Genomic DNA, 139,822 nt, shown 5'->3' with positions numbered 1-139,822 from the left:
TGCATTAGAAATTTGGCAACCGTTTTTATGGTGTGTACTGAAGGAGGCAGATTTATCTCTCACTCCTTGCCAGGATGGAACAAAATGAATGCAACAGCAAGAAAACGGTGACAATAAGGTTGTCATTGCAGTTTTAGAGGGTCGGGCCTCTTTTTTTTTTTTTTCTTCTAATTTGCAGCCTTAGGTAGCGCTAAGCACTGAGATGCTGGAGAGATTTGGACTGGTCTGCTTGGTGGGCATGTGGGGTTGTGTGTGTGTCTGTGTGTGCTCACGCGCGTGCACGCACGCGCGCATATATACATATATATATATATATATATATATATATATATATAGGGGCCGCGGTGGCTTAGTGGTTAAGACGCTGAACTGCAGACTGGAAGGTCGGCAGGTCAGCAGTTCGAGACCCGAGTGCCGCGTGACGGAGTGAGCTCCCGTCTTCAGTCCCAGCTCCTGCCAACCTAGCAGTTTGAAAGCAAGAAATTGCAAGTAGATAAATAGGTACCGCCTTGGCGGGAAAGGTAACAGCGTTCCGTGCACCTCGGTGTTCAGTCATGCCGGCCACATGACCATGGAAGCGTCTTCGGACAGCGCTGGCTCTTCGGCTTAGAAACGGGGATGAGCACCGCACCCTAGAGTCGGACACGACTGGTTGGGGACACCTTTACCTTTATATATATATATATATATATATATATATATATATATATATATATATATATAAATAAATAAAAATAATAATAAACCAGTGTGGTGTAGTTGTTAGAGAGAGAGAGTGTGTATGTGTATACATGTGCGTAAATCCTTATAGTCCTTTAGGCTTGCTTTGTACACTGGGCTGGTATTCTCATTAGAAGCACAGCTGTTTGAAAGAAGCGTTTTCCCCCTGCCCTCCACCCAAATCCCTTCATCCAGTATCAATGGATGCCAGTCGCAGAACTGAAGTCCCTCGGTTTCCATGGTGATGTTCCCCTTTCTCTCCCCCAGCTCCATCCTCAGTTCTGATTTGGCCTGTTTAACCTGGACTGGCACTTCCATTTATTTGGAAGACAGGACGGAAATTTCAAACCCTGTCAGCCGTGCACACGCGAGACACACTGACTGCTTTGTGAGAAAAACGGGAGGGGGGGAGAGGACACACATGGACAGATGATGGTGCGTGTGTATTCAGCCGTCATGCACCGTGGCAGCTCTCGCCACGCTAAATGCGTTCCTCTTTATGACCGCAGAGGGGCGTAGTTACACCTCTGGCATCCCCCCCCCCTCTTGCCTTCCTTCTGTTGTCTCTCTCTTCCCCTGGTCAAAATTTTGATTGCAAGCTCCTTGGGGCAGGGAATGGTCTCTTCTGTTTCTGTTTGAGGCTCTCTGAACATGGGTGATATTGTTCAAAGCATAAAAATCAAGCGGCTGACATTGGTGGGCATTGTGTGGCACAGTTATCTGTGCTAGGCAGCAGGAGCAGCAGCTTTGGGGCCCAGGCTGCATAAACGGCTTTGTGTGCAAAATGGTGAACCGTTTCTCTCCTCCTTCCCTCTGCCTGCCGCTCCCCCCGCCCCGCAAGGTGTTTCTGAACCTGGTGCAAAAGCTGTTGCAGAACATACTTCTCCTTTTCCCAATTTTGCATATGCCAAAGCATCAACAAGGAGTGATGGGAGGAAGGAGAGGTAGCTCTGAAAGTAAGAGTGTGTGTGTGTGTGTAAAAGAGAGAGTGCATGCATGAGGGAGGGAGGGGGAGAGAGATGGCATGCAACTGTTTCCTATTACCTGGTTGCTGTGGTGCTAGGTTTTTCTACAGCAGCCTTCCCCACCCTGGAGTCTTCCAGATGTGTTGGATTACACCTCCCATCACAGCTGGTTGGGGATGCTGAGAGTTGTAGTCCAGCACACCAGTGTGGGGAAGGCTGCTCTAGAGCTTGGGAAACAGCCTTGAAACGGCACCCTGCTTCCAAGCAAGAGGCCTGCAGTGTCCCCCACCCCAGTGCTGCTGACTCACGGCCGCGATCCTGAATCGACCCTCCTGCTGCTCTACCAAGGCTCGAAAGTACATCGGGAACGTCGGTTTAAGATTTGCACGTCATCTAGTTTGGCTTGGTGGAGCTTGGGTTTGCCAACATTTACTGAAGAACATAAGAACATCAGAAGAGCCCTGCTGGATCAGACCCAGGGTCCATCCCATCCAGCATTCTGCTCACACAGTAGCCAACCAGCTGCCCACGGGAAACCCACAAGCAGGATAGGAGCACAACAGCACCCTCCCACCCATGTTCCCCAGCAACTGGTGTACACAAGCATACTGCCTGTGATACTGGGGGTAGCGTAGAGCCATCAGGGCCAGTAGCCATTGGTAGCCTTCTCCTCCATGCATTTGTCTAATTCCCTTTTAAAGCCATCCAAACTGGCGGCCATCACCACGCCTTGTGGTAGCGCTCTCCACAGTTTCACTCTGCGCTGTGTGAAGAAGCCCTCCCTTTTCTCTGTCCTGAATCTCCCACCCACCAGCTTCATAGGATGACCCCGCTGGGTTCCAGTATTTTGAGAGAGGGAGAAAAACATCTCCCTCTCCACCGTCTCCACACCATGCATTGTTCTGTACACCTCTCTCGTGTCTCCCCTCACTCTCCTTTTCTCTAAGCTAAAGAATCCCTGCTGTTGTAACCTTCTCTCATTGGGGAGTTGCTCCAGCCCCTTGATAATAATAAAAAATAATACTTGTAGTTGCTCTTTTGTGCACATCTTCCAGCTCCTGCACTTTCTACGTGCCCTGCTCTCGTGCCTGCAACACGGGCCTGACATTCAGGAGTGACAAATGCCGTGCTCTTCTCCCCACCTCACCCCCACAGTCTTTTCTGCCAGGAACAAAACCCCTTCCCCGTTTAATCTCGACCTGCTTTTTAAAAGCCAGAGGCGTGGGGCCGGCTAAAGTCAGCCCAACCCAAGCAAGCCTGGAGGGGTCCTTCAACTGTTCATGGGCCCTGGCGAGTGCCTGCCAGGGCCAGATTTTGGTGCCGACGGTGCCGGAGCGCCTCATGAGTGATTCTACAGTGACCGCTTTTTTGATGAGGCGACGAGCTTGCACTGAGGAGACAGCCCCACACCAGGCTTTGTTCGCGAGGCTTGCGCCAAAGGGGAGAGCAGGCCCGCACCGCACATGAGGGTGGCTTTGGGAACGTGATGGGGCGTCTCCCTCTCTCTGTCAGGCCGAAGCGGCCACCGCTGCTGAGGCTGAACCCTGCTTCCTTGCACATTAACTCCCAGCAGGCAGGCTGGGAAGAGGCAATTACAAAAGCCAATTAAATTGCTTGGCAATGTCCTACATGCACACAAAACCTCCACCTGAGCTTTTTTTGCTCCCCTGCTCCCCTCGCTGCACTTCCCTGCGAAGCAACCACAGGGCTGAGGTGTGCTGCAATTTTTTCTTAGCGTGGTTTGGCGGGGGGGGGGGGACGGGCCAAAAGTGAGCACTTTGGGGAATGGATTGGAGGTTACGTCTTGGAAATGTATTACCATTCTAAAATTGCTTGCAAAGGCACACCAGAGGCCAGGTATGCGAACGTGCCTTGCGGGATAGGGCCAAAGGTCCAAGTCGGTCCAGGATTCAGGCGCCAACAGCTGTTGCCCAGAGGCCTCTGGGGGATTTGCCGACAGCTCATGACGGCAACTAAATCCAACTAAAGCTACTTTTGTGCACCTGGTTGTACAAACGTAACGTGCACACATGTGCAATGGAAAGATTTGGCAGAGCGCCACTCATGCTCTTTAAGTTTGCAGAATGACCCCGTTGGATACTGCCCCTGGCGCCCTCCAGTTGGGTTGGACTGCAACTTCCATCATCCCCAGCCAGCGTGGGGCACATCTGGAGGGCAACCAGGCTGGGGAAGGCTGGTGGGTTATTAGGTAGGGCTGATATTTATTTATTTAGTATCAAATGACTACTTGTCCAGATGGCTACGTTCCATAAAATAAACATGTAGGTTGACTGTTCAAACTACCTGGGTGGGTTCCCTAAGCTTGTCTCAGGACAGATAAAAGGGAAGACTTCTTCACATAGCACCTAGTTAAACTGGCTGGCCTTGTGTGAGCAGAATGCTGGACTAGATGGACCCTTGGTCTGATCCAGCAGGGCTCTTCTGAGGTGCTCGTGTTCTCATTCTCGCCTTACGTGCTGGCTTTGAAGTGCGCAGCCAGTCTACAGACCGTCTGTTGTGGGGAGGATTTCATGGGATGTCTGGACTTTTTGGATGTGGTGAGCAACTTGCCTAACGCCCTCTAGAAGCCAAGGGCTTACAGGGGGACCCCCAGCACATCACTGCCCCGTTGCACTCACTGGGACCTACTTCTGAGTCAATACGTGAGGGGTCAAGCTGCAAATAATTCCACGCCAACTACGCAAGTGGAACAGTGTTTCTCCCAGTCCCTGGTTGGAGCCAGTCTGAACACTCCCATCTGCCCCTCAAAATCTGGGAAGTCCTTCACCCCATGAGCCCGCTAGCAGCCGCGTATATATTATCTGAAGACGGCAGGCTGGTTGCTGGGAAGAAAGCAGTGTTGCCTTCCTCCTAGCCCTCAGCAGCTTCTCATGTGAGGCTTTTAATTACAACAAGTGTGGTTTCCTATTAATTGCAGCAATTGGGATGCTTGGTTTTCTGGGTTAATCGGTAATTGCTTTTCTCGAGGTGTCATGGTGGGGAAGAGGGAATTCCCCCCAACACAGTAACGAAATCCAGCAAGAGGAGGAGTGAATGATGCAACTTCCTTGGATGCCTGTGCCAGATGGGCACCCCTTCCCCTCCCGTTGCTGCAGGGCTGGCCCAAGACGTTTTGCCACCTGTGGCAAAGGACAAGATGGATCCCCTCCCCTCAGTTCCATGAACAGAACCCAGCTGAACCTTCATTCAACCCTGGCTGTGGTAAAACTTCTTCTGCAGCACTTGAGGGCAGCAAGATCACGCAGGGGAGAGCAGGGCACAGCTCGGTTCTCGAGCACCTCGCCACCACCTGCCACCCTACGGCACCTTCTGCCCGAGGCCGCTGCTTCACTTTGCTCAATGGCAGGGCCAGCCCTGCTTTGCTGGGTCACCAAAGCTTCTTGTGAAGTGTGCATGTTGCTGGATTTCAGATCAACTCCTGAGCAGGAACACGGAGGAGAACTTTCCCGTGTCAGTTTGTCTGCTGAAGGAACATTGGAATCCAGGTTTTTGGCAGAGGAATTCAGACTGCTTGGGCAGTGATTCTGGAGGCCGTTTCAAGTCTTAAATTCCACTTTCTTGGCATCACGATGTTTCAGAAGGTTTCTTAAATATTCCAATCTCTACATCATTTCAACGTTCTTCATCTGAGTCACTCTCGGCTGGCTTTGTAATATCTCTCAGAAGTCTTGCATTGCTGCCCAAAAGGAATTTCAGCTGGCCGCCGTTCTGTAAGTTTTTTTTAATGGCAAGCACAAACCTAGGTGTGTTGACCTAGACCCTATTGAGCTCAATGGGTCTTACTCCCTAGTATGTGTTCAGGACTACCATTAGGTCAGAGCAATCCTATACTTCTAATTAAGCTTCGGGGTGGTGGCGGAAAAGATTCTTCTGCTCTACTGGGAAAATGTTCACTGCATCTAAAGTGTGCTCAGCTTGGGTGGGGGTGGGGGGAACATGCAACCAGAAAGCCCCCAACTGGCATACAACAACAGATGTGCCCCCAGCAACCCTGGAAATATAGCCATTGTCCACCAATCCAGGATTATGTCAGAAATGCCAACCACACATGGAGAGAGCTGACGAACACAGAGTCCAGACTCTCTGTTTTCTGGCTACTGGTTGCCTGCTGGCTTGTCTCATGGAAGCAAAGCACTGGGGAAGTGTCCTCCGCTTAATTTCTCCACATAGCTCGTCGCTTTTCCGAGGGGGCCGAGCTGAAGGTGGGAAGGAAGTGATCAATCTTTTCCTGCAAGCCAACCACGAGGGGATAATTAGGTGCCCCTGTGTCATTTCGACCTTCCTTGCCAAGCAATTGAATTCTCAGTTACCGCTGCTGGCTGGACGAAGGCTGCAGAATCTGCTGCCACTGTGCCATTATACTCCTTGCGGTGATGCTCATCGCACATCAGGCTGGGGCAGCGGGAATCTCCATAGCAACGATTTTGGGGCATGGATTGATGAACCAGAGGGGAGAGAGAGAGAGAGAGAGAGAATGGATTCAGCCATCAGCCTTCCTGAACATAAAGGGTGGGCATTTCGGAGAGAAACTGAATGTGTGCCTCTCCACCAGTGGAGAAATAAGCACTGCGGTGGTGGGACCTAGTCGCTTAAGAGCATTAGAAGACCCCTGCTGGATCAGTCCATCCAGTCCAGCATTCTGTTCACACAGTGGCCGACCAGCTGTCAACTGGGAGTCCACAAGCAGAACACAAGTGCAAGAGAACCCTCCTGCCCATGTTCCCCACCAACTGGTGTACATAGGCTCACTGCTGCTAGTACTGGAGGTAGCACAGAGCCATCAAGACTAGTAGCCATGGATAGCCTTTTCCTCCTCCAGGAATTTGTCCAACCCCCTTTTAAAGCCATCCACATTGGTGGCCATCGCTACATCCTGTGGTAGCGAATTGCATAGTTTAACTCTGCGCTGTGTGAAGAAGTCCTTCCCTTTATCTGTCCTGAATCTCCCCCCACTCAGCTTCATAGGATGACCCCATTGGGTTCTAGTATTTTGAGAGAGGGAGAAAAATTCTTCCTCTCCACATTCTCCACACCACGCTTAATTTTGTACACCTCTGCCATGTCTCCCCTGACCCTCCTTTTTTCCAAGCTAAACAATCCCAGCTGTTGTAACCTTCCCTCCTAGAGGAGATGCTCCAGCCCCTTGATGAGTTTGGTTTCCCTTTTCTGCCCTGTCGGCAGCATCCCCACACAATACAAATGCCCATTGTCCCCCCATTCCATTCATGAGAGGGTTCTCATGGCGAAGCAACCATGAAAAAGCCCACGCCGTTTCTTAGAGGGTGCAGCTAATCTGAAAAGCCAGTTCATCTAGTTAGGGAAATGAAAAAAGAATGCAGAGGCCAGTTTGCACCATTTGTGGTTCCCTAAAATACTGGCTGGGCACCAAGTTGGGCAAGGGTGGGTTGGAGAGGCTGGCTAGGACTGGGGAGACCTGGGTTCAAATCTATCACCCAGCCATGAAGCTCACCTTGAGGCCGTCTCTCTCTCTCTGCCTAGCCTACTGCACAGGGGGAAAGAACTGTGCGTGTTGCTTTGAGCTCCTTGTAGGGAAGGTGGTATATGTATTATATATATATATATATATATATATGGAGAGAGAGAGAGAGAGAGAGAGAGAGAGAGAAAGAGGTAGGTGTAAAGTGGCACAACATCAAGGCAACAAGGAGGCTCTGGATTCACTATGGATGCTGGCAGTCTTAAGGTAAAATGTATGTATAAGACAGATAGAAAGACTAACAACAGAGTATTTTTTAAAAATATTTCATTTATTATATTTCTATACTGCCCCATAGCCGAAGCTCTTTAGGCGGTTCACAAAAATTAAAAACCATTAAAATGCATTATATAAATATAAAAACCATTCACATAATGACATAAAGCAAGTAACACACAACAACAACAACAACGTATATCTAAAAGTATTTAAAACCATCAGCCAGGGACAATTAAGAGACTCAAATATGCTTTGAGCCAAATGTTTCAGCTTCTGCCCCTGGTAGCAACATGCATTTCCACTAATGTGGTTTATTTAACTGAATGTAGAAAAGAAAAGAGGATGTTGTATGCAACATGTAGGGGATACTGCAATGGACCTAAGAACAAGATTCTGTAACCACAAATCTCCGCTTCTTGCCAAAAAAGCTGGAGCAGTCTGTTGCAAGACATTTCAACTCACCTTCACATAGTCTCTCTTTTACAATTGCTTCCAGCTGAATAAACAAAGGACACAGACATGCTTGACAAAAGGGAAAACTGGATCTACCAATTCAGAACTCTTAGTCCAAACGGCCTTAATCTGGAGGACAACTCGTAAGCATAATGCCTGTCCTACCTCTGTTTTTTCTCCTAAGGAACTTTCATCTCCAGGCATTCCAAACTGCCACTCCTGATACCCAGTTAACAGCATAGCTACTGATGAGGGTGGAAGCCACAATGTTTAGCTTAAAAAATATATTTTTCAACGCTCTGTGTTAATCTGTCAGTCTCTCTCTCACAACTGCTCGTCTATCATAGTTTTGAAAAGCCAGAAGGGGAAAAGGAGAAAAAGTGTTCTGCCCTCTGTTATCCACAGTTCAAAACAGAGGTGGGCAAGCTGCAGGATGCAGGCCACAGACAGCCTCCAGCATCTTCCGATGTGGCCCCTGATACCCCCCATTGACATTGCCCACCTCTAGGTTCATGCCTGACCCAGATAGCCTTTTCTCCATCTGAGGAGGGAGAGAAGGGCCCCTTTGAAATGTAAATTAGACCGACCAGGCTCTGAACACATCGCATTTCAAGTGCTTGTGTGTGTGTGCAGACGTGTTTACAGCAGGTGTGTTGAACCTCTTCCAGCCCGAGGGCTGAACCCCTTTTCTGAGAAGCTCTCGGGGCTGCCCTGTGGTGGTGGGTGGAGCTGAAGGCAAACGGGGGTGGGACCAAAGGTATAAAAAATGCCAGCATGTTGTCAGCTAAAGCCAGTAACTCAGCCTTAGGAGAGACATTTCAACCTTTTAGAATGGGGAGTGGGGGGAACTGCAGAAAAGCCAGGAAACCACTCAACAAACAGCAGTCAGGGGAAAGGGGGCGGGGTCAGGAGAAGGGGGCTTGGCCTTTTGGAGAACCCCGGAGGGCCAGAATGGCATCTTAGGAGGGCTGCATTTGGCCCTGGGCCTGCGGTTCTTCACCCCTGCTTTAGAGTCTGGACTTTACACTTTAGGTGCATGTTCATTAGACACCCCCCCAGATGTAACATCTGGAGCAGCCAGATGTTTGGAGTTCCTGACCATTGGCCCTGCTGGCTATGGATGATGGGAGTTATAGTCCAACATATTTGAGGGGGGCACCAGCTCAGGGAGATGCTCCAGATGGGTGGTCTTGGGCGCCATATTGGGAAAAGCTGGGGGCCGCATGTGTCTCAGAGCTTTGACACCTCTGTTTTGAACTGTTGATAACAGAGGGAGGGACGATTCTCCTCCCTTTTCTCCTTCTTCTCAGGGTAGTAACATTTTAACAAAGGATTCCCAAGAGGCAGAAATAGAAAACAATAAGAGAGTGTCTGTAATTCCTGACCATGGCAGCTAACTGGCTATAAAATTACCACAAGTATTTACGGGAAAAGATTCATTCATTAATTAGCATGTATTGGCTCTAAAGGTCCTGTTATGTCCTCCGCAGCGGTTGACCTATTCCCCCTTTGGTGGATCCAGCTCTTTTGAGCCTCCCCCCCCTTTGACGGAAAAACCGGACTGCCATCTTCCTTTTATGCCTTCGATTGTTCTGTCTCCAGCACATGCAACTTTGGAGAGTTAATTGGCTGTCTGCCAATTAAAACATGCTCATTCTTTTCAATGAGTAGGGTTCGTTTCTTTTAAAAAGGAGGAATGAGATATTTCCCCAAATCGGCTGTCTATTAAAAATAAAAGGCTTCTTCCCCCACTTCTTTGAGGGGGAATAGATTGGTAGGTTTCCCCCCTCCAGTCAGCTCAAACAAACCCTCCTCTTTCACTCCTTGTGTGTCTGTGTCTTTCTTTCCAAGAAATGAAACAAAGAGCCCATCTTTGCACAAGTGAGTAGAAAATGAAGACCCACTGTTGAATCTTGGCCAATCGCTTCATCGTAATCATGTAGTCCTGCTGAGAGTTTGCTGCAATTACGTTGCACTTAGAGAGGGATGGAGGGAGGCAGAGAAAAAGAGAGAGAGAGAATCCCAGCCACCCCCTCCCTATTGAAAACACAAACGGAGGTGAAATACATTCCCCGCAGGCAGAGCAGTCCGTCCCAATGACATCCCGGTGAAGACACTGTCATTTCAGGAAGCCTTCCTTGAGTGACCAGCTGTGGTTCGTTCCATTTGGCATCTCCTGCTCCTCCTCACCACCACTGTTGTCTGGGCCAGAGCGAGAGGCAGGCGAACAAGCAGGTTGCAACGGGGAGGAGAAGCAGCAACTCCAGGGGGCTCTTGTGAGTGGGCCCCTGCTGGGGTGTGGGCCCTTGGCAGGTGCCCAACCATGCCTACCCTAGACGCCAGCTCTGTCCATACCAAGAGTTCCAGAAACTTGTCCCAGAAACCACACACAGCACAAGGACTTTGCGTTTCATTTGGAGAGGTTCATTTCTGGCTTGGTTTCCACCTAGCACAACACGGAACATGTTCCAGGTCCAAAGGGGATGAGCTCCTAGTTTCTGCAGTGTGAAACCCTTGCTCTGATGTGAAGTGTGTCTTCCTCCACAATCCTACACCTGAGGTCAAGTTTGCTGCTGCTCAAGGTTCTCCCTGTCCAACCAGCTGCAAAAATGTCAACGTCATTGGCTCCAACATCTCACCTCAACAACTCATCTGTCAGTCTGTTTTTCCCAAGCAGGTGGTAGGGTGTACTTGTGGTGATGGTAGTAGCCAACACCACTCATTTGAATACAGTTTCTCCCAGCCTGGAGCTGTAGTGATGTGGGGAAATGACACCTCTTGGATTTCTGCCTGTGATGGCACAGGAGCTCTGCCAGCGCCAGGTAAATAAATGTGGCAACCCTTCTAGCTACGAGTGTGTGTGTGTGTGTGTGTGTGTGTAACATCCTGTCACTAGCTGGGTTGAAATCCCAGTGCTTTTGGAGTATATAAGCAAGACAGAATCAAATTGGGGTCGTATGTCGCACTATAGTAATTTGCTGCTGAGTAGTGCTACTAATCCTGGGAAAAGAGTAGTGTTGTTAATCAACAGATGCATTTGCTTTGGGCAGCACATGGCGCACGCAGGGGAGGGCACAGCAGTGCATTATCTCCATGTTGTGGGCACATTTGCTTAATCTTCCCAGCGTAGCTATCTCATAGTTGTCGTCCTGCTCTTGTTGGCCTTTAAAAGCTGGTTGGGTGCGGGAAAAGCAACACAGACAAGAGATTTGATGGAGAGCCCATCAAGGGCGTTCTTGAGGGATGATCCTCCCTAATCTCCTTTTGCATGAATCCGAGAGGGGTGGAGAAAGGACAGAAAAAAATCTGTTTCTCTCTCTGCTTGCATCCAGACAGATCTACCCATGAGAAGGCCTTGTCCAGTTATTTCATCTTTTCTCTCTTAGCGGATTATCCATGGTAAGACAAAAGATAGAAGCGGGGGGGAGGGGACAATGGAGGGTTATGAACTGAAGATGGCAGTGTCTGGTCCCCACTGCTCTGGTGAAAAAAATCCGTGAATGAGGAGGGGCATGACACCAGGAAACCCTCATCTGGAAGTACCTGTATCTCTCCCCAGAACACACCAGCCATCTGCTCGAGTCAGAATGATGCAATTATTGTGCTTTGACATTCTGAAAGGTGCCCTGGGATTTTTATGGAAAGGTGGGGTTTAAATCCCTCCAATATAGCTAAGGAGATATATATCCATCTTGAAATTAAATTTCTAATACAACCTTGAGGCTGTAACCTAGCACTGAAGTCTTGCGAAACCACTGAGGGGTTTACTCTCCATTTAATTCTGGTTTCTTCCGTTGATGTGACCTTCAGAGATGTGTTTGTATGGTGGGTTGGTGGTGTTTTTTGGGGGTGGGAGGGGGTATAATTTAATGGAACTTGCTCCTGTTCTAAGTGTAATTCTGCAAGAGACATAGAGGCCACATTTAAATCAATGTCAGATTTGAAAGCACACATGCTGTCTTCCTCTCTCTTACAAACAGGCCTGGTGCCAGAGGATGGCAGGCTTGAACATTTGCTAGGGGCCCAAAGTCCAGCCATGTTCCCACTGCTCTTTTTACTTTGCATAGAGTGCCCAACCCAGAAGGTAAGGGAGGTGAGAGAGAGGAGTCTCGGTTTGCATGGCCTTCCTCTTCTGGGTTAAACTGCCCTGCTAAGGAAGTCTTCTCCATGGGTGTCCCAAAAACTTGCAGTGCCCCCTTTGCCCATAATCCGGCACTGCTTGTGTTTTCAAGTGGTGTCCCTCAGAACTTAAGGGTTTCCCTGATGCTTATGCAAGAGTTTGGCAATGACGGAGGAGAGTCCCTGAAATCCAGCTTGCTGACCGCTGCCGATCCTCCCTTAGAACTCATGTCGTCAGGGGTCCAGTTGTGGGACAAGCTTTTTTGGACTGGGGCACCTGCTGTGGCTTTGGTGAATGGTGCGAGTGCTGCTTGCGCACTGTTGGGACATTTTTTGGACATGCATAGAGGTGAGAGAGGATCGCAGCAGTTGGTCCCGCCCCCGCCCCCAACATGCATTCAGCAAAATATCTGAGAGGACCTGGGAAGTCACACATCCATCTCTGCCAAGCAGCTTTTCAATTGGAAATCATAAATTGACTGTGTGTGTGTGTGTTTTAAGATGACAAATTAATAGTCAGTCAAATAAACTGATAAGCGGAGCTTCAAAGTGTTTTTTACGAGGCAAAGAGCCAACCTGAATCATGGAGGGAAAGTGCGAGGCAGATGGCTGAATCACTGTTTGAATTGCTTATATTGATACACCGTCGAATGCATTGCAACGGCAGAGGGAAGACAGGGTCAAGCTATGGGAGGAAAAGCAACATGCCAAGTTCGGCTTGTAAGTTGCAATTGTAAACACCCCCAAAGAGGCTTTACGTCGTCGTTACAGAGGCCCCCCCGGCTCCGCCATTGTCTTCTAACGTATGATCCTCCTGTGCTCCTTCTGGACTGCGTGGCAGATGGAACCCGATGTCCTTTCTGTCTTTGGTTCTTTCCTTTCAGTATTCTGCAGGTGCATAAGCTCCTGCCTTTAACTGATGCAGCAGTTGGGAGTTCAAAGGCAGGCGAAACAAACTATTTTATTTTTCTTCAGAAAGGAGCATTAAAATCAGATGCCCCCAACTGGATGATTTGCAGATGCGTTGGACTGAAGCTCCCACAATCCCCAGCCTTCATGGCCAATGGCTATGCTTGCTGGGAATGATGGGACTTGGAGTTGCACTCATCTGCATGGCACCAGATTGGAGAAGGAAGATTTAAAGGTCTGTCAAGATCAGGTGTGGGCAGACTTCAGGCTTCTGCAATCTACTTTTCTTTTGTGTTTTTGTTTACTAGAACCCCAAGTTACACCCACTGCAGCCAGGACTAGATAACATCCAAGGACTCTTTGCAGGGCTGCCGTCAAGGGTAGGCGTGGTTGGGCACCTCCCAAGGGCCCATGCCCTAGCAGGGGCCCACTGACAAATGCCCCTGGAGTTGCTTCTCCTCTTCCCCATTGCAACCTGCTTGTTCAGTTGTTTCTTGCTCTGGCCCAGACAACAGCAGCGGTGAGTAGGAGGAGCAGCAGATGCCAGTGCCGACATGCTCACTGCCTGCCAAGGAAGCGAGGGGTCGCGATGACGACGAGGAGCAAGAGCTGCTGGCGACAATGGTGGCGAGAAGGTGGACTCACCGAGGGGGGAGCCATGGAGCATGGCTTTCCAAGGAGCTTTAGAAAGCTGGAGCAGACACTGTCCCTTTGAACGCTATGGTGTTATAGTTCCCTTTTCCTAATGGCTCCAAGCCCTGATGGAGATATGCATCCTCCATATTTTGGGGCCATACACTACTGAGCATCAGCTGATGGGAAGCAGTCGCTGGAGAGGGCTGTGCCAACAGGGAAAGCCTACCCTGCAAGTAGAGCCCACTGCACTATGGCAACCCAACTCTATCTACCATTGCGTTCCCCTCATCCCCACATAAACTGGATTCAGCATAAGCTGTATGGCCTTTAGCCCTTCCTAAGCTCACTAAAATCTTGGCTTCCATCTTCCTTTTGCTTGCTTCCTCGCCACGGCTTAGCTCCAACAACTAACTGCCCATTGGCTTATGAATCTCTCCCTGCGTGCGTTAATTAACATTCATTGGAGATTATTAATGACCGTTTGGAAGGATAGAAATAGCACTTGAGTCAGAAGTGCCGGCCATTTTGTTGTTGTTGTTCAGTTGTCCAGTCGTGTCCGACTCTTCGTGACCCCATGGACCATAGCACGCCAGGCCTTCCTGTCCTGCGCTCTCTCCTGGAGCGTGCTCAAGTCCATATTCATTGCATCGGTGATGCTATCTAGCCATCTCATCCTCTGCCGTCCCCTTCTCCTTTTGCCTTCAGTCTTTCCCAGCATCAGGGTCTTTTCCAGAGAGTTTTCTCTTCACATTAGGTGGCCAAAATATTTCAGCTTCAGCTTCAGTATCTGTCCTTCCAATGAGCACTCAGGGTTGATTTCCTTTAGGATGGACTGATTGGACCTCCTTGCAGTCCAGGGGACTCGTAAGAGTCTTCTCCAGCACCACAGTTCGAAAGCATCAATTCTTCAGCGCTCAGCCTTCCTTATAGTCCAGCTCTCACAGCCATACATTACTACTGGGAAAACCATCGCTTTGATTAGATGGACCTTTGTCGGCAAGGTGATGTCTCTGCTTCTTACTATGCTGTCTAGGTTTGCCATAGCTTTCCTCCCAAGGAGCAAGCGTCTTTTAATTTCATGGCTACAGTCACCATCTGCGGTGATCTTGGAGCCCAAGAAAGTAAAATCTGTCACTGCTTCCATTTCTTCCCCTTCTATATGCCAGGAAGTGATGGGGCCAGATGCCATGACCTTAGTTTTTTTAATGTTGAATTTCAAACCAGCTTTTGCACTCTCCTCTTTCACCCTCAACAAGAGGCTCTTGAGATCCTCTTCGCTTTTTGCCATTAGGGTGATATCGTCTGCATATCGGAGGTTGTTGATAATTCTCCCAGCAATCTTAATTCCGACCTCTGATTCATCCAACCCAGCATTTCTCATGATGTACTCTGCATATAAGTTAAATAAGCAGGGTGACAATATGCAGCCTTGTCGTACTCCTTTCCCAATTTTGAACCACTCGGTTGTTCCATGTCTGGTTCTGACTGTTGCTTCTTGACCCTCGTACAGGTTTCTGAGGAGACAGGTAAGGTGGTCTGGTACTCCCATCACTTTAAGAATTTGCCACAGTTTGTTGTGATCCACACAATCAAAGGCTTTAGCGTAGTCAATGCTGGCCATTTTAATTTGCCCCAAAGATGGATTCAAAGTTTGCTCAGCATTAACACTGTAGAGATGCTGAGTCACTGAATCAACAGCGAAAGAAAGAGCAGGATGGTGATTACAATTTCTACAAGAGTCTCCTGGACCTGCTGGAAATAATAAGTATTCAAGGACAGAAAGACAGAGAGAGAGAGAGGGGGAGAGAGAGAGGAAGAGAGAGAGATGTGGGGTAGTGGAAAAATAGATGAAATAAAGTGATTTATGGCAGCAAGAATCTCTCAGTTTTCTTCCTTGTGGGTTCCACCAGATCTGAATTTCGCAGTTTATAGTAGAACACTCTTAAGATTTAATGGAAATCTGGAAACAAAAGTGGACATCCTTGCAGCAGCAGCAAGAGCAGTATTAGCCACCTTTCTCCCCCTCTATCTTTATTTCTACATCAATTATTTAATAGCCTGGCATGGAAAACAAAGATGTATTTGGAAAACGGGAAGAAAACGATTCCGCAAAATAGTTCCTCTTTCATTAAGGCCAGATACATTAATTTCCCAGTGATTCCTTTGTATGTGGAAATTTTCTTTCCATTTGCTGGTGAATATTCCTATTTTTACTGTAAGCCATTTGGATTGTTTTGTTTCTACGGAAAATATGGAGTATAAATATGAAACCATCTCTGTCATTAACATCAGAATGTATAGTTGGACTATCTTGTTGAATTAGGTGGAGGATAGCTTTTCCAATGTGTACACACACACACACACACACACACAGAGGCTGCAGTCCTATTCCTTTCTTACTTGGGAGTAAGCCCTGTTGAACTTCAATTGTTGTGAACTGCCCAGAGAGCTTTGGCTATTAGGTCATTCATAGACATGTAATAAATAAAATAAAATAAAATAAAATAAACACACTCAGTGGGACCTGCTTTAGAGCAGACATGTATAGGTTGACACTGTAAATTGTTTATATTGACTCTACTTTTAGCATTTAAAATTATATGCATCATCACCATCATCATATACACATACACCCTTAGGAATCAATCTACAGCTAAGGCATAGCTGATCTAAGTGCTGTGTGGGATGCTGACAAAATGGTAAGCTCCTGGAAAACATTTACTGTAGGATCCAAGGGCTGATGTAAATAGCAACGTTCTGAGTCATTCCCTGGGTCCATCTTGCCTGATACTGTTGACACTGCCCGGCAGTGGCTGTCAGAGTTTGAGACAAGTCTTTCCCAGTCTTATCTGGAAATGCCAGGGATCGAACTTGCACCTCCTGCTTGCAAAGCAGCTGCCGTTGACGTGTACAGCCCTTCGCCGACATGGCAGAGAAACAGGCTGCACTACCTTCGTTCATAATACGTTGGAGGGACGCAAATTGTAATTTGATCGTGGCGGATAGAAATACTATTGCGTACTAACGATATGCCAAACAATGCTTTTGAAAAGAAGACTAAGCAAGTCTTGTAAAAGCAGCCCAAAGCAGTATTTGGTCAATGGTGATGGGAGGCCTAGAGAAATCTTGTTTTGACTCTGGTGGTTGTCTCTTGGCCAGGCTATTTTCAGAAGAAAGCAAAGATGAAAGTGCCGTGGTTAAAAAGAGGGGGGGGGGAGAAGGGCAACATCCTTAAAAGGGGCACGTGTTTAGCATTTTTAATAAGGATTAAAGCATTTCAAAGAATTCAGCTGGAAGCCTGAAGCTGCTCAAGGTTCAAAGACATTTTCTATTTAAAATGATCAGTTTGAAATGAAATGTACTGACCTCTTCCTTCTCTCTGCAGTTACTTTGGCAGTTTGAAATGCAAATAGGGCACATTGGTTAAATTAAAATGATTGATGCCATCTAAGAGCCAGCGCGTGCACCTGCACACACACACTGGTTAATGGCGTCCTTATGTAACAAGGGAGTTACAAGTGAGACCTGCACCAAAGTGTTGCAGCATAGAGTGCTCCTGGTCAGAGTTCTAGCCAGCCCTGCCCTTTTCCAGGTTCTCTATTCCATTCCTGCTCTCCCCAATTTTCCATTTTCCTCCACCCCCGTGATCAGCCTTCCATGTCCACAGAGTTTAGGATTTTTCCAATGGGTTATGCTAACATGAAGATGTCCATGTCTTTCAACGTAGATATCCTGTGAATCACGAGAGACGTTTGCAGGACGCAACCCAAATGTGTACTGGCAAAGGCGCCTTCACTCCTTCGGTCCCACCGCCCTCAGCCCCCTGAAAGCCTCCCGCTCCAGCGAGCGGCTTCGCCCTTTCTCCCTAGCTGCCCCTTATGCCTGGAATTGCCTCTCGGAACACCTGTGTGGCGCGTCACCCTTCTCTTGCTTCCTTCCAGGGCCAGCGTCCAGAGTTAGCCTGGTTGGGCACCTGCCGAGGGCCCACACCCCAGCAGGGGCCCGCTGACAAGAGCTCCCTGGAGGTGCTCCTTCTCTTCACCATGGCAACCTGCTTGTTCGCCTGCCTCTTGCTCTGGCCCAGACAACGGTGGTGGCGAGGAGGAGGAGCGGGAGATGCCGTGGCCGCCTTGCTCCCTGGCTCTCTGCCTGTGAAGCAAGCAAGTGGGAGCAGTGGTGAGAGGGAAGAGAAGGAGCAGCTGGTGACAATGGTGGCAAAAAGGCAGGTTCACTGAGGGAGGGGGCCCATGGAGGGGGTCTTGACCAGGCCCCCCCCCCAATCAGCCAGCACTGCTTCCTTCAAATCCTCCTGAAAACCCACCTTTCCTGGGGAGACTTTGGCCCAGCCCTCACCTGCTACGGATAAATAAGCCTAGTACGTGTCCCTGAATTGATGTCTCCATTCAGCTGATGCCTCCCTCCTTCTCTTCTCCTTCCATGGCCTCCTGTGCTGAATTTAAGATTGTAGGGTCCTAGGAGAGACTTGTCTTCTATGTAAGGGAGACAGGACTGGTCTCCCCAGCCCCTGACCCAGTCCTTGATAATACTCTCATTGTCATGTTTTGCACAACCTGCGGTTTTTGAACCGTCTTAAGAACTTCAGAAGAGCCCTGATGCTGGATCAGACCCAGGGTCCGTCCAGTCCAGCACTCTGCTCACACAGGGGCCAGCCAGCTGTCAACCAGGAACCCACAAGCAGGACACGAGTGCAGCAGCAGCCTCCCACCCGTGCTCCCCAGCAACTGGTATGTAGCCATCAGGGCTCGTAGCCATCGATAGCCTTGTCCTCCATGGGCAGCCCTATGTCAACGCATTGCGGGAGTCCAAATGGGAGCTTACCAGAGCAGGTATCATTGCAGCCAAGTTATCCACCTCCATATATTTCATTGTTTATATTATTTACAATATTTATATACCACTCCACGTCAAAGATTTTGGAGTGGTGAACAACAGATAAATGAATAAAATAGGATATTAAAACAATTAAAACATTTTAAAAGAAACAGATTCCAAGAGAAAAAAATGGTGGCTGGTTGCTCAAGGAAGGCCTCTCGAAATAGCAACGTCTTCAGGAGGCACCAAAAAAAAACACAACATCGGTGCCTGCCTGACCTCCAAAGGCAGGGAGTTCCACAGCAAGGGGGCCACCACACTGAAGGCGCTTTTCCGGGTGGACTCCAGCTGGGCCATGGGTCCATGCGGAACCACCAGGGGCATGCCCTGCCATGACCTCAGTGGTCAAGAGCCACAGCCAAAAATAAAAAATCAGCCGCAGATCAAAAATGTGTGTTTGTGATAGTGTTTGAAAAATGCATTTGCTAGAAAAATACACTCCTTAAACATGCACATTCTGGAAAAAAAGCACCACATGTTCATGTTTCAGTCAGTGGGGAAAAAGTATGCATTTGCATGCACACTTTAAAAAAAAGCTAAAACCCTGCACTTTTCCTGTTGGGAAAAAAAAGAAAGAAAAAGGCTCATGTTCAGGAACAAACTGAGCTCTGAGGTGGAATTTGGAGGATCTTGATGAGTTTCAGCTTCAGTGATTCTCACATCCCTACTTAGAAGCATGAAACTTTGGGCCCTTGGCTGGATCCAGCAGGGCCCACCTTACATTCTCATAAATTTGGGCTGAGAGAGAGAGGGAGAGAGAGAAAAGGAATGAATGAATGAACATTGAACACAGCCTTCCTGACATGCCCTTATCTTTCTTGGTCCCATTAGAAGAGGTTCTACAGCACAGATGAGCATCACAGGGAACTCCATCCGTTACGCAGGGTGGCAGCCAAGTCATTTGGACACCCTGTTCTTGGGGAGAGGAGAACGGGCGGACATCTCTGGCGTTGGCTGAATGTTAATGGGAGCGAGAGCAGCGGCCATAGCAAGAGGTGCAGGCCTTCCTGGGTGCTTCCTTGGGATCAACAGCAGCAGGCAGACAGGGATTGCAAGGTGCTGGCATGTAAATTGAGAGGTTCTGGGTATAGCGGTATAGCGGCATAGCTTGTGAGGAAAGGGTTAACCCTGTCCCCCCTGCCCCATGCTGTGGCCCCAATCCAAATCAGGCACCCCACAGAAATTATGCTAGCTGGTGGCTGTGGGGAAAACATACGAGAAGAAATGGCTGTATGTTATTTTCCTCTCCGAGGCTAATAGCATCTTAGGTTGGGGGAAGGATTTGCACAAGGCAGGGATGTTGAAGCTCTTATGGCTGGATTCAGTTTTGGAGAAGCTCTTGGGAGCCGTATTCCAGCAGTGGAGGCTGGTGGCTCCGATGTCACTGGGGCAGTGAATCTGCTCCGGGTGCCAGGAACGAATGTGAGCACGTAGAGGTGTCTGGCAGCTCAGATTCGGAATCAGAACGGGAACAGCCAGAGCAGAGGGAGGCCCCCTCCCCGGCGAGCCCAGGTACGGCGAGACTGTCTTCCCAAGGCCCTGACGCACCGATGGCCCAGCCTGAACGGCTCCCCCACTCCTGCCCCACGAGAACTCAAGTTTCGGAGGAGGAGTGGGGCGAAGGGCATGACTCGAGGGACGCAAGAGCCTGTCATGGAGCGAAGCGGGAAAAGTGAGGGGCGGGGCTCCGCCTGGCCGCTTGTGGAAGCCAGCACAGGAGGGTGCCGCCCTAGGGGACGGGTGTCCTGGTGAAGCAAGTCTGGCCGCGAAGTTCTTGCCCGGACTGCAGGCAACTTTTCTAACTTGCTCTTTGTCTCCTCTATTGATATTGGTAGACGGTGGATCAGCTGGTTCGATGCAGTCTGAGAGTTTCCTAGAATCTGCATTTGTAATGAAGCTGGTAGTGACAGTAAAGTAGTGTTAGCCTGGAGCTTTGTTTCCTGGAGTGTGTGGATCGCAGATGCTGGGTTTCAGTCAGAACCAGTCAGAACTCTCACTGACCTATCCAAAGTGCAAAGCTCCGTTAGAGTGCTGGCTGGTTCTGACTGAAACCCGGAGTGGATTCACCACCCCACTTGCGCTCACTCTGTGGCCTGTATTTTGGACATTGGGCAGAGGGCAGTCCTCTGTTTGAAGGGGCTCTCTGTTGGATGGGCTGCCCAGTCCACGTCTGGTTGGACCTCAGAAGGGAAAGCGGAGAGGCCTTGATGCCGCCGACACAGAGCAGTGCCTGGCGGGCAGGCTGAGCGGGCGCTGAGGCGACCGAGTCACTCTTCTTTTTCGATTTAAATAACTGCAATGATGTCTAGATTTGCACCTAGACATATGAGTTTGCATGTGCAAATGTTAGGCAAATGGATGTCCTCTTTTCTCCTCTCTTTTGGCCAGGTGTAAGGCGCCACCCTGGTGAGCAAATGAATGCGCTCGCGCCTACCTAGGCTTGGCAGATGGGAGCATTTCCCAGGATTTTGCAGCGTCGCTGGTATTTGAACAGGCACTTCACAGACAGTAAAAACGAGGGATCCTTTTGTTGGGATACACCCCGCACATTCCTCCCCCCTCCCCCCCCGACCAACCACATTAACCCGACTAGTTTGTGGGGGCTGGCTGTGCGAAAGCAGGACGCAGGGGGTGCAACCCCCCCCCCCAGGCGGCAGTGCCCAACGGTGCTCTCGGCGCATCACCAGGGGCGCGCTGAGCATTCCCGTCAGGTCGGTGGGAGGCCGGAGTTTCGGTCACGGCCCGTGAGATGGCTGTGCCCCCGAGGGGGCGCGGTCGCGTGCGGCGCCCCAGGGCGCGGGGCCTCCGCTGCGGCTGCGCTGGAGTCAGAGCCGCTTTGCGAGGGACCGGCTGGCTGTCCCCTTCTCTCCCCGCTCCACCGAGTGGCTGTTCCGGCCCGGCCCGCCCCGCCCCCCGCCCCGCCCCGCCTCGCCCCCTTTGGCAAAGCTGCGTGCAGCAGGAGCATCGCCCGCAGCGGGGACGGGGGCACCGAGGGCGGGCGGCAGGCGCGCGCGTGCAGGCGCCCCCCGCCGTGCCGCGCGTCGCCGCTGCTGGCGAGCGACCCGCAGCGAGCCCGGCCCCCGCCGCCCGCCGCCGCCGCCGCCGCCCGCCGCCGCCAGGCTCCTCCGTCCGCCGTCTCCGCCCGCGCGGCTCCCCGCACCGTCCCGCGCGGCAGGCTCGCCGCGGCCCCGGCTCGAGGTGAGTGGCGCCCGCGCCCCGGCGCGCCGCACGGTCAGGGCGGCGGGCGGGGACGCGGCCGGGCCGGGCGCTGGCCGCCAGTTCTGCGCCGGCGGGCGCGCTTCTCGCCGGCACGGAGCGCGCCAGGCTGCCCGCCGCACGCCCGGCCCGCCCTCCCGGGCGCGGGGGATCGGAGCGGGCCGCCGCCTCTGGCTCGCAGCCTTCCCAGACCCGGCGCCCCGGATGGCTTGTGCCGCAGCCCCCGTCGTCCCCAGCAGAGGCGCCGAGCTCAAGGGCTCAAGCCGCGGGGCTCGGGACGCGCCTGGCGCCGCGGGCTCGTCGTGGGTTCAGCGCCCCCGACGGCTGACCCGCGCCAGCCAAGGCAGCGACAGGGACTCCTGTAGCCCCGTGAAGCCCCCCCGGATTCTCTCGCCCAGCTTTCCCCGGCCTGGGGGCTCCTCCAGATGGCTTGGACTGCCGTTCCCATCAACCCCAGCCAGGAGGATGGGAGCTGCTGCCCGAGCCATCTGGAAGGTGCCGGGCGGGATACGACGGTGGGTTCTCTGGTCCGCCGCGCACACGTCCGCCGTGACCGATCCGGGAAGCCTTCAAGGCGCCGCAAGAGGAGGCTCTTGGGGGGCTTTTGAACCGAGTGGGGTTCTGGAAGGAGGTGTGAAACTCGAGGGCAGGAAGAGCAGAGCGAGGCGTGTCTCCCTGGTCTTTTGCCAGCTCTCGGAAGGCTGGATTTGTGGCTCTTGAGAGGATCTGGATGGATCCGGGCTGGCTGGGGCGATGCCCCGCCCAGATGTGCCACAGACCCACCCGGAGGCCCGGGGCTTGCTTCTCGTCCCTGGGCTGGGGAAGGGAGACATGCCAGCCGCAGGGCTGTGGGCAGCGTGGCCATGGAAGGAGCGACACAGCCCCGGCAAGTCCCACAGAAGCCACCGCAGCCTGCCTGGCAGAGCCCTGCCTTCCCAGGCGACGCCGAGGCCGGGCGTGATCGAGGGCACTGCCAGGGACCCTTGGGAGCGTGTGCGTGGCAGAGCAGCGTCTGCATCAGCCTCCTGCCCTCCAGATGTGTTGGACTGCGACTCCCATCATCCTCAGCTGGCACGGCCAATGCAGTCTGACACATCTGGACAGCACCAGGTTTGGGAAGGGTGTTTCAGATGGTGTGGTGTGGGGAAGGAGACCGCTTTGGCCTGGTCTCTGCAATGAGTACCTGTAATGCCAGATGGGGAGCTGGGGAGAGGGGGGGGGATACATAAGTGTGTGTGGGGGGCACTCTTGACTCCGTGCCCCTGTTCATGATCTCCCCAGAGGCGCTCATTTTGCCACTGCTGGCCGCAGGCTGCTGTCTTGGTCACCCCTTGGTCTGCTCTAGCAAGGCGATTCTTGTAAGGGATGATTGACAATTTCATGGAGGAGAGGTTTGTCTGTGGGCTTTGGCCAAGAATGGAGCCTTCATGTTCAGAGGCAGTCTACCTCTGAACAACCAGTTGGTGGAGGACAAAAACAACGCAGGTGGGCTTGCCTGTCACTGGAACACTGCCTTTGTGGGCTTCCAGGGGTCATGTGGTGCCTGCAGGAACCAGGATGCTGAGTTTGATGGACCTCCAGTCTGATCCTGAGTCTTAGGCAGTAGAGGCTGGTGGCTCTGATGTCAGCGAGGCAGTGAATCCGCTCCAGCTTTCAGTCAGAACCAGTCAGAACTCTAAAGGAGCTATCCAAGGTGCAATATTGTACAATATTCAATAATAATGTAATCATTGCAGCCTTTCACAACTTGGTGCCCTCAAGACATTTTGGACCACAGCTCCCAGCATCCCTGACCATTGGCCATGCTGGCTGGGGCTGATGGGAGTTGAAGTCCAAAACATCTAGAGGGCACCAGGTTGGGGAATGCTGCATCATGGCTGAAGCCCCTTCCAAACTCCTCATGGGCTTAGTTCAGGGATTGTTGCTGGGCTTGCATTCCACCTGTGGGTGGGGGCGTTGAGGCTTTCAGATGAAAAATACTCCCATTGGCAATGAGGACTAGCAGCCCTAATCTTAACCTACTAAGCTGTGCCTGGTGACGTTTTGAGGCTGAGGCCACTGCAGCAAATGGAGGGGGAATATACAGCCCTCACTGTATCTCTCCAAATTGGAGAGTCTCTGTTGGTGGCTATGGGGCTGGAGGTAGGGATTCTAGATGTCGATGTTTCTGTGGAATTATACCTAGAGCCGAAACAAAGCAACAACTTTGAGGATGTTGGTGTGCAGGTGAGATGTCTGGGAAATCTGCTCTCCAGTGGTGGGACCCAAGTGAGGGGCCCCCAAGATGGCTACGGGGGAAGCTGCTGTTGGCTCTGGCCAGGGGAGGACCGTTTGGAACGTGCGTTCTGACCACTTGCAAGAAGCGTGAGGCCGGTAACTGATGTGTGTTTTGGGGGTGGAGGGAAGCTTAGAAAAAGAGGGGGATTTAGAAGCCTCTCATTCGAATAAATGATGGGGGTTGCTCTTAAGAAAATAGCTACAGCGACTGGATGGGGCACCGAGGCTGAATTTCTGCATGGCATCTCTTAGGCTCCTGGTTCTGAACCAGTGGCGAGTTCCAGTCTCGATGCTGCTCCGCAACTGGGGCTGCGAAGCCTCCCTTAGCTGTAGCTGTAGGTCGGTTTGTGCTGCACAGCGTTCTCCAATATCTGCGGTGGCGCCATAAGGCAGGACTTTGGGGCAGGGGGACGGGGGCCCACTCAGCAGAAGGAGCGGGAGGGCTCCCCTGAACCCAGCAGAGTTGGCTTAGCCCATTACAAAGGGGGTGAAGTAATAGACAAGACCAGTGGAGGACGGTGGTTCCGATATCAGTGGTGTGTGTGTGTGTGAATGTGCTCGGGTTTCAGTCAGAGCTCCTCTAGAGTTCTGACTGGTTCTAACTGAAACCCGGAGCGGATTCATGGCCCCACTGACATCAGAGCATCAGCTGCCATGGGACAAGACCATCTAAGGAGCTTCCCTGATAAGGCCATTAAGGCCAGAGACTAACACTACCCAACTGCACTACTCAACGGCTCTGAAGCAAGGTGTAGGCCAGTGTAACACATCAGGGCTTCCAGCTTCCTTTGGCAAACGCACAACTCATGGGGCTGCTGACAGCTATTCCCCACAAGTGGAACTGCTATAGCTAAATGAAACCTGCATATGTAGAGGCAGAATAACTTTAGAGTGGCTGGCGATGGGGTTAGACACCAAACGAAGGCCCTCAGCTTATCCAGGGGACGTGGCTGACCACTCTTGGAAACTGAGCACTAGGTATGGATTTAGTTCATTTATATCCCACCTTTTCACCCCCAAAATGGCACTCATGGTGGCTAGCAAGAATAAAACCAAGCTTGAAAAAAAATTTGATTGAAACAATCATAAAAGCCAAGAAATTAAAACCACAACTGGAAACACACCAATAAAAGAAATAAGCAGCCACAACTAATTGAAACCTACAAAACAGACCAGGTTACATGCCACAGGTCTGCCTGAGTAAAAAGCATTTGCTTCCCAGAGGAAGGGCAGAAGAAAGGCAGTAAACCTAGTCTCCTTTGGCAGAGAGTTCCAGAGCGTGGGAGCAGCCACCGAGAAGGCCCTGTTTTGAGTCCCTACTGAACGTTTCTCCAGTGGTGGTGGATTGAGAGAAGGGCCTTTCCGGAAGATTTTAAAAGCTGGGCAGGCTCACATGAGTGAAGGTGTTCTTTCTAATAGCCAGGTCCCAAGTAATGTAGATGCACCATGCTTAATCTGTCTAGCAAGGATGTTCTGGTGCGTATAGCTGATATTGGAATTGTAGAGAACTCTGCATGTCACAGTGTCCTACAGAAATGGTTAATAGTGTGTGTGATACTAGGAAAGGCGCATTTACAGTTTGCTTTGCTTCATGCACTAGAGATTTCCTATGCGGAGTTCTTGGCTGTGTAGGGAATGGCATGAAACCCACACGAAGACTGCGGCATGTGGCAATCATACCTGTGGGTGTTTTGCTCTGCGTACGTGTGAGCCACAGCCTCTGGGAGCCATAAACCGTTGTGACTTGGAGTCTGCATGTGTCTGTGGGGTGACATGCCCCTGTGCATGGATATAATCAAATAAGACAATCCCCCTGGCATTGTCTGGTTTGAGAAAAGTTTCCCTACCCATTCATCTAGAGGCGATCCTGCTTTGCACCGATGACTAGGGAAAGGGCTGTTTACAAGCCTGGTTCCACCACCGTATATGTACTGATGTAGGCCAACCGTCGATATTCAGCTTTTGTAACATTTTGGCAACTGTTATGAGATGTTGCCCAAACGAGTGTCGCTGTGATGACTCCGGTTTTGCAGAGGAGCAGCGAGGCTCAATTAGAAGAAAATCTTGGCCTGGGGTCCTGCTCTGGATTCCAGAGTTCATTCCTGGCATATATCGTGCACCTCTGGGCACGCGTAGAGTGTTTTTTCTCTCTCACCTATGGTCTAACCACAACTAAGCCTCATGCATCTATGCCCTCTACCCAGGGCAGAATCTGAAGGCAGGCAGGATATCAAGGGAACAAATAAATAAGGAACACATCTAAGATTAGAAGGAAGGGTTTCGGCATCAAAAACATGCCTTCCATGCAGATTAAAAATGACAGAATGGAAACTGAGGCTGAGACTTGCCTACAGGCAGAAGAGGAGTCTGGAGTTAATAACGTTGATCTCCCAGCCTTTCCCAACCTAGTGTGTTCCCCAGGTCTGGCAGACTACAACTTCCATCATCCCCAGCCAGCAGTGGCTGGTGATGATGAGATCTATAGTTTGAAACTTCTGGAGGGCTGAGGAAGGCTGGAATGTGAACATCATTCATCTACGCACAGCACGTTCAAATGTTTGAAGGTCTTCAGCTAGGCCTTATGTAGTTGTCATCCATACAACTCTGGAAGGTAAGTCATTATTATTATTATTAATAATAATTTATTAGTAATAATAGTTACTTACCTTACAGGGCTATTAATATTATTAATATTATCCTCCAATTTGTAGATGGGGAGACTGAGGCTGTGAGGGAACAACTTGTCTAAGGCCGCCTAGTAAGTACAGGGCAGTGGTGAAATTCGAACCCGAGACTTCCTGATGGGCTGCTCAGTCTCTTAGCCCCTATGCTACACCAGCTGTCTGCTCATACGTTACATTTACAAAGAACCTTTCAAGTATTCCCATGTAGAATTGCCGTAATCCTTGCCAACACCCCCCCCCCCCGCATGTTAGAATGTGTGAATGTGTGTGGCAATAGCATCTGTCCTGGGGGCATCTAATGAATTAGTGGCCCATTGTTTGGAACCCTGGACATGCCTGACTGGCAGCTTGCTCTTTTAGACACTGCTAAAATGCAGCAAGGGGGGCTTTGGGGCTGCTAAATTCACTTCCTTCCTCCCCTTTTAAAAAGCCCTGCAGAGATGTCTCTTAGCTAGAAAGGCACTGTAATCCATTTCTAAATTAGGGGCGATGTTTCCACCCAGGCCCTCAGCCTTTTGCCACAGGCCACGGGGGTGGGGTTGGCACATCAGGCGCATGAAATGGATGATGCTCATTATCCAGAGCCTTTCTTGGTCACACAGATGGAGCTCTCTCCCCGTTCAAAGATGCCTCGCTCGTAAATGGGTCCATTAAAGGATGCAGAGAGCTTTGCTTGCAGGTAGCAGGCATCTCGTTGGCATACGGAACGTACCGTGCAGGCTAAAGTGCATTTTTCTTGGCTAAAGTGGATTTTTCTTTTGCGTGACCCAAACTCCACTAGCATCTTTGATGCAAATCCATCTGCTGCTTTGAGGGGCTGAGGGAGCTGTGGCAGGGCTGGGAGCGATGAGCTGTTAATCTCGTTCTTTACTGTTTCCATTGCTAAAAATGGCCTGTCCCCTTGCTCTTTGCAAAAGTGCTAGTTGGAGACAGGAAAATAGACCCGCCCCCATCTGTCTTGACAACAGACTTGTGAGGTCTGCCACCGTGACTCCCACTTAACAGCAAGGGGAACTGAGGCTAAGGGAAAGGCTATGCAAGAAATCCATGTTGGGGAGGGTAGTGGGCAGAAGAACTGAAGACTGGCTTCACTGCGGGGGTCGAACCTCTTTCACCCCGAAGGCTGAATGCAATTTTGCAGAAGCTCTCAGACACCTCAGTACCAGCATATTTTAGTCTACTGCAAGTAAGTAACCCTTATGAGAGGCATTTAAAGTCCAGCTAACCTAGCTTTCTGTTTCCAGTGGTGCCCAGCCAGAAATCCCTGGAAGCTTAGCCAAGGCAAGCAGCTTGTAATGGCTTTCCTCTCATGTTCGCCCCTGGTGTTCAGGGGTATACTGCTCTTGCACTTGGAGGTCCCATTTAAGGTGTCACAACTAGCAGGCTCCTCCTCCATGAATTTGTCTTGTTGCAGAAATCAGAGTCAGAGAGACCACGGAGTGAAGGAAAAAGAGTTTTTCTTTATTTAACGCGCGGGCTTTATGGCCAGGATAATTCCCAAACTTAGTTACTTAGTCTGACCCTCTACATTGCTACTACAGTCTTACCCTTTTTAATTCAGGCCATCTAAACCAGTGAGCAGCGCCAGTGCTTGCTGTGGTCAGTTCTGTAAGTTAATTGGCATGGACTTACATCACCTACTTAAATGTCTCCAATGGCTCTGTGAGGATTTGAGCTCTGGTCTCACACCGCAAACTGTTAAAACACAACCTCTCGGGTTGCAGAAGCAGCCATCTGATGCATTCCTCCAGACACTGGGCAGGCAATAGTGGTGCTTGTCTGGAAATCCTAAAGCCGGTGGCCCTCGGATGTTGTCGGACTGCAACTACCATCATCCATTATCTCTGGCTATAGGGCTAGAATGGATGGGAGTTGAAACCCAACGAATACCAGAGGCCACAAGTTGCCCACCCCTGTCCTAAAGGGATGGAAGTAGGACGTAAGAAGAGCCCTGATGCAGGATCAGACTGGGGTCCATCGAGTCCAGCATTCTGTTCACACGGGCCAACCAGCTGTCGGCCAGGAACCCACAAGCAGGGCATGAGCGCAGCAGCACCCTCCCGCCCATGTTCCCCAGCAACTGGTGTACATACCACCTCTGGTACTGGAGGTAGCACATAGCCATCAGGACTAGTAGCCATTGATAGCCTTCTCCTCCAGGAATTTGTCTAATCCCCTTTCAAAGCCATCCAAATTGGTGGCCAGCACACTACGTCTTGCGGTAGTGCATCCCATAGTTCCACTCCGCACAGTGTGAAGAAGCCCTCCCTTTTGCCTGTCCTGAGTCTCCCACCCATCAGCTTCATGGGAGGACCCCACTGGGTTCTAGTATTTTGAGAATGGGGGAAAAATGTCTCCCTCTCCACATTCCACATAAGAACATAAGAAGCACTGTGCTGGATCAGACCAAGGGTCCATCTTGTCCAGCATTCTGTCTCCCCATACCCTCCTTTTCTTCCAAGCTAAAGAAGTAGAAGAGGGAGGAAGCAGTTAAGAGTTGATCCCTAAACCACGCAGGAAATTAGAAGTAATACCACAAATGAGAGAGATGATTTTGTGGGGCCACACTGGTATTCCTCCGAGGAACTCATGTGGTGTGAATGGAGTTTATTCCATTTTACCCTACATGACAACCCTGTGAGGTAGAGAGACAGCAGTTGGTTTATGGCTATAGCTGAGCGGGGATTTGAACCCACACCTCCCTTGGCCCTCATCTAATGTTCTCATCACTATACCACATTAACTCCAGGGGAGGGGCTCGCCATGGCAGTGCCCATAGCCACGCTCCAAAGGAGACTGGGGACAGCGGTGTGGATCCATACCAACAAACCACTTCCGGCAGTTTTCATCTCCTCCAGGAGCAGGTCTTTGGTAAAACCAATGGGCCTTCGTTGCTCATTCAAGACCAGGGCACCCCAAAATTCTCTTTGTGGTACCACAGGGAAGACTATATGGGTGCTGGGGGATTCATTTCCCCCCAGCTACTGTGAGGACGGCAGATAAGCTCAGAGGGAAAAGGGAATTCTGGGGGGTGGGGGCAGATGATGTCAGTGTCCATGCTAATAAGAGAGTGGGGGTGCTGCATCCCTCTGAGCCCTCCCTCCACCACGCTGTTGGTACTCCTCAAATAGGTGGATTTGCTAATCTCTGAGGCCTCAAAGTAAATCTTTCTGTGGTCCTGGCCCAGGTCTGTCTGTCCCTGCCATTCTGAGTATGGTGGGTGGGTACAAGGGACAGGACCTATTCTGCTGCGCTACCTAGAATTTGGCCAGGGATGATGGGAGTTGCAGTCCCAGATACCTGGAGGGCACTGGATTGGGGTAGACTGCTCTAGGAATTGTTGATCTTTCTTCCGATTTGCATTTAACACTGTTAGTTCTAGTTTTAGTTTTATAATGCTGTTCTTTGCCGCCTGGAGTATCCTGACAAAAAGGCAGGCTGTAAATGTTTGAAGTAAAGAAATAAAACTGAAGCTATTGAGGAAGGACGGGGGGCAGACCAGATTCCATTACCATTTGGGGAGCCACATAGTGTGAACGGAATAAACTATGCAAGCAAAGCACATCTGCATAGCCTGGTGTAATTTTTTTTTTTTTACAATTCTGCTTCCTCTTCCTCCACCTTCTGATTTCTGTGATTTCACCTGGCATCCCCCACACAGTTTCTAGCTTACTTTTGAAATAATGAGAGCTAGAAACTTGGGACTTAAAAAAAAAAAAAGGAGCTGAAATTTTCAGGAGGTGTCAAGTACCACACCAGAGTCAGCCACCTCGACTGGTGCATTTAAGGGGCCCGGTAAGGGTGGCAATGTCAGAGACAGATAGATGCAAACTTGGCCTGATTAAGAAGATGGAAAATAATCTTCTTGTACCATTGAACAGGTTTTAATTTGTGACATGCCTGAGCAGGATATGGTCCCTGGCATTTGTTTCAACACCAAAGCTTAACATGTAGGAAGAAAGTATAGATGGAGGGGTTCTGGGGCAATTCCCTTGCCAATTAACTCCAAAGAATTCCCCTCCTGCTCCCCACAAAGCAAAGGTTGGTGTTGGAGTGTGTGTGTGTGTGAAATCTATTTAAAAGGTGCAATTTCCAGATGGAATTGATCTCTGGTATCCTTCCTTCCTTCCTTCATTTGTTTCTTTCATCTTGCTCTCGCTCTCGCTTTCTTTTTCTTTCTTTCTACAAATTAAGCATTACTACAGCACTGTTGGGGAAGCCAAAATATTCTCTAGAAGCAAAATTTCCTGGATTTGGGAGATGCGGATCCAAAGCAGATGAGATTTCCTGGCTCCATCTTTAGAAACGAAATACTTGGATGGATTAAAAATTGGTGCAGAGGGAGGGGAAAAAGAGGAGAGTGAAAGGAGAGAGCAGGTGGCCTCCGGTTCTTTGACACGGCTGTGATGGGTTTTAAAATGATGCCCAGCGGGTATTTTGTGCCCCATTTGGGGTTCAGCAGAGATTTGCGGCACGTCGGATTTTTTGAAGCCGGTCATGGGTTATTTTCACAGCTCCCGATTTCGGCCCGACTTCCTCCAGCATTTAGTGGTGGTTCACCGGCTTCTCTTTCTAGAGGGCAAAATCCCGTTGCCATGGTGAGGTGGCTCTTTCGGCAGGCAAAGGACCGGCCCTTCGGAGTGGTGCAGAAGGTGCCGTGTGTGTCTGTGTGTGAGAGAGTAAAAGTGATGAATGCTTGTATGTGAAGGGCCCCAATGCTGCAGCTTTCCTCGCCCTGCTGAGCGCAAGAGGAAATGCCTTGCTCATAAGGTTTTACATAACTCTAGGACTGCACAGGGGACTTGGCTCTAGACTTGAGGCCCAGAGGCCTGGCCTGGAATAGGCAAGTGGAGGGAAAAGTCCCAGGTTCGAATTGCGTCTCCATCACGCCAAACTAGATGAGATGATAAGAGCTTTGTGATGGGGTCTACCTTGGTTTCATTCAAGGCTGAAGGCGGCTCCCCAGGTGGGTACGGGGCTCGACTTGGATCAGGACCACCACATGGGGAGGGGGACTAGGCTGACTCAAGACATTTTGCTGCCTGAGGCTGAGGATAAGATGGCAACCCGCCCCCTGCTGCATGTATGGAAGCCGGCTGGACTGGCACTTGAATCTCGCCTCAGCCCTGACGGCACCCCCCAGGGGAGGCGGGTGGCTCCAGTGCCCGTGGGGCTGGGAATCCGCTCTGAGTTTCAGTCAGAACCAGTCCGAACTCCACAGGAGGCATCCAAGGTGCAAAGCTCCTTTAGCGTTCTGGCTGGTTCTGACTGAAACCTGGAGCGGATTCACCGCCCCACAGACATCGGAGCCACCCACCTCCACTGAACCCCCAGATCAGGGGATGACCAGAGCAGCCGGCGCAGGCCAGAGGAGGCCAGTGGGCGCTGGGCAGAAGCTTGTGAAAGGCAGGCCTGGGCTGGTGGGAGTTACAGATGTGGCAGGCTCCACAGGTGCCCCCGCACATGCTCGGCGGCTCTCCCCAAGGCAGCCACGTCAGCATGGACAGCTGTCCGTCGGAAAAGTCTTGCGGTGTTGTCCAGTTCCTGCCCACGTTGCAGAAGGGGGAGGGCGCCCCTGCAGAAAGAGGCCGGGCGTGCTTTCCAGCTGAGACTCCACCCGGGATGTTGTTGCTCCTGGTTTCTGCGGCAGGTGGGCGAGCGCGCGGGCAGCGTGGTTTGGGTGCGGCCCCGTGCCCGGCGCACATCCTACAGACAGCCTATGTTTGCTGTTGCACCATCTTTGAGATGGCCCCGGGGGTTGCAAATCAACGGACTGACCAGGTGTGGGGAGCTTTTAGGGAGCCAAAATCTGGGCCAGATGAAGGGCAGGAGACCCCATCTTGCTTAATTTCCCCTTCCCCCCAGTGAAATGAAGGCTAAGGATGTAAGGATGGAGCCAGTGTAGTGTAGTGGTGAGAGTGACGGACTGGGAGCCGGGAGATCCGGGTTCTAGTCCCCACTTGGCCATGGAAGCTTACTGGGTGACTTTGGGCCAGTCACAGACTCTCAGCCCAACCTACCTCACAGGGTTGTTGTTGTGAGGATACAATGGTGAGGAGGAGGATAATGTAAGCCGCCTTGAGTTCCTTGCAAGAGGGAGAAAGGCGGGGTATAAATGCAATAAATAAATAAATAAATAAATAAATAAGGATGTATAACCCCATCCATGCATGGCCTCTCCTGTTACCCTTTCTCCTCCCCTCCCTCTGATACCTTCCCGTTCTTGACATTTTAGATGATAAGCGCCGTGGGGCAGGAACCTGCCCATCTGCTTGGGCTCTTCTGGAAAGCACCATCTTGCACTTCTGACACCACAGATATTGTCGTCATTATATAATATGTTCAGGCACCCTGTCTGGGCCTTCTCCAAACTTGTTGGGAAACTCCAAACTCTGTCGCAGGGAAGGGGGAGCTGGCAATATCAGGGCCACCCCAAGACACTTTGCTCGCCGAGGTGAAGGATAAGATGGAGGAGACCCCTGAAGAACTGCAGCCTGTCAGAGGCAGCACTACTGGGCTATATGGTCCTGTGGGCCCGGTTTGGTCTGAGACTGCTTCCTGTGCTGATGCGGCACCAGGTGGCCAGGTGTCCACTGAGTGAGAGCCCACGACAGGGCAGGGCAGGGTGAGAGGAGTCCCATGCACAGAGGCACCCCGAAAGTCCATGCAGTATACTGCCCCTCTCTCTAAGACAGCCTTCCTCAACCAGGGGGCCTCCAGATGGGTTGGGCCACAGGCCTTTAACCTGTATGTGGATCTGGCGGGTTGGGTGCTGTTTTTAATAATGTTTTTCCTGCAAGTGTTATATTTTTATTGCATTTTAATGTGTTTTAATCAATTTTAATTGGTTCTGTGAGCTGCCTTGAGTGCCATTTTTTGGTAGAAAGGCAGGGTACAAATAAAATAAATAAACTAGGTAAATTATCTCCCATCATCTGCAGTCTTGTTGGCCTTTGGAATCCCAGCCCGTGGGCACGGCAGCCCAACACAGAGACGGCATCGGGTCGGGAAGAGCTGCTTGAAGGACACGAGGAGGGCTCTGGCTGGATCAGGGCACAGGGCCATGGAGTCCAGCACCCATGAGCTCGGAATGGCGGAGACAGTCGTTCGGGTCACCTTCTCATGCAGACTGGCCTGATTTCGCACTTCGAACCTCTGTGGGAGCCGAAACTCAGCTACTCGTAGAAATTCGCACTCCTCCAGATTTTCTGATCGAGTTCCCCCATCTAAAACGGCAAACAAGAATGCACGGGGTGGGGAAGTGTGTGCACAGGTGCGTCTCTTAGTGAACGTTCAAAAGTGCGTTATACCGGGGGAATTGTTTGCAGAAATGTGTACCTTTGGCAAAACGGTGTAAAACAGTGTGTGTTGTGCATTTTCATGGAAACTTTAATTCACGCACGCACGCACGCACGCAGGCTTTATTACATTTGTATCCTGGCTTTTTTCCTCTTGCAGGGAGCCCAGGGCGCCTTGCCTGGTCCTCCTGGTCTCCCCTTTATCCTCACAACAACCCTGTGAGGTAGGCAAGGCTGAGAGTCAGTGACTGGCCCGGAGTCGCCTGGTGAACTTTGTGGCCAAGTAAGGATTAGCTCCCAGATCTCCTGAGTCCCAGTCCAACACTCTAACCACTCCACCACAGTGGCTCTCTGAAGATGTGAAAATGGAACAAAATGAAGCGAAGATCAGGAAAATGAGAATCGGAGAGACCCCATAATGGAAAAATCTCTGCTTGCTTGCTTGCTTGCTTGCTTGCTTGCTTGCTTGCTTTCTTTCTTTCTTTCTTTCTTTCTTTCTTTCTTTCTTTCTTTCTTTCTTTCTTTCTTCCTTCCTTCCTTCCTTCCTTCCTTCCTTCCTTCCTTTCTTTCTCTTCCTTCCTTCCTTCCTTCCTTCCTTCCTTCCTTCCCTCCCTCCCTCCCTCCCTCCCTCCCTCTTCCTTCTGCCCCATGGACATTGGAGCCACCACCCCCACTGGATATTAAATAGTGCTGAGGACAAGATGGAGCCCTGCGGGCCTCCCTTGGCCAGCCTCCCCCAACTTGTTCCCTGCATGTATTTTAGACTACAATTCCCATCAGTCCCAGCCAACAGGAACCCTAGGACTCATAATGGACCACTGTCATAATGATGGGCACAGTGTTTGTAAAATGGGTCCGGGAAGACGGAGACATCCAGTGGTGATGGCAGCGGTGGTGGTGGGAGGTCCGTCTTCCACTTTTCCATACTGGTTTCAGTCAGGCTTCCTCGCCATACAGGTAGTGTTTACGGAGGTAGGCCGCAGGCATCCGATTTCCACCCACTTCGCCACTGAAAAAAGCCAAACCAAACCCCAAGGCAGATGGAGAAACAGGAATGCTGTCCTCTCTGCTTCTGAACGCTGCTGCTGTCGGAGTGCCTAAAGGAGCAGGGGCCCTTTGCGATCTGTTTTCCCTCTGACGGGGTTTCTCCCCCTCCCCTGTTTTTCAATAGCAATAAAACAAGAGCATTTTCCATTTATCTGCAATAGCAATCAAGGGGAAAACAGATGAACAATCAGGTTTAATGGCGAATACCAAAGACTTGGCGCGTGTCTTCTATGGCACAGCAGTAAATGTCAGAGTTTTTGTTCCTGGTGCGTAGCTGGGGATGAATCTTGCTGTGAGATTATTGTTAACGATTCGTTGTGCGGTGGAGCCCACAGTGTCTGTTTCAGGGCTGAGGCAGACCTGGTCTGGATGATGGATGCCGGGGGGAGAGGGCGAAGGCGGGGAAGGCCGGGGAAAGCCGGAGCACTCCTTCTCCAGTCCCAAGACTCCTCCGATGCAAATCACGCCCGCTTGCCCCTGCTTTCCAGATGTTCAGCAGAAACTGCTGCGGAATGAATGGCTGGTTCAGCCCACAAACAGTGTCAGTGTTCTACACCCCAATCCTTAAAGCAAGGCTCCCTGAGAAGATAGAGGCAGTTTCGATGTGTCCTGATCCATTTGGCAGGTTTCCTCTGCGCAGCCATGCCACATTTCCCTGTAATGTGAATTTGCCAGGAACTGAAGTTACTCATCTTTTTAGTGTCAGCTAAAACCACCCTGCTAATCCAAGCCATTTAAGGCATAATAATAATAATAATAGGAATATGGACATGCTTATTATTTTAACTGCCATTTAGTACGGCTGTTCTGTTATATTTTTGATGTCAGGGTGTAGTATTTTAAGCTGATGTTAAAACATATCGTTCTATCATCGTAAAATGGATTGTGAGCATCCTTGATGGCCAATTTTAGTGGAAAGGCAGGATACCAAATTTAAAAAAAATCAAAGTAACTTACTAACTAAATTTTTAATGGAGTGGTAAAATACAGGTTGTTTGACAACCACCCAGTGGAGTCAGAGACAGTGTGGCATAGCGGTTAGTGTGTCAGAGTAGGACTGGGAGGAACTGAGTTCAAATCCTCACTTGGTCATGAAGCTCACTTGGGTGACCTTCTGTCAGTCACTTACCCTTTCAGCCCATCCTACCTCGTAGGGCTGTTGGCTGCATAAAAGGGGGCTGGGCATACCACCCCACATTCCTCGGAGGAGGACTAGAATAAAAATCTAGGTTCTTTTGCATGTGTTTGCGTGTGTGTGTAGAAATAATTTATGTCCTGGATCTCTCTTCCTTTGGTTCCTTAGGAATTCCCGGGATGTTAAACTCCGTTCCTAGTTAGGTTCGAAATGCCTGGGGCATGCACACTGCCCCCACCGCTTTCTCTGTACGGTGCCCAAACAGCCTGCAGGGTGTGGAGTCCAGAGAGACGCTTTGTAGCAGTGCAGTGCCTGAGTGCCTGGGCAGTGGTTCTGTCAGAACAGCATTCCCCCCTCCCCAGCAAGCCCCAAATTGCTGCAGCATTATCATCCCGTTTGATAAACAGAACGTAGACGTAAATTAACATCCTGAGATCCCACCCTTGCAACAGGAGTCCGGGCCAATGTATCCATGATGGCTCCTTTCTTTGCATTTTTCCCTCTCTTTCTTCCCTCTTTCTCTGCATCTCTCTCTCTCTCTCTTCTCTCTCTCTCTGTCTACCCACCCACCCACCTCCATCTCTCTCTCTTCCCCCCTTTTCTCTGCATAAATATCTATCTACACAGGTTCTTTTGGGGCTGTTATGTTTTTGCCATTATTAATGCTCACCGTTGCTCTATAATGATGTTTGCTTTGGGAGATGCTAATAATGTCACTGAATCGCTCAAGTCTCGGGTGCTGTGGTGTGTCACTGGCTTTTTCCCCCGTTTCTTGTTCCAGCATTGCCTGGAGAACAAATTCAGCAAGCCCTGGATTTTAAAGGAATGGGGGGAGGAAAAAGCAGATGGTTTGAGCACAAAAAATGCAGCGGGAAGACAGCTGCATGATGCAGTTGCTGGGTCAAAATTATCAGGCCTTTCCAAGAAGGAGGTTGTCAGCCCTCCACCCCATCCTTCTGCACCATGGAAGTGCAGCATAATGGGGCTCCAGGCAAAAAGAACTGAACAGTGATCCCGTCCCTCATGAATATAAATGGCTTAAAGGGATGTGTGTGTACTTTTCAACAAGGCCAAAAATGTTTGCAAAACCCAAACCAGCTTTTTGGCTGAGTCTTGGTAGGGTGACTAGTCTTGAAGTTCCACCTGGCTCCATCCCTGATGGAAGGTGGAAAAGCCTGGTGATTGGTGCTTATCATGATTGGTAGGGAGGAAGTGTGCATACATATACTGGGAGAGAGTTTCAGGCATAAGGGTCAGCAGCAAAGCAGAATGGTGGGAGTCACTGAGGGTAGCTGGATTCTATGCAGATGGAATGGTTGGTGATTGGTGCTTATCATGAATGAGAGGGAGAGAGTAGGCATAGGTGTTCTGTCAGAGAATTCCAGGCATAAAGGGCAGCAAGGCAGAATGGGCAAAGTCCTTGAAGAGGGCAGGGTTATATGAACATTTAGTGGTTGATGCTTTGTGCTCGTGATGACAGGTGTTTGGGGCTTATGGTGATTTGTGTGTGTGTGGTAGTGCATACCAGAAACAGTGACTTATTTTCTGCATGCTGGGTCGCAGTGCTTTGATTTCGTTCTGCACCTGTTGTTGACAGCAGGGTGGGGGTTGTGTGTGTGTGTGTGTGTGTGGGGGGGGGGAATGGGATATGTCTGGGTGAAGATGTTTTCTTGCAATCCTGCAGGTGTAGGCACAGAGCAAAAGGAAACCGATGTTGAAGCAGAGATGGCGTTCTGCTCACTCGAACAGGAACAAATTGATTTCCTGATACTTGCAAATGGAGTGCGAGCAGCCTGGGGGTGAGCCTTGGGGGTGGGAGGTTGCAGAAGGGGAGCTGTGTTCCTTTGAAAAGCCGGGCTGTTGGTACTCAGTCTCTTCTTCTCCCTTCTGTAAGCAGAGCCTGGCTCAGAGAGGCACTCCCTTGCAGCAGTGAACGTTTCTGGGAGGCATTCCAAGCAAAGGATTAGGAAGGAGAGCCAGTGTGGTGTAGTGTTGGAGTGTTGGCCTGGGACTAGAGAGACCCGGGTTCTAGTCCCCACTCGGCCATGAAGCTCCCTGGGTGACTTTGGGCCAGTCACCAACTCTCAGCCTAACCTACCTCACAGGGTTGTTGTGAGAATAAAATGGAGATGAGGTAGGCCATGTGAGCTGCCTTGAGTTCCTTGCAAGGGGAAAAATGGTGGGATATAATAATAATAGTAGTAGTAGTGGTAGTAGTAGTAGTGGTAGTAGTAGTTCAAAACCTCTGAGCCCCATCTGCTTTGCATGGAGTTGCAATTGGTGCAGTTATCCATAGGGAAGAGTGGGAATTTTGTTTCAGTTCAGTTTTGTCGCTAAAAGCAGATACTGGCTGGGTTGGTGGTCTTGGAAGGGGCTGTCACCCATGTGCCAGCTTCCTTTTGCCAGGGCATCTTCTCCAATACCGATTCTGCCCTCAGGTTGAAAGAGGTTTGACACCCCTGCCTTGTACAAATATCTCCGCACCCGGAGAGGCTATAGCCTCAGCAGGGAAGATATACAGGCATTTCTTCTCCTTGTACGCTTTCCCCACTACCACCAGCTAGCATCAGTTCTGAGGGGTGCCTCATTTGGACTGGGGCCACAGCATGGGGCCGGTGGGGGAAAGGGTTAACCCTTTCTTCTCAAACCCTGTGGCCTGAATCCAGGTTGCCCCACATCTGCCGTTAGCAACAGCAGCAACAGCACAGAAGCCCTGCAGCCCTGCATCTCCGGCCCTGAGGCATTTACCTCTTGCCATGGCCCTGGGCTCTGCAGGTCCTTGACAGAACCTCCTGGACCCCACTAACCAAGACCATAGGAAGCCTGGAGAGAAGCCACCCTTCGGAGACAGAGTGGATAGAAGCCACCATTCGGCTGGGCCCCGTGAGGCCTGTGTTCCCCAAGTTCTGCTCCTGAGGACAAGACCCCGGCTCAAGCCCTTCCAGGGTCCGGGCCTCCACTGATGTCCCAGGACGGGAAAGATGTCGGTTGGCAGATGCTGGCGCAGCACCTTTCCCGTCTGGCTCCTTGCTCTAGATGCCTTGGCTGCCTTGGACAGCCCCCTCTTGCTTCGGCAATGAGCCCGGGGTCCTAGCTCCAGCACCAGGCTTCCCCCTTAGCTTGTAATAGTTTATTATGGGCACAAGACTATCCCTCTTAGCTGGATAGTTCCACCAGTTCCCTTACTGGCTTGCAACTCCAGGCCCACCTTTTCCTGTGCTTCTTGGGAATGAGAAAGAAGAAGCTTGAAATAGACATCAAGGGCAATCTATTGCATTGTTAGTGATTAAAATTACCATAAAGTCGTGTCATGCCTTCCTTTCTGCTAGGAATTGTTCATTACCCAACTTTTCAGGAGGATTGATGGGGGTGGGGGGAAGCCAAATCCTAGTGACTCAGAGGCTTGGTGAGGGCAGAAGGTTCGGCAGAATGAATGGGGCGCAGTAGCCATGGAGGAATCTATGAACATCTTTCCATCACCACTGAGTAATCATAGCTAACCTCTACAAGTCTGAGGTTTTTTGAGGTGGGGGCAGGAATTTCTAGTCAGATGGGGAATGCTGAGCACTGGCACCTCCCCCACCCCAAAATCGAAGTCAGCTGTATCCCAAGGCTGTCCTGCCAGGCCGGTGCTGTTTATAGAGCGACTAACTCAGCCTTTCAGCGTCAGCAAAGGCTGTGCTGTGCTCAGATTGCCGTGGGCGGGGGCTTTGTCAAACATGTTTTTAATTGGGTTGTAAGGCCCCAATAGCAAAGCCGGAACATCATTAAAAGCGGGATGCTGTACTGATAGTCCTTAAAGTCTCTGCACTAACCAAAAATAAATTTTTGGAGATGGACGCATGAGACAACGGCTTATTAAATTGCTAATTGGAGCCATATAGGGCATTTTCGGGAGCAGATTTGAGATCCTTCGTGGGCTTGGGAGAGCTGGTGTTTAAGAGCTGGTGTGAGAAGCAAGGCGGGGGCTGTTTAGGGTTGAGAGTGAACCTGCAGATAGTTTGTGCATCTGTGTGGATATGTTCATTTGGCTGAACCCTCCCCCCTTGTAGGGCTCCCCCCCCCCGGGAGGGACAAAATGCACCTGAGAACAGCGTGGTATTATCATGTAGTCTTGTCCCCAGGGTCATTTGTCCCTCCCAGGAACGTGGCAAGGAGGTTACAGAGAGCCATTGCTATGAGTGTGGTGGTAAGCCTTTTGTGAAAGAGCAGAAAAAGGGGGTCTCAGCCACCTTATAAGCTATGGTAACCCCCCCCAAAATGTCTGAAAAATGAATCCGTCCCCTGAAAGGAGCCCCGCCCCCCACATTTGTGTGGGGATAAATTGTCCCACGGAAGTGAAAGTGTTAGGAAGGCGCTAGTCCAACTAATCCTGGAGCAAGCGGCTGCTGGTTGTGGATGATAGGTGTTCTAGTCCTGACACATCTGGAGGGTGCAATTTTACCTTGTTATGGCCGCTGCGTGAGGAGATGATCTTTTCTCTAGTATTAATAACTAAAGATTTTTTTTATTATTTTTTATAAAGGGCATTGATGGCTGGTGACTACGGGATGGAACCTACTCCCTGAGTTGGGGGGGCTGAAATGAAGGACTTTGGCAGTTTGAATGTAGCTGATGAAGTAGACAGAAATCTGCCTTTCTTGGAGCTGGCTTGCAAGAAGCAGCCTAGCAGGGCTGCAGCCGGTTTGCTTTTGGGGGAACTGTTGCTGCTTTAAAAGACTAGTGCGGTCCAGCTGCGTGTTTACCTGCCATCCAGCTTGTATATTTGTAAGTGGACACACATTGCAACAGCTGTGGAAGCCTGTCTCTCCTCACAAGGGAGTTGGCCCTGCAGAAGGAGGTCCACCCACCTGCCACAAATCTCCCCCTCACCACAAATTCCTACTGCAATATGCTGTATAGGTCTCCTCCCCAATTTTTCTTTCCTCACTCTTTCTCTCGCAACCTCCTTTCTGCTCACTTCCCCTGCATGGGCACCCTGGCTCTTTCTGGAAGGAGATTAATGACGTTTAGGATGTGTCAAGGTAAACAAGGAAAAGAAAAAAAGAGGGGAAAAGACCAGGAAAGGAAAAACCCAGCAGTCCCTCGTCGTTGGCATTAGCCACTGGAGTAGCATCAGCCAGCCTGTTCAATATTTAAGAAAGCTGCATTGCAGGTCTGGGGAAGCAAAGGAAGCGGCTGGTAGTTCAGACTCTGGGAGCGTCCGCCTTAACAACGCAGAGCCGCGGCTCCACAGCCGCAGTTCAGCGTGTGACGCCCCTGCCCCTGCCCCCCTCGAGGCTTGGGCCGGTGAAGATGCAGGCCGGGATTCGGGTGTTGCGCAGGTGCAAAGTCAGAATGCAGCAGCGTTTCAGCCTAATTTCGCCATGGCAGGTGATGCTTGCATTGCCAGTGAATTTGCGTAGAAGGAAAAAGTTTGAGAGCCGAGCCAGAGTCGAAAAGAGCCTTTGTCCCACATCACTCTGAAAACACAAAGGGCTCTCCGCTTCCAGGAACGGGGAAGCAGCCTTCTTCAAGGAATACTAGAGATTTTTGACAGCATGAACCTGCCTTTTATGGAGTCAAACCACCAGCCCCACTGGCTCAGTACTGTACCATCTACACCAGCCTCCCCCAGCCTGGGGCCCTCAGATGTGTTGACTGGGGGATTCTGGGAGTTGTAGTCCAATACATCTGGTGGGCCCAGGCTGAGGGAGGCTGAGCTACATCAGCCAGCTAGATCACCAGTTGGAGCCCAACTCCCTTCTCCCTACAGCCAGTGGCCAAGCTCTCTGGAGAGTTGGAACCCTCCAGATGCCTGGGACCACAGTTCCCATAGTACCCAGCCAATGGCCATGCTGGCTGCAGATGATGGCAGTCGGAGCCCTCCGGTTGTCTGGGACCCCAACTCCCATCACCGCCAGCCATTGACCATGCTGGTTTGGGATGATGGGAATTGGCACCCTCCAAATGTCTGAGATCACAGCTTCCATCCTCCCCAGCCAATGGCCACAGTCCAGATGTGCTGGACCATAATTTCCAGCATCATCAGCCAATGGCGACACCAATGGCCATGCTGGCTGGGGATTATGAGATTTGTAGTCCAGTGCAGCTGGAGGGGTCCAGGCTGGGGGAAGGCTGCCCAAACAGATTAATACAGGAGGGCTTACCACAGAGTAAGTGATCCTCCACTAGCAGACAGAATAGAGCGCTGTGCATTGCACAGCGGTGGGGGGAAGCTGACCCCTTCCTACAAAGGATATGTCCAACAGCTGGAGATGAGATTTAGGGTGGGCTGGATTCGGCTTCTGCAATCTGCTACCTTGTGTCGGGAACAAATTGAGCGCATGGAGATATCTGGCAGCTCAGATTCGGAATCAGAATGGGAACAGCCAGAGCAGAGGGAGGCCCCTTCCCCGTCGAGCCCAGGTACGGCAAGACTGTCTTCCCAAGACCCTGACGCACCGATGGCCCAGCCTGAACGGCTCCCCCACTCCTGCCCCACGAGAACTCAAGTTTCGGAGGAGGAGGGCGAGAGGCGTGACTTGGGGGAGACCAGGGTCCCTCGCAGAGCGAAGCGGGAAAAGTGAGGGGCGGGGCTCTGCCGCTCCCCCAGCCTGGCCACTCGTGGAAGCCAGCGCAGGAGGGCGCCGCCCTGGGGGGGGGGCGTCCCGGCGAAGCAAGTCTGGCCACGAAGTTCTTGCCTGGACTGCTGGCAACTTCTCTATCTTCCTCTTTGTCTGCTCTATTGATATTGGTAGATGTGTGCATCAGCTGGTTCTGTGCAGTCTGAGAGTCTCCTAGAATCTGCATTTGTAGAGAAGTGAGTCCTTGACCAATAAGGTGGGGATAGCCGGAAGTCTGGAGTTTCCTGGAGTGTGTGGATTGCAAAGGGAGAGGAGGCGGGAACGTGGCGCCTTGCATGACGGGCTTGAGGACTGGGTCCGTCTCCCGTTCCTGCCTTTGTCAGCTGGTGGCTGTTGCCAGCTCAGGGAGCCCCAGTGCCAGGGGCAGGGTGGGACACCGGGGCAGCGTGCTTTCTGCTGCCCCGGCCTGTCCCTCTCCGGGCTACTGCGGAGGCGGCCTCCCGCTTGCGGCACTGCATCAGCATCTCTCCTCCAGAGCTGCAGAAAGCAGCCAAGAGCCTCTTGCTTCCTCCCTCCAGGGACTGGGGGGAATCTAGCAAGCAAAAGCGAAACCATCCCTCCCTTTGGCAATGTTTTCCACATGCCCGGAATGAGATATTAGAGAAAACCCGGCCGCTTTGCTCCAACGATCAGAGCACGACTTCTTGGGTTGCTGCTCAGACAGACCAGAGTTCCTTCACAGCGGTACAGTGAGCGGTGCTGTCTGGGATACGGAGCGCAGAAGTGGCCCGCTCCTCACGCTTGGCAGAGGCACAGAACTCATGGGGGGGGGGCGATCCAGCCCCCCTGAAAGCCTTCTGCACTCCTGGCCTAAAGGGGCCATGGAATGCGACTCTGATCACCCTCGCTGGCCAAGTTGCAGGCTGGAGCCAGGCGTGCGCGTGCCCGGTTTGGTAGAACTGTAGGGTTTTTTCTCCTCTCCCTTCAGGAGCAGCAGAAGCAGGGGCCAGATGTCAGGGTGCCAGTGCACCAGGCCTGGGTGCTTGCTGCTGCATCCGCATAAGAAGTGCCTGTTCAGCCTGTGGACTCATGACGAAGAAACCGGTCTGAGGTCTCCAGTGTTTCCTTCTCCAAAGAACGTTCATTCTGTTGAAGGTTGCATGGAGCTTTGGCCCAACTGGGGAAGCGGGGAGCACAATACCGCAGGTGCCAGTAGCGTTCTCGGGTGCTGAGTTACGATGGCTATGGAACCCAAGCGGGATGACTAAGAAATAAAAGGGAGGTATCAGCAGCCCTGGGGGCCGCGGTGGCTTAGTGGTTAAGATGCTGAATTGCAGACCGGAAGGTCAGCAGGACAGCAGTTCGAGACCCGAGTGCCGCATGACGGAGTGAGCTCCCGTCTTCAGTCCCAGCTCCTGCCAACCTAGCAGTTCGAAAGCAAGAAATTGCAAGTAGATAAACAGGTACCGCCTCGGCGGGAAAGGTAACAGCGTTCTGTGCGCCTCGGTGTTCAGTCATGCCGGCCACATGACCACGGAAGCGTCTTCGGACAGCGCTGGCTCTCCGGCTTAGAAACGGGGATGAGCACCGCACCCTAGAGTCGGACACGACTGGTTGGGGACACCTTTACCTTTTTATCAGCAGCCCTGGGGAAGCCTCCAGGTTTGCAGAAGTACAAGAAGCTTTAGGGCAGGGGCGTCGAACCGCTTTCAGCCCAAGGACTGAATTGAATATCAGAGAGCTTCAGCTATTGGGCGGTATAGAAATGTAATAAATAGATAAATAAACAAACAAACAAATAAATATTGGAGAAGTTCTCCAACGGCTACACAATGCAGTGTCTTGTGCGTGTGCGTGTTGCACTCCACTCTGCCGTGTTTTGTTACAGATACCACTTGTCGTTACCCTCGCACTGCAGGGTTACACTTTGGTTCGGCTCCTCAGCTCTAAGCTTCTGCACCTGCTTTCGCAGCCAGGTTTCATCCAACACATGGAAGAATATAGTCTCTTCTAACCCTTCGTTCCACCTGGATGGACATTTCTGAATTGCAGAGCGCTGTAGCTCCACAGTAGCACAGCTGCTTCACATGCAGAAGATTGCGCATTTATCCGCTGGTGTCTCCAGTGAAAAGGAGCTTGGGTTGCGGGACTGGGAAACCCCCCTCTCTGCTAGAGACCTAAGAACATCGTAACATAAGATAAGCCTTGCTGGATCAGACCAAAGTCCAGGGTTCTGTCCACACAGTGGCCAACCAGATGCCTCTGGGAAGCCCACAAGGAGGACGGGAGAGCAACAGCACCCTGTTCCCCAGCATACTGCCTCTGATACTGGAGGGAACCTATAGCCATCAGGACTAGTAGTCCATGATAGCCTTCTCTGCCATGAATTTGCCTAATCCCTTTTGAAAGCCATCCAAATTGGCAACCATCACTACAACTTGTGGTAGCAAATTCCATAGGTTAATGTCATGCTGTGTGATGAAGTCCTTCCTTTTATCTGTCCTGAGTCTCCCACGATTCCACTTCATGGGAGGACCGCATTGGGCTCTAGGACTACACGAGACAGGGAGAAAAATGTCACCCTTGTCCCTTTCTCCACACCATACATGCTTTTATGCCCCTCGTTTGTCTTCTTTTTGTCTTTCAGGCAGCCTCAACTTTTGGCCATGACAGACACAGTGATTGGAAACAGCAGCAGTCAGTGGGTGTATCAGAATGACAGACAGATGGCCCTGCGAGGCGGGTAAGGCAGCCCCTGGGCCTTTCTCCTTCCCTAGGCCCATTCATATAACATTTCCACAGCTCTGCATCTGCATTGTGTGATTGCAAAGGATTTAGAAACCCTGAAGAATGTGTTACTGGGTGCAGAATGTGTCTTCCAGAGACTCACTGCTTTCATTTTGAAAAGAAGGCCATGTTTCTAGTCCTTAAGGTTGCAAATATGTCTTTGAAAGCCTGTGGTCAGTGTCAGAAGCCAGAGGAGGTAGTTGAACAAGTTTTCCGGTGGGCTGAAGGTGGTTGGGGGAGGAAGAGATCCTTCTATGCTTCACAGAGCTTTCTTGCCCCCTTCTGGAAAAACAAGCCAGAATAAATTGTGCAGTAGTAGAAATGGCAGAATAAGGTTTATGGAAAACAAGGGAACATAGATGATTTGGCTTAGTTTGCATCATTGATACAGGCTGCAGAATTAAGCCCTTGAAGGAATGGAACCAATGACCCAGAGGGCTGGTGGTCGCTCCTTCTCTGGAGATCTTGAAGCAGACAGAGGACAGTCATCTGTCTGGCCAGAGGGCTCCGTGCTGAGCAGGAGAATCATAGAATCATAGAATAGTAGGGCTGGAAGGGGCCTACAAGGCCATCAAGTCCAACCCCCTGCTCCATGCAGGAATCCAGGTCAGAGCAGCCCTGACAGGTGGCTGTCCAGCCTCGTCTTGAAGGCCTCCAGTGTGGGAGAGCCCACCACCTCCCCAGGGAATTGGTTCCATGGTCGTATTGCTCTAATAGTCAGGAGACTTTTCCTGATGTCCAGCCAGAATCTGACTTCCTGTAACTTGAGCCCATGATTCCGTGTCCTGCACTCTGGGATGATGGAGAAGAGATGCTGGCCTTCCTCTCTGTGACAGCCTTTCAAGTACTGGAAGAGCGCTATCATGTCTCCCCTCAGTCTTCTCTTCTCAAGGCTAAAAGTGCCCAGTTCTTTCAGTCTCTCCTCACAGGGCTTTGTTTCCAGCCCCCCGTTAATCTCCGCTGCCCTCCTCTGAACCCCCTCCAGCTTGTCTGCATCCTTCTTAAAGTGTGGTGCCCAGAACTGGACACAGTACTCCAGATGAGGCCTAGCCAGTGCTGAGTAGAGGGGAACTAGTACTTCCCGGGATTTGGAAGCGATGCTTCTATGAATGCAGCCCAAAAGAGCCTTTGCCCAGAAGGGAGCGCCACTAGGAGCAGCTAAGAAATCCAGTTAACAGTGTACTGGAGCAAGGATGTAGGCTAGCAGGGGGCAGAAGGCCAGGGAAGCCCACGGAGAAGCCGGGACCCTTGGAGGGACGCAGATGGGCAGGGAGAAAAGGAGAACGGGCAGGGGCTCTGAGAGCAAGGCTGGGCGGTGTCCCGTTCCAGCCTCCCATTCCAAGCAAGGCGGGGGCGCCGTCCAGCAGCGAGAGCACCCAGAAGGTGGCTTGGCTAGGAGCAGGTCTGCAGGGGCCACCACACCAGCAGCCTCTGGGCACCAGCTGAGGGTTCCTATACTCAGCTTGGATGTCCCACCCTCCTTACTGTACTAGCAGGGCTCTGGTCCTGACTGTACTTACGGCCTTGGATCCTGCTCCTGAATAGGACTCTGGCGCTGGATGCTTTATACTGCCAAGTGAGTGCCACGCCATCAGGACTGAGCCTCATTTTGAGTTCACTGCTGAGACCGGGGGGGTGTTTGTGGGGGGTCTGGATATGGGTGTGTGCGAGTCCAGATGGGGGCACATTGCATCTTACGATTCTGCCAGCAACCTGGCTGGGGTATTGCCCTGGGGCATGGTTGTGGGGGGGTTCCCTCTGTGTGCCTTGTCTCCCCTTGGTCCTGGTTCATGGAGGTCCTGACAACAACTTGGGCTCCATCCTCCTGAACACGAAGTTTATCTTCAGTGCACTGGCAAAGGCCAATGTAACTCTGGGAATCTTTCTTGGAACATGCTCAAATTTGTCCCGAGCACCTATGCAACCAGCCATGCCCAGCGTAATTGAATTTTGCCTGTTAGTTCTAGCCCTTAAGCCGCCGTCTATCTCAAGTCAAGCCTCCAATTTAGTGGTGGAATTAAATTCAAATAATTTAAATAATTTATGCATCTATTTCCCCGCAAGAAGTGTTCGCCTCTTATCAAATGCCTAGATGCCACGAGCTGCTAATGGCCTGGAGAGAGAGTCCATTAGATATTAAATTGTTTGTAGATCGCTGTCGGAGGGTACGGAGCAGAGGAGATGATGCTTTTTTGGCAATAGCATCTTGATGGTGCTAGTTGGCCATAGATGGATGCTGAGCTGAATGTGCTGGTTTAATTGGAGTCCCAGAGCTGCAGTCCAGCAAAAAGCGATCTGTGCGGGAGGCAGAGTTCAGCTCACAGATCCTCCGCCTGCATGCTTCTGGGTGCAAAGGGCTTGCCGGGTGTGTATCTCTCTGCTGTGGTTTCCAAAGAGAGAGGATGGCATAGTGGTTAGAGTGTTGGACCAGGGCTTGGGAGATGTGGGTTCTAGTCCCCATTCAGGCATAGAATCATAGGGTTGGAAGGGGCCTACAAGACCATCAAGTCCAACCCCCTGCTCATTGCAGGAAGCCTGATTCCCAGGCAGAATCCCATCCAAGTACTAACTGGGGCTGACCCTGCTTAGCTTCCAAGATCATAGTTGCTCCTCGCCACAGATGTCACTTGGGCTCACATGAAGCTTGATGGGTGAGTTTGGGCCAGTCATTGACTCTCTGCTTAACCTACCTCACAGGGCTGTTGTGAGGATAAAATGGAGAGGAGGAGAACCATTTGGGCTCCTTATAGCAAGATAGATAGGGACAGTCAAACAAACAAACAGCTATGGGATGGGGGGGGGGCTGTTGCCCCAGTCTTCTTGTTGATTTATGGGGGGAAAGTTTCATTTCAAAAAACAACAAGAACTTAACGGAGAAGCAGACCAACAAACAGGTGTAGCAGGGCACCATCTTAGAAGAGGGGCTCCATCATTTTGACCCAGGAGCGTCGATCCCTTGTGTGATTGGTCTGCTGTGCCTCTATCACTGGGCAGTGCCAGCACGTGGCAGAGGCCGCCTTAGAAGATGCATGCTCTTCTGCGTGTGACGGCATCCATCTTTTGAGACGGTGCCCACCAGCACTGTGTGATGATTCAGAGCTGGCCACCAGACCCCTGCACATGACATTGCACTTGTGAGGGCCACCTCCAGGTTCTTCTGGGCTCTGTGGAAAGAGACACCGCTACATTAACTTGCAACACATGTGGGGAACCCCTCATGTGCAGGCCACACGCGGCACACCGATGGCCACCTGTGCGGCCTGCAGAGACCTGTGGAGCCCCACCTGCTATTTCTCACAGCTGAGCTGATCAGTCTTTATCGGGGCTGCAGGGAACAGATCACTGTGTGGGTGGGAGAGCTTTAACCCCCCCCTCTCCGTGATCCCTGCAGGCAGAACAAGAGTTTCAGGAACAACCATCTCGATCAGGATTGCTGGGGGGGGGGGCAGGCGGGTTACTGCCTCTTCCCTACAAGCAGTACTGATTAGAATCACTGCGGTGAGGGGTGGGGAAGAGGTTTCAAACTCCTCCATGGATCCTGCTGGCGTAGGTGCGTGAGGGAGAGAGAAAGAGAAAGGGCGCGTGTGTGTTCTGGCTGCACCCGCCACGGCCCCACTAGCTGCCACGGCCCAGGGCCGAGCGCCATCGGGGACGGAGGTCATCAGCAGCAGTGGCTCTGAGGAGGCGCCCAGATCAGCCCCAGCCCTTCTAAGCGAAACGTCTGAAGTGTTTTTGAGATATATGTTGTCTCTGTGTGCGTCCTCCATTTATATGTTTTATGGAAATGGTTGTACATTTTGTTTCATGCATTTTTAATGTTTTCTCATCTCTGCAAACTGCCCAGAGACCTCCGGCTATGGGGCGGTATAGAAACGTTAATAATGTCGATGAGGAGGAGGATGGGGCCCTCTGCCTTGGATCCTGCACTCTGTTCACGTGACCCTAGGTGGTGCTGCCGCCCTCCAAGGAGCGGCCCTCCAACCCCTCTTGTGAGCAGCATTACCCCTGTGGAGTGCACCCCAGCCCCTTCCTTGCTCCTCCACCCCCACCCCTCCGGAGGCGTCAGGGGCACTTGGCCTTTGGCCGCGAGACAGGGCATTGGGGGCGGGGGGGCGGCCTGGCCGTAGGCGCCTGGTGGTGCTGGAGACCCTGCGGTGAGACCCGCCAGCACTTCTTGCTGCCGGATGGCTCTCCGTGGTCCTGAAATGGAAGCCAGCAGCACCCAGGGCCCTGTCTGTGGGCCTCCCTGTCCCGGGCCTGCTCCTGCCAGCTGCCTCCAGCCGTGCCCCTTTGCCTGGCCCTGGCCCACTCATGCGGCCCCCAAGGGCCTCATCAGGAGGCCTGTTGTGTTTTCCTTTTGTACAGAGGCTTCAAACATCACTCGTGGGACAGAAAACATTTTTCTTAAAGCACACTCTGCAGCACAGGCCCACTGATGGTTTGTGTGATACACTTACTGTAGCCACATTTGGGGAGGGGATCTCCCTTCCCCTTCCCTCCTCCCTTCCTCCCTTCCTCCCTTCCTCCCTTCCTTCCTTTCTGTCCTTCATTTGATTACAGTTCCTGTCCCACCATTCCTTTTTCCCCTTCTAGATTGCTATTTAATAGCTCAGAGTCATCACCTGATGAGAGCTAATGGCCCCATTTGCCCATAATGGTAAATGGCAACTGGTGAATCCAGGCTCACTATGAATGAGTCACATGCTGAGGCAAAAATTAATCAAATGGGTCTCCTCATCCCCCACCCTGATTTGTATTCAGTGAGCGGTGGGTGGGTGGGTGGGTTGTGTGTCTCCGCCTCGAGTGTTTCCTAATTCTGCCACCCTAGGCGAGTGCCTCTGCTCCCTACTGGGATGGGCCAATGTTGTGCCCAAACCAGGATTAGAACTTGGAACTCTCTGGTCTAAGCATTCTGTGTAGCACACAACACTGCCTCTTGGGTAGTGGAGCAGGGCAGCTTGCACTATCCTTTAAAACAAAAACCCTTGGAGGATGACTTGAGCCAGTGGAGGCTGGTGGATCCAATTTCAATGGAGTGGCGAATCTTTTCTGGGTTTATTTATTTATGTATTTATTTCTATACCACCCAACAGCTGAGGCTCTCTGGACCGTTCACAAAAATTAAAACTGCGGAGTGCAGCATAATCAATATAAAATATGATAGCTTAAAACCACAGTATAACAGTACGACCAGAATAAAACCCAGCAGCAGTGCAGAGATATAAAATACAGATTTAAAACACCAGAGCTGAAAGATTAGGAAGCTAAAATGCTAACATACTGGGAGAATAAAAAGGTCTTCACCTGGCGCTGGAAGGGTTTCAGGCAGAACCAGCCAAAACCCCAAGGGAACTATCCAAGGTACTGATCTCTAGCTGCAAAAATACATCAAGCACCTTGGATAGCTCCTTCAGAGTTCTGGCTGGTTCTGACTGAAACCCAGAATGGATGCACAGCCCCACCAAAACTGGAGCCATCCGCCTCGACTGACTTGAACTGGCTTTTGATTTTGGCCCCAAACTTCAGTCTCAGCCAGTTGCTGCCAGAGGCTTAATCGCTGCCCTGGAATCTCTTGGTGTGTTGCAATATTAACAAGTTGGGCCTACAACAGAATGTGACACCATGGAGTGCTCTGGTTCAGGGTTCCAGCCAGCCATGCTCTCTGCTGCAACACTCCATGCCATTCCATTCCTCCTCCCCTCTGGTTTTCTCCCCTCCCCCCTCCAACTTTCATGGGCATTTAGTGTGTCCTCCCCGTAGGGTTTTTCTTTCTCTAAAGTTGTTGTCGTTGCCGTACTTCTGCCACGTCTGCTGATACCTCCCTCTTGTGCATGGATGAAGCTGTTTTGGCTGAATAAGGGTCCACACTTGGGGAATGGAATTTGCTGTAAGTCTGTTTTGCTTGTTAATGTTTTTGCTCTTTGCAAAAAATGCTGAAGTAAAAGAATTGGCTTGGCAAAATGCCTCCCCGCCACCCACCGTAACCTTTGGCGCTGCTTGCGCGATTTCCTTGCGAGATGTCCACAATGCTTTCCTGATAATGAAGAAAGGTGCTGAGGGGGGCAGATTTTCAGAGCAGCCCCCCCCTTTAAACACCAGAAAGGGAGCTCGTCTTCTGCTGCACTGAGGTCTCTGCCTAGATTTCTCCAAAGAGACTCAGCTCGGCGGGGGGAAATGAAGGGAAGATGAGATCTTTTGAAAGCCCACCACAATTTGATGATTTGAGCAGCGGGGGAACAATTGGCACTATTTATACGCACTCTATTTAGCTCCCCGTCGCTGGGCCGGCTTTGTTCCTCGATCCAGCTGCAAATTTCTCCTTGTTTCCAACAGAATATAAATGTGCCCGGCAATTTCAGCTCTTGGAGCCCCTCTGTCCATAGACAATCTGCTCCATTGGGTGGGCGTAGATCTGTGAGGCGGCTGGTGAAGTGTCACAGGCTAATCCCCCTTAAGCATGGTATTGGCAAGCTCTTGTGATGGAGCTTTTTTCAGCTGTGGCAAGAACATTGTGGCAGAGGCATTGCAGGGTTTCTATCCGCGTCCCCTGCCCAGGCACCTCCAGCACTTTGAGACGCTGTGGGGTGGTGGCAGCAGCACTGGGGGCATGTTAGAGTTATGTGGGAACAAGTTTGAGATGGGGGCCCTCATGAAATCTACAAGCCCCACTGCTGACTCCCCACACTTTTAGCCAAATTGTGCCTCCCCCTAAATGCTCACAACATTCAATAATCTAAAACTTAACATTGAAAATCATAGCAGAGATAAGGAGTAATTTTATTAGTTTTAGCCCACATTGTTTTGATGCTAGGTGAAATAGTCTTTCATTGTTCCCAATAAAGAAAAGGGTTTCGATGTTTCCTGTCCTTTTTCATTCCAAGAAATTATTAAAAAGGCTCCACTTTTCTATAAACTATTTTTCCACTAATCTCCTTTCTTTAACTCCTATAATGTTGGTTAGCTTAACCGTAGTGATCACATTCCACACTGTAAGACATGAATCTTATGTTTGGTTTATCTTAGACTGTGTGTGTGTGTGTGTGTGTGTGTGTGTGTGTATGTTTTAATTTGCATGAAAATTCAGATGGATTTTTGTGTGTGTTGGAGATATCCACAATGGAATCAAATGAGTTTGGATTTCTATGAATTCGACCCATGGATTCCACAATGGACCAGCTTTTCCTGATTCACATGGATTTTGTGGACTTGTGGACTGGTTTTTTACTTTCTAGAATTTTACACAAATTTAGTCATAGAAAAATATGTAAAATAATAAACAACAGCCCCAAATGCACATTTTCCCTATAGGCTAAAGCACTAAAATGCATATTTGGGAGGGGGATTTGCGCATTTTGTGGGATTTGTACATTTTAATGCAGATTTGCACATATTAGGGAAATTGGAAAAAATCAATTTCCATCAGTGAGCGGATGACAGAATTAAAGGCACCTGACTATTCTCTAAATGCAGATGGAATGGATTTTACGAAGTCCGTACATCCCTAATGGCTGGATACACAGGGATTCAGAGCCAAATTTTTAAGAGCTAAGCAGTCAAAGCCGTGGGCTTTGACAAATCCGTCTGCTTTGGTTTCTCCTACATTCGAATGTTGTAAATCTCAAGTTCTTTCTGTCCTGAATCTAAAGAAGTTTAAACAAGAACTGAAACAAATTTTTCACTCATCTCTAGCTAAAGGTTGCCCATATGGGCTTTAACCAGAGGGGTCCCGACATCAGAGTTAAGTAAAGCAATTACTCATCCTACTGATAGTTAAATAGGTAGCTGTGTAATGCACTTCAGAGCACCCGAGTGCTCTTCAGCTAACTTTGAAAGATGACACAAGATCTGTCAGGTGAAGTGTGTTGATGGCTCTGGAAAAGGTCCATGCAGATTTTGGCCCCAAAGTCCGTGGCGTCGCTCCGACTGGCTCTTAGAATTGTCAGTCTGTTCCTGGGGGGACCTACTTGTTATGACCAGGGTGATACTCAGTGCTGTATCTTAATTGCTTTTCCTGAGGTGGACCTAATAAAGCAAAGAATCCAAACAAGGATGGTTTATTGATCGGAAGGAGAGAATACTGGGTGGAATTCTGCTTCATTGCAAAGATCAGCCCGGCATACCAATGGCTTCGGTAACCCAAGCAGAAGCCGTGGGAATAGATTGGCGGAGATTTATTGAAGGCAGGATTATACATGAAACATAATTGGTCTATTGATCTGCTGCCAAAGGTTTGGCTTGCCATTTAAAATCAATCTATGAAATTCAGCCTCTCTCTTCCTGGCCTCCCATTTTTCTCCTTTCAGCAATTTAGCCAAAACCTGAACTCCCAGGCTCTGCATCTGAATGGTCATCTGGAAATTCTGTTTCCACACAATGGGCTTTCCCACAGTGCATCAAGGGAACAACTCGGCCCACGTTCCTGTCCTGTGGCTCGTCTGAGTCGTAGAGGCCCTGGGGATGCGAGCCCTGGGTTGGGCTCAGCCTCTTTAATACAACGCTGACAGCTGTTTCCCTTGTAGAGTTTATCCTCTCCTCCCCTACCTCCCTGCTCTGCCGACATGAGGCCATGTTTGCTCATTTCACGGACACACTCAAACCAGATTGCAGAGAAAATTGCTGCGTCGGAATCCTCCGCAGGGTGAAAAGGCCTGAGCAGCCTCGGGGCTGGAGACGGAGAGCGAGCCGTTGCTTGCCTCGCCTCTCTCTCAAAGACACACAAAAGGATATGGTTTTGTTTTCTCATGTCCTGAGACAGTGATAATTTCTGGGCAGTCTTTATGGAGACAGAATTCTCAGAGGCTTCTGCTGTCTGGCACAACCATCAGGTTATTATTTATTTTATTTTATTTATTTATTACATTTACATTCTGCCTTTTTTTCCTCCTTAAGGAACCCAAGGCAGTGTACATAGTCCCCCTCCTCTCCATTTTATCCTCACAACAACAACCCTGTAAGGTAGGTTGGGCTGAGAGCCTGTGACTGGCCCAAAGCCACCCAGTGAGCTTCCATGGCCGAGTTGGGACTAGAACCCAGATCTCCCAACTCCCAGTCCAGCACTCTTGCCACTACACCACACTGGCTCTCTGGTTATTGACAAATCTACAGGTTAGGCTAATATGATAGAAGGGTACAGGAGCATGCACACAGGTTGTACCAGATCTACAGCAATATCCATCTTCCCAGCCCATCCCCACAAAGGCAAACCCCACTCTGTTATTTTCCAACTCTCCTGCAAGATGAGACTGGCTCCAATCCCCTGCCATCCTGCAGGTGGGTGTGTGCCTACATTCTGCCCCCCCCAGCAGTGATCAGGTTTGCCAATGCCAGCTGCTGGCTGGTGCCCAATAAATGACCAGGCGGCATCCAGTTTGGGTTTGGCACTTTACACAGCCTGTCACAGCAGATTGCCTGCCTCCCGTTACTAGCCCTTCCTGTACTTTAAAACCACAGCCTGTGGCAATGGGATGCTGAACCCAGGCCTGGCATCAAGGGTCGGCCTGGTCGGGCACCTGCCAAGGGCCCACTCCCCAGCAGGGGCCCACTGACAAGCGCCCCCTGGACTTGGTCCTCCTCTTCACCACTGCAACTTGCTTGCTCATCTGACTCTCGCTCTGGCCCAGGCAAGGCTGGCGGCGAGAAGGAGCAGCAGCAGAGGCCTTGGCCGCCTTGCTCCCTGGCTCTCTGCCTGTCAAGCAAGCCAGTGCAGCAATGGCGAGGAGGAGGAAGGGCAGCTGGTGGTGGTGGTGGTGAGAAGGCAGACTCACCGAGGGAGGGGGCTCAGGGAGGGGGTCTTGCCCAGTTGCTGTCAAAAATCTGGAGTGAGCACAGGCGAAACCCATAGCAGGAAGGAGACCAAATGTATAAGGAACTTAGGAAGCGTCAGTGGGCCAAATTGGTAGAGAGAAGGGCCCCATTTGATTGGCAGGCAGGCCATCTCTCCCCCCCCCCCATTTTGAGCAAGGGCTGGTTAATTTTGTGGCTGAGTTCCCTCCCTCCCACGTTGGGATTCAGCGATATTCAAGCTGATTTTTACTGTCATTTGAAAACTTCCTCAACAAGGTTATTGTCAGTTAGGAAGACCTAATTCTGGCGGATCTCCTCAAAGCGTCTTGCAAGATAGTTGCTCTACCCAGCAAACTCATCAAAGGCTTCCAGTACCCAAGTTGCTAGGTCAAAAATTAGGACCATGCCAGATAGTTGCTAGTCTCCATTTCTGGATTATAACTAGCCATTTTAGAAGGGTAGATCCCCCCTGCCCTGCTCCTGAAGAACATGTTGACTGGGCAAGTATACATTTCCCCCTGCAATACTGGTCAGTGCCATAATTTCTCTGGCTCACCCCTCCTTCCTCCTTCCTGATTTAGTCACGTGGAGGGATCCCACCAAATCAAAGATCAGGAAGAGAACTGGACAATGATTGGACACTGTGTCTGATGCCACTGGATGTCAGTAAAACCGAACCGTGCAGGTTGACGTAGAAATGTGCAAATCAGCAAAACCCAAACTTGTAAAGATTCTCCAAATTCCACCTCGAAGCTCATTTCAACTCATGTCCATATCAGTTTGCCAGCTTTTCTCTCCATCATGTGTTTTTTGTGCCTGTTTCCCCAAATGTACCCATCAACTGCGCACATTTTTCAAATGAATTGTTTTTGTTCTACGGATCACACTGCAATCTTGGAAATGTATGGCCTCCAACCACAGATTGCATTCATGCTCGTGTTCAGTTCGGGGAGGTGTGAACCGGATCGATTCTGGACAAAAATGAACTGAAACGAATTTCTCATGCATCTCTATTTAACACAACCAATCAGGTTGAGCTACATGAGGAAACTCGTGCAAGTGAGGGCAATGAAGGGCAGTGTATACCATTAAGCAAGCAAGAAATGCAGGAAACAGCTGGAAAGGGGAGGAGGTATTTGGTACCACTGAATCCTGGTTAAGGTAAGCTTTGCTAAACCTGAGCTTGAAGAAAGCTGCAATCCAAGCCTTAGCAACAAGACTATAGCGCTTGTACTCTAGAGAGTTTCTCATCCCACTTTCTGAAGACCTGGATCTCGCACTGAGTGCTAAAGACATGAAGCTTCTCATGTCAGACCGGAACTCGCCGTTCCTGCTCTCCGATTTTTCCTCTTCCCTTCTTCTGACTCACTTGAATCACAGCAACACCCCTTTTTATTGTCTGTATTTCCTAGAAGTAGGAGAGGCTGGGCTGCAGCGTTAATTTCTGTTATATTTAGCAAAATATAGCCTGCCATGGTAAGGAAAACAAGTAGACAGATTCAGACGACAGGGCTGCCCCCGAAGCTCTTGCTCATTATTCCAAGAGGACAAAGGGATTATTAAAAGGAGTCAAACTGCTGGCAATAACAGTGATTTTGCACTTTACTGTTTTGGGAGGTTCCCCTGCCCCCGCCTTGTAACACTTGGATGGGAAAAGGCAAACCTGAGTGACAACCCTGCCTCCTGGGACCCAGCCCCGGTAGCACCCGTCTTCCATTGCGCTGTGGTTCTTTCCAAAGTTTTATCGGTATCACAATGTGGGAGACATAAAGCAGCTGGATTTTGTTTAAGGCTCTAGTAACAGGAACCATAAATTGCTGAGTTAATTTCTTTTTCTTCATCAGCTCAGTGGAGAGTATAGAATCATTTAGTTGCAAAAGGGACTTCAGAGGTCATTTAGTCCAACCCCCTGCCAGGGTTAAGCCTCAGGTTAGTGTTAGGGTTGGGAAGACCTGGGTCCCTGTGCAGGAACAGGGGCCTCGGTAAAGCCTAGCTTGGCCAGACAGACTGAGTGGTCAACCAGGGCGGCGTGCCTGCTGTCTTAGGGTATGCCGTGTGGATGGGGTTTTTAAGTTCAGCATTAGGCTTAGGGTTCAGCCTCAGGTTAGGGATAGGGTTCGTAAAACCTGGCTCCTTTGTGCAGGAGCAGGGGCCTTGGTAAAGCCTAGATTTGGCAGACAAACTGAGTGGTCAACCAGGACAGCTTGTGAACTGTCCTTTAGTATACCATGTGGATGGGGAGATGTTTCAGTTGCACGTGAGGGGTAGGTTAAGCCTCAGGTTAGGGTTAGGGTTGGGAAGACCTGGGTCCCTGTGCAGGAACAGGGGCCTTGGTAAAGCCTAGCTTGGGCAGACAGACTGAGGCTTTACCAAGGCCCTTGTTCCTTCACAAGGGCTCATGTTTTCCCAAGCCTAACTCTTACCTGAGGCTTAACCCTAACCCTCACATGAAACTGAAACCTCCCCTCATACACCCACATTTTGTGTAATTTCACCCTTTTCCACCTTCCAAAAAAAGTACGATTTGGAGACAGGACTAAAAAATCTACCCCACTGGAACCATACATCCAACACATATCCTCTAACTGCCTTTAGATTTTACAAAGCCTGAGTGGAGTTAAATACCCTCTGAACAGTACCTTGTAAATGTTCTGTTTGAATTTCATCTGCTGGGCTTTTTAAAGCAGCATCAGTCCCCCCAAAGCAAATAGCAGGTCTCCTAGATATTGTCTCACTAACTAGCTGCAGAAATGCTGGCTGGACATAAAGCTCAGGGCACAGAGATATAGGCGCCAGCCTGGTACCTCTTCACACCTTGTGGCCTCTTCTCCTCCTAAGCTGGGCCAGGCTGAAAACTGGGGAGTGCGGGTGGAAGTAGGGGTGTCGGAGGAATCTGCAAAGGGTTCAAATGAGTTCAGATTCCTAAAAATCTGACCTGCGTTTTCCGCCATGGACTGGCTTTTTCGAAATTGCGTGGATTCTGCAGACTTTTTTTTTTTTTTTTTTTACTTCTGGGGGGATTTGTGCAAATTCACACTTGTGCCAATGCACATTAGCGCAAGTGTGTATTAGTGCTAATGTGCATTTGCCCTGATATGCCTTAGTTCTAATGTGCATTAGCACAAGTGGAACAAAATTCTTGTACATCTCTAAAAAAAAATCCCATTCTGTCAATGAGTGGACAATGGAACAGCAGATGCCTTGCAATCCATGAAACACAGACCGAACGGATTTAACACGCGCTGTACATCCCTACGTGGAAGGGCCTCCTCCTCAGTTGCCATTTAAAAAGTTCCCAACAACTCAGTCTGGGAACTTTGGATAGAAGAGCTGGCTGCCTCCTGCCCTCTCCCTCCCACACTTGCCTTTGAGCCTGCAGCCCGGGCGTTGTGTCATCTGTATTAAGCCAACTCCTCCAGCTGCCGCCTCTGTGCAGGCCTGCAGAAAGGGGTGACAGCTGGGTGTCGCAAACAGCTTAATATGCAAAGAGATGATGGAGAAACTGCTTGGCAGTGGCAGAGTCTTGGAACATAACCCAGGGGCTTCTGATGTCTGCAGGAAACAAAACAATTTGCGGCCCTTTTACACATTACCTGCGTTGGCTGTTGAACAGACACTCAACAGGGGGCCTTGGCAAGGAGGATGTTGTGAATACGAGGTGTGCAACTTCCCCAAAATCCATGGCGGATCAATTGAAGAAACGATGAAAGGACTCACCTGCATGGGAGGCTCTGGGTGCATTACTGCTCTTCTTCCGATCTGCGTGTGGTGAGGGCAGGTGTTTCTATGTGCAGTTGTGGTCATTCAGTTGCTCCTGACAAAGACACAGAGAAGGAGCAGAATTCTTTGCCCTTAGAGGAGGCAGGCTCAGAACAGAGACTCATGCAGAAACACACAGGACACAGTCTCCTGAGTCGTTCTTTCTCCAAGGCCCCAACTTGATGATGTGACAATGGAGATGTGCAAACACTTTAACGTTTAACATCTCTGCAAATAGCAGCCCCGAGACAGAGTAAGGATGTATAGAGGTTGTTAAATCCATCCCGTCAGTGTTCCGCGGATTCTCAGTCAGGTTTCATTCCACTGTCCCCTCATCGACTGAATCAGATTTATTTTTACCAGAATTTTGTTCTACTTGCACTAGTTAGCATTAGCACTAATTTGCATGAGGAAATACACCCCCTCCCATTGAAAAACTGCTCTGCAAGTCCACGGAATCTGCACGGAAAAGCTCATTTGTTGCAGAATCCCTGGCTCAGATTCATAGAAATGTGGACTCATTTGAATCTGTAGCAATTTCTCTGGCACCCCTAGGAGGGAAGGGCACTTTCATTGGGAAGATAATGTGTGCGTGTGTGCAGAAAGGGTTAACCCCACTGCTGCACTCCCAATCCAAACTGAACCCCCATCCTGCTGCTATATCTTTGCAAAGATTCGAAAGGAACTGTTGATGTGTCTCATTTGGCCCTATACGTAAACCCTTTCAGGTGAAGCATGATTCTGATTAAAACAACTACAAAGTGCTTAGAGACATGTGATCTGCCTATGGCCACATTTGCCTTAGCTACATCCCTTCTGGATGACTGTAAAGCACTCTACGTGGGGCTGCCTTGGAAAACTGTTCAGCAACTTCAGCTAGTCCAATAAGCTGCAGCCAGGCTGTTGCCCGGGGCTGGTTTCAGGGAGCACGTCACTCCCTTGTTACATCAGCTTCACTGACTACCGATCTGTTTCCAGGCAGAATTCAAAGTGCTGGTTATGTCCTATAAAGCCCTATGCAGCTTGGGACCAGGTTACCTGGAAGACTGCTTTCTTCCATATGGTCCTGCCTGGGTCTCAAGATCTTCAGGAGAGGCCCTTCTGTTGGCATTGCCACCTTCAGAGGCATGTTTGGTGGCAGCAAGAAAGAGGGCCTTCTCGGTGGCCACTCCCTGGCTGTGGAACTCCCTGCCAAGGGAGGCCAGGCTCGCTCCTTCTCTGCTGTCCTTCCACCAGCAGCCAAAGACTGCTTTATTCAAGTGGGCCTTTGGTGTGTAAGCAGATCTGTTGAGCTGGATGCTGTTATTGTTCTGTTGTTGTTGGGTTTTTAATTTGTTTTTGTGTTTATTGTTCATTTTATCAGTGATTGTAAGCTACCTTAAGTACTTCCAATTTTTGGTAGAAAAGTGGGGTACAAATCAATCAATTTTTAAAAATAAAATTAACCATAATCAACCACTGAGTTTTCTTTTTAGCTAGTGTGTAAAGCAGCTACAAATCCCATCAGCCCCAGCCACCATGGCTAAAGGCCGTGCAGGCTGAGGAGTCTGGCAGTTGCGCCAGGTCAGGGAAGTCTGGGGTAGAGCCGGTTTGCTGGGCCAAAATTCAGAGGTTCCTGAGGTTTGCTGTGTGAAATGGTGGCGGCGGTGGGTGCCTCCTTATTCCTGGGCACCATTTGGTGAGATGTTTCAGTCCAAATGTGTTTATGCTTCAAGGACAGCAATATTTCTTTTGCACCTTCTGTTTCTGCACGCAGGGTAACTATGAAAATATGAACAACTCAGCAACTGGCTAGATATCGTCCATACAAAGATGAGCAACCATCTTGATGTGTGTGTGTGTGTGTTGCATTGGACCCTGTGGTTTCAACCAATGTTCCTCTTGCTGTTTCAGCATTTTACTTAGGCATCCAAACTCTCTTCTCCTTATTCCAGAGCCCCCAGTGGTGGCTGGTCGGCCCACGGAAACCAGCCAGAGCGAGCACGGAAAAACGAAGAGCTGACGGACGAGGAGAAGGAGATCATCAACCGAGTCATCGCTAGAGCTGAGAAGATGGAGGAGATGGAGCAGGAGCGTATCGGGTAAGGGGGACACGCTCGCTGGGAATGGCGGGGGAAAAACGCCGAGGTCCCTGCCGTCCACAGTGCTCGTTCCAGCAACATCTCAGCCATGGCTCAAGTCTCATTTCAGTGATGACAACGTGATAGCTGGGTGACGGAAGAACTTCTTTGTGGAGGGGACAGCCTTGTTCGGGGGTGTGTGTAGCTCTGTTTGAGTTCTCTGCCCCCTGCCATGAATGTAGGCGGACAAACCACCCCCTCCAAAAGATATGGGTCAGTGAAAAAGAGGGTCAATGCCACCAGTGGGGGCTGGTGGCTCCGATGTCAGTGGGGCGGCGAATCTGCTGCAGGGCTCAGTCAGAACCTGTCAGCACTCTAAAGGAGCCAGCCAAGGTGCTCCACAGCTTGGATCGCTCCTGACTGAACCTCGGGGTGGATCGCCGCCGCACTGACATGGGAGCCACCAGCCTCCGCTGGATGTCGCCCTGGTGTGGACCAAACACACCTTGCCGTGCGTGGAGCTTGGAGGCTCATGTTATGATTACTTGGCTAGGGTCAGGGAAGGCTGAGCTGGTCCCCACTGGGCTGGGCCCAAAGCCTAGAGGGCTGGTCCCGAGCCAGAAGTCGGGAAGCCAGGTGGTGGCTAAGCCCAGGAGGTTAAGAGCGAGGCAGGCCTGAATGACCTCGGGAGTTGGACCAGAGGTGGCAGCTTTATAGCTTCAGGTGGAACTCAGCTGGTCTGCCATGTCACCTGACCAGCTAGCAGCTGCACTACCACCCCCTGGCCACCCGCAGGGGTGGCGCTGAAGCGCGGCAGAGGGTGTGGCTGGGAGCACCACCTCTGGCAACCCGCCGCGGTGCTGCAGGACACCACCTGGCTGCCCTACTCAGATCCCCCAAGTCGAGAGGGTGGACCCTTCTGGGCCTCCTCAGGGGCCTACATTCCTTGGTGTGGATTCCATGCCAGGAACACACCACTTCCCCCCCCCCCAAGAAAAGAAATTTTCTCCCCCCAAGGAGAAAATGTGAAACATCGCAGGATGAGCCTTGCTGCTTTGTAGCATCAGGGGTCTCTGTGTCTTGCACCCTTTCTTTCTCCGCTGCTGGGTTTGGGAAGGCAGGAGCCGCTGCAGGCAGCCACAGGAGCTCCCTGAAACAGAGAGGGGCAGTCCCGTCCTTCTGCTTCCGGGCAAGCGCCACGCACCGGTGCTGCAGCGAGGTGGCGCAGCCAAGGCGCTGGCTGTCCTCGGAAGGCTGCCTGCGTGTGCGTTTCTGCAAAAGGCCTCTCGAGATTCTTTTCCACCCCCTGCTCATCCTCCTTGCTCACCAGCCCAGTCAGAAGGGAGGAAATGGTTGGCTTGACTTATTTCTTTGCCAGCAGCTACCGCACTGCACCATTTCTCACTAGGAAAATGTACGGAGAGGGAAACCTCGTCTCGCTCGGAAGCTGTTGTGCATGTGTGTCTTGCAAAATATAATATTTTTTTTGCAATTCCAGCTTCTGCAGTTTAACATCAAACGAGCAGCATTTGTTTTGTGTGTGTTGTAAAATTAATAATAATCTTTGTGGGGTTTTTTTTTTTGCAATTCCAGCTTCTTCAATCTAACATAAAACTAACAGCCCTGTCTTTGAAAGGGCATTTGATTTGAAATTGGGCTCTCTCTTCTTCCTTCACCATGTACATGATAGTGTCGACATCTGACACATTCTTGGCTGTGAGGGGTTCTTTGCATTGGAGGGAGTTTCTGAAAAGACGTTTGGGGATGGTGCTGAACCAGTCTTCACTGAGCCAGCACCAACAGATGTGTTGGACTACAACTCCTATTACTTGCAGCCAGCATGGACCCATGCTGGCTGGGGTGGTTGGAATTGTACTCTGGAGTTTTACAAAAATGATAAGGGCTAGAAACTTGCCTTTTTGGATTTAAAATGGGAATCAGTGCTCTCAATAAGCTAAATTCTGCACCATTCCTGCACCATATTCACAGCCTAAGTTACAGAGCCCAGGCGTCGTATACACAGCTTAGGTTATTCTCTGCAGTTGTAGCCCACAGCTGATGTTTAACTTCCCCAGCATGTGAAAAGACAGAGCAAGCATGAACAAAGTGGAGAAACCGCCCTGCCTGCTCCCACATCCCGCTCCGGGGCTGCCCCCAGTCCAAATCATTTGCTGAGCAAAACTTCTTGTACACAAGTGGCCTGACCTAGAAGGCAGCCAATTTGTGAAAGAGAATCAGCTGTGTGTCCCGTCTTTCCCTAATGGATTGAGAAACACAGGGAAATTCAATTGAAAGCAAACACGGGCCTGCAAATTGCCTGCACATCTCACTGAACTCACCCGCTTTCCCATCGCGGTTCAAACTGCGGCAGCTGTGAAATTGAATCCCCACATTTAAGCTCTGATTTATCCGCTTGGCCCAAATGCTGTTGGAACAGGAAAGGGGCTTCCTCCCCTCCGCCTTTCCTAGTGTTGACGTGCTGGAGAAATCCGTCCAGTTTTCTCATGTGGAAGGGGAAAAGGCAAATGCAGTGGGCCGGATGCGATTAAAAGGAGGGAAGCCATCTGTCCAAAGGGGACTTGCTTGTGGGGAGTTAAAAAGTTACCTTGGGATGCCAAAACCTCATCTTCTTTGGGAGAACTTTCTCCCTGCCAACAGACTAGAACAGCAGTGATATTGCCTAACTTGCCAGAAATTGGCTGTTTGTCCAATTTGTGCATGGGGAAAGGGAATCCGAGACCTGCAGCCGTCATAAACTACAAGTGAGGGTTGTTTTTGTTTTTTTATAATGGTTTAAACCTGCAGAAGAAAAAAGTGGTTCCTTCTGCATCTCCCTGGACATATGTATGAATGTTCAGTTCTTGCTAAAAATGTATGCCTTCCAACTTCCATTTGGGGCTGTAGTGCAATATATCTGGAGAGCGCAGGCAGGGATGTCACAAAAAACCTGGGTGGATTCAAATGAGTTTGGATTTCTATGAATCTGACCTACACATAATGCACATTTGCGCAAGTGTGTATTTGTCCAAGTGGAACAAATTTCTCATACATCCCTACAAAAAATCTGATTCCCTCAATGAGCAGATGATGGACCTAAAGACTCTTGATAATCCACAAAACCAGATGGAATGGCTTGAACAAAATCCATACACCTCTAGGCACAGGTTGGGGGAGTTTGGATCAGAGTCTTTCTGGAAAAGCAGAGTTCACTGGAACGAGAAAAGGCGACAAGGCCTTGGGTAGTGCAGGTGGTGGGAAGTAGGTGGTGACCCTTGAGGGATGAATCTGTCTCAGGACTGCCCCCACCCCCAATATTGGCCAATCCCCACTAGGTAATAGGATATTTTCCCCATTTTAAATAAAATATAAGTATTGTACTTATTTCTCTCCCAATTCTATGCCAGGTTGTCTTGTATTTTTGCCAGTAGTGGAAACGGGGGAAGAAAGATATGGTGGGCCAGGGGGACACAGAAGGGGCAAAATACATTTTGGGGGTAGAGGTTGAACTTTGCCTCATGCATTAGATTTCTGAAAAAGAACTTCAAGTGTGTATTTCAGATTAATGCTTCAGGACCGTAAATATATTTCCTGTTGATTTTGAGGGAGGTACCTCTCAAGGAAGCAGCCTTGCTTGAAATTTCCAGCTTAGCATTCAGTTATAAGAAGTGGAGCAATATAATGTTGCAGTATATCTTTGCCTGCTAAGAGGAGCTGTTCCAGCCAGCCAGCCATGCCCTCCTCTGGGATACCATAACTTGTTGAGGTTCAAGCAGCATATTCTCCCCCCGCCCTTCCCATTTTCTATTTCTTTCTGAAGTTCAACATTTCATCATTATTGAGCATTCTCAGGTCTCATAGGGCTGTTTTGGGGGGACGTTTCCTGCCTTCTTAGGTGTGTGTGTGTGTGTGTGTGTGTGTATCTCTCTCTCTCTCTCTCCCTCTCTCCAAACCTCGGGGGTCTACCTGAGCATGCTGATGATACCTGAGTCTTGTTTTTCTGCCACCCCATTTTGGCTCTGCTTCTGTTGGCACTCACCATGTGAGTTGGCCATTAGAGGGAGTAAAATTGCCTTTCTTTTGAGAAATTACAGAGGTCCATTAATTTGGGGGAGTGTAGGGAAGATGGCAGGGCAAGCTATTTGTTGGTGGGGGGCTTGTCCTTCCTCACCTCCCTCTGGTGCTGTCTTGCAGGCTTGAATTAAAAAATCTGCAGAAAAGAGTGTGTAAAATGCCAGTTTCTTTTCAGAAGTGCCTTCCGTGTGCGTGCATGCATGAGCATGTGTGTAGATATAGAAACATTGCAGAAAAGACTGCTAAAATTCCAATGCAGGGGTGATGAACCTCTTTCATCCTGAGGGCTGAATTCAGTGTCAAAGAAGCTCCCAGGGGCTGTATTCCAGTGGTGGGTGGGGGCAAAGGAGAAGGGGCAGGGCCAAAGTACCAAAAATACCAGAATATGTTACTTAAAGCTCTTCCTGCCAGGAACTAAGCCTTAGGAGAAGCATTTCACCCTTTTAGAATCAGGAAAAACAGCACCAAAGCCAGGAAGCCACCAAAAGATCTGAGGTTGGGGGGGGGAAGGGGGGGCAGGGAACATGGGCACCTGAGAAACCCTGGAGGTCTGGATTGGGACCCCCACCTTGATGTTCTGCATCCCTGCTTTAATGGCAGCTCCCTCACCACTGTTAATCAATTATCCAATTTCTTTTAAAAAAGAGTTGTATTTGCCAGCAAGCGGTCTTCGACCATGGCTCTCTTTGCCAGCTGAAATGACAGCTGCACCCGCCATTTCGGCAGCTGAAAAGCAAAGGAATTCATTCACAAGAAGAGCGGTATTCTCAGTGGGCGGAAATGAGCCCATGGTCTTGACGCAGCTTTTCCGGGGATGTGGACATTCACAATAGCTTGGCACAACCGGAAGAAGTGCTGCGAAGGGGGCCTTCCGGTCCTCTCTCTCGCCCTTCCAGTTCTCTTCTTTACTGCCTTTCACCCAGGGACGGGTCTCCCAGTGACACCTCACTGCATTGTGACCACAAGTGGTTGCTTCAGAGCCCGCCTGGGATGTGCATTTCCACTGGAGCAGGGGTGCCGGTCGTAAGGAGGATGAGGCTCTTTCCCGGGATTTGCATCCCTTGCCAGTTTCCTGTGACTGGCACAGGCTGCACCAATCCTGCAGAGCCTGTGTAGGATCATGTAGGAAGCCAGGCGAGTCCTCCTCCTTGTGCAGGGTTCCCGCTGTTGGGTTGGGGGGTGGGATGGCAGGTGAGGAGGAGGGGCTTCAGGGTGGGGGAGGGGCCAGGGATGGAGCTTTCAGCACCAGCAGTTTGGGCCCGGCGTATCCAGTGACAGTGTCCCAGAGAGCCCCTGCTTCCCACGGGCTTTGGATGAGACCCAAAGCTGGCTGGATCAGGCCATTTGGGGGCCTCAGATCTAAGCCTCCAAAACTGGCCCGCTTCCTCTTTGCTGCTCCCCTCCAGAACTCGCGCTCTGCATCTCAGCGCACGCCTGAGAGTTCTGCCTCCAGTGTGCGCTGCTGCCAATGAAGACACTGTCATGCGCAGGCATGCGCTCACACCACTGACCACATGGGCACTGTTGCGGACACTGGAGGGGATCTCACTCACCAGACATTTGGATCACGCCTCTTGCAAAGGCCCCGTGCTGGACAAGCTGCACCAGGGCTGAAATGGCTTTGAGGTCACCAAAATAAAACACATTCTCTCTCTCTCTCTCTCTCTCTCTCTCTTGCCCACCCCTTGCTGGGTTTAATATGAGCAAGACGCCATCTGTGCTTTTAATGCTGCACCCCCAGCTTAGAGACTCAGGAGCACTGAGCCTCACTATGGATCATGGGCAGAACCAGGCCCACTCCCTCCGTAAGTCCTGGGCCAGGAGCCGTTACTGTTTAAAACCCAAAGCCGACACAGGCGTGTGCATGACGCCTCCTCTAATAATGTGAGACGGTTTAATGGTTTTGTCAGATTTGGGTCACACCACGACGGGAGGGTATGCAATTTCCTGCGGGATGGATGTTCTGAAAAATCTCTCCAGCAGGCTCTATGCAATCTCTCAATCTCCCCCTTTCTTTCTATTCCCTCAGAGCAGAATACATAATACATTATTTTTTATTGCATGTGCTATTTTTATCTCTTTGGATTGATGCACAGAAGGCCTCTCTCTCCGGCTGAACTGCCTCAAAACCTTTTTCTTCGGCTCTGTGGAGCGGGGCTTGCTGGGAGGCTTCAGGGCAGGCCGGGGCAGCTGCTGCCTCTGCCCCCCCCAGGAATTCCTGCTGATGGATGATGCCGTCGGTGCAATCGGAAGGGGCGCTGGCTGGCAGTGCTGAGCCCTCCTGGGGGGTGGATTCAACACTGATATTTAGAAATCAGAGGGGGGCAGGCACCCCCACCCCCTGCTCTGGGAGAAAGTGGTCTCTGAATTGGAAGTGTGTGGTGCTTGGCACTGAATCATCACAGTGGTGAGAGAGAGGCATTTTGCATATGCTCTGAAGCACTCCGTTCCTCACATACTGGATAACAGCGATCTGCAGGCGCATCACAGAGATACTCTTAAGGTTCCTCAGATGGCCTCTTTCTCCAGTGCTGATCATTTAGGGGTTTCCTGTCTTTTGCACAGGTTTTTCCCATTCTAAAGGGGTGGAATGCCTCTCTGGAGGATGAGTTACTGGCGGGAAGAGCTTTAAGCCAAAACATGTTGGCATTTTTTTATATTTGGCCACCACCCTCTTGCCTTTGCACTGATGTCCTGCTTGTGGGCTTCCACAAGCATCTGTAGAAGATGCTGTGGAAGATGGCCAGATGCAGGCATCTGGCTGGCCGCCGTGTGAACAGAATGCTGGACGAAATGGACCCTTGTCTGGTCCAGCAGGGCTCCTCTTACATTCTTATGCCTTGGCCCTGCCCACCTCTGGAATGTGGCCCCCTGAAATTGAAGGGGCCCTCCGCCTGAAAAAGGTTCAACACCTCTGATGTAGAGAATTTCATTTCATTTCATTTTTTTAAAAGAAACATTTTTCTCCCATCCTACCTCGAGGAGCTCAGAGCCAAGCTCCTGCTCCCCCATTTTACTCTCACAAACAACCCTGTGAGGTAGGTTAGGCAGAGTGGGCCAAGGTCACCCAGCAGCCCTTGTGGCTGATTGGGATTTTGAACCTGGATCTCCAAGTCCTAGTTTGACCCTCTAACTTACCGTGCCCCAACCTGGTTCCCCTCCAAATGTGTTGGACTACAGTTCCAATCATCCCCAGCCAGCATGGCCATCACCGCCACTGGTCATGCTGGCTTGGGCTGATAGCAGTTGGAATCCAAAACATCTGGAGAAGCATCAGGTTGGGGAATGCTCTTCTACCACTGCGCAGACAGCGCGCGCGCATGCACCATGGCCATTGTTTGCTTTGGCGCTGCGGAGAGCCTTCCTGATATGGAGTCTAATTAGCCGACGATAGCTCATCAGCGCCTGCGCTGCCTCTTTTGACCCCCACGTCGTGTCCCCCTTCATTTAGGCGCCTCATGAACCGCCTGGAGGACATGCGCAGGAACGTGGCAGGCGACGGAGTGAACCGCTGCATTTTGTGCGGGGAACAGCTGGGGCACCCAGGGCCAGCATGCGTGGTGTGCGAAGACTGCAAAAAGGTGTGTAGCCAAAGCACTCGCTCCCCTCTCTTTCACGCCCACACGCACGTGCACGCGCACACACAGCTTATGTTAAGGAGCAAAGGGGGCATAAAGAACTGTTTCCCCAGTTCCTCGGGACCATGTTGGCCCCAAGGAAGGATGGGAGTTGTAGTCTAACACATCTGGAGGGTGCCGGGTCTGGGGTGGGCGGGGAAGACCCCTGTTTTGCAATTGCACCCACATCCCGCTCCAGAACGCCCCTTTCATGGGAGAGGTCTTGATAGGATGGACAGGTGGGCCTCACCCCCCCCAAGCTGTCTGAAAGAGAACTGATCAGCCCCCCTTCCAAGCATTTGATGTAAGGCTTTAATTAAGTCTGAGGTGGCCCCCCTGACTGGGGGGCTGGCAGCGCCATGCGCACACCTGCCCTGTGAGAGCCCTCCCATCTCCCGTTGCCATCAGAATGGTGGATTTCAGTGCTCGTGGGGGTCTCTTCTGACACAGCGTCTGAGGAGGGGGGAGGAAGTGATCGAGGGCAGGCTTCTGACTCAGTGCTGGCGAGAGTCCGCCTTTGCCACTGTGGCTTCTTCATTTTCAACCTTCCTCTCCCATGCAGAACGTCTGCACCAAATGCGGCATCCGGGCCCCCAACAGTCGCCCACGTTCCATCTGGCTGTGCAAGATTTGCGTTGAACAGAGAGAGGTCAGTTGGGGACCGGCTGGCGGGATCATGGCCCCCCACCCAGAAATGCAGGGGCAACGCCGAGATGCCTCTAGACCATCTAACCCCGTCTCCATCAGAAGGGCCCCCACACGTGTTACCAGGGCCCCCACCCGCGAACTGCCGAGGATGGGACAGGCATCGCCAGGATATGTGGGCTGACGAGGAGGCGGGCTGCCCAGAATTTGAGTCTGCACTTTTATATGCGTAGATGCAACTTCAGACACACCACACCTGGAGGGCGTCAGGGTGGGGAGCGCTGAGCGTCTCCCCTGATCCCCAAGCAGCGTCTGGGCAGCTCCTGCTGAGGCATCACAGCTGCCCTTTGCGGGGAGGGGGGAGGCAGGCTCGGACCGTCCCCCTCCTGCCCCTCTTCTTTGCATCCAGGATGCATCGCAGGCACGGAGCTGCCAGGCAGTTAGGCGGCTTTGTTCTGCGTCAGGGGGGTGGTTTGGACGGGAGGGGTTTGTGTCAGGCGCGTAGGGCACCAATGGGCCGGCCCTTTCTCCCAAAGGCAGGGTGCATCTGGCCTCCCCTCCTCCTCCTCCTCCCAGATCATGCCCGAGTCTCTCACTGCGTGCCATCGGTAGGACGCCAGGCTGGCCTTCTCTTTGAATCGCCACGGTGTGGTGGTCAAGGGTGCTGGCGTGCTTGCATGGTCGCCTGTTTCTTTCGCCTGGCTCCACGCTGGCTCCGGGGTCTTGAAGCCAATCGAAGCCTTGCTTCATGCAGGGCTGGCACCAAGGGTCGGCATGTTTGGGCAGCTGTTGAGGGCCCACGCCCCAGCAGGGGCCCGCTGAGAAGAGCCCCCCGGACTTGCTCCCCCTCTTCACCCCTGCAGCCGGCCTGCTCCCTGGCCTCTCGCCCTGGCCCAGACAGCGGCGGTGGTGAGAAGGAGGGGGGCGAGTGGCAGGCAAGCAAGCGGCAGCAGTGGCGAGAAAGAGGAGGAGGAGCAGCGGGCGGCAACGTTGGTGAGAAGGCGGACTCACGAGGGGGGGCCCTTGAGGGGCCTTGGCCAAAGAGCACAAAAGCCTGGAGCCAGCACTGATAGTGGTTTCACTCCTGAACCCGGGAACCCTCTCCTGCCGCCTCTGGCCACTTCGGGGGTGCCCTGTGCCAAGTGGGGGTGGCAGTGCTGCTGGGCCATAGTGATAGGCTCTGTTCCAGCAGGGTCCCTGCACAATGCCTCCCTTTGCCAACCTCTCAAGCCGGCCCCAGAAGAATCATAGAAGTGGGAGGAACCATGGAGGTCATCTAGTCCAACCCCCGTTCAATGCAGGAAACCTGCAGCTACAGCAGGGGTGGCCAACTGGCCAATTTCCACCCCCTGGACCCCCCCCCGCAAGCTGCACTCTTGCCGCTGCCACCGCCCTGCCAGCAAAACTCGGCAGCATGGCAGCAGCAAAAGCACAAAAACTGCCAAAACGTGATGGCAGTTCGACAGCGAAATTCAACAGCAAGCCACAGCGGGGACTGCGAAGGGACAGCTCCGGCTTGTTTTCATCAGGACGTTGAGCCGGGACAGGGGGGGCGCCCCTCCTGGGTCCTGTGGCTTCCTCCGTCTGCAGTGGGACATCCCCAGGAGAGCTGTGCCACGTGGCACCATGGCTTGCAGCGCTCCCTTTTCAGCATCCGCCTGCGTTTTCAGGTGTGGAAGCGCTCCGGTGCCTGGTTCTTCAAGGGCTTGCCGAAGCAAGTGCTCCCTCAACCGATGCCCATCAGCAAGGGGAAGCCGCAGCTGGTGCCCGGGGAACCGGCCCCCTCCGCTCAAGACCCGCAGCCGCACTCCCGCCGGCACAGCCAGGGTAGGCAAAACGTGCGCGCAGGCTTTTCTTCCAGATGCGCTGCCGCTGATACCAGTGGGCGTGCAGCACGGTCGCCTTACAGCAGCAGGAGACGCCTCTCCTAAGGCTTAGTCACTGGCAGCTCAGATCTGCTGATATTACGTGCGGGGGGGGGTTGGCCTCCCCTCTTTATCTTTGGCTTCACCCCTTTGCATTTGGCCCCACCCACCACTGGGATGCGGCTTCTCCGAAACGGAATTCAGCCCCTGTGCTGGAAGAGATTTAGTACCCCCGCTTTACAGCACAGGCAACGCCCTCCAATAGCTCTCTGCCCCAAGGAGTTCACAATTTAACCTTCTGCAGCGGGGAGAGAAGAGATGCATGGGAGAGGCCATGGCTTAAAACTGTGATGGGGGAACTCACCTTTCCTTGATTCAACGGCGTTTTGGCATTGATCCGCCAATGCCAAAGAGCATTTGTCATTGGTACCGGCAATTTGAGGAAACAGGCTACAGCCAGTATGGCCTCATGATTAAACTTCGCCTTGACACACACCAGACAGTCGTATGAGAGATCCCAAGTTCTTTGCTGGCACGACGAGTGGACGTGCGTGGGCTACGCTGAAAACTCTCTTGAACTCTTCTCACATTTTCCTCCGAAGCACATCGTTGCCCTGTGCTCCTCCCCTTACATAAGCAGCCTGTTTCCTCAAATTGTCGGTACCAACAGCGAATGCTCTTTGGCATTGGCAGATCAATGCCAAAACGCCATTGAAACTCACGCTGCACCGCGATTGCGGATTCAGTCTTGCTGAACTGCAGAACGCAAAACGGGGGTTGCGGGGTCGCCATCTTGCGAATGACTAAGGGGGCTGGGGGCTGCTTGGGCGCTGAGAGAGGCACCTAGCGGTACTCATTCGAAACTCCAAGCCCCACCCTTTCAAGTGGTACGCGTTTCATTCATGGGCGGTTCGTGGTTGCAGAGAGATAGCGATTTCAAATCGGGTCCATCTTTTTGAAACACCCTGTATATGGCATTCTGTACCCCAGGGGTGGTGAACCTTTTTTGGCCCGAGGACCAAATCCAATTTCAGAGAAATGCTCGAGGGCCACATTCCAGTGGTGGGCGGGCCTGGAGGCAAAAGGGGGTGAGGCCATAACACCAGAAATCCTGCTCCGGAAGCTGGAGCCAGTGCGGAACGCAGCAGCTCGGCTTTTGTCAGGAGCTGCCCCCTTGCAGCAGGGAACTCCTTTGCTCAGGGAGCTGCACTGGCTGCCTGTTTGCTCCTGGGCCAGGTTTAAGGTTTTGGTACTGGTGTACAAAGCCCTAAACAACTTGGGACCAGGATACCGGAGAGAATGCATTCTCCCTTACCAACCTGCCCGGTCACTGTGGTCATCGGAGGGCTTGCTCCTGGTGGTTCTCCATGGACCCATGGCCTGGTTGGAGTCCACCAGGAAAAGAGACTTCGGCATGATGGCCCCCTTCCTGTGGAACTCCCTGCCTTTGGAGGTCAGGCAGGCGCCAACATTGTGTTGTTTTGGGCGCCTCCTGAAGACATTGCTCTTTTGAGAGGCCTCCCTGAGTGATCAGCTGCAGTTTATTACGTTCAGAATCTGTTCTTCTGAAATATTTTAATTGTTCTAATTATGGGGTTTTATTCTTTTATCTTGTTGTTCACCACTCCGAAATCTTTGATGTTGAGCGGTATATAAATATTGTAAATTAAAAAAAAAAACCAAAATTTCCACCATATTTTAGCTTAAAGTGCTGATTGCCAGAAATTAAGCTTCAGAAGAGGCATTTCAACCTTTTAGAATCGGGGTGGGGGGGGGACCTGTGCAAACACCAGGGAACCACCAGTCATTTGACTTTTGTGGGAAGTGGGTGGTGCCAGCAGAAAGGGGCATGGCTACCTGGCAGGCCCTGGAGGACCAGATTTGGCCCATAAGCCTGCGGTTCAACACCCTTGCTGCATGACCTCATCCCCAAAGCACAATGCTGATGCGAATCCCTTCCCAGGTGGTTTTAATCCTGGCACTGGCCAGGCCTTAGTTACATGTGGTGCATTTGCCCTGCCTTTGTGCCAGTCTGTCACACAATCCATGATGGCAGAATGCAGGGTGACCTGTTTACTGGCAACACAAAGAACACGCAGTCGGGACTGAAAGTCTCCCTTTGCTGTATTAATTCCCCCCCTCCTCCCTGCGTCTATAAATGGTTCCTTCTTTTTGTTCCCAAGGCCAAGCAGAAGCGGCCCCTGCTACTCAACTGGAGTCTTATGGTAAGAAATGTCACCTCTTCTGTTATGCTTATTTCTAGATTTTTCATTTGTATGCTTTCTGAGCTGGGGAACGATCGTAAAACTGTACGTGCAACGTTTTTCAGTTGCAAAGTACACGAGCCGCTATCTCCAACCAATGAGGTGATGGAGGAACTAATGGGGTCCATATCCTCCCATCCTTAGGGCAGCCCCCTCAGCCTGGTGCCCTTCAGATGTGTTGGACAAATTCATGTTGGCGACGAGGTCTGTCCATGGCTTTGAGCCATGTGAGATAAAAGGAACACCCCTGTTCAGAGTGCTCTGCCTCGGAAGGAGTGGTTCTGCAGAGCCATGGAGCGAGAGAGCGACTGCCTTCACACCGGGCTCCTGGGAAGGGATGTCTGTCTCTGGGAGATCTGTTTCTCTTGTTCTGCTTGACGGAGCTGCGCAGTGTGCCTGATTTGGCTTGCATTGGTGGGCAAAGCTACAGTTTTCCCCCCAAACTCTGGGAACTTTTTGCACATTTTTTTGTGGCAAGCTGTAATTTGTGCAAATGGAGATTTGTGCAAATTGAGGCTGCAGTTTCCATAATTTGCACAAATTGAGGCCAAAATGTGCGCAAAATTTAAAAAATAGAGAAAATCCGTAAACTGCCCTGATTTGATGCAGATTGAGTCGGGCTCCACAGCCGAAAGCAGAACGAAGCCCAGGGGGCTGAACCAAGGGAAGTTGTCGAGCTTCACCCCCCCCCAAATGGATTCCTCTGACATCCCTTCTCGTGGGTTTTCCATGGGCCTCTGGTTGGCACCGGGCTGGATTTGATGGACCCTGGCTGTGATCCAGCATGGGGCTCAACAATTTATTATTGTTAGTTAGTGTGAGAACTATTTCTGGCAAAAAGATGCAGTATACAATTAATTAATTAATCATATATTAATAATAATGATAACAACTCCATTGTTTATCAACAACAAACCTTCACACTGTTGACAGAGCGCCTGTTCCAGTGCAGAGATTTATACCTGGAAGGAGCAGCTAGACGTCGGTTGCATTAATTCTCACTGACGCCACCCCCACCTCTGCTAGAATGGAGCCTCATTTTGGAAGGTTTTGCAGCGAGACTGCGGTGGCTTTCTGGAACTGAACCAAAATGCCTTTTCATGCCAGTTTTTCCTTTTTTCTCCTCCCCGCCCCCCGCATCTTCCCTGCCAAGAGAAACTTCAAAGAGATGCCGATGAGCTGGTATCTCAATAATTGTTTGGCAGCTGAGGCTGGGTCTGCATAAAAATCTGTTTTGTTTTTTTGTAGCACTGAAGATCCAGTCTAACTAGTTGGTTCTGTGACTAAGCGCAGAATTAAATGTTATAATGGACCAGTCTAGGTTCAAATCCCATATTTTCCTCCATGGCGGAGCCCCTGCTTTGCAGGCAGAAGGTCCCAGGTTCGGTCCCCGGCATCTCCAGGTAGGGCTGGAAAATCTCCTGCCTGAAACCCCAGAGAGCCAAGGCTGCCAGTCAGTGTCGACAATACTGGGCTAGATGGACCCAGGGTCTGAGTTGGTATAAAACAGCTTCCGATGTACTAGAAAGAGAAAACCAGCGAATGGGCGAGGGTGCTTAACCCTTTCCTCAACCTCCAGTTCTCATTTGCAATCATCTCCCCAGCCCTCTCCCAGCAGGTTTTCCCCAGCGAGACTCTGAATCTGTCTGCCCATCCGCTGCTGCCCAATATTTTTTAAACTGGCCAGAGATTGAACTGGGACCTCCTGCATGGAACACTTCCTGTGCTGCTGAGCTACGTCGGGTGGAGGCTGCTGGCTCCGATTTCAGCAGGGCTGTCAGAACCAGCCAGGACACTAAAGGAGCTGTCCAAGGTACAGAGCCCATTTTGAGGATTTGGCTCAGCACCTTGGAGAGCTGCTTTAGAATTCTGGCTGGTTCTGACTGAAACCCAGAATAGATCCAGAGCCCTACCAAATCAGAGCCACCAGCCCCACTGCCCAAGTCCCTTCCCTTGAAGGGAGGGGGATTTTCAGAGTCAAATCGGCAATCAGGGCGGGGTTTGTGATGCCTTCTGCTTGCCTGTCTGCTGTTCCCAGGCTGCAAGTGCTCATACTATCGTGTTATCTCAGGAAATACAGCAGGAAGGAACATGCTTTTAGCAAGATAACATGTAGACCCCCCCCACACACACACACACACTCCGAGCCCTGCTGATTGAAAGCAAGATATGGGATTAATTTGTTCCATTGGTTTCAAAGAATCAAAGCCCGATTCCCCCAGCAGTCATAAGCCCGGCACCCTCTCCTCTTAGAAGCCCACTGCCAGCTAGGAACTGCTTGGCCCTGCGGAATTCTTCCATGGGAGGAGAGTTGCCCCGCCTTCTTGTGATCCAGGCCGGGAGCGAGGGTGAGCGCCCACCTCCCAACAGGGTCTTCCACAATCATTCTGCGTGGCTGTCACCTGCTCATCAGGAGCTCCTAATGTTGAGTGATTGCCCCATTATTAAAATCTGGATCACTCTGTAAATCGCACGGAATTGCTGTGCACCCACAGGGACGCCAGGCGTCGGCTCAGTGATTGATGCTGCCAGAACAGTCATTAGCTTGCTTGTTAGAGTGGCAGACGATCCAGGCAGGTGCTGAGAGGCCTCAACGGCACCCCAGCTTTTCGCTGTTGGTTGGAGAGCTGGGCTCCCTGTCCTTGTGGCAAAGAATCCATTCCTCTGCTCACCTGGGGTGAATAAAACTGCTTTTGGGTGACCAGGAAGTGGAATTTGCTGCTGCAAACTCTTTCTCTTTCTCTTTCTTTCTCTCTTTCTCTTTCTTTCTTTCTCTCTTTCTCTTTCTCTTTCTCTTTCTCTTTCTCTTTCTCTTTCTCTTTCTCTTTCTTTCCATGGACCAAGAATAGCTGTATCAGAAGAAGGGCTACTGATTTGTTTTGTAGGCTAGTAACGTCTTATCTGAAAACCCGTTCAGACATTCTCGAGTAGAACAAAGGGGTCATGGGGATTAATATGAATTTAGGGTTCCCCAGGTGTGTAGTCTTGGAACCAGTTTTCAGTGTCATGGCTGAGCCTCTGGGCCTATGCAGAGTGTCCTGCTTTTAATATTTAGTCTCTATAACCAATCCATGCAGCTCTGGGAGAAGGGGAAAGGGATCCCACAAAAGAGGGGACATGATTTCAAAGTACCTTTTAGTTCTTGAGCCCCAGTACCTCTTAGAACAAAGAAAAGCACTGGAGCTGAATCAGATTTGCTTCCACAGATAGTGTTTCCATGCCAATTCTGTAATGGGAATAAATTCTATATCCTGTATACTAACAGTGAACGTGGCTCCTTGAGTGGCAATGCTTACAAGAGGGAGAGAGCAACAGCCTTCGGGGAACCCTGAGGGTTGCAAAAGTAAACAAAGAAATAAACTCCCCCTGAAGACCCAGGTTCGCAGCTTACGTGCACTTCTGGATTCAGCCTGAGCCTGGATGCCCAGATTTCAGCGGCGGCCAGGAGTGCGTTTGCACAGTTGCAGCGAGTGCGCCAGCTGCGCCCGTTCCTTGCGATGTCTGACTTGGCCACAGTGACACAGGCCGCAGTCACATCCCGTGTGGATTACTGCAACGCACTCTACGTGGGGCTGCCTCTGAAGGGTGCTTGGAAACTTCAGCTGGTTCAAAGAGCTGCTGCCAGACTGTGGACTGGGGCTGGCTACAGGGAGCATACCACTCCCCTGCTAGAACAGCTCCGCTGGCTCCCAGTCTGTTTCCGGGCACAATTCAAATTGCTGGTCATGACCTATAAAGCCCTATGCAGCTCGGGTCCAAGGTATCTGAAAGACCGCATTCCCTCCATGAGCCTGCTCGTGCACTGAGATATTCAGGAGGGGCCCTTCTTGTGATCCTGCCACCATCACAGGCTCGCCTGGTGGGAATGTGGGAGAGGGCCTTCTCGGTGGCTGCCCCAAGGCTCTGGAACTCCCTTCCCAGGGGGGCGAGAGGGGCACCCTCTTTGGTATGTTTCTGCAGGCAGATAAAAACTTTTTTGTTCCAGCAGGCCTTTGGGGATAGTTAGTCCGGACTAACTAGTCATTCTTCATTGAGCATTGGACCCCAGTTGTTTGATGCTTCAGCCCACAAACCTGGTGCCAAAGAAGTTTGGGCACCACCTCAAAGGAGATGGCTGCTGTTGTCCCCATGACCAATTTGTTTAAGAAACCAGTTGGTGCGGGGAGGTAAAATGTGGCTGGAACATACCTTGCCTGTAGTATGGTGGTGGAGCTGGCTAAATATTTGACTGATGGCAGCGGAGGCTGGTGGTGCTGATGTCAGGGGGCAGTGAATCTGCTCCAGGTTTCAGTCAGATCTCTAAAGGAACTCTCCAAGGTGTTTTGTACCTTGGACGGTTCTGATGGAAACCCGGGGCGGATTCACCACCCCACTGACATTGGAGCCACCAGCCTCCACTGACTGATGGGTCAATATATACTGGGATACTTAAGAGATCGCCTCAGCCCCATACCTGCCTGTTTGGTTGCTGCACTCATCAGGAGATGCCCTCATGGGGGTGCCCAAGATTTCAGAGGTCCAGTCCCCTGATGGCTCAGAATAGTGCCTACTCTTTGGAACTCCCTACCACTGCAAATTAGACAGCTGCCAACCCTTCTGGGTTTTCAGGGCCTATTGATGGCATCCTTTCCCCACCAAACATTCCCAGAAAGGTAATCTTGTCTTCTGTATACAGTAATTATATACAGTATTTAATTATGATCTTAGACTGTATTGGGGTACACTGCTTAGACATTTCTTTTTAGGCAAGTGATTCATAAATATTGTTAAATAATTAATTAATTAATATATGAAATGATTGTGTGTTTTAAATTGATATCCAGTCTTCTTAACCTCCCCAGTGGGCACAATAACACTGTATCCATTTAAGTTCCTCTGCATCTCGCCGGCCCTTTCCCATCTCACCTGTGGTAGACAAGTTGTGATTATCTTTATGCCTTGTGTGAATGTTTCTCCTATCTCCCTCCTGACTGTTTGCCTTCCTCTGCTTTCATGACTTCCTGCCTCTCAGCCGCCTAATGCTTCAACCCCTACCCACAATGTCCGAGGTACATTTATCCAGCCAAACTGACTGTCCTTCACTGTAGCCACGCTCATTTTTAGTGTTCCATGATTAATGCCTTCCCTTTCTTCGGTGAGAATGTTTGTGAACATTCTCTGTGATATTCCCGCCTCTGTGAGTGAGCTTTCAGATAGCCAATTACTTCCCTCTTCAATAATTGCATCTTTATTTTATTTATTATGTATTTTAATACTAATATTGTTAATACTTATACACCGTGTAATATAATAAAAGCCCTAGGTGCTTTACATATAACAATATTGAAATCACAGCTTAAAATACATGATGACAGCTTAAAATACACTATTAAAAATACAGCTTAAAATATACTGTTAGAAACCATTTCAATTACAATAACAATAAAAGCAATACAAAAACAATACATTGGGGCAGCAGCATAATTAATTATGGTTCATTACAAGCCAGAGAAACTGTGCTTGAACAAGCGCACGTTTGGGACATTTGACACATGCCACGTTTTCTGCCTCCTGAACCACCCCGGGAGGGTGTTGGGGCGGGAGGGCACCACTGTCTAGAAATCCCTCTTCCAAGATGTGACGTGGTGACATTCTGCTGGTTGTGGAAGGGCCTTCGTGCCCTCCTCTGCAGATTGTAGAAGTCTCAAAAAATCTTCAGACGTGCTCCTCGCTTTGCACTGCATTTGCTTGCATTTGCTGTCACAACAGGGAAGTGACTTTTGCCACTGTTGGTTTTCCTTTCTTTGCTGCACGTCCAGGCACCGCGCCAGTAGAAGCGGCAGCTGCTGCTGCTACCAGTCGGAGCAATTATCCACAACGTCACCGCAAGCCGTCGGAGGTCAGGATGGCACCGAGTGGCAGTGAATATGCCAGCGAGGGGGCCGAAAGCCGGGATTACGCCGCAGAGAGTGAAGTCCATCAGAGCCCGGGAGGTGAGAAGGGAGCTGGTAGAGAATCCTGTGTGTGTCAGAAAGAATCCTCTTTTTGTGCCTCTTGATCATCTATGTCAGCCTCCCCCCACTGGGTGCCCTGCAGTTGTTTTGGCTACAACTTCCAGCACCCCGCAGCCAACATGAGAGCTGTAGTCCAACACATCCAGAGGGCACCAGGTTGGGGAAGGTTGCTGTATGCCAACAATTGTGCCGTGACCATGAGAGAGCAATTAATTAAAGCAAGAAAGTTCTCCCAGGAGCCCAAAGGATAGTGGAGGGTTCCTGCAGAAACTCTGCATGATCCACTGTTCTGTTGTCTGGTTTTGTCTCCTCCTAATCGCTTTCTGCTGAGAAGGAGGGGGCATCTGTGTTGGGGGTGTTGGCTGTGACTGGATTATTGGAGTGACTGAGTCCCTCCAGGGCAAAGACATGGCAAAATTATCCACTCTCCAAAGAGGTTTGTGGGTTGCTGCTTTAGGATGACTTCCTACGGTGTAGGAGTAGTGATGGATGAGAAATTTGTTTGGATTGCTTTGCAATGTGAACGTAGCAGATTTGCACTCCCCAAACCTGAAAATGGAATGCAGTTAGACACTGAGATCCATACTTTCCCAAAGTCTGCAATGTAGTTGGCAATAAATAAATAAATAAATAAATAAATAAATACAAAAATTGCTTACATTTGTAAAAGTGCATGCAGAAAAAGCATACATTTAAAACAGTGCATATCTGTGTATATTTTGGGAAATTCACACACAAACACTTTATTCAGTGGGAAAAAATACTTGCAAAAATTGCATACATTTGGAAAAGAGCACACAGAACATGCACATTTGAAAACTGCACACAAAAAGGCATACATTTTGAAAAATGCACATGAAACTACATGAGTTTTCATGGGGGAGGGGGGGATAAAACAATCATGCTACAATGCAAAAACAGGACAGGATGAACTTAGCAGTAGAAAAATGGGAACCGGAGTGAAATTGAGCTTGACATTTGTCTATCCCTTATCGGGAGGCATGTGAATCAGTGGAGGCTCCAATGTCAGTGGAGTAACCCACTCTCGGTTTCAGTCAGAACTATAAAGGAGCTATCCAAGCTGTGGAAGCACCTTGGATAGCTCCCTGGAGTTCTGGCTGGTTCTGACTGAAACCCGGAATGGATTCACTACCCCACTGACATTGGAGCCAGCAGCCTCCATTGAAACGAAGGAACATAGGAGGTTGTTTTCTACTAGGTGGGGGTATGTTTCCTTACTGTGATTGTTTGTGGCTTTCTCCAGGGTCTCAAGCAGCTTGATCCTTTTAAACTGGAGATCAGGGATGTGCGAATTAGCACCATGCAAGCTCACCGAAGTCTGTCTCGTTCCACCTTGAGTCCATATCAAGTTGCGAGCTTTGTTTTTTCTTTCCACGTGAAAATCGAAATGTATGCACCAACTGCATGCATCTTTGAAGTGCACGCATTCTCCTCGCACTGATTAAAGTGTATTTTTATGCATTTTTCAAAAGTATGTATTTTTTCATGCACAGTTCCTCAATGTAGGCATGCTCTCTGACACAATTTTTGGGTGGTCCACAAACCACACTGCAAGTTCAGAAATGTAAGGACTTTGATCACAGACTGCATCTGAGTCCGTATTTGGTCCAGAAGGTGCAAACTGCGTAAATCCTGATAAAAAACAAACTGAGACGAATTTCTCATACATCCCTATTGGGTGTATGACGGTGGGATTGTTGCCTTGCAAAGCTGGAAGCTAATTAAATGCTGCTCTCATCGAAGTCAGCTTATCTGCAGCATTTGTATTTCTGCAAGTTCCACGCTCCTGTCTCTTTAGGCTTTCATACGACACAGCCATGTTTTGATAAAAACCAGTGATGGACAGTTTCTGCCAAGGACCGAGTCTCCGTACGTGTGAACTGTAGATGAATGGGGGCCTTCGCTGGAGGAACTGAATTGGTGGGTTTAGCTTTGTGAGCTAAATTGGAGATGGAAGGAATCCAAGCGACTCCTTGGCTATGCAGGGCATGTTCAAACAGCATAATGTGCAGGAGAAATACCCCGATCACGTACTTTGCTCTCCTCCTGCCATACAAAGAGTTTGCTTTTGTCTTGGCTGAGGTGCAAAAAAGATGCTGCAGAATTTGATCTGGTGATCTTGAAAGCTGGTGATGGGAGTTGTAGTCTGACATGTCAGGAAGGCTTCCCTCTACGAAGGGCAGTCGAAGAGAACATGACCGATGGACTCTGTCTGTCGGCTTCCACGAGGAGAAAGATCTTCATCTTATTGAAGCAGCTGATTTGCAAAGTGGGAGGGCAGCACATCAAAGCCAGTGGGCATAAATGCCCCCCTCCCACATTTTAAAACAGCTAAATTCATACAAGTATGGGGTCTCTAGAGATTCTGGAATTGTAAAGGTTACTTAGGGCATAATCCTATGCATGTTTAGACAGAAAAAAGTCCTACAACTCCCAGCATCCCCCAGCCCGCATGGCGAGCTGGGGGATGCTGGGAGTTGTAGCACTTTTTTTCTGTCTAAACATGCATAGGATTGTGGCTTAAGGATAATGGTGAGGAAGGCATATCAGCTGCATTTCCCAGGTGTTGCAAATGGAGGTCTATTCACCTCTGCATAACAGACAGCTGTGCCTTATTTAGGCCATAACTATTACCCCGAACCTCAGGGGGTGAGCACCAGCTTAAGAACCGTTTTCATAATCCCCATCCACCGACTGACCAAGGAATCGGAGAGCAATAAGTGAATGTAACTAGAGGGAGCACTAGCGGGAAAAGAAGCAAAGGGAACCGCCTTTTCGGGACATTTATCCAAGCTTTACATTCACCTGCTCGCATGCCCGCTTCCAGAGATGTAGCTGCATCGCCTGCACAGAGTGGCGGTGCTCCTTCGGAGGGGCACTTTGACTGTTCCGTCCTGAAAATAGGGGTCCCCCCCCTAATCCTCTTTGCCTTCTCCCTTTTTAGGCCTTAAGCGAGCCAATCCTGCCCAGGCTGCTGGCGCCAGGCCGCCCCCTCCAACTTCTCACCAGAGTCCATCTGCCCAGATGGCAGCACAAGGTACACTGGGCTCCCTCTCCTCAGAGCCTCTCCACTTTTAACAGACTCTCCTGGAGCGAGACAGAAATTTATCCAGATCATCAGAATAACTGCCCTTGTTGTGGCGAGTTTGCTTTGTAGATCGGACCAGGGTCGGGGTCTCTTTTTGGAGCTTAGCTTCCATTTTCACCAGGGTGCACGTTATTCCTGAATCGGTGTGTGTGTGTGTGTGTGTGTGTGTGTGTGTGTGGGCTGCATGGTAGTGAAAGAAGGGCTCAAATTGCTTTCCCTTAAGAGTTTTCATGGGGGCAGGGTGAATTATGAGGGCAGGAGGGAAACTCACTGGTTTTTCCAGGACTCCTTGCTAGCCCTGGCCATCATTTCTCACAGAATCCCCCCAGGATAATGGTACTTCATGACGTAGCATCGTTCTGGGGTATTTGTGCGTGTGCGTGTGAGAATTAACAATGGCATCTGTCAGCAGCAAGGGGTGCCAGTGAGTGCCATGCTCCCCCAGCCTTGAAATGTGTCCCCCCCCCGCAAATAACCGAAATGTCTCCTTTTTGTGGCCTGCAAACATGTGGCATTTTTTGCTCAGCCTTACATCTTAAGAGAGCTTCCCCACCCTGGCTCCTTGGCCATTTGTTGGGCTACAACTCCCACCATCCTCAGCCAGCATGGGGTTCGTGGGTGTTGTGCCCGGCATGGGTGGAAAGCACCAGCTTGGGGGAAGGATCACTGAAGAGCACTCTAAATGGACCTCTGCGCTTTTGAAATGTAAAGTAGAGCAAGAGCGAGAAATAGAACTTTTCCATTAGCAACAACTTGACATGGCTTTTTTGGACCTTGCAGGACCTGCAGGAGGGGGCAGGCAAGGGGTCGGCCCCACCAGCCGCTTCCCAGAAAGACAAGGTAACGTGTCCGTCTCAGTTCATAATAAGAGAGGTAGTGGGGCTGAGTCTTCATCACACTCTCTGTCCCGGCCGGCAACCTTTCTTCCGAATCCCAGATGTGCATGGGCTGCTTTTCAGGGAAAGACACTCTGCACGTGGCCAGAGGCAGTTTCTATTATCGTTTTGACAGCTGTCGAAAAAGGTAGCTGAAGTTTGTCAAAGCATCTCTGGCATCCCTTGGGCTGGTGTGCAGAGAAGCTTCCCTTTACAATCGCTGGCCCACTGTGATGGAGCTTAACTGGGAAGGGGCCGCCAAGGAGAGCATTGGCTCAGTCCAGTGGCAGGAGGGACGCTTGTCTTGTGTCCTGCTTTGGGGCATCCTGGCAGCAGCATCCTGCCCACTGACAGAAAGAGAAAACTGTGGCACTAGGCAGATCTCTTGCCTGACCCAGCTGGGCTCTTTTGATATCCTCATGTACACCCTGGAGAGCACGACATCTCTGGCTCCTTCCCCGCCGAGTGCTCTCTCCACATCCTCTGAGGTTTAATTCTCGCGATCAAGGGGCTGTTTTAGCTCCCATGATCAGAGGCTTCGAAATGGGTCAGCTCTTCCCCCATCTGAGCTCACCCTGTTGCCTTTTATTGAACACCCAGTGCTGGAGAAGTTCTGACTCAGTGAAAAAAGGACAAGGGGGAGGAGAAAGCTCCGTCGGACTTGAAATGCCCAAGAGGGCACTGCAAAAGGGAGCGTGAGAGCGGTGATGTGGAGAGCATCGGAGAGAGAGCAAGTTTTTCCAGTCCTGGGGTTAGAGACTGCCCCGTGCCTGCCATCCATGCTATGAAAGTCAGCTTCCAACATTATCAGGAACAGCTCTGTGGTCCGTTCAAGGAACAGGGAGATCAGTCTCGCAGGGGAGCTGTCCAGCAGAGAGACTGCAGTGAGCAAGATGCTGCTTCAGCAAGGGCTAGGTTCCAACTGAGCAGCTTTATAAGGGATGTTGTTGTCCTACCCCTTCCTGGCTTGTCAGTAGGACCCTGATCCAAAGCATGCTCCCTCCTCATGAGTAGGAGTCAAGGATATCTGACATGCTGCCAGGTGGTGACTGCAGCTCCAGGTCTGAGCTTTTGTCCGGACCTGCTGCCGCCTTTGTGCATTTGATCCTGAGGGTGACCCTGAAGCAAGGGGAGGACCATTGAGTGGGCCATTGCTTCTGGTGGTGGTCTTGGAAAGGCTATCTGCATCCTTCAACTTCCCCTGACTCTTGCAACCACTAGGGCTGGGAACAGGATCCCCCTCCTCTTCCAAGATCTCCTCGGGTTCCAGGACTGCCTTGGCAGGAAGGTGGTGGGACGTGACAGATCAGTCATCCTTAGAGTAGACCCACTGAAATCTGTGGGATTTAAGTTATTCAATGGGACTTAAGTTAGTCATACCTAGGGATGGGGGGGGGATTCATTCTGGTTGCATTTGAATGCGAACTTGTTTAATTTCATAATTTTGAACCACTATGCAAATGGAAACTCAGTTATCTTTTGAAATTTGCACTTCTCTGAGTTTTTTAATGGGGTTCTCAAGAAAATGTATACAGAAATACATATATTAGGGAAAATAACATTGAATTAATAATCAGAAAATGATGGCTTTTTAGCAGAGAAGGCAGTAAATAACTGTTAATGGTAAGAATAAAAAATGGTTGGAAAAATGTATACAGAGTGCATGTATTAGGAAAAATGTTCACAAAAATGGTCATGAATTTTCACGCAAATTTTTAAAAAAATCTTAGAGTTTGGGACAAGCCAAACTTAACACTGGAGAAATTCTCAAAGTGTGAGACAAAGTGAGTTTAAGACTGGAAAAATGAGAAACTGAAATTGACAGATTAGTCCACCCTTAGTCATGCCTAACTTTTGAAACCTCATGGATTTAGTCTAAGTAGGACTAAATCTGGATCCTCCCACTGAATTATGCAAGGACTGGAAAAGTTGACCATCGGGACCAGGACTGTTAGAGCAGATTCTGAAACCTCCCAAAGGTGGCCTAGCAGAACTCCTTCCCCCAAACACACAGCAACTTGGCAGCCTACCCAACTATCAACCCCCCCCCCACAGCTCCCATGAGGTGCCTCTACCATGAGATGCAGTGAGGCAGTAGCTTCTGGAGGTGCATTTTGTACGCTCTCAAAGGTGGCTGTAATGCAAGATGAGATCTTTCTGATAGAGATGTGCAGATTTTGTGAGATCTGTTCCATCACGGATTGTCATTCGCCTTTCATTCTGTCATCTGCTCGTTGAAGGAATTGGATTTTTTCCAATTTCCCAAATTTGTGCAGATTCGCATTTGTGCAAAGTATCCCCCAAATGCACCTTTTCATGCTTTAGCCTATGGGGGAAATGTGCATTTTCAGCTGGTGTTTTTTTTTTTTAATTTTATGTATTTTATTTTTCTATGATTAAATGTGCATAAAATTCCAGAAAGTTAAAAATAATAAATAAAAAGGTCTACAAGTCCATGGATTCTGTGTGATTCAGAAAAAGCTGCTCCGCTGTGGAATCCATGGGTTGGATTTGCAGAAATCTGAACTCATTTGATTCCGTTGCAGATTTCTCCAACACCCCTCCTTTCTGAGCCATGCGGTACTATGGGGGGTGGGGAGACACCAAAAGCCAGGCGAAAAGGGGAATGGGACGGGACCCTGAACAGGGGCATGCCACGTGACGACATTTTGTTGAAGCTCCACACCTGCCTTGGTTTGACATTGCCTTAACAAAATCATGGCTTCCCCCAAGGAATCCTGGGAAATGAAATTTTGGGGAAGATGCTTAGAATTCAGTGTTTGAGATCTCCATATTTCTGCCTTTCACAGAATCTTTTGTAAAAAATTGTAATGCCGTGCCTTACTTCCCTGTCCCCAAACTGGACAGCCAACATTGCAATAAAATCCCTTAGCAATAGAACGACAGATAGCTACAATGCACAACTGCAACCCCCTGAGGAGAAGATGTGTTTATTAAACTGGTTTAGGTCAGTAGAGCAACGGGGCCCGAACACCTGATCTGATCTACATGTACAGCAAGTGTCACCTGATAGGTTTCCACGCCCTGGACTGGACCATTGTAAACAGGGGAATAAAAATGTTCTGTATGTAGAAAGCTAGTTCTGGGGTGGGTGGGTGGGGGGTTGGAAAACTGCCCTAGAACTCTTCCCCATGACCATTTTCTCCTCTGCTTTCACAGGAAGCCTTTCAATGGCTCCCCCCCAAGCCGATCCCAGCTACTCCACTCTGGGGACATCCCGGGATGAGAGAGCCGGCTCTGGATACTCATCGCCCATGGCCGAGAGGCATATGCGCCAGGTGGCTCCATATAGCCAAGCGACCCCCGTACCAGCTGCATCGACACCTGTTCGACAGCCTCCTCAAGAGGACGAGGAAGACGAGGCCAACAGCTACGACTCGGACGAAGCAAGTAGGTAGAAAGTGGATCGACTGGGCTAAGGCTGGTACGAACATAAGAACACAAGAAGAGCCATGCTGGATGAGACCAGGGGTCCACCTAGGCATTCTGCTCACAACCAGCTGCCCACAGGAAACCCACAAGTGGTACATGAGTGTAACAGCACCCTCTCGCCCATGTTCCCCAGCAACTGGTCTACATTGGCGTATTGACTCTGATACTGGAGGTAGCATACAGCCATCAGGACTAGTAGCCACTGAGAGCCTTCTCCTCCACGAATTTGCCCAACCCCCCCTTTATAGCCATCCAAACTGGTGGCCATCACTACATCTTGTGGGAGTGAATTCCATAGTTTAACTCTGCGCTGTGTGAAGAAGTCCGTCCTTTGATCTGTCCTGAGTTTTCCACCAATCAGCTTCATGGGGTGACACCGGGTTCTAGTATTATGAGAGAGGGGAAAAAATTGTCTCCCTCTCCACCGTCTCCACACCATGCATCGTTTTGTACACCTCCCTCATGTCTCCCCTCACTCACCTTTTCTCTAAGCTAAAGAATCCCAGCTGTTGTAACCTTCTCTCATAAGGGAGTTCTACTTCCTTCCTCACTGGTGTCATGTCCCATCTATCAGGGTCTGGCACCTGGCCCAATCCGGCCTCCTGACCCGTATTCTCCACAATCATCCCCAGTTCCTGAGAAGCAGAGACAGCAATGAGTCCAAGCTGAACCCCAGCCAGAAGTGGCAGCCTACGAGGCCGTCCATTCTTGAGCCCTACGTGGGGGAAGGATTCCTGGACCCAAGTAGCCTCTGGATTGCAGACTTGCTGCGGCTGATCCAGAGATGGGTGGGGCTGTAGGGTCCGCTGTCAACCCTTTTACTTTGCCGCTTGGCTGTTGCTAGTGCAATGCCTCACCTGATCAGTTCCTCGATTCTCAGATGCAGCTCTCGCTACCTGGCTGGACAGCTCCCCTGCTGTTTCAGCAATCTGTTTCTTGCTCTTTTGGACAGCTCCCCATCCTTGTGGGTAGACTGGGACCCCGAGCCCTGCAGCTCCAGTATGGGCAAGAATGGAGCACTGAGCAGACATCAGCTGTCTGAGCCATGCATCCATTCTGATTCTCTAAGACGTACTGGTGGTGGGAAGGAGGATATGAACATCACTGAAGCCCAACCTCTGGAACACTGCTTATCCAGCTCTTCCCCACCCCCAGCCACCCCTCTGCCTCCTGGGCTTTCACCAAGCAACACCCACATGTTTTCGAGCTGATTTCTTAAGGACTAGGAGCTTAAACATTGCTTGTGGTGCTGCATTTGTTTGGCAACAGATACTGAAGTGCCTTGCTTTGTAGGGGGCGGGAGAGCCTGTTTCGCCCTGGCCTTGTGTATTACCTCCTCCATCTCTTGGCAAGCTCATGTATTTTTAATGATTCGATTAATGTCCTAAAGTGTGCTACAATTTTCCTGGGCCTGGGAACACTGCCCTTTTGGAAGTGACTATGGCCGGGATCCTTTGAGACTTGTGATGTCTCACCAAGTGCTTTTAATGGCTGGTAAATAAGTAATTGGGGAGGGAATGATTGAGTGAGGCTATTTCTCTTCTCTTTCTCTCTCTCTCTCTCTCTCTCTCTCTCTCTCCCTCCCTCCCTCGCTCCCTCCCTCCCTGTCTCTTGGAAAATAACAGCCGCCCTCCAACCCACACCGGAGGATTTGAATCATTAATCAGAGACAGAAGAGCCTGAAGGCATCCCTCAGCAGTCAGGCTTTTTAACTCCAGAGTGGTGTGTGTGTGTGTGTGTGTGCATGCGGAAGAACCCCCAAAGTGAAAGGCAAGAATTGGAATCCAAATTCAGAAGCCTCTTCCAGAGAGGCTGACACAAGATGCAGGCACAATTGGCTTGGGATCAATCCGTTGGACTGCACCGCTCTCCTAAAAACCCACCTCTCTTGTACAGTCTTGGGCTCAAGCCCATTAGCCCTTGATCCCAATTAGAAAAAAGGGCCTGCCCATGAATATCTGCACTGGGTCCCATATCCTCTTTGCCCTTCCCATCCTTTGGTGGTCGTCCCTTCCTTGAAATTTCGATGGTGAGCTCCTGGTGGGAGCCGCCGGGGTTCGAACTGGGAAGTGTTGGGTCCAGTGTGCCCACGGAGTGGTGTGCTGAAGCATCGGCCTAGGGTCTTCTCCAGACTGGAGCCCTCCTGATGTGTTGGACTGTAACTCCTGTCACTGTAGGCGTGTAGACAGTTGAACACGGATGCATTCAGTCAATCAGTCGAACAGATTGATGCGTTCAGCCCATCAACGCTTTCCCCTCTCTCATCAGCTACCCTTGGTGCTCTGGAGTTCAGCCTCTTGTATGACCAAGAAAACAGCTCTTTGCACTGTTCCATCATCAAGGCCAAGGTAAGTGCCGACTTCCCAGCCTGGTCCTGTTCTTTAAAGAGGAGGCCAGTCAGAGAACTGGAAGGTTCGCTGGCCTGGAGGACCTGTCCGAGGTGTATGGTTCTCCTTTGGGGACAGTTCCGCTGGCCCTTCTATCCAAAGCCCTCCAGTTCTCTCCCCCTCCCCACTGACTAGAGAACCCTGGATCAATTGAAGGGGGTTCAGGCAGCACCATGAGGAGCGGGGGTGGGATAGATGAAGAGGCCTGCAAGTTGGGCTCTGCTTCAGGCAACAAAACCACTCAGCTTCACTGAACTTGCGTGGCGTTCTTGGCAGAACAGGCCCAGAGCAGTGGAGGTGGCGAGGTGATGGGGCGATGTCAGTGGGGCGGTGAATCTGCTCCGGGGTCCACTCAGAACTCTAAAGGAGCTGTCCAAGGTGTGAAGCCACGCTGTACCCTAGAAAACATCCCAGAATCCTCTGCTGTGCACAGCAATTTCTGGGCAGAAAAGCAAATCCGTGAAGGGTTCCCTCTAGGTGGGACGCTTGGACGCTGCGTTTCTGCATCCTTCTTCCAACCCGTTTTCTTAATCTGTTCTTGTTCGGTTGTAATGAGTAGCTAGTCTTCCTCACCTCCCCCTGGCTGGAGAAGTTCACGAAGCCATGCTCATGTTATTCCCACCCAGGGCTTGAAGCCAATGGACTCCAACGGACTGGCAGATCCATACGTGAAGCTCCATCTTTTGCCCGGGGCCAGTAAGGTAATGTGGGATTGAATTGTTGAGCCAAGGGCTCTTGGTGTCTTCCTGGACCTCCCCCCTTCCTCCCTCTCTGATACGTTCTTCACGAGGGAAGAGGTGGGGTGACATTAAGAGGAATCACATGTTCTGGCTTAGCTGAGATGAAGGGAAGACGTTCTTCTCCAGGATCAGAGGGAGTATGCTGGGGAATATGAACAAGAGGGTGCTGTTGTGCTCCTGCCCTGCTTGTGGGCTTCCCGTGGGCATCTGGTTGGCCACTGCGTGAGCAGAATGCTGGACTGGATGGATCCTTGGTCTGATCCAGCAGGGCTCTTCCATTCTTATGACAGGCAAAAAGAAGTCCTTCTTCATACTACACTTCATTAAGAACATAAGAAGAACCAGACTGGATCAGACCAAAGGCCTGCCTACTCCAGTGTTCTGTTTTCTGGACTAGATGATGCCCTTGGACTCTGTGTTACTTAACCCAGAATATCTACCACCTCTAATTAGTGATTAAATTAAATACAGCTCCTCCCCCCAAAAAATGTTTCTTGAGTCTGAATGTTCTGTGTGTGTCCGTGTGTCCCTGTTTTGTCTAAGCTCGTAGGCTGCACTATGGGGGGAAAAGCCCACATTAACAAGCATTGAGGGACTTACCAAAAAGGTGACATTGTTAACGTGAAGTGAGCCATGGGCCAGGAAACCTAATAATCACCGGAGGTTTAAAAGATCAGTTTGCTTTGAAGGTTTTAGCCAGGCCTAATTGGTATCATGGAAAAAAGGAACTACCACTGATGTGTGACTCAACCTTTCTGGTAGATTTTCTTCCTCCCTTCTGTGCCAAAGAACAGCTCCGTAAATTCGTGCTTTGCGGGACAAGGGAAATTATGTTCGGTGTAAAAAACGTCTAGGAAGGACAGAAATGTATTAAGTCCAAGCTTAACTGAGAAGGCGTTTCTCTTTGCTCAAGGAATGTAAACTCTTTTGTCTCTCTGTGGCTGCAAGTATGGGCCCAGCCATGGGCCGGTCTTCAAATTCATGCAGGCCATGATAGTGAAATAGAGCCTCCACGTTTGGGAGCCCACCCTCTCATGGCTAGCTCAGCTGGTGAGTGCCAGCGGAAATGAAGTGAAAACAGGGCCACTAAGAAGCAAGAGGGAAGTACCTGAATGTCTGGGGGAACCAGGAGAATGGCAGAAACAGAATCTTAAAAAATCTAAGGGGGCAACTGCACTGAAAAACATCCGCATGAGAAGCATGTTCCATAGTGACACACTTGTCAGAAAAACAGCAACAATAGAAAACTGGGAAAGGCCTGCTTGAATGGAATGGACTAGCTGGAAACCTGAATAGAAGCCCTCCTGAACCCACAGCAGTATCTTGTTCTAGGGCCCATTTGCATTTCTAAATGCACAATTCTGGGGTAAAACAGTGGGGGCACTGATGCCTTCATGTCCAGTCTGTGTATTTCCTGGAGGCATCTGGCTGGACATCTTGGAGAAAAAGGCCCAAAGTTGGCAGAACTTGGTCTTATTCTTGTGATTTTTACAATGGGGTGCCCCCCCCCCAATTTCGTCAGGGAGGATAGCTATTTAGGCTAAAAGAACCTACAGGTACACAAAAGCACTGCTACAATTTGGACATGAAGAAGCTGAGGCTGAACACGAAGACAAACAAAATAGAAAACACATCAATAGCAGGGGCGGACAAATATGGAAGAGCAGTAGGGGAGAAATTTGTTCGTTTTGCATTTTATTTAATATAAACATACCTAATTTTGCTCTTTCCAGACCAATATGCAGACACCCATATACCTTTTGAAATTCGTTCCACTCTGAATTTTGCAGTGGAGTTCTTCTATTAAAAAATGCGTACAAAAATCTGTTTGTTTATTTATTTATTACATTTATGTCCTGCCTTTTTTCCTCTTGAAAGGAAACCAAGGTGGCTTACATGATCCTCTCCCTCTCTATCCCTTTATCCTCACAACAACCCTGTGAGGTAGGTTAGGCTGAGAGTCAGTGACTGGCCCAGAGTCACCCAGTGAGGTTCATGGCTGAGTGGGGCTGGAACCCAGATCTCCTGAGTCCCAATCCAACATTCTAACCACTACCACATTGGCTGTTGGTTATATTATGTTATTAAAGGGCACATAAAAATGTATACGTAAGTGAAAATAACATTAAAATACATTATATTAGGAAAAGTGCTTGCAAAATGGGTATTTTAGGCACATGCATACAAAATCTGCCTATTAGGGACAATGCATGCAAAAATGCATATGAGTTTTCATGATTTTTTTTTTTTAATCACGAAATTGGGAGAGGCAGAATTTATGAGTGGAAAAAGGAGAAACCAAAATTGCTAGATTGGTTAGTCGCTCATTTGGAATGAGGCCGCTGGAGCATTATTCTATGGAAGAAAATTCCCATGGCACAGCTAAGTTTATGAAGGCCGTTTTGCAATTTCCTTTTGGATGCCTTATTAAGAGTGTCTGATAAAACCAACAAAATAAAAATACCTATTAAAATATAGAGTGTTGCATTGTACACTAAAACAAATTTAGTTGATTCCAAAGTGGCTTAACCTAGTCCGTTAGACGTGATGGTTGGATAGCAGGAAAGCTTTTCCTCTTTGAACCTTTCCAGTCTGGATGGAGTATGTGTTCAAGGTGATACATGCCAGTTTTAGTTACTGCTTTTTTTTTTTTGTTTATTGGCAGTCAAACAAACTGAGGACCAAGACTTTGAGAAATACCCGGAACCCCATATGGAATGAGACCCTGGTTTATCATGGCATCACGGAGGAGGACATGCAGAGGAAAACACTAAGGCAAGATAAAGGGTTTGACTTGGGGGTACCTGGACTAGCGGCAGGCTGAGTTAAGTTTCAAGCTCTGAGTCAAATGTTGGGGCTCCTCTCTTCAAACTCAGATCAAGGTGGAAGAAAACAGGCCTTTGGATAGCAGCACCAAGTGGATCCTGCTGTTTTGAACTTTCTCCTACTACTACAATAGGAGGCTGTTATCTTAGCAGGGAGCTGAAGCCAACTGAAGCCTCATGTAGACCTTTAGTGTGGTCAGCTCTGCTCCTGTTGGATGCTGGCTGGACTCTTAAAGGGCCCTCATCTGATTTTGAGACTTTTGTGAGGCTGGGGAGATAGTTCTGTTGGGGCTCAACCTCTGAGTTGATGGCAGGGCTGTGTCCTCTGGCTGCGAGGGCCCTGAATAAGGCACTGAGTGTCCTACCCCTGAGTAGAGAGGGGTGAACGAGGAGTGTTCAAGATCACTAGGATTCTCTGAACATCATCCTGCTGTTCATCTCGTGCCCAGTTCCCGTTTGCACTTGTGATCACGGCTTGCTCTGCAAACTGGACATTTGCACAAATCGAGCTGCAATCTAATGGGAGATTTGTGCAAATCTCCCCAAATTTGCACAGATTTCCTCCATAGACTAAAGTGGGGCTGAATCAGTCTACTGAGAACATTTGTGCAAACTAGGAAATTTGCCCAAATCAAACTTGGAATGAGATGAATGCGAGCATGTGTTCGCCAATCTGTGAATATTTTTGGTGGACACCTTCTCGTGCTCATGTTTGGAGCTTTGAAAGGGGCATGTTTGCATGTTTTGTGAGCAAAAATGAAATTCTCTACATCCCTACCCCTAAGGAAGTAGCCTGTGCCTCATCTTCCACAGAATCCTCTGCTGCCCAGTGGAAGGTCCAAGAGCTGGGGGGATCATGACAAGCAAGCAGCCTCTTGCAAAGCAGCTTTGAAGATCTTGCTGAGATGTGGTGGCACAAAGACTTTTGCATTGAACTGTGCCACTCTCTTGAATGGAACGAATTGTGGTGGCCTCACTGGCCATGAGAGGGACATATCCAAGATGGCAGGACCCAGCCACTAATCCAACAAGAAGCTTGGGAAATATTTGTGGGTGGAAGTCCAGCCACAGGCAACAAAGAGGGGAGGAACATGAGGAGGAGGTAGCAACAGCTACAAGTTTGGTAATGGGGTGATGGGGTGGGGGAATTAGGATGTCACTTTTTGAGAAGGTAGAGGTTGGTGTGACCCACCCCTTCCAACTGCTTCAACAAATCCAGCTGCCAATGATGGATTTAAGTCAGCGGCACACAAATCTGGTGTCCTCCAGATACTTTTGGAATAGGTGTATCCATAATCTCTGACCACTGGCCATGCTGGCTGTGGCTGATGGGACTTGTAGTCAAAGGGCACCAGGTTGTCTACCCCTGGTTTATATATAGGCCTGCAGCTATCCTGATGTCAATGTAGTCAACCACCTAGTACACCAGATTAGGAGGCAAAATGTTGTATCTACATGTCGAAGGACCACAGAGGCTCAGTCATGGAGCCCATACTTTGCATGCAAAAGGTCACAGGTTTGATCCCCGGCATCTCTAGTTGAAAAGATTTCCAGTAGTAGGAATGAGTGAGAGTCAGTCTGTCTGTCTGTCTGTCTGTCTGTCTGTCTGTCTGTCTGTCTGTCTGTCTATCTATCTATCTATCTATCTATCTTATAGATATGCTCCATATTTGATCCAGGTTTGATCTCCGGCATCTCTAGTCTCCTCATTTCCAGTAGCAATCTGGATTTCCAGATCCCTGGCATCTCTAGTTGAAAGGATTTCCCGTAGCAGGACTGGACGAGAGCCTCTTTATTTATTTACAAACAAACAAACAATAAATAATCTATATATGTATTTAGCTGTTCCTTGTTACTTTCAGGATCTCCGTGTGTGACGAGGACAAGTTTGGTCACAACGAATTCATCGGGGAGACGAGGGTGGCTCTGAAGAAACTGAAGGCCAACCAGAAAAAGAATTTCAACATCTGCTTGGAAAGAGTCATCCCGGTACATTTCTTTCACCACCCCTTCTTGTTGCGCCCATTGTGGCTGTTTGCTAAACTGAGCACACATGCTCTGTAGCATGGAAAAGAGTGGAGGCCGGGATGGAGAGAGCAGGAGAGGTGGACCGCCTGGCTGCAGATGCTTGGCAGGAGGTCCAGGTCAGACCAAAGGGACAATGAGCTCTTCCTGTTACTGAATGAGCCTAGGGCATGCAGGAGAGCGGCCTCTGTTTAGTGGTGGGGGGCTAACGTGAGGGCCTGGGCCTGGGGCCCTCTGCAGGCGAAGCAGCTGCTCTTCCTTCCTCTGAGCTGTGTGGCTGTTTCTGAGGAACGTGTAAGGCTACGCAGACCATGAGTCCATTGAATGCAAGACATGGTCTGAAGGCACGTGAGGCAGCCGCCTTGCAGAAGCTGAGCAGTCTAGGTCTGGTCTGTGCTTGGAGGGGAGACCCCCCGGGAACCCTCGTAGCCACCTTGAGTTCCACGATGGAAGGAAGGTGGGATATTAATGTAATAAGTAAGTAAATAGCCCTCTGATTTCTACTCCGACTGGCAGTCTCTCTCCAGAGTCTCAAGCAGAGAAGAGTCTTTTCCATTGCCTGCTCCCGGACTCCTTTTTGACTGGAGATGCCAGAGACTGGACTTGGAAATGTTTCCATGCCAAGTGGATGCCTCTTTCCACTGAAGGGCCAAATTCCACTCTGGAGAAGCTCTCGAGGCCTGCATTCCAGGGGTGGGCGGGGCCAAAGACAAAGGGGGCAGGGCCAGACTACCCCGAATATCAGCATATTGTCGCTCCAAGCCCTTACTGCCAGCCACGAGGCCTTCGGAGAATGGGGGAGGGGGACCTGTGCAACAGCTGGGAACCACCAAAGGATCAGGGTTTGGGGGAAAGGGGTTAGGGGTCAGGGAAGGGGCGTGGCCATCTGGGGAAGCCTGAGGCTCTGCATGCCTGCCTGAAAGTAACGTGGAGAGGGAGGATGTTTCCCTTTGGAGGTGTGCATTTCCAAGAACAAAATCTGTTGGGCACTATGTCCCAGCAGGGGTTGCACAACCATTTAAATACAACAGCGACAACAGCAGCTGCTAATTACTTTTAGACGAAGTGCTTACAAAAATCATGGGCAGCAAGGATGATCTTCTCTCTTATGTGCGGGTTGGGGGGGAGGCTGTCCAGAAATGGGGTCCGCTGCAACAGTTGGCTGGGCATGCTGGGATGTGTAGTTTGACATTTCTAGTGGCTGCCAGGCTGGGAAGGCTGATCTTAAATGAACCCTTCCCTCCCTCCCCTCCTTTCCACTCATCACCAACCCTCAGATGAAGCGTGCGGGGACGACTGGATCCTCGCGCGGAATGGCCTTGTATGAAGACGAGGTAAGATGTTCACGTCTGAGCTGCTGATAGGTCTTGTTTGGCTTTCCCTGGCCAGAGCTAACCTATCAAGGAGAAACATTAGGCTTTTTAATTTTTCTGCTAGCAAACTACACATGCTGATATACGTAATAATCAATATTTCCATATCCATTTCCTTTTGAACTGATCATTAGTTTGGTGCAACCTGGCACCCCCCAGATGTTTTGGACTACAACTCCCATCAGTCCCAGCCAATGGTTGGGGCTCACGGGACTTGTTGTCCAAAACATCTGGAAGGTGCTAGGTTGCCTATCCCTGGTTTAGAGGTTTTCCCATCTCAAGCCCTTGGTATATAGACCATTGTATAGACATTGGAAGGGATCAGAGAGTGAATAAATTCTGCCCCTAACATCCGCTAGAGGCCTAAGATTTGAGTTGTCCCCTTTTCGATATGCCTTTCTGGACTCCTCATCCCTGCTCGTGACTTCCGTTCACTTCTCCTTTCCTGGGCGTGCTGCTTTACGTGGTCCACCGCGTCCTTTAGACCCTGCCTCCTTCTTCCTAGGCTTCTTCTGCCTCCTTCCTTGGCCCGTCTGTGACATCACAGACAATCGCTCCGGAAAATTTGTATTGTCCAACAATGCATATTCCAGATTGTTTAATATGGATTAGCAATAATCCTTTAGCCTGCCTTAACTGCCAGATCCTACTCATGATCTGAGTGGCTAAAGGAGGCTGACGGGTAGACCCCGCCTCTCCTTTCAGAGAGTGCTGGAGACTTGGGTGTCTTTGCAAGACTTTCTTTATTTACAGACATTGGAGCAGAGCCTATTGGAAGCAAGCAAGCACTCTTCCAGCACGTAGCAGAACCCCAAAGGCTAGCTTGTGCCTGTCCGCTTCCTCAGGCTGGACTCCCAGTTTCAGCAAACTCCGGCAAGAAACTCACTTCCTGCCGTCTCTCTGCCTTATCCATTCCAAGCTGCAAATGGCTGTTTTGCACGTGCATGAGCACACACCCATGCAGAGTCCAGGTCTGAGATGCCCCCCCTAGCAGGCGAGGCGCCCATGCAGGGGACCAGCTGCAGCCACTTAGGAGCATTCCCCTTTTGTTGCCGAGATCACACATGCATGGTGATCAAGCTGGCAAAGCCCATGATGTGGCTTTTCAGATGTAGGGGGTTGCACCTCTCTGGGTATATGAGAGCGCAAAAACTGAGCCTAAACTGGTCCGGGAAGATCTAGCTGTTGGAAGCCGATGGAAATGGATTTATTTAATCTTCCAGGTCAGCAATTCATGGGTGGAGCGTCCATTTTCTCCCTCCCATTGCTGTGGTTTTCAGGGGATTGTGCAGCAAGCAGTGAACCTTGGGGAGACACCGAGGAGTGATTAATTCAGAGTGCTCTGATGATTCAGATGCTCTGACTTGGGTTCCTGCATTGAGCAGGGGGTCGCACTCGATGGCCTCGTAGGCCCCTTCCGACCCTACTATTCTGTGATTCTATGAGTGGGGCTCCTGAGTGAACAAAACAGAGAGCAGCTAGCTGGATGTACAGAGAAATCAGGATGACATACCACAGCCTTGCAGACCAAATCCCTCCCGCACCTGCTATGAAGTTCTCTTGCATATAGCACCCTCATGTGGCCTGATTTATATTTTCCCACATTTTGGAACAACTATCCAGGGAACACCCCCACCCCCTGGGCACCAATTCATGCTTGCATGCTTATCACTCGACAACCACAACACTCAGTGACCATCTGAATGTGTGAAACAGCCACTGTGGGCTCGGTCCCTGTGGATGGATGAGGTGCGCATGTTTCTGCCTCCAGTGAGATAGTGCTTAATGGAGGAAGCCATCCATGAGTCCGCATTGTTGAGTCGGTAAGTCATTACTGAGTGATGGGATCAGAAGGGGGTTCATCCAGTTCCAAACAATCGAGGCCATCACGACGCCCTTGAGTTCCTGAACATACTACGGCAGACCCTAACCTGGTGCCTGACCCAGATGTTTTGGACTACAGCTCCCAGCATCCTCAACCATCGGCCATGCTGAATGGGGCTGATGGGAGTTGTAGTCCAAAACATCTGGAGGGCGCCCACCCGGGGAAGGCTGTCCTCTGGCAATGTCATTGTTGAATATGGTTTCTATGGCTTTGTGGGGTGGATGTGTTTCTCTGTCCCAAATGCAGACTCTTTCCCTCCCTGCACCCTTCTGTTTCCCACAGGTGGGCCAAGTTGGCGACGTGGAGGAACGGGGAAAGATTCTGGTGTCCCTCATGTACAGCACCCAGAAAGGGGGCCTCATTGTTGGTGTTGTGCGTTGTGTCCACTTGGCGGCCATGGATGCCAATGGCTACTCAGACCCCTTCGTGAAAATGTACGTTCCAGTTCTCTGTTTCCACCAGCTCCAAACAGGCTCGGCTGTAATGCGCTTTCTTGGAGGATGCCCAGAAAACACTCGGCTCTGTCCTACGAGTTCTTGTCTGGCCTGGAACGTTGGCAACAGGAACAGGGGAGCCTGTCCTGCTGGCGCTGGTGCCAGGACAGAGTTCCAGGGGTCCGGGCAGAGTCAAGTCAGAAGCAAGCTCTGCGTGCAGTAAAAGCCAAACTCAGGAAATCCAAAGAAGAGCTGGGACAGCAGGGAAGTACACGTCAGGGAGTGGGTCCTCAGACTTGGTTCCAGTACCTCATGTCTGGAATGGAAAACTTTTAAGGCTGAGCCTTCAGAGCCCACCAGCACCACCTGAGGAAAGGTGTACTCATGAGCAGTGCCCTACACCTTTACTCACGAGGAGTCCTTATTCCCCAGGGGGCCCTTCTGCCTCTGGCAGCTGACTGAGCCTGGACCTCTTGATGCCTGGGCTCCCTGGGGCTAGGCGGCCACTGGCTAACTGCCTCCGAGTCTGAGGGGGGCAAACTATGCCATGAAGTTTGGGGCCAATGGCTGTCTCCCCCAAGGGCCCAGGATACGCCAGATCTGCCTCAAGGTCCCCAGACGCTGGCAGCTCCCAAAGAGGAGTCCTCTAGAGGGTGTGTGACCGAGCCCTTGACTTCCAGAGTCCTGCTGCTCACCAGGATTTACCAGAGGGGTTGTGCAACTGGGTTTCAGATCAACTGAGGCCTGAGTGAGACGTTAGGCCAGTGAGTGCAGGCCCCCCGCCCCATGTTTGCCGAATAATGTGAATGTGGGAACAAACATTGCAAGGGAGAAAGTGCGGGGGGTGTGTGTGGAGGTGCTTCTCCCTGTCCCCGCTAGCCGCTTCCTGCCCTCCCCAGCCAGGCCCCGGGAGCAGAAGGAAGCTTGTTCGGGGGCAAAAGCAGCTGCGAAGGAGGGTTGAATGGAAGGCGGGGTTGCGTGGAAAGTTACAGGGGAGAGTTTCTGTTCCCTGCAAATGCCTCCCGCAGCACGACCTGATTCTGCAGATTTGGAGCTGGAGGGGAAGCCACCTTTGCAAGCATAATGTAGTCTTGCCCAACCCTCCAGATGTGTCAGATGAAAACTCCCATCCTCCCCAGCTGGCGTGGCTGGGAATAATGGGATTTCTTGGCCAAGCTGTCTCTGATTGATGGGAGTTGTAGTTGAACCTGTCCGGAGGGTACCAGGTTGGGGAGGGGTGGCAAAATTGCCATTCTGGCTGGAATTTTTCTGATTCCCCCCCACCTTATTTCTCAGCTGGACAGGCTGGAAAGCCCCCCCGCCTGCTGGCCTGGTACTCACCCCCTGATTTGTGCTGGGTGTTGCATCAGCGTCACCTTGCGGACCCTCGAGCGCTTGCGCTTCCCTTCGGCGAGGTACTGGCATCTCAGGAGCCGGCTCGCTTAATCATTCGCGCTCCAAAGACATGTCCGCATTTTCTCGTTCTCAGTTGCTTGAAGCCTGACATGGGCAAGAAAGCGAAGCACAAGACGCAGATTAAAAAGAAGACGCTGAACCCGGAGTTCAACGAGGTGAGCCTGGGCCCATCTTCACCTGCCCTGTGCCCTGTTCAGAGCCCTCCACAATTTTCTCAGAGCCCATTATCCAGATAGGCTGTAACAACGTGGAATGTGTAACGGCACACTATCCCAATGCCGGTTTCTTCTTTTTTAAAAAGAAAAACTGCTTGGGGGCGGGGGGGGGGGATTCACACTGGGGAAGCCTTAGGGGGAGTACTTAACCAGTACAGACGCCCCATCTACAGAATTCCCTCCCAGATGGCATGAGGTCTCCCCCACAGTACAACTGTTTTGGCTGGAGACATTTTAATTTGTCCAGGTATTTGTACCCCGAGGGCCATATTGCATTTCAGAGAAGCTCTCAGGGGCCGCATTGCAGTGGTGGGTGGGGTCAAAAATACTAGCATATTTTAGCTTAAAGCTTTTCCAGCCATTCACTAAGTTCCACGACAGGCACGTCAGCCTTTTAGAATGGGAGGAAAACTGCACAAAACCGGAAACCACCTAATGATTGGTGGTTGAGGGAAAGGGGGTGGAGCCAGGGGAAGGGGCGTGGCCTTCTGGGGGACCCTGGAGGGCCAGATTGGGTCCCAGGCAGGCCAAATCTGGCTCCTAGGCATAGGGTTCTGCACCCTTGATGTATAGTGTTTTATGTGCGGCCCCTGAGAGACTGATCACTGCTATTTTATGGTATTTTTTTTAAATGTAAGTGTCGTTGATCTTTATTTTTATGGTTGTTTTCTTATCTTGGGTTGTTAGCTGCCCTGTGTTCCAGAACTGGAAGGAGGTCAGGATACAAAAATGAATACGTACACTGAATGAATAAAATAAATAAAAATGCTAATTTTTATCCTTTTTCTTCCTTTCAAAAATCAACAAAAACCTTGCAGACCAGTCTGGGAATGGGTTTATGAATGAACACATGCCAAACTGACATGGACCAGAAACAGACTGAGGCAACCTGCCCGCCCCCAGCCAAGACCTCAATCCCCCCTCTCTAAAGGTCAGCTGCCAAATCCCACTTAGGGATGGGGCAAGGAGAGAAATTCATTCAATTTGCAGTATAATGCAAACTTACCCAAATTTGTAGTTTAGAACCACCATATGAACACCCAGTTATCCTTCAAAAATCACACTTCCCCAAATTTTGCAGTGGGTTTCTCCAATCAAACAATGCATACAACAAAAGCATATGTAAGGGAAAACAAATGCGTTAGATTGGAGGAATTGCTTGCGAAAATGCGTATATTAGGTTAAAATGTATACAAAAATGCATATCTTAAGGAAAGGTGCATAAAAGTGCTTATGAATTTTTATGCAAACTTAAATTTTAAAATGCTCAAGGTTTAGGTTGAACCAAACATAAGACTGGAGAACTTCTCGAAGTTTGAGATGAAGTGCATTTAAGACTGGAAAAATGAGAAACTGAACGTGACAGATTTGCCCACCCTGAGCCTCACTGCCCTCAGTTCTTCCCTTTTGCAAAGTTCTCTTTTGCCTCTTGATGCCTCGTGTCAATCTTGCCTTTTCGATAGGAATTTTTCTACGATATCAAGCACGGCGACCTTGCCAAGAAATCGCTCGATATATCGGTTTGGGATTATGACATTGGCAAATCCAATGATTATATTGGTGAGTGCTTCCATCGACGATGGCAGAAATCTTCTGACGTTGGAGTGGTATATAAATAATGTAAATGAATGTTAGCAGACAGTCCGTGCGAGCTCCAGGCTTGGGGGATCCTTTGGGCAAGACACCTTCCCCGGGCCCCTCCCTCAGGGAGTCCGCCGTCTCACCACCGCTGCCCCCGCTGCGCTGGCTCTCCCCTCTTTCTCCTCCATGCCACCTCTGGCTTGCTTGACAGGTACGGAGCCAGCCAGGGAGCAAGGTGGCCGTGGCATCTCCTGCTCCTCCTCCCTCCCACCACCGTTGTCTGGGCCAGAGCGAGGGGCAGGAGAAGCGAGGGGCAGGAGAAGCGGAAGGTTGCAATGGGGAGAGGAGGAGCAAGTCTCATCAGAGGGCCCCTGCTGGGGCGCTGCCTGCCTTCGATGCCAGCCCTGCAAACAGTGACTGTTTGTTTTCTTCACTGCGGGGTTTAGAGGCCTGTGTTTTGCAGGGGGAGGGTGAAACCGTTGAGTGTTTAGGTTCTTACAATTTTAAGGGATGGGCCTAATTCTCAGGTTTCTTTCCCAAGAGATGCTTTAGGCTCCAGTCCTCAACTCACTCACTCGGGAGCAAATCCCATTCAATGCACTGGGACTTACTTCTGAGGAAATATGTGTACGACTGAACTGTGAATTGCTTTTGAGATGTCCTCTGTTGGTGTGCTGACATCATACAAACGAAATGTGTGTGTGTGTATCTATACCTAATATTGTTGTGTCTCTAGCACCACCAGTGTCGCAAAGGACGGGGGTTTCTTCTTTGGCTCGGGTGATTTAAAAAACAGCAGCAAAATCTGCACAGAGACAGCCGTGCGCACAGACACTGGTGTTTGTGCTAGACAGTTAAAAAGGGAAACAGGAGTCGATCCTCTGTGTCCGTGGAGAGCAGCTGGGGCTGAGCAAAGTTAAGGGAGAAAAATAAACCCTCCGAAACAAAACGCATGCACTGACGCTGGCATTGCAGGGAGCGGGTGGATAGCGGTGTGTGTGTGATCAGGTTTTTTAAGGAGGGAAAAAAAACTTCTGATGGTGGAGGAGGAGAAAGAAGACAATGGGCTGAGAGGAGGGACGTGCAGGGTAGGAAGGGTGGTGGTGCTGCTGGCACTAGTTCATCCAGCTACACAGGACAGTGGACAACTTTGAGGTTCAGATTAATAAGATGCTGACTTCCACGCTAAATAAAGAGATGGCCTGGAAGTGGGGCGCTAATTTGGGGCGGCACATGTGATGATGTGTCCAGCACACCAGCTCTTTGGGGTATATTCAAGTAGAGCTAGTGCAGACATAACCTTAAAAGGGGCTCCTCTCCCCCCCCCCCGCTCTCTCTCTCTCTCTCGCAGGTGGGTGCCAGCTGGGCATCACAGCCAAAGGCGAACGCTTGAAACACTGGTACGAGTGCCTGAAGAACAAGGACAAGAAGATCGAGCGCTGGCACGCCTTACAGAACGAGAGCCACGTGGCCAGTGATTAGCGGGCACCCCTGATGCCTACCCTCCTCGGCCAACCCCTTGTAAACGGCCAAACATCTTGTCTTCCAACACATTTGTATTCCTTTCACTCCTGGGAAAAGATCTCCCCCACGTCTCCTGCCCCCTTCACAGGAACTGCCACCCTTCTTCTCTTTTCCTTCTGCTTTCCTTTCTCGTCCTCCTCGTCCTCCTCCTCTGCTCTTTTCACATCAAGGGTAAATCTGGTTCTCCTTTATGTTCTGTATTGTGACCCATTCCTACCACCATTGTGACCATCTCCTGCCAAGGGTTAATTGATGCACAGATCTTTTTTTAAGCGATAGCCCAGCACTGAAAGTCATTGGGTCTGGCCTCTGCTTTTCAGCAGCTACAGACAGCGCCCCCCCCCCCCAGACACCGGCGCGCTTTCTCCTCTCTGCCGAAGGTCTTTGTTCTTGAAGTGCCCTTGAACCCCTGCCCTCCTTCCTCCAGTTTCCATATCTGCATGCGGAAAGGCCTCTTGCTCTGTTCCACGCATTCCTCTTCTCTTTGTGGAACTGAAATACTTTTAGCATCGCTAACGGGAAATGCACGGCTATGGTTCTTTGGTCTGGCTGCTCTGAGCATGGGGGCAGCTGATGAAAAAGAAAACAAAAACTGCCGGGTAGCGCGAGTCTTTTGAAACCAGTTCCTTCACTGCAATAACCGAAAGGACAGTTCCACTCGGGTCTCTGATTCTTAGCCTCACCTAGTACTGGCTCTTTCAGCTCTGCCTTTCCCACCCTCTGCCATCTCTGTAATTCTGAGAATGCCCAATTTCATTTCTGAGGGCACACGGGAGCGTTTCACAGCACATCACCTCGACACTTGAAGCGGGAAAGACCGGGGCTCCTCCTTTCCCGCTTGACAACTGTGTGGGCTGGAGGGCTGATCCAAAACCTCTCCATGTGGTCCTCCTCTTTCCCGCCACCTCTGTGCTGTTGCAGAAGACATGCTCATGTCAACAGGACTCATCTAGTAGATATTTCCCATGGTTCACATCCTATTGTTTGTGGCGCATATCAGGAAAAAGGAGAGCCAGCCAGCATTCCTCTGGAAGTTAGCGTGGCTTCTGATGGTTGAACATACCAGAGGGAAAGGCAGCTTGAACAGGTGGTGCTTTCTTGTCCGTTGCTTGCGTAGAACATTTGATGGCTACATCTCTTCTTGCTCAGACCAAAGAGCATGCCTAATACTTAATCTGGAAGCTTTTATGAAGATCAAGGAGTATCGCATGATCCACTCTGGACTGCCACTGTCCAAGAGAGCCTCTTGCTGGTCTGGCTGGTTTCCCAATGTTCTTTAGCAGGTGTTCCAGTTGAAATCCCATTCCAATGCCTTCCAGGTTCAGGACTCACTGCGGTTTGAAGCTTGGCAAGCATTTCATTGCCAACGTTCTTCCTGGGCTGTATCTTTGTTTGGAAACCAAAAGCCTTTGCCCGATAGCATTGTGTTGGTCTCCCAAGAGGATTCCTGGAGAAACATGCCATGGGCGGTGGTGGGACAAGTGATGCCGGCACGACGTTGACTTCTCCCCACTCCTACAACAAGCAATCTTATCTGGTGCCTTGGAAATGGGGGATTCCCAGGCAGGTGGACAGAGAAACTGAGCACCTCTGAGAAACGTAGCATGCTGCCTCATCTGGCCCAGGATTGCTGAACCTGACTGATAGCAGCAACTATCCAGGGTCTCAGTCTGAGAAGGGTCCTTCCATTACCTGCCCCCTTCTTAACTGGAGATGCTGGGGATTGAACTGGGGATCTTCAGGATGCAGTGCAGGGGTGCTACCACCGAGCGATGGTCCTTTGCTGAGGCAGAGAGAACACCTCGGAGAGTGGGTCCCTGCATCCACCCACCTGAGCTTCGGAGCACTTGATCTGATACTTTGAGTTCACACCTGGGGCAGATATCTGTGCCCTGCTCTGAAGCAGATCCATTATTAGCAAGCCCTTGGTCATCCCTCCGGTGTTTCCAGTAGTCTTTATTGCTCTCATCGTCTTTGACAAACACAATCTAATTGTTGTGGTCTTTTGAGAAGGGCACCGTTATGAAAAGATGGCCTAGCTGTCTCATCCCAGCTGGAAGTTTCATTTCTACTCATTGAACCGGGCAGTACAGAAACAGCCGCCCCCAACTTCCGGTGTCCTCCAAATGTTTTGGACTCCCACTCCCAGCATTCCTGTCCATTGGCTATGCTAACTGCAGCTGGTAGGAGTTGAAGTTCAAAACATCTGGAGGGCAGCAGATTGGAGAAAGCTGATACAGACCCTCAGAGATCTCATGCATTCAAACCTCTTTACCCAGTGTGGCCATGTTGCATATATATATATGTATAAGTATATGTATGTGTGCATATGTGTGGCCATGTTGCATATATATATATATATATTCCAGTCCTTGAAAACGAAGTGCTTTGCTCAAGTGAACAATCTTGGTAACTATTTTTTACCAATGCCAACTGTTGGATCCGGTGTGTGACACTTTTATTATTTTTATGTTACGTTAAGCTATTTCTGTACTGCCCAATAGCAAAAGCTTTCTGGGCATTCACAAAATATTAGCTGTTCTGTGATGGCTTCTGGGTTATTACGGTCTTGGGTTATGTTTTTGTTTTTAAAGCTTCTGGAACTTCATAAAAACTATTTGGGATTTTCTGTTCCTGTAGTGGACAGGAAGAGCAATCCAGGAGTCTTGCCATGCTGGTGGCCAGCTAATAATGGTGCAACGTTGTGCGAGGATCTCCAGCAATATGGTGGTGCAGAGTTCCTGATCCAGTGGATCTTCAGGAACTGCTAGCACATGCCAATATCCTGGGATGCTTAGTCAATATCCTGAAGCTCTCTGGCTGGTGTAGCTGGATCACTGGATGGCATGGATGGCTGTGAGATGCAGCCTAAACAAGTATATATCTACTTTTCACCCTCTATCAAACTTAGAACTGGCTCAACTGCCCTGGCTCTCCCAATGGAATTCTGGGAAATGGTCATTACGCGAGATGGCATCAGATGATGAAGACTGATCATGTGTACCGTTAGCGCAGACTTGACACCACAGAGAGTGCCGCTCCGCTTTTGCGACTGCCGTCTCTTTGTTTCCAAAATGCATGATGGGATTGAAATCGGTGTCATATGTTCCTTGAAGGAGGGTGCTAGGCAAGGCCATTTAAGCTTCAGGGGTGCAGAATTTAGGGCAAATCCTAACCTGGATTGCCCTGACCCCACCTCCTTTCCCTGACTGATGAGAGTTTGGTGTTTTTTCTGGGTTTTGTGCAGGTTTTTTTTTCCCATTCTCAAAGGTTGAAATGCCTCTCCTAAGGCTTAGTTCCTGGCCGTCAAAGCTTTAGGCGAAAATCTGTAGGTATCTGTGGCTATGCCCATTTTGCCTTTGGCCGTGCCTGCTGCTGGAATGCGGCCCCTGAGAGCTTCTCTGAAATGGAATTTGGGCCTTGGGCTGAAAGAGGTTTTGGACCCCGATACAGATCCAGAGAAAAGTCCGATATCTCCCAAGTAGGAATTCTTGCTCCCTGATCTCAACATCTCTTTCCCGCTCTGTCCCACGTACCATTTGAGGTCATCCTCTTTGAGCAGGTCCTCTGTTTTCTCAGAACTCCACCATTTTCCATGCTGTTTTGTAAGCACGGCGTGAAAGTTCCCATCTTAAACATGAACCATAACCCCCTGTACCGTTTTTCTCAATTTTCAAGAGATGGTTCCCCCCCTGCCCCCCGACAGTTTATGACCATTTGAAAAATGACTCCCTTTTGTCTTTCTTTGTAAATAAAGCATGCACATATGGATCAGGAATGGCGCAACACCTTCCCCCCACCCCCAAATATCCCTCCCCCAACCTCCTCCTCTTGACAATTGTATTCTGTTAAGCACGCAATGAGTTCACAAAGAAATTTTAAAAACCACACCGTTTACAACTATTTAACAGCCAACGCATCACCAAGACTAGAAACTCTACCTGGTCTTCCACTGCATGCAGGTGTAAAGCCCCGCTGCGCAACTCATGTCATACTTAATAAAGTGAGAACAATGGGGGGACACCTCACTCGGCCTTGTGTTTTGTCATAATTCGGCAGCATTTCTAGAACACGCATGTACAGCTGAAGCCAAAGCTTAGGTGGCTGAGCTCTCTCAAGCTCACCTCCGATGAACTGAGGTGTACAGAATTATGCCTGGTGTGGAGAAAATGGATAGGGTGACATTTTTCTCCTGCTCCCATAATACTAGAACCCAGCGGGGCCATCCCATGAAGTGGACTGCTGCGAGATTCAGGACAGACGAAAGGAAGGGCTTCTTCACACAGCACAGATTTAAGCTATGGAATTCACTGCCACAAGATGTAGTGATGGCCACCAATTCAGGTGGCTTTAAAAGGGGGTTGGACAAATGCATGGAGGAGAAGGCTGTCAGTGGCTGCTAGTCCTGATGGCCATGTGCTACCTCCAGTATCAGAGGCAGTAAGTTTGTGTACACCAGTTTCTGGGGAACATGGGCGGGAGGGTGCTTGTGCACTCCTGTCCAGCTTGTGGATTTCCCACAGGCATCTGGTTGGCCACTGTGTGACCAGAATGGTGGACTGGAAGGACCCTTGGCCTGATCCAGCACAACGCTTCTTGTGTTCTTAACTCTCGCTCTTAAGGCTGATTTGGAAGCGGGAGCTGGTGCAGAATGCAGCATATTGGCTGTTGTTGGGAATGGCCCCCTTTCAAGGTGCAACTCCTTTGCTGAGGGAACTGCATAGGCTGCCTACTTGCTACCAGCCAGGTTTAAGGTTTTGGTGCTGATGTATAAAGCCTTAAACAACTTGGGACCAGGGTATCTGAGAGAGTGCCTTCTCCCACACAAGCCGCCAGTCACTGCGGTCATCAGAAGAGATGCTTCTGGTGGTTCTGCATGGATCTGTGGTCTGTTTGGAGTTCACTCGGGATACAGCCTGCAGGGTCTTGGCTCCCTCCCTGTGGAACTCCCCGCCTCTTGATGGCAGGGAGGCACCATCACTGTTTTGTTTTTGGCACCTGCTAAAGACATGTTTATTTAAATGAGTCTCCCCTGATGGATTGGCCATGGTTTTATTGACCTAACCAGATCTTAAATATTTTAATTCTGTATTTTGATTCTTTTTCTGTCTTTTATTGTTCATAAATAAATAAATAACACTCAGAAATGATCTGAGCTCTTCGGAAAGAAAGAAAACATGGGAAAGACCTCAGATTTTTTCTGAGCTGATTTGAACCCTGGGAAAATGATCCACCCCTCAGCCTCTTCTGACCCCCCGCCCCCAGTTGATGCAACAAGGTGACTTTGCTTTCCTACATTAGATGAGGGGAGATGTAAGAGGCTGTGGGGGTGAGGACATTATCTCTCACTGGGCCTCCACCTGGGATGGGCTCCCCCCACCAGGTTCTTGCCCCTGCATGCTCTTAATTCTCTCCATGTGCAATTTCTCCAGCTCAGGTTTCAATCTGAGCTGGCGTAAGACTTTGGGGTCTTGTCAAACTCAACTCTCCTTTGAGGTGGGCTTTATTGAGCCCCCCAAGGCTCTTTTCTGAGACTGGCAACAGAGAACGTTGCAGGGCATCCACTGGGCAGGACTAGAACCGATGGGTGGAAATGGCGGGGAAGCAGATTTTGGTCAAAGAGACAGGAGAGCTAAGAGCCAGTCAGTCATGGAACAGTCTTCTTTGGGAGGTGGTAGGCTCTTTTTTGTGGGAGGCATCCAAGCAGAGTTCATTTGACCGGGAGGCTATAGCTGCATGCTGCACTGCAGGACCTGCTTTGAACAGGGGGTTGGATTAAAGGACCTCCAAGGTGCCTTCTGACTATGATTCTGTCATCGGAACAGAGGCAAAACAGCAGCTTGAAATAAAAAGCCAGGCAAGTGGTAAACTCTGGGCTCTCTGAAGCCAAATATTTTCCAGACATTTGTGGAAAGGGAGCTAGAGGAGGGATTCTAAGCTGGTGCCTGGGTTTGCTGGTGCTGTGTGACGGTGTTCGCCCAGACTGCAGAAGGTGCCAACGGGTGAGATGCCCTCTACCCTTCACTCTCTGCCGGGAAGCGATGCCTCTTTCCCAGATGGATCCTGCTGCAACCCACGCACGCACCATCAAAAGGAACAGAAAGTATCCTTTTCGTCCTTCAAAGTGCTTGTTGGGTTCACGTTCGAATGTGTCCAGATTCAGTTGATTAATCAGTGGATTATTCCATTAAAAGAAATGGATTGACTAAGGTTTATTTAAAGCAGGCGTTACTCTCAGTTTGAAACAATCCTAGTACTTCATACAGGGAAAATCCAGGCCAGTATGAAACATTCAAACCAAATGTTGGCATTCCAGAAGTCTGCTTGCACTGTTTAAGGGTCTCAAAACCAGGCAGCCGGGGGGCTTGATACATTAGAATAATAAAATTCCCAGGGAGCACAAGATGATGTGTTCATGCATCAGTGCCAAACACAGCCCATAATATGGTACACAAAGTTCAGGGGGACACAGGATTCTTCCTGAACACCCGGCCTAGAGAAGAATCCTGGGTCAGCTGAACGAGCTCGGAGAGAGGTTTGGGTAGATCTGTTTTCACTTGACTGCTAGAAACAAACCAAAGGAATCCTGGGAAGAAAACCAGGACCTGGCTGCAATGTTCAAAGTGAGCAGCAGGGGACAGTAGCGCTCCAAAGATGCTGGTCCTTCCCGCCATCAACACAGCAGGCCATGCACTGGTTGAAGTGTGTCTGCGTGCACATGCACAGGGATAAAACATGACTTTTTGTGTGTTTTTGCAAATGCCACTGAATGCAATGGGTGCGGAAGATGGGTGTCTTCTCCCCACTTGGGGCTGCCCCTGTCGCATGTGAGAAGAGCGATCATCAAGGCTTCGCTTGAGTCGGGGCCCCCCAGACCTCCTCCTTGGAAACTTATTTTGGTGCCAGGGATCGGCCGAGGAACATATTTCTAAAACATTACCAGAAAGGGTGTCCCTGAGCCTATGCAGAGTGCCTTACCCTGCTCAGTAATCACAGCCTGCTTGCTCAACATTGGAATCAGGGAGCTGGGTTTCCAACCAGATATTTCCGCTCCTGCAGCTCTGGTTTTATTCCTGCACTTTCCTCCTATTTTCCAAGCGATGGGGCTCTTCTCACTTTATGCACGCACGCACGCACGCACGGAGCACTTCACTTGCTGCCCCAATGGTTTCTTTGCACGCTAATGAGATTCGGCCCTTTGGCCCAATCGATGGATTTTCATCTTGGAACCAGCCAAGCTGGTCATCACAGCCAATAATTTACAGCATCGGTCGCTGCAGAATCAATGCAGATTTGCCTTTGCTGAGCGGGTGGGAAGGTGTGTGTGTGTGTGAGGAGGGTGGTGGAGAGCAGGAGGCTGACTACTAAGCATTTAGGGCATGAAATCGGATTTCTCGTCATCCTGGGATGGAGGCCAGATTTGGTGACTCCAAAGTAGCAGCTGATTCTCGGCTCCACTTGCTTTTCTGGAGCCGAGAACCAACAGCCATAACTTTGGGCTGAATATGGGGGAAGACGCTGGCTCCACCCCTTGGCCCATAGAAGCCCGCCCCTTGAAGGAGAAGGCCACACCCCTTGAGCCAAAGCATTGGCAACATCCAGAAAGGCAACACCTCAATCTCGGGCAGGGGTGGGCAACTTCTGTGGCCCTCCAGACGTTTTGGCCTACAACTCCTATCAGCCCTAGCCAGCGTAACTAATGGTGGGGGATGATAGGAGTTGTAGGCCAAAAGATATGGAGGGCTACAAGTTGCCCACTCCTGATCTAGAGAGGGATCCTCTTTCTTCCTTCTAACAAGATCTGCCTTTGATGATTGCGGGAAGAAAAACGCACAGGGATAGCTCCTCATGAGGGTATCTCTCCCTTATTCTTAGAAAATGGGATGTGCAGCCTCGATTACTGGCTTTGCAAGGACATGAGTAGGAATCACAGAATCATAGGGTTGGAAGGGGCTTACAAGACCCCCTGCTCAATGCTGGAAGCCTGATTCCCAGGAGTCTCCCATGACCGGGGCTGACCCTGCTTAGTTTCCGAGATCAGACGAGATCAGGTACATCCGGCCCTCAGAGCCATGCATTTTGGGATGACTTTTTCCAGTTCTGAGCTGTCGTGAAGTCAACTCCCCACTCCCTCCCCAAAGATTCATAGAGTTGTTGACGGTGTTTGCAAAATATCCATGTGGTCATAGCTCGGTGAGTCTCCATGAATTTTTCACCCCTCAGAGAATTCATATCAGGGCTGTAGGTTGTTGTTGTTTAATTATTCTAAGAACTGTATGCAGCACAAAGAGGAAAATAAGTTATTACTGTCAGTTTGTGTAGCTTACAGCTGCTCCCATAAATCCAGGGATCCGATGGACTCCATACGCACCAAGAAGCAGAGACATCGAATTTGGAGGTGAACAGCAGATGTAATTGGAAGAGGGAGGCGGTGGCCAGCAGAGTCTTTTGATTAACCATGTTCTGGATATTAATCGTGCATTATGCTGTTTTTATTTGAATTATATGCAGAAGTCCGATGCTTTCCCTGCTGCTCTGCCCCCATCACTAGTTTACAGGGGGAGAATAAAGTGTGTTGTGAACATGGTGACATCTGCAAAATTTGGGAAGAGAGAATGTGTGTGTGGCTAATTCATGATGACTGGAGTTTGCTTCTGAAGAACTCTTTGCAAGGCTTCGGGGCGGGGGGGAATGAAACATAAATTCTGGTAGCTGGAAAGCAATTGCAAAATTGCTCTTAGGAGGGGCTGTTCTTTTCAGAAACCTAACAAGAGGAGGAAAACATGAGTCATGTCCTTGCCAAGAAGAGACACTGATTTGCCTAAAATTCACATTTCTTTGCCCTTACCTTCAGCTGCTGGGTCAATGAAGAAGGCTAGTTGTGAGTCAACTAGGCTCTGCACATGCTCAGGGAAATTCTTGTTTTGTTATTACAAAATGAAATAAATTAAACATTAAAAAATGTAAAAACACAATCAATCAATCAATCAATAAAACATTACACCAAACATTCCAGGACTGAGCCCCTGGCATTGAAAACAGATTCTGAGGCTTAGCCCCAGAAAGCCTTATCTCAAATTAATCCTTGATCCTGGGCACAATACGTCTCCTAGATGTCCTAGGGTCAGAAATGTTGTGATGGCAGAAGTGGGATCTGGGGGTATGATGCCAGAGGGTAGGTGGACATTGAGACACAAACAAGCAAACCTCTAAAGAAAAAGTAGTCTAACAAATTTAAGTTAAAGTTATTAGATGATGTTCTTGAGCACACTCCAGGAGAGAGCGGAGGACAGGAAGGCCTGGCGTGCTATGGCCCATGGGGTCATGAAGAGTCGGACATGACTGAACAACTGAACAACAACAACATTAGATGATGTTACAATTTAAATGGAATACTTTTTTTTTTTTTTTTAAAGTCCCACATGCTTGCTTTGCACAGATTGGCCAGAACCCTAAAAGGAGGGAGACTATTGGCTTCTTACTGAGTAACCCAGTAGATTCAGAAATCCTGCTATCAGGTCCCCCTGTCTGCCCAAATATCTTAATAAATAAATGGGCTAGCTAGATGTCCATTGTGGAGTTTTAACAGCAAACAACGGTGTTTGAAGATCTCAGTGGCAAAGTGTATGTAAGACGTCTCCTCCCCTCCTTAGATTTTAGCATCAAAAGTCTTGCTGTTAACACAGGAGGAGGAGGACGACAACAACCACAACCACCTATTTAAGGAAAAACAGAACAGGATGACCTGAAATTTGGCAGTAGCCAAAATTCCCCCATCTTCAGAGCTATTAAAGGTACAGGAGGCCCAACGTCCTCTTTTGCATCTGGGAGGCAGTGTGAAAAGTTGTAACTCATTGCCAGGCAACAGCCAATGACGTTCTCCCTCGCTTCATCGAAGAGGAAGAACGTGTGTGTTCTCTCTCCCTCTCCACCACCATCTAAAAGCTGTCATGCTGTTCCGGGGATTTTAACCCCAGTTGGGTTTAACTGCTCTACAAGGGAGTTGGGGGTGGAAGTTGTATGGACTTTCTGTTAGCCCTCTTCCCAATAGGGGGGGACAGTCCTTGACCCCCACAGCCATCAGTTCTGGCATGATCTCACAGACAACATTTAAGGAAAAATGGTTGAATTCTCTCTCTCTTTCTCCCCCCCCCCACCTGTCCACTAAATAATTCAGCCCTGGAGTCCTCCAACCGAGAGGGGGCAACTAGGACAGAATCAATTTAGGTATCAATTTTTAACAACCAAAAAAGAAAAAAAAGATTGTGCCATAAAAGGCAGAGACAGAAAAATATTTTTCTCCCAGCTGGGTTTAGGAAGGTGATAAATGTTTTATTATTTCATATTGTAAAGGATGTGTGTCTTGATATTTATTAGAACTGCAACTCTTATGCTGCAATCTTATACCCACTTTACTTGGGAGTAAGCCCTACTGATCTCAGGAGGATTTACTTGTGAGTAGACATGCAGATGATTGCACTGTTAGTAGATTGTTCTGTGAGGTTAACAATGAATACATCTTTCGGTAGATTAAAATGTTGCCCCCACCCATCCACTTTGGATGTCTGGCCTGATCCACCAGGGCTCCTGTGAGTTACACAAGTTTGCATTATTTTCTGCTGCTGATTAGTGTTTGAAGTGACCTGCTAGAAGCCATCTTTCCTTTGAGCTCTTCTGATAGCACAAAGACTGGAAGCTTTTTGGAATCTCATTCCCCCAATCTCCATTCAGTCTGAATAATCAAGTGGGTGCTCCTTTCTGGTTGAACTTGCCAGTATAGGATGCAACGGATCGGATCGTGGCTCACCACAGCTTGTCCGTATTAAAGAAGCAGGCCACAGCTTTAGTCATTAAGGGTTCTTTAAGCAGAGCTGAACAGATGATCGCTTCCCTGGCTGAGAAGAGTGTGAAGGAGACGGATCCTTTCGGCTCATGTGGGAGTGGAGCGGGGGAATCACTTTGCAGCAAAAGAGAGTTTGTTTTCCCAGTGCCCATCAAATTTTAGACAGGGTGAGCAGCTTGAAATGGGAAGGGCCTCTGCCCCTTCTGGAGTTGTGCAGAAGGGGGAATGCCAAGTGCACCTTGTCATGCCAGAATGAGAAAATCAGCAGGGGCCAAAATGCCCATGATGTTTAAATTGTGTCCGATGATCCCTTGAAGATCCAGTGGAGGAATTCTTAACAAAAAAAAATTCTGGAGCAAAACATTTGCTGTAACCACACATATGTAACAAACAAATGAACAAACAAACAAACAGGAGTGTACTTGCAGTACAAAAGACCGGCTCAACGCCCTTCAAATCCCTTCTCAAAACACACCTCCCACCACAAATCCCTTGCTTGGCCTCTCTTCCATCCCCCAAAAGTCATATCTTCTGACTGCGAGACTTGGTTTAGCGTAGCCGCCCCCAACCTGGTGCAGTTCAGATGGGTTGAACTACAACTCCCATCATCCACAGCACTGGGACTGATAGGCGTCATAGCCCAACACGTCTGGAGGGTGCCAGGTTGTGGGGGGAGGCTGCTTTTGGTGGGTGGGATTCTCTCTTGTAGTGCGAGAGGGCCCCCAGTTCAAATCCCAGGCAAGCTCAACATCTTGGGAAAAGTTCCTTAGATTAGTGGTAGAGGCTATGGGACAGTAATTAGGTCAAATGTAGTTTGAGAACAAGCTAAATTTGACCTATTTACCACTCCATATCAGTAAATGGCTGCCACCACAAATTGCCACAGTGGCAACAGGCTGGGGTGGGGCAGATGTTGCATGTGGGTGGGGTGGGTGCTGTGGGTGCTGCGGGGGCTGGACTCGATGGCCTTATAGGCCCCTTCCAACCCTACTGTTCTATGATTCTGTGTGTTCCACATCCTGCCTGTTGCCCACCCTTGGCTTAAAAGGGTAGTTTTTATTTTTACGTTATATTATTGCAAGCCACCTTGAGGCCTTTGTGTGGTGGGCTGGGTGCGGGGGCTGGGCAAAAGTAGATTACAAATCCCATGACTGTATGAATTCATACAGGTCATCTCTGAAGATGTCTGCAATTTTTTTCTGGATGCCCCCAAGGGTTCTTTGGACTTGTGCTTCTTAAAGCTCAGCATTTCCTCCTCTGCTGAGTGGCAAACTGCCTTTGTAATGGAGGTCAGCTTTCAAACCACTTTTTGAAAGAGGTGCCTGGAAAACAGGAAGCTGTGTGTGACCCCTCTCCTTGCTAACAAAACTAAAACGAACACCCCTGCATTTGAAACCCTTCAGATCTCCTTCAAACTGCAAGAGCGTGAAACAATGCATCCCAGTGGCTCATTTTCTTGCTTTCTGGTCAATTGCAGCAGAACACAGCGTCCACTCAGCTGAAAGGGTAGATGTGATGGTTTTTCCTAGGAGGAAACGTAGTTTCTTACAGCACGGGCTTCTTGACCTGTGCTCAGATCCAGTTGATGGCCAGGAGGACAGAGACTTCCACAAGTCTTCCCAAAATGTCCCCTCTCTGTCAGGGCTAGGCCATGGGCGTCCATCTGGCATGAGCCAGGAACTGGGAACTGGGTGGGAGGACCCAAGAGCAATCAGGATCAGAGGGCAAACCAGAAAGTGGGAAATAAGCTGGGAGTCAGAAGGACTGAAGAGCAAGTGTAGAAACACAAGACACACCAGGGCTTAGCGAGACCTTGTGGCTCAAGCAAAGTTCCACCATGACAGGAAGTCTTCCGATACCCCTTCCTGGGCAGAGTCAGTCCAGAAAGTTCCCTGAGACGCTGTGGCGACCCCACTTGCCCCAGGGGGCAGTGCTCACCAGGTCCTGGCACCCCCCCTCTCCAAAGCTGGGTTCATTAAACCCATTTTTCTCCAACCTAGCTAAGCAGTTTATGGAGAGCCACTCTCATTAGGTTAATGATTCTCAGGAAATGATTCCATACCAAGCCTGGTTAATCCTCAAAATGGAACATTTAATGCTGACAGATCAATTGGACACAGTTATGCAATACTCAGAGATTGTGCTTGCAGTTCTGAAGGCATGGCTGGAGCTCCATTAATTGAAAAGAGATATTGATCAGGGCGGATGTTCCCATGTGATTCATATCTGTGTCACCAAATGCTTCTTGTGGTTCTGAGCCGCCTGCCAGAGTAGGCCTCGTGTGATGCCTAAGGAGCAACTTGACACTATATGGACTGCTCGTTCCCTGTCTCTTAATTTTTTCCATCTTGTCTCTATTTGTGTGTGCATTTGCATGCGTGTTTTGCGCCATTAAAAATGCTGCTCACTGCAGTGAGGCACATGTGAGAGAATCATGAGCTTTATGTGATGTGTTAATCAATGGGAATAGAGAGCAGAGCCTCTCCGTAGCATGGAGAAGGTCCCAGGTTCAATAGGTGGGGCTGGGAAAGATCCATGTCTGAAACCCTGGAGATCCACTCCTGCTAGGGATGTATGAGGAACTTGTTTCAGTTTGTTTATGACCAGAATTTACCCTGTTCACATCTGTCAAACTCAAACACAAGGGTGACCTGAGGCCAAAACTCGTGTGCTTCCTTGTGAGGCTGTCTGCGGGAGGGAGATGCGTTCAAAAAAGGTTCACTTTAGAAAAACACACACAAAAAGATATGTACTCTTAAAGAGTGCGCACAAACAGGCTTTAAACAATGGGAGAAGATTGTGTACTTTTGAATGCACAGTCCAGAACTTCGTGACTTTCAGGCAAAAAGAAAAAAATCTTGCAACCTGATATGGATGTGAGTCAGACGGAGCTTTGAAGCAGAACTTGCAGAACCTCAATGAGTTCAAATTTGGCTGATTTCCACATCCAACTCACTGCAGCTAACTCGAGCCTCCGTGTTCTTTGAATACTGGCTGTGGGGGACAAAACAAGAGGGGGGAAAGATCACCTCCACATCCTGCTGGTGAGTTTCCCAGAGGCTGGTGATGGAAACTGGTTGCTGGAACAGATGGATGTTTGCTCAGATTCTACAGGGCCTGAATACTGAAATGTTGCAGGAACAATCATTTGGGATGGGTTACAGAACATTCTTGCTGTGCTATCCCTTCCCCCCCCACAAGGACAATCAGTTCTATGAAGGCATGTGACAGTATCCCAGAATTCTCCTCTCCTCCGCTCTTCCTCCTGGAGGAAAAGTGGCCACCCTCTGTAAGGTGGAGAAAGGCAGGAAGGGGGATCTACACCAAGGTGGGACCATTTTCAGCCTGAGGGCTGAATTGGTCCTGGACAGAACATCAGGGGCCACATACTAGCAGTGAGTGGGACCATTGCTGGCATACACCCCCTCCCCATATTCTCTCTCTCTCTCTCTCTCTCACACACACACACACACACACACACTCCCTTTCTCAGCACTGATCGGGGAAAAGAGTGTATCTTGAAACTTCTGCCAATTGGAGACAAGCCCTCTCCCTTCTCTCATTGCTGGGGCCAGAGAAAGGGGTGTGGCCTAGGAGAGAACCTTGGCAGGCCAGATAGGGAACCCCAGCAGGCCATATTTGGCTGGCGGCTCAGAGGTTCCCCACGTCCGGTCCACAGACCATAGGCCGTTCTTCAGTTGCCAGTGGGCATATCCTGAAAACGAGCAGATATTTAATCATTTCCTCTCAGCCAGTGCTCCTGTGCAAACCCTATTCGCTTGGATGGAAGGGGGAGACTCCTACGTGGATTGCATTCAGGCAACTGTTCCAACCAAGCTGCTGATATGTGGGGGTGGTTTTTAATTTTATTCTGGCTTTTTCGAGTGTACTAAACTGCACCGCTGCCTGCGATGGTCTGACTTTCAAATCCACCCTACAAAGCTGAGAACAGCTGCTGCGATTCCAAAGCGAAGCAATTTTTAGATTAGTTCTGGTCACCCTTAACCCTTGGGCCATCAAATTCATTTTTTTCATGATATCATAGAATCATAGAATCATAGAATAGTAGGGTTGGAAGGGGCCTACAAGGCCATCAAGTCCAACCCCCTGCTCAATGCAGGAATCCAAGTCAGAGCATCCCTGACAAATGGCTGTCCAGCCTCGTCTTGAAGGCCTCCAGTGTGGGAGAGCCCACCGCCTCCCCAGGTCATTGGTTCCATTGTCGTATTGCTCTTACAGTCAGGATGTTTTTCCTGATATTCAGCCGGAATCTGGCTTCCTGTAACTTGAGCCCATTATTCCGTGTCCTGCACTCTGGGATGATCAAGAAGAGATCCTGGCCTTCTTCTCTGTGACAACCTTTCAAGTACTTGAAGAGTGCTATCATATCTCCCCTCAGTCTTCTCTTCTCAAGGCTAAACATGCCCAGTTCTTTCAGTCTCTCTTCATAGGGCTTTGTTTCCAGTCCCCTGATCATCTTTGTTGCCCTCCTTTGAACCCTCTCCAGTTTGTCTGCATCCTTCTTAAAGGGTGGTGCCCAGAACTGGACACAGTACTCCAGATGAGGCCTAACCAGTGCTGAGTAGAGGGGAACCAGTACTTCCCGGGATTTGGAAGCGATGCTTCTCTGAATGCAGCCCAAAATAGCATTTGCCTTTTTTGCAGCCACATCACATGGTTGGCTCATATTCAGCTTGTGATCGACAACAATTCCAAGATCCTTCTCGCTTGTAGTGTGGTTGAGCCACGTATTCCCCATCTTGTAACTGTGCATTTGGTTTCTTTTTCCTAGGTGCAGAACTTGGCATTTGTCCCTATTAAATGCCATTCTGTTGTTTTCTGCCCAGCGCTCCAGTCTATCCAGATCACTTTGAATTTTGTTTCTGTCTTCCAAAGTATTAGCTATCCCGCCCAATTTTGTGTCATCTGCAAATTTGATCAGCATTCCCTGCACCTCCTCCTCCAAGTCATTAATAAAAATGTTGAAGAGCACTGGGCCCAGGACTGAGCCTTGCGGTACCCCGCTCGTTACCTCTGCCCAGTTTGAGAAGGTCCCATCGATAAGCACTCTTTGAGTCCGATTCTGTAGCCAACTGTGGATCCACCGGATCGTTGTTTCATCTAGCCCACTTTGAGCTCGTTTGCTCATCAGGATATCATGGGGCACTTTGTCGAAAGCTTTGCTGAAGTCGAGGTATATGATGTCTACAGCATTCCCACGGTCTACAAGGGAGGTGACTTGATCAAAAAATGAGATCAGATTTGTCTGGCAGGACTTGTTTTTGACAAATCCATGTTGGCTTCGAGTAATCACGGCATTGTTGTCAAGGTGCTTCCAGATGGATTGCTTTATGATCTGCTCCAGAATTTTCCCAGGGATTGATGTCAGACTGACTGGTCTGTAGTTCCCAGGTTCCTCCTTTTTACCCTTTTTGAAGATAGGGACAACGTTAGCCCTCCTCCAGTCATCTGGCACTTCCCCCGTCCTCCATGATTTCTCAAAGAGAATAGACAGCGGTTCTGAGAGTTCTTCTGCCAGTTCCTTTATGACTCTAGGATGCAGTTCATCTGGCCCTGGAGATTTGAACTCATTCAAAGTAATGAGGTGTTCCTTGACCATATGCCTGTCGATCTCAAGCTGCAATCCTGCCCCTTCAGCCTGTACTTCGCCTTTGCCAGGGGGGTCATAGACCCTCTTTTGGGAGAAGACTGAGCCAAAGTAGGAATTGAGCACCTCTGCCTTTTCTTTGTCATCTGTTATCATTTTGCCATCCTTATTTAATAGCTGAACCACCATTTCTTTCCTCTGCCTTTTACTATGCATGTAGCTGAAGAAAGCCTTTTTGTTGTTTTTAACATCCCTTGCTAACCTCAGCTCATTCTCAGCTTTGGCCTTCCTGACGCCATCCCTGCAATTCTGTGCTATCTGCCTGTACTCTTCCTTTGTTACTTGGCCTTCTTTCCACTTCCTATATGTGTCCCTTTTTGTTTTCAGGTCATCCCTAAGCTTTTTGTGAAGCCACATTGGCTTATAGAATCATAGAATCATAGAATAGTAGGGTTGGAAGGGGCCTACAAGGCCATCGAGTCCAACCCCCTGCTCAATGCAGGAATCCAAGTCAGAGCATCCCCGACAAATGGCTGTCCAGCCTCGTCTTGAAGGCCTCCAGTGTGGGAGAGCCCACCACCTCCCCAGGTCATTGGTTCCATTGTTGTATTGCTCTGACACTCAGGAAGTTTTTCCTGATGTTCAGCCGGAATCTGGCTTCCTGTAACTTGAGCCCATTATTCCGTGTCCTGCACTCTGGGATGATCAAGAAGAGATCCTGGCCTTCTTCTCTGTGACAACCTTTCAAGTACTTGAAGAGTGCTATCATATCTCCCCTCAGTCTTCTCTTCTCAAGGCTAAACATGCCCAGTTCTTTCAGTCTCTCTTCATAGGGCTTTGTTTCCAGCCCCCTGATCATCTTTGTTGCCCTCCTCTGAACCCTCTCCAGTTTGTCTGCATCCTTCTTAAAGGGTGGTGCCCAGAACTGGACACAGTACTCCAGATGAGGCCTAACCAGTGCTGAGTAGAGGGGAACCAGTACTTCCCGGGATTTCGAAGCGATGCTTCTATGAATGCAGCCCAAAATAGCATTTGCCTTTTTTGCAGCCACATCACATGGTTGGCTCATATTCAGCTTGTGATCGACAACAATTCCAAGATCCTTCTCGCTCGTAGTGTGGTTGAGCCACGTATCCCCCATCTTGTAACTGTGCATTTGGTTTCTTTTTCCTAGGTGCAGAACTTGGCATTTGTCCCTATTAAATGCCATTCTGTTGTTTTCTGCCCAGCGCTCCAGTCTATCCAGATCACTTTGAATTTTGTTTCTGTCTTCCAAAGTATTAGCTATCCCGCCCAATTTTGTGTCATCTGCAAATTTGATCAGCATTCCCTGCACCTCCTCCTCCAAGTCATTAATAAAAACGTTGAAGAGCACTGGGCCCAGGACTGAGCCCTGCGGTACCCCACTCCTTACCTCTGCCCAGTTTGAGAAGACCCCATTGAGAAGCACTCTTTGAGTCCGATTCTGTAGCCAACTGTGGATCCACCGGATCGTTGTTTCATCTAGCCCACTTTGAGCTCGTTTGCTCATCAGGATATCATGGGGCACTTTGTCGAAAGCTTTGCTGAAGTTGAGGTATATGATGTCTACAGCATTCCCACGGTCTACAAGGGAGGTGACTTGATCAAAAAATGAGATCAGATTTGTCTGGCAGGATTTGTTTTTGACAAATCCATGTTGGCTTCGAGTAATCACGGCATTGTTGTCAAGGTGCTCCCAGATGGATTGCTTTATGATCTGCTCCAGAATTTTCCCAGGGATTGATGTCAGACTGACTGGTCTGTAGTTCCCAGGTTCCTCCTTTTTACCCTTTTTGAAGATAGGACAACGTTAGCCCTCCTCCAGTCATCTGGCACTTCCCCCGTCCTCCATGATTTCTCAAAGAGAATAGACAGCGGTTCTGAGAGTTCTTCTGCCAGTTCCTTTATGACTCTAGGATGCAGTTCATCTGGCCCTGGAGATTTGAACTCATTCAAAGTAATGAGGTGTTCCTTGACCATATGCCTGTCGATCTCAAGCTGCAATCCTGCCCCTTCAGCCTGTACTTCGCCTTTGCCAGGGGGGTCATAGACCCTCTTTTGGGAGAAGACTGAGCCAAAGTAGGAATTGAGCACCTCTGCCTTTTCTTTGTCATCTGTTATCATTTTGCCATCCTTATTTAATAGCTGAACCACCATTTCTTTCCTCTGCCTTTTACTATGCATGTAGCTGAAGAAAGCCTTTTTGTTGTTTTTAACATCCCTTGCTAACCTCAGCTCATTCTCAGCTTTGGCCTTCCTGACGCCATCCCTGCAATTCTGTGCTATCTGCCTGTACTCTTCCTTTGTTACTTGGCCTTCTTTCCACTTCCTATATGTGTCCTTTTTTGTTTTCAGGTCATCCCTAAGCTTTTTGTGAAGCCACATTGGCTTCTTCTGTTGTCTTCCACCTTTTCTTCTTGTTGGAATGGTTTGTGATTGTGCCTTGAGAATTTCCTTTTTTAAAAGCTCCCACCCATCTTGGACTCCTTTTCTCGCTAGCATCGCTTGCCATGGGACCTTACTGATCATTGTTCTGAGTTTATTAAAATCAGCTTTGCTAAAATCCAGGGTACACGTTTGACTACACTTGGATTTTGCTTCCCTTAGAACCAAGAACTCAAGTACAACATGGTCGCTTTCCCCCAGAGTTCCTGTAACTGCTACTTTATCCACTAAGTCATCTCTGTTGGTTAGGATCAAGTCAAGGATAGCCGATCCTCTAGTTCCTTCCTCTACTTTCTGTAGGAGGAAGTTATCCTCCACACAAGTCAGGAATTTCCTGGAGGGGCCATGTTTTGCAGAATTTGTCTCCCAACAAATATCGGGGAAATTGAAGTCCCCCATTACTACTACATCATGCTTCCTTAAAACATTGGCTATTTGCTTTTCAAAAATTTCATCCTTGTCTTCTCCTTGATTGGGTGGCCGGTAGTAGACTCCGACCACCAGGTTCCTTTTATTCTTTGCTCCATTTATTTCAACCCAGATGCTCTCGATGGGGCTACCAAGCTCATCCTCCTGTATTTCTGTGCAGAGATATGTATTTTTCACATACAGTGCAACCCCACCTCCCTTTCTGTTCCTCCTGTTCTTTCTGAACAAGTTATATCCTTCAATTGCTGTATTCCAGTCATGAGAGTCATCCCACCAAGTCTCAGTTATACCTATCAGGTCATAATTTCCCTCTTGTATTAAGAGTTCAAGTTCGTTCTGTTTGTTTCCCATACTCTGGGCATTAGTATATAGACATCAAAGACCATGTGCTTCATAGTCTGACTTTCTTCCTACATGTGTCTGAAGACTATTATTGGGCACTATCAGAGCTGTTCTCTCAATTGCAGTGCATGCGCCTATGTCCATGGTTACCCCCAACATTACATCTCCCTTCCCCGTAGAATTCAGTTTAAAGCCCTCCTGATGAAGTTCTTCATGCTGTGGCCAAACACATTCTTCCCAGCCTTTGTGAGGTGCAACCCATCCCTAGCCAACAGCCCATCTTCCAGGAAGTATAGCCCGTGGTCCCAGGATCCAAATCTCTCTCGTCGGCACCACCTTCGTAGCCAGTCATTCACCTGGAGTATTTTTCGTTCCCTTTCTATCCCTCTTCTAACTACTGGAAGGATGGATGAGCAAACTATCTGGGCCCCAAAGTTCTTGAGTTTCCTTCCCAAAGCTTCAAAGTCTGACGTGATCTCTTCGTAGCTCCGCTTGGTGGTATCATTTGTTCCCACATGGATGAGAAGAAAGGGATTCCTGTCAGTGGGCTTTATGAGTGCAGGCAACCTTTCAGTCACGTCTCTAATCTGTCCTCCCGGGAGACAACATACCTGGCGAGTCCATGGGTCTTCGCGACATACTTGGGTCTCGACCCCACGCAGCAAGGAGTCTCCCACTACTACCACTCTTCTCTTCTTCTTCTTGTAGGCCTGGGTTTCATCGCCTCTGTTTGACTGACCTTTAGCCTCTTGCTCACTCTCATGCAGGTTCCCCTGTGATTCTTCCTCTGCAGGCTGTCCTCCAGTCTCATCCGCAAGTACCTGGAATCGGTTCCACAGCTCCACTGCTTCCACTGGTGCAGAGTGGCGTCTAGTTCTTCTTCTCCTAACTGTCACCGTTTTCCAAGGAGTATCCTCTATTCCATTTTTCTTCACCTCAGCATTTCTCACTGCCTCATCTTGCTGTTGCTCTTCAAGCTTCTGGTCTGCCCTTTGCTGCTGTAGTTCCCCCATTCTGTCCAAGAACTCTTCGTGTTCTCTTATTCCCCGGAGGGTCGACAGTCGCCGCTCCAGTCCATTTACTTTTCCTCCAGCAGCGTGATCAACTTGCACTTGTTGCAGGTGTAGGCCATGTTGTTCTCAGGCAAGAAAACAAACATTGCACACACCTTGCAGGTCACCACCACTGGAGAGTCTTGTCCTTCCATAGCCTCTTTTCCCTTTTTGTGTCTAGCTTTGTGATTGTTCTAGACTAGCCTGTGCCTGCTCCTCCACTCAGTAGAGGTTAAAAGCAGAGTCCCACTTGTGTGAAAGTGTGTGTTACAAGACAAATAAATGGAAAAATGTTAGTTAAAATAAAAAATCAAAATAATTTAAAAAAAAGTTAGGGGCCTCCCCCTTGACCTCCCCTGCCGAACTCCCCTGGCCAACTCCTGTTTGCTCCCCCTGTTTGCTCCCCCTGTTCGCTCTCTCTCTGGGAGCTTGCCTGCTTCTGTAGTCCCTGGACCAGCTGGAGCAGCTTGCTCTGCTCTGCTCTGCTCTGCTCAGCTGGGAGGCGGGAAACAGACTGAAGCTTCCCGCCCAGTCAGCTGCTGGGAGTACTCAGGCCACCCCCCTCAATTCAGTTGGAGCTCTCAGAAGCTCCTGGTGAGCTCACAGCCAGTCAGAAGGATAAAGGGCAGCGCCCTGGGCTTCCTGCAACCCACTTACCTCTTAGCCTCTGTCTCCTTTGTCTCCTTTGTCTCTTCAACCACTGCAACTCCCCTGGCCAACTCCTGTTTGCTCCCCCTGTTCGCTCGCTCTGTTCGCTCGCTCTCTGGGAGCTTGCCTGCTTCTGTAGTCCCTGGACCAGCTGGAGCAGCTTGCTCTGCTCTGCTCTGCTCAGCTGGGAGGCGGGAAACAGACCATATTTTATCTATCTAAAGACACCCAGCGCTTGACTGACTGATTCGCTCACTGGGGTTTCAAAACGATTACAGGCCAGCATTTCCCAACCTGGCATCCTCCAGATGTTTTAGACTACAACTCCCAGCACTCCTGAACATTATCCACGCTGGCTGGGGCTGACGGGAGTTGAAGCCCAAAACATCTGGAGGACACCAGGTTGGGGGATGGCTTAGGCTATTTGCATGTGAGTTGGAAAGTGGAAATTCAGCACAGGCATCAACCCAGATTTTTGAGAAAAAATAGAGAATGGGACATTTGTAATTGGATTAACTCAGAAAGTTTTACAAAAATAAATGGTTTTACAAAATTAAAATCTGACAGGATCAGACCTGAGTAAGGAGATCCAGTTCATGTAGAACAATCAAGGTCAAGACAGGCAAGGTTGTGTTAGGTAGGTAGAGTCCAATCAAGGTAAGTCACCAGGCTAGCTAGGTACAGCAAGCTAGTTGAAGGCCGAAGCCCTCTTGTGAAAAGGGCAGCTGCAACAGGAGCATGGATAGCTCAGAGTGCACCTTGCTGGCTGGAGCTCTGTCCTATGGGAACCATAGGAAGATGTTGTCTCAGCAGGAAGCAGAGCAAGGTCCAATGCCTTGCTCTGAGGAAATCTTCCTCTGAGGGTCCTTCCTTCCTCAGAGCAAGGCCACCTAGGCTGCAGTAGCACAGGCAGTCTCCACGGCCACCTTTCCACAATGCTTCACTCTGAGGAAGGGGTCCTTCCTCAATAGTGAGGCATTGTTCCCAGGGGGTATTCCAGAGACTTGGCCACACATTCATACACACACAATCCACATATACCAGCCGCACATACATACACACACAGAGACTCTCCCCCCGCTCTTGTGTGTCGATATGGGATTGCTCAGGTCTGGGGAGGCAAAAATTGGCATCCAGATCCTGGCTCCCCTTGCAGGCCACTAAGAGTGCCTCTGGTCAACTGCAGCTCCTAGATTTGTTTCTTTAATTGCACAAATGGAGGAGCGAAGCAGGAACAAAGATGTCCAGCACTGGGTCATGAAGTCTGTTCATTAAGCAAAGATTTGATTGTCTAAATGCAACCAATCAGTTATCCCGAGAGAAATCCCCAAATAATGTGAGGAAAACTGACTTACCTTTAGCACTCTAGCTTTTTGGGACAGGGCCCAGATTTTAATCATTTTTAGGCTGCCTTTCAGGATAAAACTGTCTCTAGGCAGCAAAGAAAAATAGAAACTTATTCTGTTAATATTGCAGGCCAAGGAACTGGAGTTGAGGCTGGTTTGGGGAATGCCAGGCAAACGTACCTCCTTGGAAACATCAGCCTGCTTGCAGAAGCCCTGGTGCCTTCTTGAAGCCCAGTTCCAGCACTCCGTTGCACCCAGCAGACTTGCGCTCCATTGACGGGTTGCGTGCAGATATGTGCAGGCTCCAACATCATAAAATGCTCTCCAGAATATAAGAAGAGCCCTGCTGGATCAGACCGAAAGCCCATCTCGTCCAGCATTCGTTTCCGCAGTGGCCATCCAGATGCCCCACTGGGAAGCCCAGAAGCAGGACCTGGGCACAAGGGCATCCTCTCGCTCATGTTATCCAGCAGCTGGTACGGAGAGGCCTGCTGCCCCCGATACTGGAGGCGATACGTAACTCTCATGGCCAGTAGCACTTGACAGCCTTATCCTGCATGAGTACATCTAATTCCTGTTTAAGACGCTGAACTGCAGACCGGAAGGTCAGCAGGACAGCAGTTCGAGACCCAAGTGCCATGTGACGGAGTGAGTTCCCGTCTTCAGTCCCAGCTCCTGCCAACCTAGCAGTTTGAAAGCAAGAAATTGCAAGTAGATAAACAGGTACTGCCTCGGCGGGAAAGGTAACAGCGTTCCGTGCGCCTCGGTGTTCAGTCATGCCGGCCACACGACCACGGAAGCATCTTCGGACAGCGCTGGCTCTTCGGCTTAGAAACGGGGATGAACACCGCACCCTAGAGTCGGACACGACTGGTTGGGGACACCTTTACCTTTTTTTTTAGTTAGTAGCCAACACAGCATCTTGTGGTGGCGAACTCCATAGTTTAGCGATGTGCTGTGTGCGGAAGCCCTCCCTTCGACCTGTCCTGACTCTCCCACCAATCAGCGTCACAGGAGGACCCTGCAGGGTTCTAGTAGCCACTTTCTCCACAGCAGGCATCACTGTGTAAATCTCCATCGTGTCTCCCTTAACTCGCCTTCCCCTCCCTAAGCTAAACCACTGGGTCTTGAACTGTGTCTGAGGGCAGAAAAGTAGAATATGTAATTCTGAGGTATGACTTGGCATGCACTGCCAAGACTGCATATGCTGCCGGCCTCCGCAAATTAAATCCCACAGTGCATTGGGTTTAGGTGGGCCCTTGAGTTAGATGCGATGCATTCCTGCAATCCAGGCTTATCCCTGTACATTGCTGTGATTATTTCTGTGACTTTCTCCTGTGCAATGTTATTTATTGTTTTCCTTTTTCTCTTAGGTTCTCTGGTGCCCACTAGACCTTCAAAGAGAAGAAATTTCTTATTAAGAACAAAAATGAGTTGAGCGTTTTGCTCCCTTGAATCTTCATCGTCGCATGATTAGGAGTTACAGTGACATAACAGATTGGGGTGGGGGGCTCTCTTTAATAAATCACCGTGTAATATTTCTTTTCACGCCACATACGTACGATTAACCGATGTTGTTGGCTCCCTGATTAACTTTGTTTATTTCTTAATTAGGTTGAGCGTTGCTTGTCTCGTGGTTAAGAAATAATGGTTTGATTAATGCTTCCACATTTGCATTTTCATTAAGATCCCCAAATAAGTTCTGCAGCAATTAGCTGCGATGTTATGCACAGATCTGGAGAAACACTAGAATTACAATTTTTAAGCCCATTAAGTAATAACTGTTATATTGATTGGTGATAATGGGGCATAAATACTAAATACATATTAGGAGGGGTTTAAATGATGAGCAACCAAGATTCCATGTGATGTCTTTGGAAAGAGGGGTCCTAGTCTTAGGAACATGGTACGCTGCCTTAGTGTGGATTCAGGCTCTGAGTCCATCTAGTCCAGCATTGCCTACTTTAGGGTTGGGGTCCTCTAGAGAGGTCCTGTAGCTCAGTAGGTAGAGCATCGGCTTTGTATGCAGAAGGTCCGAGGTTCAATCCCCCATGTTTTCTGGTAGGGCTAAGAAAGAATCCTGTGTGAAACCTGGAGAACCACTGCTGCCAAACTGTGTCAACAATACTGGGTTAGACAGACCAAGGGTCTGAGTAAATATAACCAGTTTCATAGGAAGGCACCAAGGGAGAAGGCCTTCTCAGTGGCGGCCCCCTGATTATGGAATGTTCTCCCCAGCGAGGCCTGGATGGCACCAACATTGTCATCTTTTCAGCACCAGGTGAAGACATCCCAAACATCTGATGGGATATTTAATGCATCAGTCAAATTGTTTAAGGTTGTTGCTGATGTTGTAGCTGTTTTATGGGGTGGTGGTATTTCAATGGATCACTACTGTAGCTGAATTGAATTTTATTTACTTATTTATATCCTGCTTTTCTTCCTCTTGCAAGGAACCCAAGGCAGCTTACGCAATCCTCCTCACCTCCATTTTATCCTCACAACAACCCGGTGAGGTAGGTTAGGCTGAGAGGCAGTGACTGGCCCAAAGTCACCCAGGAAGCTTCATGGCTGAGTGGAGACTAGAACCTGTCCCAAGTTCCAGTCCAGCACTCTAACCATGAGTCTACACCGAGTCCCAGTGTGAATGCTTTGAAAGTTTTAATCGTATTGCAAGTCCCCTTGAGTCTTTGTTTTGAGAAAGGCATCTAACAAATTTAATAAATAATAAAATACGTGAGATCCTTTAAAGTGGGGATTGAACCTGGGACCTTATGCATGCAGAGCACGCACCCTACCACTGAGCTACAGCCTTTATCTCTCGGAAGAAAAAAAACTCCACCTTCCAGGTTTAGCCTTGGCAGTTCTGAAAGAGCTTCTCCAGGTAGGTTGCTTTCACCTTGACCTCACTGCCACTGGAACACTGACATACAAAAACATGAGTGTGGCCATCTTGGGTCTGCCTTCTTGAATGCCTTTCCCAAGTACAAATGGGGGAATGCCAAAGGGGGTGGGGAGCAAGCTTGTGGATGCCCTGAGCTACAGCAGCCTGATTCTGCAGCAAACTGCCTATTTCTCCAGTTCAGGGAATGCTTATGGAGCTTCAAGGGAGATGTTGCTTCAGCAAAGGCTCACTTTAAACAGAGAGATTATGTAGGTGGTTGGAGGCTCCATCACTTCCTGGTCCTTAGCCTGGTCCTGATCCTGCCAGGAGCTTACATGAGCTTCCCCCTCCGCCTAAGTATACTGGCATGTGGCTAGCCAGGCACTTTGCTGGTGGCCCCGAAGCTCCTACCTGCTGTGAGATCTCTTCTGCTCCTGGGGCCCTGGGGGTGATGGGTCTGAGTGCCAGCAGGGTACCCAGACAACTGGTGTCTAGACCTCTGGTCCTGGATTGAATCTGAAGGCTCCTCAAAGTCACTGGCAGTGCAAGGGTCTGCAGGGGGGTCCTGCTCACCCTGGTCCTCCTCTGAGAAGACCCCCGGTTCTCAGTCTGGGCAAGGCTGAACCCTGGCACTAACCCATCTGCACTTTGCCCAATACTGCCTAAGAGCATAAGAAGAGCTCTGATGCTGGATCAGACCAAAGGTCCATCTAGTCCAGCATTCTGTTCACACAGTGGCCAACCAGCTGCCCCAATGAGAAGCCCACAAGTAGGACAGGAGTGCAACAGTGCTTTCCTGCTCGTGCTCCCAGCACCTGCTCTACAAAGGCATACTGCCTCCAGTACTGGAGGTCATATATAGCCATCAGGACTAGAAGCCATTCATGGCCTTATCCTCCACTGCCTGCTGCAGCCAATGTCCTAGATGGTCACTGGTTCAGTGTGTTCCCTGGCAGGGCTGCTATCACATCTCAGGACACCCACATCACCCGTTGCTCTTGGAGTCCCCTCCACCTGATTCCTTGTGCCTGCTGCCACAATGCAGCTGCTGTAGCAACGTAAAGAGAAGGGCCAAGGAAAACTGGAGCACTTAAGCATGGTACATGCCAAGGTCCAGCCCTTTCAGCAATCGGATGGGGATTGCTCTGACTATTAATCTGTCTGCTCCAAGACCTTTCCTTCCTCCTGTCAAAAGAAAATGGACTTTGCTCCTGCCATGTGGGCAGCTCAGAGTCTAAGCAGTGTGAGAACATGAGTGCAATGGGAGGTAGTTACTCAGGCAATGCACATGAGGGACGTACGGATTTCGTTAAACCCATTCCATCTGTGTTTCTCACATTATCCAGCGTATTTCATTCTGTCATCTGCTCATGGATGGATGGAATCAATTTCTTTTAGGGATGTGCGAGGATTTTGTTCCAATTGTGCAAGTGCACATTAGCACGCGTGTGCATTGGCATTAATATGCAGTAGCGCAACTGTGCACTTGTGATAATGTGAATTAGTGCTAATGCACACCTGTACCAATAAGCATTCCTGCAATTGCAAATTTGCATGAACACCCCCCCCTGGTAAAAAAACAACAACAGTCCACAAGTCCAGAGAATCCACTTGACTCTGAAAAAGCCAGTCTGCTGTGGAATCTGCCGGTTACTTTCACAGAAATCTGAACTCATCTGAATTGTTGCAGATTTCTCTGACATCCGACCCTGATGTACACACAAGTCTTACTTAGAGACCCTTCAGATTTTCTCCCCTGTGGCTCACTTGGACGGCATGGATTTGGAACAATCCCGCCCCCTACAGCCATGCAAAGGACCTGTGGGGTTCTCTCAAAGGGGTAGGGGTGAAGATTCAGCAGGCTGTGCTGGCTCCAGAGCCCCACTGGGTAAGAGCCCTGGAAAACCTGTGGAAGCTTCCACAGGAGAGGGTCCCAAGCAGACAGCACTGACAGATGGCTGTACACCCTTGTCTTGAATGCCTCCAGTGTGGGAGAGCCCACCACCTCCCTAGGGAATGGGTTCCATTGTCGTATTGCTCCAACAGTCAGGAAGTTTCTCCTGATGTTCAGCCGGAAACTGGCTTCCTGTAACTTGGGCCCATTATTTCGTGTCCTGCACTCTAGGATGACTGAGAAAAGATCCTGGCCTTCCTCTCTGTGACAGCCTTTCAAGTACTTCCAGAGCCAACACCTAAGACAGCCCCCCCATTGGACTGCAACTCCCATCATACCCACTGGCTGTGCATGCTGGGAATGATGGGAGTTGCAGTCCAACACATCTGGAAGGTGTGAACTTTTGAGAAAGGCTGAAATAGTGCACAGCCCCTTTAAACAAAAAGGCTTCCCTCAAAGGAGACAGAGCTAGAGGCATTACTGAAGCCCACTGTTGGCTCCAGGAAGTTGCTGGGACAATGCCTTGAGCTCCGGCTCTCATGCCTTGCGTCCAGCCTCTGGTGGCCGTGCCACAGGGAGCTGACCAGGGCCCTGAACTCCCACCCTGCTGCTCAGTTGAGACAGCACCCCTGTGGGGTTCTAGCCTGGGACAGGACATGCATCAGTCTGTACGGTGGGGAGCGGACAGGTGAAGGATGTCTCCGCTTGGGGCCTGCCAGCAATAGGAATGGGGAGAAATCCATTTGGTTTGCATTTTAATGTGAACTTACGGAATCTTGCACTTTTGAACCAATACACGAACCGAAATCCAGTCATCCGTCGAAATGCATGCTTCTCTAAGTTCTCCAGAGACATGCAGTGAGTTATTCAGTCGGGTGGCCTAACAGATCTATCAGGCCCCATTTGGTCCTATAAAACCACTCACTCTGGCCTGGTGTCTAAGCTACCCTGAGCTACTCTCAGACTGCCTGTTTTCAGGGTCAGCTAACATCTTGTCTCCAGAACCCCAATATCTCAATAACCCCTGCAGTTTGAAGCAGTACTATCCAGCAAGAGTAAGTGTCGAGACCCAAATTTATCATGGAATCATAGAGTTGGAAGGGAACTCAGAGATCATATGGTCCAACCCCTTCTCCATGCAGGCTCTACACTGCAGGGTGCAGCTATAGTTTCCCTGACTGTTGACCATCCTGCCTTTGCTTAAATACCTCCAGTGAAGGAGCACCCACCACCTCCCAAGGCAGAGTCTGTTCCACCACTGAACAGCTCTCATTGTTAGGAAGTTTGCTCTAACATTTAGCCAAAATCTGGTTCCTTGAAATTTCCACCCATTGGTTCTGGTCCTACTATTGGGAGCAACAGAAAACAGGTCTGCTCCATTTGCATTCATGAAACCTTCCAAATACGGACAGACTTTTGGTGTGACTCTAAAAAAGTGAGTGCGTGGTCAGATGTTGAGGCTCTGAAGGGGCGCGTGCTCCTTGACCTGCACCAGGAATCTCATGGGTGTGTTTCTTTTGCAGGCTTGAAAGCTGCTGATGACTCTCCTCTTATTGCAGGGGAAGAAATGGCTGCCGCAGAGCCCTGGCCACACTCTGGCTGCCTCCCCCTCAAAAGTAATAATAGACCAGAGTTATGTACTGCTAGGAATGCTGTAGCTCTGAAATATGATCTTCCCTGCCCAATAAAAATGGCCAGAGGAGAGCTGTGATGAGCAATTGCCTTATTAAACGGTATCCAACAGGAGCGGCAGGTTATCCCAAGGTATCATCAACGATATCTGCATTGATCAGCTGGGAGCTGAGTAAAACCGGCGTGCCATGGGGGGTGGGAGGAAGAAGAGCGCGGAGAGCCACGGCAGGTCAACCGCAGCAGTGCTCCACTTTGACAGAAACAAATTAATTGATTCTCTTGGGCCAGCCGTAGGAGCGGTGATCTATCATGGCGTAATCAATGTGAGTCTGGACGGACAGCTCCCAAGGGAGGAGGGAGGCGAAGGCGCCAGTATTTCTCAAGGGTGCGCTGGGACTGCTTAAACATGGCAGCTGTCAGGTGGGCCAGGCCTGAAGCCTGTTGATTGGTGAGCAGGCCGATCAGGGCCCGAAGCTGCCAGCCGGGAGAGTCGGGCCTGGCTGGGCGGTGCCCCTTACGAGCATAAGCAAAGCCCTGCAGGAGTCCCACGCCGGCCAGCCAGATGACTGAGGGAAGCCAGCAAGCAGGGCACGAGTGCAATAGCCCTCTCCGGCAGCCATCGCCCTCCAACAATGGGTGTTCAATGGTAGACAGTGGAGGCTGGTGGCTCTGATTTCGGTGAGGCTGTGAATCCATTCTGGGTGTCAGTCAGAACCAGCCAGAACTCTAAAGGAGCTCTCCAAGTGCTGAACCCTATCCCAAGTTCAGTGGGTTCAATGCCTTGGATAGCTCCTCTAGAGGTCTGGCTGGTTCTGACTGAAACCCGGAGTGGACTCACCGCCCCACTGACATCAGTGTCACCGGCCTCCACTGCTCAGAGGGATTCTTCCTCAGAGCGAAGCATTGTGGGCAAGGCGGCCACAGAGACTGCTGCTGCTGCCGCTGCCAGCTAAACGGTCTCCGTGAGCCCTTTGCCCACAAGGCCTTGCTCTGAGGAAGGGCTCCTCAGAGCGAGGCACTGGGCCAGGCAGGCACTCTGGGAGCCCCACGGACGGCTTTCCTGCTGCGGCATTTGTCACAGCAGGAAAGCAGCTGGCGGGGCTCTCCCTGGAGAGGGGGCTCTCCCCGGGCTCTCCCCCAAGGTGACTCTCTGAGGAGCCCTTCCTCCAGACTGAGGCATTCTTCCGCGGGAGGCATGAGAATTCCCTTTCCACTTCAGAACATTTGAACAAGTCCTGTTTGCCGCTCCAAACATGAATGTACGCACATTTTCAGAGAAATCACATGCTTTTGAACTTGCGAGCTTGCGCGAAGAATGTGCATTTTTCACACTTTGCTGAATGGCAGAAAAGAGCACATTTTGAGTGTTTGCCTTTAGGAATGTGCATTTTTCCTGATTGGAAAAAAAGATGCTCACCTTTGGGAACATGAATGAGGTGAACTGAGCTTCGAGGAGGAATTTGGAGAACTACAACTAGCTCAAACGTGTTTGCCCATCCCTAATTGCTCCTGGGGGGCATTCCAGAGAGCCCAGCTGGCCACTTCCCTGTGCTTCATGGTGGTGAGGAGGGGGGCACTGCAGACAGCCCGGGAAATGCAGGTAGTTGTGGTGGGTATCCCTCTGTGTGATGGGAGGGGGCGCAAGCGATCTGCCACCTGAGGCAAGGGTCTCACCTTGCCTCATGGGAGACCCGGCGCTGTCCAGTGACATCCTATGCACGTCTATTCAGAAGTAAATCTATTTGACTTCAAGGGGACACACTTCCAGGCAAGCAGGGCCAGCCCTGCCATTAGGCAGGGTGAAGCAGTCATCTCAGGTGGCAGGAGCTGGGAAGTGGCAGCAAGGTGTTGGAGGACAGCGCTGTGTGCCTTGTAGCCTGCTCTGTGTTCCCTATCTTCAGGCTCAAGGGAGGATGCTGTCCCATCAGCAGTGTTGAAGAAATGGTCTAGCCAGCTTTTGTACGTGAAATGGGAGAGGGCACCATCCTGTTCTTTGCCTCAGGCAGCAAAATGTCTTGGGCCAGCCCTGCAGGTAAGCGTGGATGGAACAATAGCCTTCCACTTCTATGTGGCGGATACAAGGAAGGTCAGGAGGCCTTTCCGAAAGGCTCGCTCCTTCTCGAGGTGCCACAGCTGTGCCATGTGTGGCAGCAGTGCCTAGGAGGTCATGACCTGTGCCTAGGAGGACAGAGTACACGCACCCTGCCTTCACCATGTTGTCAGTCACGGGGGGGGGGGGGCGTGCGTGCTGGGCCCTAGAAAAGTGCACCAGGCCCCACAGTCCATCGTGCACTTCTCCCCAAGCGCAAAAGCTGTGATTGGTGATGTCTCATTGATCCGGCGCCCGGGAGCTGAGAAGGCACAACTGGAAGCCCTTAGGATTAATAAAAACATACCTCTCACCAAGGCTGTAATTTCCCCCTCCACCCACCTCCCCACTTGCTCCCCACTGATTTTTTAAAAGTGCATTATAGAAGAAGCCAAGGGAGCCAACACCGCCAGATGATTTAGAAAAAAAAATGGTGGTGGGAGGGGGAGGGCCCAATTCAGAACCCCCATGTCTCCATCAAAGTGCAAGTCCCTCTTTTGTTCTTTTTCTTTTAAAAAAAGAGACATTCTGGAGTGCGGAGATGTACCTTAACACCAAGTACTTGGGTATCCCAGAATTCTACACAGGGGCAAATGTGGTGCAGAATTCTGGAGGATCTCAGTTTCCATTAAAAAATAAAAATCAAGTCTCAAGTCCAGCCTTTGTAGCTGCAAAGCAATGGCTATAGTTTTTGGTTTGCTTGCTTTCAGGGTGCTCTGTGTTATGACCAGAGAATGGACCTGGCTCTGCATGGGTGGGAACAGCCCTTCGCTGGATACAGCAGAGCCTTCCAGCAACACACTCTGCTGCCAGATTGGGCACGCTGCGCCCGTGGCGTCTGAGTGAAGCCTCCTGGCAGGCCAAGAGACAGCCCCTACCATGGTGCACCCCCATAGTTTCCCGAGGGAGGGGTCTGTTCACCCATTCCCTTGAGGAGGGCCTGCCCCACAGCAGGGGGGCTGGGCTGCCACCTAACCTCGTCCCTTGGCCTACCAATCCCCCCTGACCTCACACTGCAGGGACTGCACATTTATGGACTTATTTTACTGATTGATTACATTTATATCCCACCTTTTCTTTTTTTGCTCCTTAAGGAACCCAAGGCGGCATACATAATTCTCCTCCTCCTCTCCATTTTATACTATGTGCTGGTTAGGGACATCTGCCCTCTCATGTTCCCCAGCCGTGACCCGTCCTCCGGCTCTGAAAAGGACTCGGAGGCAGATGAGACCTGACCAGAGCATGTGCTTCTAGCTGACTCCTCAGGTGCAGAGGACTCTCCCCCATTGCAGCCTTCACTGCCCCCCCCCCCCATTGGAGCCAGCAGCTGCAAGCCAGGCAGTAGCTCTTTAAGAAACAAGCTCCTCCTCTGTGGGGGTGGAGTTAATTGCGGGTCTTGAGCTGCGGGCCTTTATAAGGCTCCAGAAAGCCTTGGACTGTCACTGAGTCAAGAGCTTCCCTTTGCTTGAGTCTGAGCCTACTTGGAGCTGGCCAGGGTCCTGGATGACCCTGCCTGGTCTAACTTGCCGGGCTATTCAGCACCCTTAAACTGGACTTCGCTTGCCTTGACTGGGCTAGGCCTGACCCAGCCTGACTTGCCGAGTCCTTGCCTGTACGTGCCTTGCTAGTTTTAGCCCCTCCGGGTGCCTTGAACCAAGTCGGACAGGACAGCCCCATGTGACTGAAGATGGTACTGCAGGCTTCACCCACATGGCCATATTTAGATTAATTACTTCCTGTGTTTTAAAAACAGAACAACCCTGAGGTGCACAACGCCAGGGTCTCCTACGTATGCATGCTGCGTTTTAGGTGGCTGAGTTTCATGGTCGTGGTGCTATGGTGCTGACAGACCGATAGACAGACAGTCAGATGCACGTCCTCTTTCGCTGTTATACATGTTGCTTTTGGGGTTATGGGCAGCGAAGGCTGGTGGCTCCAGTGTCAGTGGGGTGGTGAATCTGCCCAGGGTTTCAGTCAGAACTCTAAAGGAGCTCTCCAAGGTGCTTCACATCAGAGCCACCAGCCTCCACTGGTTACAGGTTTTAATATTGCATGTCATTTTTGAACAGGGACAACTGGACTTCGTACTCACAGATTGACTTTGCTTTTTACTAGAACCCCAAGATCCACCAGCTGGAGTTCGGTGCAAAGGACATAGATTTAGAATGAACAAATTCTGTGCTCAAGAATTCGTTTTGAGTATGAGAACCAAATGGAACTCACAGTCCTTTCATGGCAAAATCCGCTCCTGGTTACCTCAAGCTTTCTTGATTTCAGCAGTATAATTTAATTTGGGGTGTGAGGGTGGGGGCACTGGGAGTCATGTTGCCGCTGTTGCTCTTTCAACAGTTGGGAACAAGAAATCCTTGCTGACCAACTGCAAATCACAAAGGGGTCTAGCAGTAGACTCGGGTCTCCTCCTGTCCACCTCTGCATTTGAGCAGAGAGGTGACTGAGACATATTATCAATAAATATGTTTGTGCTTCTCCAGGACTAATGATGCTGCTGAATTTCATGATTAGTTGGCTTATTGGTCGAAACTCATCCATTCATAATGCTCTCCTTTGTAGCAAGCCTGGATCCATGGATTACAAATTCACTATTAAGTTTGGAATTGATTTCGAGCTTCCAAGCATGCACAGTAAAGTAGTACACAGATCCTGCCCCCAATTTTCAGTCGTCCTACCACCTGGACCCCACAAAAATGTACACTGTCATCGTTGCTGTAGCCCTGGCTCCAAGGAAGAGGAGGAGGACGGCAACAATGACTCTGGGGGTCTGTCTTCACACCAGCGATCAGCGATGGTGAGAAAACATCACATGACATCATCTGAGTTCACATGGACAAATTCACTGCTTTCAGAGTAAATAACAAATGCACTCAGGGTAAGTGTTCCCATCATTATCCAAGACTTGCAATTGCATCTCATAGTTGCCTCAGTTCCACCACTTGCCTGACGTCCTGTAAGAATAATTTTTGGATTTCCTCCAGAGCTAACGTGTGCATCTCAAAACTTGCCAAGAGGCAGAGGCTGAGCAAGACTGAGTGGCACATGGACTGATAATCTCTCTCCAGGGCAAAATTAAGATATCGATTCTCTCTCCCTCTCTCTCCCCCACCCCCTTTGTGCAGTACATACTCCTGCAGTTACGTAAGACAGAATAGCAAAGCAGTCCTTCTCCGTCCGCTCCCTGGAAAGTCCTCGAAGAGCCACATTGCATGTCTCCAGCAGCAGCAACGCTTTCTGCATTGCTGGTCCTTCCAGGAGGGTGCTTTTCCTGGGGTGGAGGGTCCTCTGGCATTGTTTGCCCTGATAGTGCCTTGCTCCTGCACACTGGCTAGCCCGTCAGGCGCTGAAAGTGGAGGGCAAGAAAGGGCCCTGCCTTTGTGCTGAGTCCTGGGCTGAGAGGCTGTCCACCCTTTTCAGGTCTGCTCTGCTCAGAATACCCTTCCTCTCAACCCAGCATCCTCTGGATGTGTTTGTACTACAACTCCCAGCAACCACAGTCCACGGGTTGTGCTGCTTGGGGTGATGGGAGGTGTAGTCCCACACTTCTGTAGGGCACTGGGTTATGGGGAGGCTGGCTAAGAGTATCAGCAACTGCACAGAGCCTTGCTGGATCAGACCAAAGGTCCAACTGGTGCAAAGGTCCGACTAGCCAGCATCTGGCTTCACACAGTGGTCAGCTGGATTCCTCTGGGACACCCACGGAGCCAGGAACCTTCTATATTTATCCATTCATTCATTTATTATTTATTACATTTATATCCCGCCTTTTTTCCTCCTTAAGGAACCCAAGGCGGCTTACACAATCCCCCTCCTTCATTTTATCCTCACAGCAACAACCCTGTGAGGTGGGTTGGTCTGAGAGTCTGTGACTGGCCCAAAGTCACCCAGTGAGCTTCCATGGCACGGCAAATGCCATTTTAGCTCAAACTGGCCCAAGAAAAAGGTGAGGATAGGAGGAAACATTCAAGCATCCCAGAAGCATTACGGAGCAATATTGCTTCCCCTGGCATCTCGCCACCATCAGCGCAGGGCCAGAGGAGCCTTGAAAGGACTCCTTCAGTGGACACGCCACCCTCCAGAGTCCCCATTTTTCACAGCTGAAGGCCCTGAGAAGAGATTACAGGAGGCCTTCCCAGGCTCATCCTGCTCTGTGATAGGGTAATGTTTGATTTTTGTTCTCTGCCTGCGACATCAAACCCCTGCGTCCCTGTGATTATCTTTCATTAGGATGCTGTTTTGAAATGACAGATAATTTGCAACCAAAGGGACAGATTTGGAGCACATCTAGATGGGGGTGGTATATTCCCCCCCCACCTACCCTCCTTGAAAGTAATTTGAAAGTTGCTTCCTTAGATTCTTAATATTATATTGTGATGCTTCTCTCAGATTTCAGACCCCCCCCCCCCAAACTGTACCTTCTCCAGCTAACCAAGGCAAAGCAAAAACAATCCCTTGAATTCCAAATCAGCACATTATATTCTGGGCTGAAACTTCTCAATTGGGATCATAACCATGTCCCGGCTGAACACAGTCTGAAACTGAAACCCAGGTTCGAATCTTGCTTTGGCCAGAAAAATCACCCTTGCCTGTAGGCTAGCCACTGTCACCTCCGTACCTGCAAGATGCATCTCGGAGTAATTTCCACGTTCAGGTCTCCTAGAGGGCCCCAGAATAGGGGGATACATTAAATAAATAACTAAATCTTGACATACAGCTCTGAAACTAATTTAGAAAGGGGAAAGTGAGTGTAGATCAGTGAAGGATGGATTGGTAGTTATGGCAACCCACAGGTGAATGGATGCCTTTAATGCAGAGACCATTTTTTACCTGAGGAGAGGGGAATTTGCTCCTCCATAATCTTGGGTATTAAAATTTAACGTGTTATCAGCTTGGAGGTGGCGTGATTCCTAGCAGATGTCGGCCGCCGTCTCTGGAATGGAATGCTGAAGCAAAAAGATCACCGCAGCTCTTTTTCTGCAAGGGCCTTCCTTCAACCTGGCACCTTCCAGATGTGTTGGACTGTGACTCCCATCATCCCCAGCAAGCATGGCCATTGGCTTGCTGGCTGAGGGTGATAGAATTTGTAGTCCAATGCATTCGGAGGGTGCTGGGTTGGGGGGAGGCTGATCTACGATTTCCTGGTGGTTCAAGCAGATGGAAGATCGGACCTTGCCTTAGGCTGCGTCGGGCTGTTTGTCTGTCGAGCGCAGGATTGTTTACCCTGACTGGCGGTGGT

The 139,822-nt window shown here is 50.0% G+C and overlaps 1 protein-coding gene across 1 annotated transcript; it reads left to right on the top strand.

Moving 5' to 3' along the window:
* Positions 1-45,321: 45,321 nt before the first annotated feature.
* On the top strand, positions 45,322-107,362 carry RPH3A (rabphilin 3A). The gene is made up of 19 exons (XM_084820319.1): positions 45,322-45,398; positions 60,919-61,065; positions 68,567-68,696; positions 69,295-69,381; positions 71,048-71,204; positions 73,426-73,467; positions 79,305-79,478; positions 82,465-82,557; positions 83,389-83,448; positions 86,664-86,894; positions 89,205-89,284; positions 89,950-90,024; positions 92,729-92,838; positions 94,751-94,877; positions 96,191-96,247; positions 98,454-98,605; positions 100,095-100,176; positions 101,700-101,796; positions 103,169-107,362. Exons 1-19 carry the CDS (start codon positions 45,322-45,324, stop codon positions 103,297-103,299), a joined length of 2,109 nt encoding a protein of 702 aa, XP_084676445.1. The 3' UTR covers positions 103,300-107,362.
* Positions 107,363-139,822: the final 32,460 nt, after the last annotated feature.

Source organism: Heloderma suspectum, chromosome 13 (genome assembly GCF_057233095.1).
Source record: "Heloderma suspectum isolate Gila_16-S chromosome 13, 16-S_ref, whole genome shotgun sequence".
In the NCBI taxonomy this organism is placed as follows: Eukaryota; Metazoa; Chordata; class Lepidosauria; order Squamata; family Helodermatidae; genus Heloderma; species Heloderma suspectum.
Note: the sequence above shows the minus strand (reverse complement) of the source record. Positions and strands in the feature narration are given on the sequence as shown.

What these genes read in the sequence shown, in the direction of transcription:
- RPH3A (XM_084820319.1), top strand. Translation starts at nt 45,322, where the DNA reads ATGACAGACACAGTGATTGGAAACAGCAGCAGTCAGTGGGTGTATCAG. An exon ending in TGTGCGAAGACTGCAAAAAG is followed by an intron (nt 68,697 to 69,294) that starts GTGTGTAGCCAA and finishes TCTCCCATGCAG; the next exon opens with AACGTCTGCACCAAATGCGG. An exon ending in TACTCAACTGGAGTCTTATG is followed by an intron (nt 73,468 to 79,304) that starts GTAAGAAATGTC and finishes CTGCACGTCCAG; the next exon opens with GCACCGCGCCAGTAGAAGCG.